Genomic DNA, 103,379 nt, shown 5'->3' on the forward strand with positions numbered 1-103,379 from the left:
TAGTGTGTGTGTGTGTGTGTGTGTGTGTGTGTGTGTGTGTGTGTGTTCATGGATGTAATATCAGTAGTCTCAATCTCTGGATATGCAAGGGAGACTGCAGCTCTGCTCAGATACTCTTGCCTTTATTCTGGAATAATTATGGATACAATTAGAAGGTAACATCCCAAACAACTCTATCTTGTTGCTTCTTGTAGTTCCTTGACCTGCACAGCACTTTTTTTTTATCAAACCAGACTTACACTTGACCAATAAAAATGCCCAGTTCCTTAGCGTACAACACTTAAGTCGTGTATTGTTATTTTCTTTGACATGACGTTTCCCAAGTCCCATAAGCACACTGCATTACGGTGACCAAAGCTTCTGCACTTCCTTAGAACTCGGTATCACCCTGCTTTACTCACAATCACTGGTCACTGTTCATCCCTGCTCAGGCTACATCAAGCAGTCTTCTCTCAGCTGCCCAGGAATCATCTCTCCCCAGGAAAGCTTACCTGGACTCCTGATCTCTGGGCCTGGGGCCTAAAAACTCGTTTTCAGCAAATGTCATCTGAAGACAGATTAGGTAGAAGGGGGTCCTGACTCTCCAGAGATGACTTCCATAGGCCTGTGGTACTTGGGCTCTTTCTGAGTGAAATAAGGCCCATAACATGACTTACTGTAACAGTATTTTAGCACTTTACCTAAGTAACTATATTGTATTAACTGTCTTAGTATGACATTTAACAACATTCTTATACTCTCTACCATTTTGTTTCCTATTGCACAGAATGTGGGCATCATCATCATCATCATCATCATCTTTGTCGTCGTCGTCTTCGTTGTCGTAGTTGTCGTAGTCGTTGTCCTCCTCCTCCTCTTCCTCCTCTTCTTCCTCCTCTTCCTCCTCCTCATCATATCAGTCTTGTAAAGAGGTTGGGAAATCAGATGATGTTTGTAGAGCACTATCCTAGCATATGTATTAAGTACTTGGTAAATATTTCTTGTTTCATAGTTCTTACACATTGAGAAAAACTCGCCCTGAAGCTTATGACTCCTCAAGATGCTTAAGGAAAATGGAAGGAGCGCCCAGCAATAGTCCTGACCCGTGAATTAACCTCCAGTGCAGTAGAGTCTTTTCCAGCTTCATTTAAACAAACATAGCTAAGAAGCTGGATCTAGAAGTTAGATTTTACCCACTGAGTTTATAGGAAAAGTGGATCCACTTGACTCAGGCTAGAACATCTCAAGGACTAGCAAAGACACCCTAATGCTTAGCAAATATGTTTGGGGTTTTTTGTCCCCAGCCACTCATTTAAACTTCATTTCCTACTTCATTGGCAACTAGGTGTCCTCACCATTAAAATGGAGAGGAAGTTGTGTAACCAATTCCAGACCCAGCTCCAGTTTCCCTTTTTCCCCATCTGCCACACTACATCTTGAAAACAGCGCAGCCAGGTAATGAAAGGAAGTTGGTTTCCTGAACTATTGCATGGGCAAGAGCCGCCTAGCACAGGAGCAACATGTTGGATTACAACAGTGGTGGAAAATGCACTGAGATTTGGCGGTATGGCTGCTCTATCATTAAGAGGAAGGTTAAGGGCCTTTACTTGTTCTTGGTTGGAAGAAGGATGGGCACCATGGCTGGACTGGGAGCATGCTAAGAACGCCTGTCACTAAGTCTAGAAAGTTGCCCTAGAATGAGAAATGCTCCATGTTAACTTGGAAACTTTTTGGCAGCCATCTTTGCCCATGTGGGCTCCATGGGATGAAAAATATTTTTTTTTAATGTAAAGACTCAAAACCTCTTTGTTTTTCTGCGCCTCTTCAATAAAGTCTAATAAAAGCAGAGAGGTGCGTAGGAGGCCTCTGAAATGGGAAATGTCATTAGGCCGGCCCATAAAAGATGAGTGCTATGAGCAGTAAAATGAGCTAAGAAGGAAAGCATGATGAATGTTTTCTTGGCTTTACATAGTGAGGTCCTGGTTCACCCTCCCACATGGCTGCAGGGAGCAAGGGGCCCTCTGCAGAGCGAGCCTGAGTCAGGGAGCGTGGCTGCTGAACTATTCCGCGGCCTGGACTAAGGGAGTGGATGGAGGTATTGGGGGAAGGGGGGTATAGGATGAGCTCTCCACTAAAACACAAGAGAGAACATTGCGTTTGCCAAGTAACAGAGCAAGAACTACTCTGATAGGAAAGTGGGGTTCGGAGGGAAGGCACCGGGAGGAGAAGAAAGAATGGGGTAAGATTTGAATTAGGCAGGAAACATCTTCCTGGTGCTGGTAGCTCACGCCTGTCATCCTAGCTACTCAGAGGCTGAGACTTGAGACTCATGATTCAAGCCAGCCTGGGCAGCAAAGCCTTTTAGACTCATCTCCATTTAAGGAGCAAAGAAAGCTGGAAATAGAGGTGTGGTTCAAATGGTAGAGCACCAGCCTTGAGTGAAAAGGCAGGAGAATACTCAGGCCCTGAGTTCAAGCCCCAGAACTGGCACAACAAAAAAATGGTGGGGGGGACAGTAAACATATCCTTCAATGGATCCTCTGCCAGAATACATCAATCCACAGAGTATGTGTCTTTGTGTTTTCACTGTCTGGCCCAGCACCCTAACGCTGGAACACCCCCTGCTTTTCTCCTCAGTAGTGTTAATTCCTAAAATCCTTCAAGGGACAATTCAAGTTCAATCTTCTCTGGGAAGCCATCTCGCTCTTCATTTTAGTTCCTGTAATCTTATTTTGGAGGGAAAAAAGTTACTTGCATGCTCAGTGATTCTGTGTGTATTTCTAACGAACACAATTCACTTGATCTCCCTGGAACTAGGTTGGCAATCATGTTTACTTTGTGGTAGCAGCTCTGTAGAGACCAGTTACAAGGTGTGTACGAAGGCGCTGCACTCACTGCATGCAGTGGTTAGTTTTCTCTGCATGAATAAACACACTGAAAACAATTGCAAGGATTTTATTTAGCGGCTTTCTGTGCTTGGCACTCAAAGACAATTCCATGCATAAGGGCAAATTTTTATACACCTTTTCTTCATACATATTTTACATAACCCTTTTATTGCCCCCTTTTTAATATTTATAATATTGGATACCCACTAGGTATATAAATACATTTATCTACAACACCTCAAAACCAAAAATCTTAATAATATCTGTATTATTTTACTTGTATTACTGTATTTGCATTTCCACACCATTTAAATTTTCTATCTTGCACCAAGCTTCAACTTGTTTTCTTAGCATTAAAGAATTTGAAGGGAAAAGGAAAAAACAATGGGAAAAAAAATAAACCCCAAACCAAAATGCAATGAACTATCCGATAAAAAATGGAGATTTAGCTGGGGGCCCACGGCTCACACCTGTCATCCTAGCTCCTCAGAAGGCTGAGATCTGAGGATCGCAGCCCAGACAAGGGAGTCCATGAGACTATGATCTCCAATTAACCAGCACAAAGTGCTGGAAGTGGAGCTGTGGCTCAAGTGGTAGAATGCCTGCCATAAGCAAAAAAAAAAAAAAAAAAGCTAAGGGAGAGACTCAGGCCCTGAGTTCAAGTCCCAGTACTGGCACAAATATGCAGATCTCTAGACAGGTGGAAATGTAGAGAAGACCCAGCTTCAGTTCCTGGAACCGGACAGGATATCTTGTGTCACAGAGGCCAATGGAGAAACAGCAGGAGGTCAGAGATCTGGACCCAGCATTGTAGGCCAGGCCTCTGCTTGCAACCTCTGCTCTTAGCATCACCCGAAAGACTATAAAACAGAGCCTTCTTCACACTTCTGTTTTCCTCTCCCTGCCAGGCTGCATGCTCTGGGATGGGCACTTGAGTGTCATGTACCCTCTCCTGGGTCATGAGAGTCAGAGTATCCTTTGTTCAAAGAATCAAGAACCAGATACATCCCTTGCTAGATACCAGTGGTTCATGACTGTAATCTTAGCTACTCAGGAGGCTGAGATCTGAGGATCACAATTTGAAGCCAGCCTGGGCAGGAAAGTCTATGAGATTCTTATTTTCAATGAACCACCAAAAAAAAAAAAATCTATAAGTGAAGGTATGGCTCAAGTGACAGAGCACCACCCTGGAGTGAAAAAGCAAAAGGACAGTGCCCAGTCCCTGAATTCAAGCCCCAGTACCAGCACAAAAAAAGAAAAAAATGATGCACCCCTTGTTCCAGCCCCTCACTGATGCCCCCACTACAGACACAGTCCCAGAAAAGCTGCTCCTCCATTGCCCCAGCATTTTTCCTATAACCTCGACAGGGGAAACCCTAACAACTTTCCTCAGTGAGTTCAAACTCCCTTCACCATGCACACCTTCTCTCTCAGTCTCGACCTTGGCACTCTTTCCCACTCGCTCGTCTCTCTCGCTCGCTCTGTCTGTGTCTCCTTCAGCTCTTCTCTTCACAAGGCACTACTGGGCCCATCTATGAGTAGAGTCCACATTAACCAACAACAACAAAAAAATCAAATTTTCCAGGAAGCCAAGTCCCACTGGGTGGCAGCCATGTCCTGCCTCGCCCTTCCTTCAGGACGCAGGCTGAGCCGCCACAAAGGCTGGCAGCCCCCCACAGGCGTGCAGTCCATAGTGCGGTATGAAGACCAGTTTTTGGTGAAAGCACCCATTCTGAGCCTCGTGCCAGAGTTCGCCCAGTGCAGAGCCAGTGTGCGGGATGTTGGTGTGAGTGTGTGTGTCAATGTGTGTAGGCATGGAATTCTGTATAGGTAGGTATGCTGTGTGTGTGTATGTGTATGTGTGGTTTCATGGTGTCTACGTGCTAGCATCTTCTTTAACAATATTATAAAATGATTATTCAGTCTCTTCCAAGGACACTCTGACACAGACGAAGCTTTCAAAGCTCAGGTTTGGAAGGCAAGGGCGGCCACGGAGCTGCAGGTGATTCTCGCTCACATCCTTCAGTGGCTGCAAAGTGTCTCTGGTTGTTCATCTGTATGTGTTTTCCTCCTCCAGAAACAACAATAATAATAATATTATAATAATTAATAATAATATAGTTCCTGTTTCCCAAAGGCACTGGGCTCCCAAAAGGAGGGTCTGCGCGGGAGACCGTGGGGTCTCGACGCCGTGCTGTGCCTCGTCCTGGCGGCGCTGGTTCTCTACACCATGTGGACTGACATCTGGGAAGAGGAAGAGCCTGGGACGGCCCCGTACTGCCGGCCATCGCAGGGGTTGGCGGCCTGCTGGTTGTTAGGTGAGGGGCTGATCATGTGCATGCCGTGATCCATGCCCGAGGGCAGGTACTGCCTCTCCCCAAAGGCCCCGTTGGAAGGTGAGGAACAGATTAAAGTGCTTTGGGAGGCACTCAGTTTTTCTGGGCTGGCGGCTAGCCTGGGGGAAGTGGGGAAGTTGTATCCGTACAAGTTATAGGGGTTGTGGAGGGAGAAGGCGTTGTAGGAGCTCTGCTGCATGTGGCTGCCCCCAAACATGTGCGGGGACGAAGAGCTGGAGGCTGCATTACCTGCCTGCATGACGTACTGGAACTGGGAAGTAGGGAAGGACCCTAGCTGGCCACCATAGGCTTCCATCTTGCTGTTGCTGGGCAAGGAGGAAGGAGTTGGTATTCCTGAGATGAGAGATGGAGTCCTCTGAGCCATGAAGGTTTCAGAGGGCTGGGTGGCCGACGCAGTGCCACTCTGGAGCCGGTTGTAGCCACTGTCACTCAGGCCCGGGTAGCTCTGCAAGGCAGCCATGTTGCTCCGGGCACAGGGTGGATAATCGGAGAGGTTGAGGTTACACAGCTGGCTCTCCCGGCAGCCCACATTGAAAGTGTTGGGGGCCAGATGGAAAGTCGGAGGAGAGCATGATGGAGATAAGAGATGAGAAGAAGCTGAAGGGGATGGCGTCCCGGTGCTGGAGGTGGTGGGGGACGTGCCAGTGCTGCCCCCTGAAAAATCAAACAGAAGTAACAATGAGAATTTTAAGACAGGTCTGTCCAGGCACAGTGCAAGCTACACGGGAGACCATGCAGACCCCTCCAAGCTCCAAGATGCACTGACTTTGAGGGAATCATGGCTTTCTTTTAACTCTCTCTTTGACTACACATTATTTATTTATTCATATAATTTTATTTTACTATTGAGGTGTTGTTCTGAGGGTTACGATTCCAGAAGTCAGGTAATGAGTGCAATTCTTCCTGGACAACATTGCCAAAAAAAGAGTAGAAAGAAGATTGTCCCTCCACCCCACCCCCACCCCATCCCCCACCCCTGCAAAAGAAAAAGCACACTGAAGTCTGTCGTTTTCTGTAAAAGCTTTATTAAGTCTTACTTTTTAAAAAAAAACTTTTGAAATAGGCCGGGCACTGGTAGATCACACTGTAATCCTAGCTACTCAGAAAACCGAGATCCGAGGATTGAGGTTCCAAACCAGCCCAAGGAGAAAAGTACATGAGATTCTTATCTCCAATTAGCCACCAAAAAGCCAGAAAGTGGAGCTGCTGCTCAGGTGGCAGAGGACTAGCCTTGAGAGAAAAAGCTAAGAGACAGTATCCACAGCTCAAGGCTCTGAGTTCAAGCCCTAGTACCAGCACCAAAAAAAGAAAAAAAGAAAAAAAAAAGGAAGGAGGGAGGGAGAGAGGGGAAGGAAGGAAGGAAGGAAGGAAGGAAGGAAGGAAGGAAGGAAGGAAGGAAGGAAGGAAGGAAGGAAGGAAGGAAGGAAATGTCGCCCTGATGACTTTCCCTCCATGCCATCATGGTACTGTGTTACCATACAGGACAGCTGTGACCACCACCCCCCCTTCCCTGCAAGGCACCCACAGCTCTTGTCCGGGACTCTAAGAACCTAAACACCATACAGAGGTAAAGGACATTTTTGGTGAAAATGAGCAGGATTAAGCTGTTTATCAGTGAAGAAAATCTGAAGAAAACCAGCAAGATTCCAGAGATTTGGGATCCAAAGAAACTACCCACCATATCCTAGAAAAGAGAGCATTGTCCCAGGTGAGAGTCAAAGGGCAGGTGACCTCAAAGATAAACTCAGAAATTGGCTACTAGGGGAAGAAACACACAATATCAGCCTACATCTGCCAGCGCAGGCAGCAGAACTAACAAGAGGTAAAACTATGGGACGTGTACTAATTTTCTTTTGGAGTTAAGCTTTTTAAAAGCCAAGCTAACATTATCTCTTCCTTGGTCAAAATGATTTGTCCAAGCCAGGTGCTGGTGGCTCACACCTGCAATCCTAGCTACTCAGGAGGCTGAGATCTGAGGATAGCCAGCCTGGGTAGGAAAGTCCATGAGACCCTTAGCTCTAATTAACCATCAGAAAACCAGAGTGGCACTGTGGCTCAAGTGGCATAGCACTAGGCATGAGTTGAAGAGCTCAGGGACAATGTCCAGGCCTGGATTTCAAGCCCCATGGCTGAAATAATAATAATAATAATAATAATTCTTCCAATGAACTTTCAAGGTATAATTGGATTTAGAGTCAACCCAAATCAGAGTTGCTGAGTTATTTCAGGAGATTCTCCTTCCTCTTTCTACAGTTTAAATTCCTAGGAAAAGAAATAAAGTGATTTTTTTTTTCTGCATGAGAAGGCCAGTATTGTGAATATTCCCAACAGCTAGCTATAGTCAGAAGAGTTTCAGTCTGATTCTAGCGTCAGGCAATGCAGGCGTCCTTCTAATGCTTAGCTGTAAAATGAAGGGCTAGAACTTCGCTTGCTCAACCGTAGCTATGTGTGAGGATTAAAGTCTGGTGTGGTGCTAATGTCTAGCTCCAACTTCCAAGGAATCCTATGAAGGAACTGTGGAGTGGGGAGGAGATTCTGCAAGGAATCTACTGCTGCTGAAGAACTCAGGGGCCCAGTTTGCCCTGCAGTGAGTCCAGAGCTTTTCTTCTCTTTGACATGTCTGACCCCCTTTCTCCCCACTCCACCAACGCCCATGAACTGCACTGCAGTCAATGCTCTGGCACAAATGGAGAAACGTGACTCTGGCTGTAAAGAGATTTGTATTTTATGAGATGTGTACCTAGCCCTCCTCTCTTTGAAAGCCTGTCCTGCTCCCCGGGCTCTGGTGTTTATGAGGCCACTGAGGAGAGGGGGCCCGCCGGACCATCCCATCCCACCATCTCGTAGTAGACACAGATCCATCCGGCACCAGCCCTCACCCTGTAGCAGGAAGTGCTGAATGGAACAGATGACTTTCTACAACACTAAATGGTTTTCTCAGATGGACCGCGATGGAACAAATGGTATTGGTTTAAGGCCTCGAACGGTTTCGCTACCAAAAAAAATAAAATGAAATAAATAAATAAAAATAAGAAAGGAACTATTAACAAGTTACAGGGATTTCTGCTAAGCAGATGAGAGGCACATGTTCAAAAGTTTATAGTCAGCTTGCTTTGGCTTTTAAATGACATTCGCTGGAAATGAGAAGTAGGTGGCCTGTTTGTGGAGCTTTGGGGGGTGAGGCCCTCCAGATGAACTAGTGTTTGAAGAAGGGGGCAAGCTTGTTCAAGGGAGGGTCACATGGCTTCCATCCACTTTGAAGAAATGTTCAGAAAGTACTCCATACAGAACTCCACAAAGAGAGGGAAGATGATGGTATTCATTTTGCAAAGAAGCAAACTGAGATACTGAAACGTTTCTATTCTCTTAGGATTGGATAGCTCGTAGACTCTTAAAAGCTTAAGGGACAGCCCCCACCTCTCACTACCCACCACCGCTCTCTGTGCATTCCAATACTTGGCTGAGCAGAGAACCTGCACATCAACAAAGCTAGCGCGGAGATGGAGGCCAGGCGACATGAACACAGCAGGAGTCAACCCTGCCCCCCCTTCTGGGATACTCTCCTCTTCCCTTCACCCCCTCTTTCTCTCCATATCTTCCAGGTCCCCAGTACTCTAAGAGTCTCATTGTAAATGTATTTAATGGACTTGTACTGTCCACCCAGATGAACCTGTTTGCAATTCCAGCTATCTCAATGGCTATGGGACCTGGGCAAGTCCCCCTCTTCCAGCTTCGTGTTCTATAATCATATAACTAATGTATAACTATAATCATATGACTAAGAAATCACTAACATCTATCTTCTAGGGAGGTTTTGAGAAATAACTGAGATCCTGTATATTGCATAGTGTTTATAACAGTATGTGCTGTGTGGGTATAAATTGTAGAATAAAGAAACAAAAATACCTGGGCACCAGTGGCTCATTCCAGTAACCCTGGCTACTCAGGAAGCTGAGATCTGAGGATGGGGGCTTGAGGTCAGCCCAGGTAGAAAAGTCTATGAAACTCTTATCTTCAATTAACCAGCAAAAAGCTGGAAGCAGTGGTGTGGCTCAAGTGGTAGGGTGCCACCTTGAGCAGAAATGCTAAACGAGAGTGTGAAGCCCTAAGTTCCACTCCAGCACCTTCAGAGAGAGAAAGGAGGGGAGGCTGTAATCTTGAGCCATCTGGGTTCCAAAGATGGTGTTCAAGTGCAGGCCTTTGCTCGTGGAGCTGAACATCCTGGGTTCCGCAGCCACGGAGGAGAGGAGCAAGCCCTGTTGTTATAGATAAAGGCACCTCCATTGCTTCCATGGAGTGGAATGCTGACTCTGTCAGCCCATCTGAGCCATATCCCCATAGGCTAGACCAGCTATAGATCCTGTCTGACTCACGTGGCCCTCCTCCCTGCCTCAGCCCGGGATGAGAACGCATCATCCTGTGGCTCCGTCTCGCAACACAGACCTGGCTGATCACACATAAGGAGCTTAGTGTCTTTCCCTCTGACCACCAAGGTCTTCACTTTTGAGATGATGAACACGTAATATGACAAGCAGCTGAATGTTCTCAACTGCTCCAAGGCTAGCTCCCTGCATTGGATTTCACTTAGGGGACCACGTGAGGAGGTGCACGTTAAAATTCATATCCAACATTAACTTGCTCCAATATTCAAGGCAAACAGCCAAAACCACCCAAAGGAATCTGTGTTTAGCAGTGATCCCATACGAGGACAATAATCTAGAATGTCCTGTGTACCGTGAAGACAAGTTAAATGTGACCGTGAAAATCCTGAATACCAAACCTGCTGACTTTCGCATCTTCAAGTCGATCACTTCCAGATTGTAATATGGAGGTTTTTACATAGTTTCCTTTTGGGTTTATTTTGTTGTTTTTCCTCCCTTTTCTCCCCACTCCTCTCAAAAAAAAAATTGAAAACCAACTCCCATCTGGGCTAGTAAATTTCGATGTCCTTACTTAATTCCACAAGTCAGATTCTTCTCTCCTCTAACTCAATGGCATCTGTCCCCAAGGAGTGCTGATTCACCATGTAACCCAAAGTTTTGAGACAGGTAAAAGGTAAAATATTAGCATTCACAAACTCACCCCAGGGAGTGAACCCAGGGCTGTGAAGTTGGATGGGCGTGGCACCACTCGTCTTGACTGAGGATAATTTCTTCTTTGAGATGACTGCCCTTCTCCTAACACAGTGCCGTGCGAATGGACTCCTGTGGCTCCCTAGGGCCTCCCTGTCCACCATGTTCAAGAGATACATAGACCCATCCAGGTACCAGAAGGACACAAGGTGGATGGAAATGGGTGAGAAGGAGTCTACCGTGCAAAAGGAACAGCACATGAAGAAAAGAGCATGGCATGCTTGGAAAATGAAAGTCAGCGCCAGGAACTGGAAGCTCACATCTGTAATTTTAGCTTCTCAGGAGACTGAGATCTGAAGACCGAGGTTCAAAGCCAAGAAAAGTCTATAAGAATCTTACCTCTAATTAGCCATCCCCCATTCTACCCCCCAAAAAAGCTAGAAATGGAGCTATGACTCAAGTACTAGCTTTGGGCCAAAAAGCTCAAGAACAGTGCCCAGACCCTGAGTTTGAGCCCTAATTCTGGCACAAAAGAAGGAGGGGGGAGGAAAGAGAGAAAGAGAGAGGAAGGTGGGATTTAAATCAATATAGCTGGAACAACACAGTGGAGTCAGCTAAAGCCAGTGTCAGCCAAGGATAATAACAGGAAACACTGAGTATTTAGTCCTAAGTGCTTGCGTAAGCACTTTATTGCCTTATTTAAGGCATTAGCTTGTCTCCTCCTTGTCACTATCTCCACGTGAGAGGGAAAGCCCCAAAGGCTTGGTCTCAGGGCCTCTGGTAAGGGACATGGCTTCCCAACAGCAGCTAGGGGGCAGGCGTCAGTGGGAGATAGAAAGGCAATCAGAGGAGATGAAGGGGTGAGTATGGTTGAAGAACTTTATATACACATGGGGCAACAGAACCATAACCTCTGATGGAATTGTTTTCAGAAGGGAGAAGGGAGATGAAAGAAAGTAACAGAGGGGCAGATTTGATCCGCACACACTGTATGGATGTATGGGAACAACAGTTTAAAAAAAATAAAAGATATGCTTTCCTAGGAGAAAGTAGACAGTGGTCCCTGGGGCTGGGGGGGGGGGGGCATATGAATAGGTACGTGTTTTGCTGGGCCTGGGTGGGCACTGTCTGGAAGGGAGATGTAAACACTATGGAGGACACCACAATTACCCAGGTGAGAGATGGTGATGGCTCAGAGTGGGGTGGCACGGGAAGTTATCAGTGTGGGCAGACTGGAGGACTCCTACTGATGGGGTTTGGAGTAGGGCAGGGAGAGAGATACCCAGCATGAGAGTGGATCTATCCCCAGAGAAGTTACTGGATCAGTGAGGAGCACTGCACACTTGGTTTTGGACACACTGAGCATAAGAAATATTGGGGAAAGAAATACAATGTGTGATGAGTTCTAAGTTGAGTATCACATAAAGCCTTATCTGAAATGCTGGGCGTCACAAGTGTTTCCTTGGAACTTGGGATTTTTGTTGCTGTTGTTTCAGATTTTTAGAATAGTTGCATATACGTAATGAGATACATTAGGGAAGAGAAGCCAAGATGCCACATGAAATTCCTGGTTGTTTCTGTACTGGGTGATTGATGCATATTGAGTGACTTCCTACACGAGACACAGCTTCACTGTCTGTGAGTTTCCACCGGAGATGTGACTTCGGCATTCAGAAGGTCTGGGGGGTTTGGGAGTGATTCTGGTTTGGGGTTCTGAGATGCTTGCCTCATGTGCTGCTGCTTTAAGGTTGGACTTGACAGATTCTTTCTACCCTGACAGGAGAGGCTCATTCTTAGGGTATAGGATGGGATGCAAAGGTGAAATCTTAAAAATCAATGTGACCTTCAGTTGTGAGTTGAATGACATTATTCCTCATCTCAGAGCCCCAAGACACCTGTGCACACGCCGTCTCTGAATCACTGTAATCACCTCACAGGATCCAAGGCTGGATTTTTGCTTCTCAGGACTTTGCTACTGCAACTTGCTAATAGCTGATCCTTTTCATTCTAACACAAATCAAACTGATAAAAATCCAGCTATCATAACCCGGATGCTTTAATTGCATGACAACCACTGGTAGCCTTTTGTGACTCATCCCCACTGTCCTGAGCTTAGGTTTTTCACATCTACAAAATGGGAATAAGAAAATGGATGTGGCTACCATGAGGGAAAAATAAATTGTCATTGTCTTTCCGAATATGGAGGCTACCATATGGAGGCTTCAGAACAACTGCTACCATTCCATCCCCGTCACTATCACAAACACACACCTAGGCTCTCAGGACAGGATCATGAATGCAGATAAAACGTTGACTCTATGCTGAACTGAAACCCCTTTGGACAAGGATTTAAAGAAAATACATAGAAGATTACAGATTATTTTTAAATATTACTTTTAAGGAGTACAAAGGGGTTTCAACTCAACATGTCAGGTTATGAGCACCGTATGGTGATCCGCGTCACCCATCTCCTCCATGGTTCTCCCCATCTCTCCCAACCCCGTCCATCCCCTCGGGTGACCTGGTTCCATGTGCACAGATGGATGGACATTATGACAGCATTCTCCTCCTTCCTCCTCCCCTTGACCTCACTTCTCTGACATCCCACATTCCAGCTTCCTGGTGTTCATCTTGTTAGCCTGTAAAGTTAGTTCTTCAGAGGAGTTTTGCCACTGGAAACTGCTGATTCCAGAACCAGTGTGGCCAAGAGCTGATGCCTTGGGTCCTTATGGAGCACAAGTCCACTCTGCTCCGGGAGCCCTGGTCTAGCTTGTGTCTTGGCCAGGGGCCCATGGGACACTCAGTTCACTGGTTGCCCTCCCAGCCCCGTTGCTGAGCAGAGGCTGTGCCCAGGGCTTTACCTTGCTGCTTCTGCATGGTGGTGAAATCCTCAAAGGTGAGAGTGCGCACCGGAGGCCTCCAGAATGCATATGTCTCCATGATGGCTTCAAGTCCAGTTCTGGAGAAGAGGGGAAAGCCAGAAAATAGAGTTGCAAATAATCCAAGAAATGCATTGACTTTTAAAGATCCAAAAGTGGCTGAGGATTGGCATCTCACACCTGTAATCCCAGCTACTCAGGAGGCTCAGATCTGAGGATCTCAGTTCAAAGCCTGCCTGAACAGAAAAAAAAAAAGAGAGAGAGAGACTTTTTATCTTAGATTAACTAGAAAAAAAGGCATAAGTGGATCTGTGGCTCAAATTGTAGAATTCCAGCCTTGAGCAGAAAAGGCATAATAAAAACATAAAACCTTGATTTCAAGCCCAGGAACTGGCATGTATGTGTGCACGCACGCACACGTGCGCATGCACACACACACAAATGTCCAAAGGTGGTTAATCTAGCAAGTGGTACATTATAAGCACAAGAGATATTACCACCCCAATAAATTAGTTTAGAAAAGTACAAGGGACCAATGACACTGCTTACAGAAAGAACAAAGTCACCTTAGTCGACAGAGATGAATACACCAAAAAGGAGAATAAGCAAGCAGATACACTCCAGTTTCTACCACAGCAAGAAACAATAAACTGGAAGCAAAGAAAGGACTTGGTCCCAGAAGTTATACTGCCCCCAAATAAAACCTTTCTTCACTATGTATCAGGTTATTTGTGTGTGAGTTAGAAATCAGGCAGATTTCGGAGGAGGACAACCTGCCAGGCTTTAGGAAATGTCTAGCATCTTACAAATACATTCCTTGTTTATCTCAAGGGGTTCTTCATTGGTGTTGAATATTCCATACATTGGATGGCTGTGTGAATTGTCTGCTTTCTCCTTCCATCAATCATATCTATATCATCTTTGTCTCTATGTCGTAATTCTGACAGCCTTGTCTTGGCTAATAGCTTGTCTTTGCTGGCATTCCATATCTCAAAACATGGTATTGGTTGGGACTTAAAGTTTTAACAGCTTCTTCCAATTCTTGACTTAAAATAACCTGTTATGCTCTGAACTGGGTAGATGGAGGGGGGTTGTGGATGGCAGGGAAGGTGGGAGGAGATTAAGGAAGAGCAGATTGCCTACATCCTGGCAAAGCCACTGGAAGGGACATGATGGCCCTCCTTGGAACAGTCTGGCATTCTCAGTTCTGATGAAACCATGCCTCTTCTTGTCTAAGGCAATACATTTTCAGGGTCACGTGCTTAGGATAACATGAGAAGCTAGATTAGGTGAGAACGAATGGCCTTTCCTTTTTCACTGGCTACAGGGTTCTGTGAGATTGTTCTTCAATGAGCTACTAATACATCGATTCACTCTTCATTTTGCAACATTTTTTCCTCTGTGGAAAGGCCTTACTTGTACAGTTAACTTTCTACAGTCTCCTCTGGAATCCTGGAGGCTTTAAATATACCAATGCTGGCAAACCAAACCCTGTATTTTAAGAAGAGGTTCACAGGAGAGAGTGTTGCATGGTGTTTATTAGCTGTTAATCTGTGAGAATAGGAATAGAAGCTATCTCCCTGCAACCACCCTACATTAATGCTGAATACAGTACATGAAACTATGTGTGGAGAGAAAGAGCCCAGGCAATTAGGGAGTTCAGAATAATAAGGGGATGGGCAGATGAGGCCGTGCCGAGCCTGGATGGATAGAAGAAATAGAAAGGTCCACTTTAGCTCTTACTGCTCTGTTCTGGAATGTTGGCAGCCCACCAGAACGTCTCAGGATCCCCTGGAGGGAACTCTGTTCCACCTTCTATTCTGCTCTTCCCATGAGCAGGGACCCCAATGAGGACACAGCACTGCCTAGGGATAAAGAGCAATGCCTTCCCATCTCAAAACAGAGGGCGGGAAGGCTGTGCAATCATACACACTAGTGAACTGTCAACATTATATTTAATGAGCAGGTAGGAAATGAACTTTGTACTCTGTAGCAAATGTGGAAATGATTTCATGTGAACCACCTTAACTGTACCCTGGAAGGTAGTGACCATACATGATGTGGCTCGTCTAAAACCCAACTACAAAGCACATTTAACATTTGGGAGCAATCTTGAGTGTTGTCTACTTTAGCTCTTCCGACATCGAATCGTCTTCTCTTTTCTTCCCTTTGGTAGTACTGGGGTTTGAACGCTGGGCGTTGCACTTGCCAAGCAGATTCTCTATCACTTGAATGACTGCCAGCCCTCCCCCCTCACACACGTTTTATTTTTTCACTTTTGAGACATGGTCTCACTTTACCTCCAGGTAAGCCTAAACTGCAATCCTCCTAAGCGTGCTTTCCTACATCGTCCGGATGACAGGCATGCATCACCACACCCATCTCCTGGTAGAGGTGGAATTTCACAACGTTTTCATCTGGGCCAGCCTGGAACTACCATCCCTCCAACCTCTGCTTCTCAAGTAGCTGGGATTACAGGCTTGAGTCACCACACTCAGCCTGACGCCATCTTTGATGTTGGTCTAGTCTCTGTGGGTGTATTTCCTTGGCAAAGTATTCCATTTGTTTAGGAGTTCTATTACGTTCTGCTTTAATCTCTGTTTTAACTTTACCCTCTCCTTCCATTGCCAGCAGATACATGTCCTGTGGGACATGTCTGACACATCGTGGGGAGGCCTTCTTAACTTATGTCTGGTGTCAGGGGTGCACGGGTGTAATCCTGGCTACTCAGGAAAATGAAATCTGAAGATTGCAGTTTGAAGCCAGACCAGGAAGAAAAGCCCAAGAGGCTCTCATCTCCACTTAACCAACAGAAAGCCAGAAGTGGAGAAGTGGCACAAGCCTTGAGTGAAAAATAACAAGTGAAAAGAAAATGAGCAAGAACACAAAGTCCTGAGTTCAAGTCTTAGTACTGGCACAAAATAATAAATAATATTATAGCACCCAGCATAGCATCTATGGGCACATCCAGAATCACTCCAACTTCACAGGGGCTCTTTTAGTGGTAGAGTTAGGGTCAGAAGGGTTCTCACTTCCCCCAAATAATGGCTAAAACCACAATGTTACTAACCACCCTCCTATAACTGATCTTTATGTGTCCTAAACATGCTTTTCCCAGCCCATTCTCTTCCTTGTCTTTTCTAATTCAATAATCTTTCTCTAACTCTATCTAGAGAATCTATGAAGGAGGTGGGGGGAGAGGGGAGGGAGCGGCCAGATTGTCCTTCTAGAAGGGATGTTCAATACCCTAGAAACCTGGGTACTGACTCTAGTCTCATCTCAGAGTGGCTGTTTCTTGGCTTGGGAATCTCCGACAGACACCCAGGAGACTCTTGCACAGTGAGAACGAGACTACTTCCTTCCCTCTGCCCTGGGGACTGGCTGGCAGGGGTCTCGGTGGCATGGCAGATAACACAACAATCAACCTGGCTCAGACCAAGGAAGGAATGCTCTAAGGCCTGAAAATGGGTCAGGGAGACTGGATCTCAGGTGTGGGGTGGCAGAAAGGGATAGGGACTGTGACGATCTACTGCATGCAAGGTGCCCAGAGGCTGTCACTCTTCACTGGTATGTGTCTCTGATCTTTTCTTTCCCATCCTATTCCAGTATTTGGAGGGGAAAAAAAATCTCAAATCAGAGCATACTATTATTTCAGACCTAATTACAATGGAGCTCAGCAACCTTGGGACTGTCCTTTCTCCATTTAGGTAGAGGATTTTTTGTTTTTTGTTTTTTTGTATTTGTATTTGGTTTGTGCAGATCCTAGGGCTTGAACTCAGGCACTGGGTGTTGTTCCTGAGATTTCTTTGCTTAAGGCTAGTGCTCTACCACTTGAGCCACAGCTCCACTTCTGACATTTCCTGGTGCTTAGGTGGAGCTAAGAGGCTCACAAACTTTCCTGCCTGGGCTGGCCTTTGAACCATAATCCTCAGGTCTCAGCCTTTTGAGTAGCTAGGATGACAGATGGGAACCACCAGGACCACGCTAGGTGCAGTTTAACCTTCCTCATTTCTTTCCCTTTCAGTGGGTTGGGAATTTGTTTTCCTTCCCACGTTATTCAAGATAGTCTAAAAAATAATTCCCATCAGAAGTCTGCAAATTGCCTAAAAGCCAAGCCATCATTCAATACATGTATCTCCATAGTGAAATAGCTCTCATGATATGCCCCTTCTAATGACTCAGAAGAGGAAGTATTCAACGAAAAGATGTTTGAGGTGATGACAATGCATTGTACTGGTAAACTCATATGTTGAGTTGAAGCTCCTTTGAACATCTAATTAAAGACATATATAATGTATATAATATATATAACATATAATATATATATACATTAGAAACTAAGAGAAAGGATGGCCCATCTCCTGGTGATACTCAGTTTGGGATTCTGTGCACTGAAATAGAGTAAAGCAACTTTGGTGTTAGCATCTGTAGTCACAGGAGGTTAGTGTTGCTATGAGCAGCATGCTCCAATACTGGATTCTCTGGGTTCACATCACAGTCTTGCCTCCTGTTGGTGTGACCTTAGCCAAGTTTTGTAACTTCTCTATGCCTTGCCCTCCCGAGCTCAAAATGGAAATAGTGATCATGTGTAATTCTAATTGTTTGGGGATGAATTGTTTGGGGACAGATTGATTGGGGATGAAAAAGTATCTATTAAAACAAGAAAGAACTAAAAATGAGTGGTTGATGACCATTGGTCCAACTCAAGCAGAAGAAATCCAATCATCCTGCTCGAGTTGTGGTATTCTTCCTTTGCTGGAACTGGAAGCTTTGTGAGCCCTCTGGGTCTGTATTAAATGTTGAGGGAATGCTAGGTTACCTAATCACATTGCTCATTTTTTCCTCAAAGAACCAAAACTGTGTCCGTCAGGCCCCTGCAGGCCTCATTATCTTGTAGATATTTCAAACTCAATGTGTTAGCCATTAAAAGGACGTCCCTCTGTTCAATGACACCATCCCTGGTCAGGAGCCACAGATAATAAAACCATTGCCAGCTTTCTCTGGCAAAGCCCCATGGCCAAGAGGACAATGGTGGAAAAGGTCCATGACAACAGAGAGAGAAAGAGAGAAGAACAGATAATAAGGCAGAGAAAAATGTAAGGTTCACACTACAAGACCACAAGCCAGTGGAGAGAACAAAAGCTATAACCTGGATGAAGAGCAAGTGTTCCACTGTGCTGCCACATTCCAGGAGAAGGCCAGCTCCCTGCAGAGTCACTGACCACTTCTCTACATCACTCCCCATGCCAGGGACAACAATAGAGCATGCAAAACCCACAGGTTACTAGCAAGATTGCCAGGAAAAAGCTGGGTGAAACTGCTGGGAAAACACAGTCGATGGCTGTCTAGAGAGCAAATGAAAAACCTGGCAATCGACCATGAGGGAGACACTTGGGTTGCTGCACTGGGTGAACAAAGATGAGTAGCCAGCTGACAGGCTCCCAGCTTGCTAAGTGAGACAGAGGAACGTGACACTGTTCTCTGGGTGCATTTGCAAACTCTGAAAGCCAGTACACCTTTCCAGGAGTGAAGTAGGAACTATGTTGGGGTCCCAGCAACCACAGAGGGAACACTGGGTGCTGTGGATTGGAGGCACTGCATGAAAGAATTGTTGTCCCACATGTACACTTAGGACTCAAATGGCTATATGAAAATCTGAAGTTGAATCGGACGAAATAACTGATATTTTGTCTTTTTTATTTTTAGTGGGTTTTTTTCCCACATTATTGGGAGTCCACTTGGGGCCTCGTGCTTGCTAGGCAAGCACTCCATCACTGGAGCCTTACCTCCAGGCTCTTCTGGATGGTTGTTTTAGAGACTGTGACTTTTGATGCCTTTAGAGACCGTGGACTAGGTGTGAGGCTGAGTGAACTGGCGAGAACTCCCTTGGGGTTCAGTGACTCCCCACTCTGCTGGCCTGCTAACAGGCCTGAAAGGGCTTTCCCTCCAGATGCAGCATTAGATTGTTCACAGGTTCAGGTTCAAGTGAGAGGAAGGAGAAAAAGCCAAGGCTCAAAGCCAGGAGCACGTCTCCCAGTAGACCTGGAACCAGCGTCCTCGGCCGCAGTTCCTCAAGCTCTCTGTTCTGCTCACCCCCCCACCCCCCCACACTCAGAGCTTTGCATGTGTGGACCCCCGTGGCACCCCAGGAAAGTGCAGGGGGTGGCTGAGGCCTCACCCTGTGCTTCCCACTCTTCCCTCTCCCCAGCCTCTTGGGGAGACAGCAATCGACAAACCTGAATGTGTTTTGGTTTGAGGTTTGGCAAACTCTCTAACTCCAAAGTATTCCACAAATGTTTTGTGTTCTGCAAAACCAAAAAACATTGGCCAGGCACTTCCCACCCACCCCCTCCCTTCCCTGATGTTTAAGCCCATGTGTTTTTTTAAAGGAAATGTAATCCGTATGTTTTGGGGCACATTTATATACAGCTCATCGAGCCCTGTTCTTCTGCATGAGCCACTTATGTCTAAAATGCACAGGACAGATATCAGTGTTGTCGGAGCTGTGTTAGCACGAGAGAGGCAGCGGATGACTGGTTCCTTGGAAGGTGCTAAACCAGGTCCCCGTGCTGGCATGGACCTGCCAATTCCCAGACGACTTGCAAATTTTCTGTGTCCTTTCCCATCCGTGTTTCCTGTCGGTAAAATGACTTTAAGAATCCTGGCCCACATCAGATGCCACAGGCAGGCAGTGTGAGGTAAACTGCTGGGCAGCTACATTCTAGGGTCATTTTGAACTTTGTAAAGAGCAAAATGCAAAGCCCCTGCACCTTGTCCTAACAAATTTATATTCATGTGTCTGTGCCGGTAGGGCTTGAACTCAGGGCTTAGCCTTTCACTCAAAGCTGGTGCTCTACCACTTGAGCCACATTTCCACTTCTGGCTCCTTGCTGGTTGGTTGTGATTATAGTCCTGCAGATTCATCTTCCCGTGGCTGGCTTCAAGCCTTCATCCTTACATCTCCGCTTCCTGAGTAGCTAAGAGTTCAGGCATGAGTCACCAGCACCCAACTTAGAACTTATTCTTTCATGGTGACTCTATTTTGGTACCAATTATCCAGCCTCCTTCTGTTTCCTCTCCATTCTTTCACCCCAAAGCTCTAGTGGCCATGCTTGTGCAAATGTCTATGTCTATGTCTATAAATGCAACTTCTTTGGCTTCCCTATACAAGGGAAGATATATGGCAGTTTCTTTTCTGTGCATGGCTTATTTCACGAAACATAGTGTCCTCCAGTGCTACCCACATCACTGGAAGTGATGAGCTTTCATTCGTTCATGTAGCCTTCAGAGCTGGGTGAGATACAATGAATTCCCACGCAGAATACACATAGTTGAAATGAGAGGGTGAACCCTTGCAGACATGCACAGCCCACTGACAAGACAAGACACATTCTTGTCTGCTCAGCTCATCAACTGCCAGGACCAAAATGAGACACAGAGCTTCCTTCAGGCCCAAGAGAAGGCAGGAAGGCCTCAGCACCCCAGCTAAGACGTCACAACATACTAGCAAGTGGAAAATCCTCCCATATGTGCGGGTCTTATTTGCAGAGTGAAAATGGGGCTCCAATTCCCTGAGCATGGTACGGTGCTGGTCAGTACAAGCTGTGCTGGCAGAACTCGTGCACCCCATCTTATGCAGCTCACACAGTCATGGGCAACGATGGGAGCTACACAGCCTCCTTGATGTGCAAACACACCTAGCACACGTCCATCTCTGCATTTGCGGTTTCCTCTGCCTAGGTCCAGGTACCCTGCTGGCATCTCCTGTACATCTTGCCAAGCTTCAGATCCTCAGGGCCATACGCACTCTACCTATCGTAGATTGTGAATACTTGAGACCAGCCTCACTGACATAGTGCGTTCAAGGACAGCCTGAACTATCTAGTGAGACCCTGTCTCAAAAAAAAAAGTTCATAAACAAATCCTTTCATAAATCATTTCTTCAAAGGAAGTTATCATTGAAAGTGATTTTTTACATAAATCTGTGTTTAATACAGTAATACATCACTGAATGACAGGGACATGTTCTGAGGAATGAGGCAATAAGCAATCTAATTGTTGGGTAAACACTTTAGAGTATCCTTACACAAACTCAGCACACAGCCTTACAAGCACCCAATGCTCCATGGTGGCTACTGTCTCACACAGTTTGTCCTTGACAGAAACACGGCTCAGTGGTGTGAGACTGGGCAGTACTCTACACAGTTCATCACAGAGTTCTCAATAGAGTAGGAGCTGGGTTCGTCCAAACACACTGCTTCAGAGAGAACGGCAGAGCTAACTCCTGACAACCAACCTGCCATCCAGATGTAAGGAAATGCCTGCAAGCTATGAAAGACGTCTGACATCTGATGCAAGTGAGTCATGGCTGCCAAAGCTAGGCGCTCTGTGAGACTGGAGTGTCACACCAATGATTCGGTCTTGTCTACATAAGACAGGATTCCTTCAGTGAAGAACCACGGAAGGATCCAGCTTACCCTCTAACTGTCCACAGAGACTAGATTGTAATTTTGCCTAGAAAAGGTGAGCTTGGAAGAATTTAGAGAAAGGAAAGAATTGCTAGCCAGAAAACCGGCACAGCCTCCCAGACCTGTTACAACAAATGCAAATGGCAACACAAACAGCCACAATTAGCAAGCATTTCACTGGACAGCAGTAGTCACACTGACGGTAGCAAGTTATCAAAAGAGTCGGTGTTCTAGAAACTGTCCTTACTAATGCAAGAAATACATAAACAATTAAAGATAATTAAAATTCAAAGAAAAATAAAATGAATACAGTTTTGGAAAAAAAATAGTCTGGGCTTTGGTGGCCTATACTTGTAATCTAGCTACTCAAGAGGCTGAGATCTGAGGATAGTGGTTCAAAACCAACATGGGGAGAAAAGTCCCTGGGACTCTTATCTCTAATTAACCAGCAAAGTAGTTCTCAAGGTGCTCAAGTAGTAGAGCACTTGCCTCGAGCAAAAAAAAGCTCAGGGACAGTATCCAGGCCCTGAGTTCAAGCTCTAGGATGAGTACAAAAGAATAATAATGATGATGATAATCATAACAAATATATTTCCAACTAATCCTAGGAATAATATGATGAAATATTTTTATGAAACTCAGATCATAAAAGTGTTCTGAAAGATATTTCTTCATAACTCCTTATTTCCTGATCATGCAAAATACATGATCTATGGCTGCAGGTCCTGTAGCCACTTACAAATGCTTGTCAGGACAACTACTGTATTTGGCAACATTTTTGAATCACAAATCACTGAACACCTTATTTTACATAAGTGGATGGCTAGTGTGATGGTGTAGTTAGAGGAGGCACATGGGGAGCTTGGTGTGACCATGATGATCAATTTCAGGATGGACCTTTTGGGGCAGCTCTGTGACTTTTTACTATTGTTATTATAAAGACGATGTACAGAGAGGTGACAGTTGCCGAAGTTAGGTAAAGAGTACATTTCTTTTTTGGACCATGTCACCCCTGGCTCTGTGACCCTTGGGTTGGCTCCCCACTGCTGTGTTCCTGAGTCAACAGAGGGGTAGGAGTCAGTAGCCAACAATGGAGTTCAGGGAAGTCACACATATAGAAAGAAACTCGGTGAATCTCTTGTCCAGTATTCTTACCTGTTTCTTCCAGAATCTCTGAATCCTTTAGCAAAAGGGTTTCGGTCAATTTTTAATCTGGTGATCTGAAAAACACACACACACACACACACACACACACACACACACACACACAAATAAATATGAATTATTTTCATATTGACTGATTTCTTTTTGTCTTACTCTTAGGAAAAAAATAACCAAAAAAAGTCACTATGGATAGCAGCTGTTGTTTTTACTTAGTTTCCTTTTAGTTTGAGATTTAAATTGCAGCTTGATATAGAACGAAGGGCTGGCACACAGATGTGTGACTTGCTTCTCTCTAAAACCCAGAGTTTGTCCCGCATGTGACCGTGACCTCATCTACTCCTGTCCGTGCCCTAAATAAATTGTTTTCCCAGATCAACACAGATGGAAAGCCTGCCAATGGCCAGGTTCATAGTTCGTGACCCCCAGGAGGGACAGTAGCGCCATGAGCCCATGGTAACCACAGAGTTCTCAATGAATGATGGATCCGCTCAGGGGGAATCAGGCCACCAATCCACCTCAGCCTCAATGACCCCCACAGGTGAACACACGGCCCATTTCCCTTGATAGGTGCCTTTTCTGCCCCCTGGAAGGCTCATTGAATGGTCTGAAATGTTCGCCACAAAGGCTCAGAAAGTAAGCTGGACAGGCACCAGTTGCTCATGCCTGTAACCCTAGTGACTCAGGAGGCTGAGATCTGAGGGTCACAGTTCAAAGCCAGCTAGGGCAGAAAGTCTGTGAGATTCTTATCTTCAATTAACCAGCAAAAAACACAGAAGTGGAGCTGTGACTCAAGTACTAAAGTGCCAGCCTTGAGAGGGGAAACTAAGCGATGGCACCCAGGCCCTGAATTTAAGCCCTAGTGCTGGCATACAAAAAAGACAAAGAGAAAGGAGGAGGAAGAGGAGGAAGAAGCAGCAGCAGCAGCAGAGAGGGGAGGAAGAGGAAGAGGAGGAGGAGGAGGAGGAGGAGGAGGAGGAGGAGGAGGAGGAGGAGGAGGAGGAAGAGGAGGAGGAGGAGAGGGAAGAGAAGGAAAAGGAGGAGGATTGGCACTCTCCATGGTAAGTAATTCTAGAAATTAGTTCATCTCATTATTTCAGGTCATCTTTCTACTTCTGCTAACTGCAGAGCTGGTCACTAAGACAACTAAAACGGTTTCCTACACTACAAGTTCTTCCTTGTCTTTCTTGTGTCTCACCTCGTCAGAGAGGAATTTCCCAAAGCCGCCGCAGTTACAGGTCTTTAAAAATGCAATGTGAGATTCTGACAGGCAGACTCTGACTTGAAAGAACCGAGCTGCCTTCAAGGTTATTTTTCTCCCCAAACATTCCATGCCTCTAGAACTGTTCACCATTAACATAGCATTAATAATGTAGCCAAAGCAATTCTGCATCTATTTTATAGACCAGAGCAGGAGCCCAAAGGTTTGGCTTTCTAAAGTCCAGTGTCTGCTATGTGAATAGTATATTAAGTTTAAAGAGTGTCACTGCCTTTCTGTGCTTGACTTAAAATCAGTTCTTTCTTCCCCCATAATCCACACCAATAAACCACACACCATATTTTCTTTTCATGTTGAGGTTATAATATTTTATTTTCTCTTTCAAGTTGGCTTATCCTGTCCAACTCATTTATGATAGTGGTTTCTGATATATGATTGTGCTGCCATGTTTTAGGAGCCTCCACAGACCCCTGTAAATAGACCAACATTCTACTTCATGGGTCTGGGAGAACAGCCTAAGATTCCTAATTTCCACAGCTCAGTGGGACCTAAAGGGTCTGTGTGGAAATTTAATAGCAAGGAGCTATCAGTCATTAGGGAAAACAGCACTTCTTTCAGAGATGTAGGCAGCGTTATGAAGAGAGGGGCTAGACCACTGTCTTTTATGTGCTTAAAGTAACAAAGAGGCTACCCAGGTGACGAGAGTGCTGAACACCCTAGATGCCACTCTGGGCATCCTCCTTTTCCCCCCACAAAGGAGCCTACATGTTAGAAGATAAAGGAGACAGACAGCAATGGTGACCGAAAAGGAGGGATGGCCAGAGAGCATTTGAGCTTGAGCCACAGTTCAGGGGTCACCTGCGAGGTGTGGGGGAGCAGGGCCTGAAAGACTGTGTGTGGTTTTAATTGTACAAAATGGAGGAATAGATGAGGAAAATATTTTTCAAGAAACACTATATGACCAGGCACCCGCAGCTCACTCTTGTAATCCTAGATCCTAGGAGGCTGGGACCTGTGGATCACAGCTTGAAGCCAGCCTGAGCAAGAAAGTCTGTGAGATTATCTTTAATTAACCACCACTAAAGCCAGAAGTGGTGATATGGATCAAATGGTAAAGTGCCATCCTTGAACAAAAATGCTAAGGGACAGTGCCCTAGCCCTGAGTTCAAGTCCCAATGCCAGCCCAGAAAGAAAGAAGAGAAAGAGAGAGACAGAGAGACAGAGATAGACATGCACAGAGAGACAGAGAGAGAAAGAAAGAGAGAGAACACAGACAGACGGAGATAGAGACAAGCAGGGGAGCATGTTTGGGTCATTCAATTTGATCCCCACTTCATAACTGTGCTTGCCAGTTAAAGCCAAATGCATTTGTCCATTTCCAGCTCCCTAGCCTTGGACTGGGCCACTGTCAATTCTTCACTCTGAAATAGCCTTGGGATGGATCTTTTTCCTACTACACATCCCTGCCTAAGCACCCAGGAGCCAAGCCATCTTCATGAATGCACACCTCAGTCCTGACCTTGTCCTCCTCTGTGGCTATTTCATTTCAAATCCAAGCGTCTTACCCAGCCTTGCAAGGCCAGCACCCCCTGGCTCCTGCCCATGCCCCAAGACCACCACGCCCCTCTGCCCAAGCCCAGGGCTCTGGCCTAACAGAGCTGCCTGCAATATGATAGCTGAGTCACTTCCCCTCGCCTGCCTTTCGCACACTCTTCACCCTCGTGCTTCACTTTGCACACCGCTGACCTCATCCTCAGGCTCGAGCAATTCCCTGATTTTCCCTCCAAAATAGAAAAGCTCTGCCAATCTCTTGAACTCCATCTTTATTCTAAGCCCAAAGTGGTAGCCATCAATTACATTTGATCTACGTATTTACTCTCACTCTTTTTCCTGTCAGGGAGGTCAAACACACATCTATTCTGTATAACATTTTAAATGCCTCATCTGACATGCTTCAAGGCATTAATGGGTATTTGGTCAATAAAATGAGAGGCCTGATGACCAGGAAGGAACCAAGGATGACCATTCCAAAGCCATGATAAGATCTCAGGATTCTCCATGAAACAACTCTATTAATTCTACTTGGCTTTTTTTTTTTTTTTTTTTTTTTTTTTTGCCAGTCCTGGTGCTTGGACTCAGGACCTGAGCACTGTCCCTGGCTTCTTTTCACTCTGCCACTTGAGCCACAGCGCCACTCCTGGCCGTTTTCTATATATGTGGTGCTGAGGAATCAAACCCAGGGCTTGATGTATACGAGGCAAGCGCTCTTGCCACTAGGCCATATTCCCAGCCCCTATTAATCCTACTGGTTTGTGTTGCTGCATATGAGACAAGAGCCTTTGATGCCTTTCCTTTTATAACCAGGCCTATTAGTGACTTCCTGTGCCCCTAAAGCATGTCTACCTCACTTGTGGATGAACTTGGTCCAGGGGTCGTGAGGCGACATGGAAAACACAGGCTGTACTAGCATTTTTTCTTCACTGAGTTTTATTTCCATAACCTTAATGGCGATTTGAGTCATCTGAGTTATTCAGTCTTCAGCTGACCCAGAATAGAGCTGGCTTGGTATTAATTTTAATCATTACCATTGACGTTTTCACCCAGTACTATGCAAGCCATTAATAGATAAACTAGTTCTCATGATACACAGGCTCAGAAGGAAATGAAATGTGAATAACATGCATATGATTTGATAGAACCTAGACCGAAAGAGTTCTCCCTTACTAACACTTCCTTAGTTAATGTGGTGTTTTTACCATACTACTTGAAAGGCTTTTCATCAGACCAAACAAAACACTAAGCCAAGAACTTGAGCCTGTACATGAAACAAAGCTTTACCTGACTTACGATTAGAAAGAGCAAAACGGGCTCAATCGCCTGAGGACAACGCATAAACAGTGCTCAACTAAAAAGAAAGCTGTGCTATCTCCTGAGATAAAGGTATCTTGTTTTTAAATTCTAACTTCCTGTTTGGGAAAAAAAAACAACATTCAGCAAGTCTTTTTTTCCTTGAGAGATGACAAAGACTCCACAATGGAGATTCCCTGCTAATTTCAAGGAAAGACACAGTGTTAGGTCATCTTTAGTCGCACTCTACCAACTGTCCCCCTCCCCCTGTGAGATTCTGGGCATGGGTGCTCACCTCTCTTCCACAAGCCTGCAAGTTGGCATTAAAAGAGAAAATAATAATAATAACTTCAATGTGTTAGTAATTCTGGAAGTCTATAAGTTGGGCAGCCAGTTGGGAGGAAAAAATAGAAAGAAGGGGGGAGGGAGAAAAGCATGAGACAGTCTGTGAAAACAAAAAGGGTTTCTTCCCATTTCATATCTCAAGAAGCAGAACCACAGATGTCTGAGGCAGCCAGAGCTGAAAGTGTGTCAGCCAGTGCACTCAAGCACAACTATCCAGAGTGCCATGGGCATGACTCGCTTAGAACTATTGAGGAAGACTCACCCTTCATCTTAACTTCAGGTTTCTGAGCTTCAGAAATTCATAAGCTAATTCTGATCCCTCCCCCTAACATTTGAGAGATCAAAATTTACATCCCAACTTTTTATTTTGCCAACTGAAAGTTATGAACACCTATCCATCTTCCTGCCACCATTACTTCATAAAATGAGTAACTCTGGGGAAGGTTGGTGTATACCAGGACTTGAACTCAGGGTCTGGAAGCATCAAAGCTGGCACTGTACACCTCCATTTGCAGATTTGGTGATTAATCAAAGATAACAGTCTCACTGGCTTGTTCAGCCCGGGGTGGCTTTGAACCTCAATCCTCACACCGCAGTCTTCTGAGTAGCTAGGATTACAGACATAAACCATCAGTGGCTAGCTCATGCTATTTTTTAAGTACATTTGTCCTCAAAAAGTTCAAAATATTAGGAGGAAGATTGAGAACAGACATGTAAAGCTCATGAGAGAGGCACAAGTGTCCAGCAGATCTAAGAAGGCATTTGATGCTAAAATATAGATTAGAGGTGGAAAGTGCAAAGTTTCCACCAAACTCGCTGAGCAGAAGGAATTTAAACTGATAAACGTGAAGGAAAATGGCATTCCTGGGGGGAAAAATGTATGTAAAAGCAAGACAGCTACAAGGTCAGTCAGAAAATTCTACCTGCATCGCTGTGCCCATGTAAATATGTGGCAGGAATAGTGAGAAATGAGCACCAAATGGAATTGGTGGGATGGCACAGAATATGCCAAGGATAAGAGCTGAGGTCCTGGACTGTAGCCCTGTGACACTGAGTAGTCAGGAGCAATTTTTGATAGGTAAGTGATGCAATTAGTACTGTTTTAGCAAAATCCATCTGCCAAAAATATGTAGATGGCCTGTAATACATGCAACTGGCATTCCAGGTAACATGATAGAAAGTTATCTTAAGGATCCCAGATACAGGGAGGGCAAGACCAGCCCAAGGGCAGAAGTAACAAATTAGAAAGAAGAACGCAAACAATGGAGAAGTGTGGCTCAAGTAGCAGAGCACCAGCCTTGAGTGAAAAAGCCAAGTGAGGGCTCAAAACCCTGAGTTCAAACTCTAGTACTGGCGTTCGTGCACACACATGCCTGGCAAAAGACTGAGGTTACCTGGTTTTATTGGAAAACACTGCATCATATTATATCACATCTGCACAGTCAAATGGGACTATCACAATCGTGCTTATTGATTTTCAGACAACAGTCTTGTGATGCCAGAGCTGTAATCATGATGTGAGCATGGGCAGAACTGGGTATGACTTGTGGATTTTGAATGTCAGTGCATCCTGAATTCATCAACATGAAAACACAGCAACAGAAGCTGTTACCTTTTGATTATAATCTCTTCAGAATCCAGCACAGCCCAGGAACCTACTTTTCTTTTAATGAGCAACTTATTGTTTGAACTAGCCTCCATCTTGCCCCTCCTCTGCCTGAGCAGACTCAGTGAGGGAGCAGTGTAGGCAAGCCGATTGTGAACTGGATGCGGGTCTGAGTTGGTAAACACACACATGTGCCCTCGTCCTCGCCTAATTCTATGGAGATGCGAGCCAGAAGGAAGGAAAAGAAGGAAAACCTGTTCACATGTTTGTCACTGAAGTATTCCTCTGTATTATCATTATTTATTTATGTCTTTCACTCAACTAAATCTCTTCTTTAATTAAGAAAAAGAATACTTTAAGTAACCAGATCTCTCTCTGCTGAAACATATTAACTTCTCACTAAACTTAGAAAATGAACATCTTACAGACATAGCAACAGATCTTATAGATCACCTAGAGGTGAAGTTAGTTTGAAATTGTAAATGAAGTAACACATTTTAAGAGTTTGAGAGGCTTTGTTGAGCTTGATGCAGCCAGGCAGAAGCAATTTAGATGGTGCCTGCTGCCCCCAGAGTGTTGTCACAATGCCCCAAGCATTCTGCAAGCCTAGTGCTTCTCATTCTGACTCAACAGAGCATTTCTTAACCCAAAGCAAGGCCTTGCTTGTTGGAGCATGCGCTGGATGTTTTTCAGGGTGATGGCTCACCTGCTGGTTCTGATAGGCCGTGACGGTGGTGAACACAGTCTCGGGAAAGTTGAACGTCTTCACCCCCTCCCCGACGGGGACGGGCTTGGTGGGTGAGAGGTCGCTGCTGAAATCCTTCCGGATCACGTGCACTCGAGGCTGGTATTTGTGCATAGAGTGCAGGATGATCTGAAAGGAGAAGAGGAAACTTTGTGTTAGGTCTCCCCATCTTTTCAAAAATCACATGATAAGAGCATCATAGGAAGAGGATGGACCGGGGGCAATATGTACAGGAAACAGGAAGTCAGCACAGCCGTCCATGGGAGGGAATGGTTGAGTCTTCAGAGAGCATTACAAGGAACCACAAACTAGGCTATCCCTGTAGCAGGGATGGTAGCAATAATGCATTTGTTTTCATTGAAAAAAATGCTGAATGATTGCTTTAGTGCCAGCTGATAACATAAAAGCAATTTTCAGAACCTCTCAGACACATCATTCACGGTTTCCACATGGATCCATGCTGTATGTAGATTTTACACATTAGTATCCATACTCATTGTTGAAATGATGGGCATTCTTTTAGGTCATGGGAGCGGGATACTGTCATTTTCTTGAGGGGAGGGGAGAAGAAGTGATGGTTTCAGTGTCTCCAGTAAAGATACCGTCATTGAGTGAACATTCAGTTACATGTTTTATTACCAGAGATAAATTAATAACATCGAGAGCTTGAATTATACCTGCAAAGCCTTAAGGCTTAGTCTTCTCTTAAAAATTCACAAATTTCTGCACCAATCAGCCCCAACTGTCATTGACTTCTGTTCCCTAGTTTACCGCCTTCTGAGTGAGTCTAACGAGCCTTGTGGTTTCTTCTGTTTAATTTGCCTTCTGTTTCAGTGCCTCTGACGAGGCTGTAATCCCTGGACCAAGAGGACTTTGTTTGATAAACAAGCTGATGTGAAGCAGATGTTTGCTAAACATTAGGTTTGCAATGAGTGAAATATAACTGGAGGGGGAAGAAAAACCTTTATGCTCACTTACTTAGGAAGACATCAAGTGACACAGAAATCCTTGTTTTACTATTTGAAAAAGAAAAGAAAAATGGGGAGAAGGAGCGAGGCAAAGGGAATTGTTTCACTCACATGTCCTTGATCGTCCAGTTCATTGTTGGTCAGCTTGAGTTTGTCAAAGCTGACCACCTGCCTCATCCAGGTGTCTCCAGAAGCCAGAGAATCAGGGTGCACGTAAACCCTGGGCGGTACGGGAGAGTCTGCGTTGCCAGCCACCATCCATTTTGAGCTGTGATACACATACCTGGGATAGAAAAGGAGAGAGGAGGATTCAGACGGATGCAGAGAGGCAGGCCCAGGAAACAAGGAGAGCCGGGAGCAAGGAGACACATCAAGAAGACAAGGACCGGGAGGTGATAGAAAGATAGAGAGGCTGTTGGTGAGAGCACCAGAAGGGGGAAATGCAGCAGAGATGGACTTGAGCAATGGGGTGGGCGAGTAGGAGGAGGAGGGCTGAGTGGGCTGGGGGAGGGTAGAGGAGGGTAGCAGTGAAGGATCAAAGCTGCAACTCCTCGGAGGAGAACATTCTCACACTCCTTTTCCTTTCTTGTCCCTCTCCTTGCCATGTGCCTCCTCCCCCTTCCCCTGGGTGCACACCCGGAATCCTGAACCCACGTGTCTAGCAAAGGAAAAGGTATTTTACTGCAACCTTTCACCTCCCAAATGCAAACCATATAATCCCTTTGGCCACTTGTTCGGGATTTTGTTCCTTATTAAAAACATCTTCGATATTGTCCTATAAAAGGTAGCCATGTGCAGAGACGCTCCCGGCTGCTCTTTAACTGTTTCCATGCTGGGAGGCAGAGTTCTGAGGCCTGTCTGAGAATGGAGGGCCTTTGCTTTAGCCCAAGCCTTCCCACCAAATCTTCCCACTGAGCGTGGTTTTGTTCCTTTGGTAAAAATGATTTGCCACTCATCACTGTGCAGACTGCCCTCCCACAAAGCCACTGGGCAGGAGCATTGAGGGAAATGGGCTTTGCAGATTTTCCCCATGTTGTGCTCTGGGCATCTCCACCAATTGACACTGCTCTGCTTCCGGGCTCTCAAGGCTCACAAGGATCCCAGATCCTGGCAACCAGAGCACGAGGCCCAGATACACACACACACACACACACACACACACACACACACACACACGAGCATCTTCCCTCTTGAGCCCTGCAATCCACACCACACGCTCCTCGCAGCCAGCTGTCACCCACTCTTGTCTCCCCCTCTCATTTCCCATCTGTCAGTTAGAAAGTCACAGGTTTAAATTCTCAGACTATCAAACCTGAGACACAACCCACTGATTCTACTGAGATCTCAAGAGATCAAATAAGCCACAACTTTTTCTGACAAGAAAAGCATATACATCATCCAAGAGATTTAAAGATTCCATTGACAAGCCGGGAGCCGGTGGGTGGCTCACACCCATGATCCTAGCTTTTCATGTGGCTGAGATCTAAGTATCAAGGTTCGAAGCCAGCCCAAGCAGATAAGTCCATGAGACTCTTATTTCTAATTAAAAACCCAAAGCTAAAGGGGAGATATGGCTCAAGTGGTAGAGCATTAGCTTTGAGCAGAAAAAAGCCAAATGAGAGTATAAGGCTCTACGTTTAAGCCCCAATATTCACACACACACACACACACACACACACACACACACACACACTCCACTGGATTTTCATAAATTAAAGAACAGGTTTATTTTGCATACTTACAGACCCACAAATTAAAGCCCATAATTCTCCCTAGCTACATGTTCTTCCTGAGGTACTCCTGGTTTTTCTACTGTACCTGTCCATCATCCCCAGGATCCTATCGGAGATAAGACTGTGTATCAGCACTGGCCCACTTCTTCCCATTTCCAAAATAGTCTATGCCCCTTCAAGTAGCACTGATCAAGCCAAACCCTTTTCTATGTTACTCACTTTCATGTTCACTGAATTCACTTCAGGCCCAAGATCCCTTTCACTGTTGCTGCCCTAGAGAAACTAGGAAACATTTCATCCAGAGACATAAAGAGGATTTAAGAGCAGACTTACTAAGCCACGGTTTCCTACACTTAGTGACCACTTCCTGCCTGTGCCCTGCCACCGGCCATTAACATACCATTCATTGTCCTGGCTCCCTGTACAGTGTGTGTAATTAAAATACTTTACCTAACGATTGGGGCTGGTGGTGGTGTCGACTAGAGCACGTGGCAGGATTATTCCTACCTGTATCTTTTATTGTCCACAGGCACAATGTCCATCGCGATGTAGTACTGCTGGTGAGGATCGAGGCCAGTAATTTTCACTCGCATGGCAGGAAACATCCTCCTGTGAGGGCAAATAAGGCCGTGGGGGAGGCAGAGGAGGAAGAGTGAGCAGAAGGAAGGCTCCAGGTGTCTTATTGGGTCTTCTGGGCATCTCAAAGCCCGGGGACCTCTAATTCTTTCAGTTGATTGATATTTCTCTCACTTGGCAAAAATATCACTATAATGTGTACTGTGGGGTCTTGGGCTATGAGCCAGTATCTCTTCTGAAGGCTTTTCCTGCTAGGCACCAGTGGTTCATGCCTGGAATCCTAGCTTCTCAGGAGTTTGAGATCTGAGGACCACAGTCCAAAGCCTGGGCAAGAAAAATCCAAGAGACTTCTATCTCCAATCAACTACCAAAAAGCTGGAAGTAAAGGTGTGACTCAAGTAGTAGAGCATCAGCCCAGGTTCTGAGTTCAACCCCTGTGCTGACACAAATTAAAAAAATTGGTTATCCACATACTCCAGAGGCTTGTCCCATACTCCGCTTTCTATAATTAATCTTCGATGTGAAATGGGTGTGTATGTGTCAGTCAGTATGTGTGTGCCTGCATACATTTCCTAGCAGCTATAATCTTCATGGTTGAGACAATAACACAATACTCTTATTAACCAAGATAGTAAACTTATCACAGTGGTTTTAAAAATATTTTTGACTGAGCTCTTTGAAAATAACCACTCTAAAAATAATCCCACAGAAAAGGTTTAAAAAAAAAGTGAATGTGTTACCCAAAAGAAAGAAAGATACCCAAAATGTGTCTCCAAAAGAAAGGCTGCTAAGGGTTGAGTTTTTTTTTTTCTTCCATGCATAAACATGCAACAACTTCCGCCAGTTCTCAGGCTGTCAATGTGTGTCAGAGGAAGGGCTCTGTGGGATAGGAGGCTAACACCAAATGGCCTGGTAGCCTCGGGCCCCACCTTGTTTCTACCACAATGGCTTGTTAAACTTGCCAAAGCAAGTGAGATCAGGATGTGGTGCTTTACAGCTTTACTTGCCACTGAAGAGGGGCAGGGAACCCCAAAGAAAGATCGAGTTTCAGCAAGTCGAGAATGAGGTGCGCCATTCTTTCTTAGCCATCAGAAAACCATCCAATCTCTTCTACATGGAGCCAGACCTTTTTTTTTTTCAAGTGCCCAGTTCTGTGGCTCACCCCTCCTTATGCTCTAGGGTCCTTGTACACAAAATGCTGCATTAAGTCCAGCCATCTGGGGCTTGTTAGTGGAGCTGGGCAGAGCACGGTGCTAATGAGGTCAAGGTCACAAGTTTGATCCACATATGGCTTAATTGGCTTTGCTCCATTTCATGACCATGGACCATACACTGACCTCAGCCAGCGGACTTGCAAGTGTAGGGTGGTTGGTGACATGAGGGCTGTCTGTGCAAGTCATTCATTTGCCACTTACCTGGGGAAAACAACCCCAAAAGCAATTGTCCTCTGACAGTGAGTCAGAGACACAAGCACATTATGAAGGGTATGAAAGAGGCAATAGAGCTCTAATAGGGATATGGCTAATTCTCTTCTGGGGTTGTTGCCAGTACTAGGGTTTAAACTCAGAATGTTGTGCTTGCCCAGACTGCTTGCTCTACCACTTGAACCATGCCTCCAGCCAGGCTTTGTGCTGTTTGTTCTGGAGATGACATCTCTCAGATGTTTCTCCCCAAGCTGGTTTCAAATCATAATTCTTTAGACTTTAGCTTTCTGTGTAGTCAAGGTTGTAAGTATGAGCCACCAGCATCCAGTTAGGATACAGCTTATTCTTAAATAACTGTGAAAAACAATACAAAACTATTTTTTTCCCTACTTCATTGCTTCCCAACCTCCTATGCTGGCATATCATTTTGCATTTCCCTCCCTGCTCTCACAAGTTTAATTCAGTCTCATGGTGCACTAATGAGATGTGATGGTTAGCTATCTCATATCTGCTATGGGTTGAACACTTTGATATGTATTAATTCTTTAAAAATATGAGAACCTTTGCTCTATATATTTAAATATAACTCTATAATTCTCTTTAATAACAATGGATTACAATTGCCCTGTATGTATAAGTCTACATGACAGTGAAAGAAATTGATTGTTTTGTCTGAGTGACTCCCTGAGGGAGGGGACTTGGTGTTTTTAATTTAATACCAATTTTACCTTATGTGAAATGATACCCATCCCTTCCCAATGCTCAAGTTCTAAAATTAATTAGCAGTATGACTTTGGATAAATCATTTAACTCCCAAAGCAAAAGGACTCAACTATTTGTAATGTGCTGGCCTGCTTTAAAATTGTAGGTATAAATTTTAATTCTCCCAAAAAAACATTGCAAAAGATTTTGAAAAAGAAAAACTTTTATTTTAATCCATGAGAATTTACAACATTCTGAAGAAAAAAATAATTATTCATATTTCATAAAAATGAGTTATGGTTGGTTTGGGTTTTATAGGTAGAATGTAGGCCAATTCTTTTGTCTCAGAAACCCAAGAATCCCTGCAATTGCCTCTGTCCGTGGTACTGATTACATGATTGTGTTGCTGTGTACAAATGCTGAGGATGGGAAACTTGAGGACAGGAACTTGTGGGAACAGAGGTAGGCAGAATAAATCAATGAGGAGCAACCGTCACAAATGAAAGTTTCCTGTTTTGTTTTGTTTTCTTCCAAGCCTTAACAAGGTAAGAGCTCTAAAACTCTAGTGACAAGAAAGAGTTGGACCTAAAAGATGTTGTCTCTAAAAGTTGCCTTATTTAAAGAGCTTTCTGGTAGACTGACTTAGGAGTGAAATGTAAAGAAGGAAGTTCAGGAGAGAAGGGAACAAGCCATGATCTTGGATTTGCTTGCACCCTGTGGGTGGGAAGGTCTCCCATGCATGTGGGTGGATGGCCCAGCAAAAGCATTTTCTCACTTTTCATGTCCATATTCTTGGAAGCAGCCTATGAGTGGCGAGGAGGATCTTTTCCCTTCCCATGACTTGTAAGTCTATAGATACCAGCTTTAAAAGTACAAAAAGAGAAGGATTTTTGGCTGGTTTTCAATTGCCTATTCCTATATAATAAAAAATCTGAATCCAAATTTAGTTTTAGGTAAATTGTTTTTTGAATCCAAAAAAGCAAGAACTGCAATGGTTTCTTAGAAGTACAGAGTCATAAATAGTTTCAGACCATTATTTGGGAGCTTCACAGATAGATGTTGAATTCCAGCACTACCTTTTACTACCCCATGACTTAGTCAAGTTAATTAACTATTAGTCTTTGCATCCTTGTTCATAGGTAGTATGATTATTATTATCCTGTGATTTTAGGAGTCCTTAAAATAGGTTCCCTATAAACTTAAATGACATTTTATGTAAAAATATTTATTATATGTGTTTATATAATTATAGATATGTTTATGTGTAATATATTTATATACTTATTTGTTAATATATAATTAAATATATACATTGAGTGTCTCACATAGAATAGATACTTGGCTATGGAAACGGGATATGGAGAGTTTTTAAAAAATGACAACAAAGAAGTGGTTTAATGAAAACTGTCTATTTCAAGAGAAATTGTATTTTAATTTCTTTATCATCCTATTATTTACCTACTTATGTTTTGTATGAGATTTCACAAATATGGGGTGTAACACAAGTCCTGGGGTTTGAACTCAGGGCTTTGTACTCTCACTTGGCTTTTTCACTCAAGGTTGTCACTCTACCATTGGAGCCACACCTCCACCTCTGACTTTTTGTTTGTTACTTGGAGATAGGAATCTCACTGACTTTTCTGCACATGGCTGGCTTTGAACCTCCATCCTCAGATCTCAGCTTCCCGAGTAGCTAGGATTATAGGCCTGAGCCACCAGCATGAGCTCACAGTTAATGTGTTATAATTTTGAGCCAACACTCAGACAACTGGGTCACAAAACAGGGCTCTGAAGATCACCAAGCCCAATTCTTACAACGTGTCTGGGTGTTCTAATCATCTTAGAAGATGTCTGCTGTTGACTGGGGAGATGCTTCCTGAGACTAGACAGGGAGGTTTATAAACACTTGCTTTGACAATCTATCCTCTGCCTCTTAGGATACCCAGGCCCTTTGGCATTAGCTGAAATATATTTGCAAACAGAAATTGTTTGTGGGGTGGCAGTCATTCGGGTTTGAGTGCTGGAGGACAACGATAAATCACAGTAAACGCACAAAGAGCACATGGCCAATATGCAGGAGCATAAGATGCCACAGCCCGCCACTGCTACCAGAAATTCATGAGGGGGAGGCAGGGGACAGGCAGGCTCCGACTACTGTAGATTCTCAGAATCTGGCCATTCCAAGAAACATCTTACCTGCCTGCTTTGGTGATAATCATTTCGGTTCCAATATCATGGAACCTCTTCCAGAGGTCAGCACACTGCAGCTCCACCTGGATCTCCTCCATGGATGACATGGCGGTGGCAGGCCCAGGGCCAGTTGCTCCGGGGACCAGCTCCGCAGGAGTGCTGAAGGAGCAGGCCGTGTGCTCAGGGAGCACGTCGGAGTCCGACCCAGTGCTCTGCTCAGAATCTGCAACACAAACAGCCAAGCCTGGGGTCAGACACTACTGAACTGCTCATCACCACTGTCCCTAACAAAGAAGGGTGTGGGGGCTGGTTAGGGCTCGGGGTGGAGAGGAACGCGGTAGCCCAGAGAGGGGTGGACAAAAGGGGATTTGAACTTGGAAGCTCCAGAGCACAACACTAAGCATATTTTATTATATTTTTTATGGTTTGTTTTTGTGATTTACGACCTTCTTCGGGGTTTCGCATTTCCAACTTGACATCTGGCATTTTAGTAAGTTTCAGCAACAGCTGAAGAAAATTGGCCCAGAACAAACCATAATAAAAAGCACTGATGTCACCACAATGAAGGGAAGGAGGCCAGTTTCTTGAGATGACAGAATAAATAACAGGTTAGAGGAAAATCGTGGTTGCAAGCTCTATCTGGAGATCTAGGTTAGACTGTTGCATTTATCCATACAGCTACCTGTTCCTTCAGTCCAGACCATCCCGACCCATCTGTCGGCTGTTCTTACAGTCAGCCACTTCTTCTCCAAAAGTCTCTGCCCTAGGTCATCCAGCATAATGAAAAGCGGTTTGGTATTGTTAGAAGCACTTTGTCACACATTTGAGTAAATGGTTTTTCCTGAGATCCAATCAGGTCATTTGTGATGGGGGGGAGGGGGACCTCTTTGGGGAGGTAAGGGTCTAAGCATATGGAAAAAGTTACTGGAGAAGGCAGTTGGAACAAAGGGAATAAATGAGAACAGGAGACACCTTGATTGGTTTGTGAGTCACAGGCAGAGGAGGGGTGGTCCAAACAGGAAAGTGGATTCAGAGCCACCAGATAGAAAGCTGGCGGCTGGGCCAGATGGTCCTTTCCTGTGTTTTCCATGCTTCTGGCACCAGTGGGGTGAGCCACAGGGAAGGAGAAAGATGGGGAGGGCTGTAGTCAGGCTCACCAGAGAATATGCTGATGCCCTTAAAGCTTATTTGGGGGAACCTAATGTCACGAATTATTAAGTGGTAAGATTCTGCCAATTTAGCTTAGCAAGTTGAATCTTTTGAGGTCAAAGGAGTCCTTTGGGCCAAGCTCCTAGCAGACCCTCTGTTGTGATCAAACCAGCTCAATTAGCATTTCCATCTCCTAATGGGCTGGGGATGTGGCCTAGTGGTACAGTGCTTGCCTAGCATGCATGAAGCCCTGGGTTCGATTCCTCAGCACCACATAAACAGAAAAGGCTGGAAGTGGCGTCGTGGCTCAAGTGGTAGAGTGCTAGCCTTGAGCAAAAAGAAGCCAAGGCACATTCTCCAGAATGATGGCAACCTCTGACTAAACCATGTGAGCCTGGCTAGATCAGCTACTCAGGGAGGGAAGTTTTGTCACTGTTTAGAGGCCACACCCTCACAGGACAGACAATATGTTGGAAATGAATTGTACAACTTAGGGGAGAGGCTGGGGGGGGGGGAGTGGGAGAAAAATGAGGGAAGAGGTAAAAAGTTTGACAAGAAATGTACTCACTACCTTATGTATATAACTGTAACCCTTCTGTACATCACTTTGACAATAAAATTAAATTTTAAAAAAAGAAGCCAGGGACAGTGCTCAGGCCTTGAGTCCCAAGCCCCAAGATTGGCAACTTACCTTTAATGTGTGTTTGGGGTTGCTCTTTTAGTTTCTTAATGTTAATTAAATTTATTGTAATAGTAATTACATTTTTAATTAATATATGAAAACACAAGCATTGTATCTACCAATGGGGCACTATTACAGCCTGTTACATGTATGCATTCTCCCTACCAATATTGTTGTGTTTTACTGAAATCAAGTTGTACCTATCTCCTCAGGCATTTATTATTTCTCTATGGTGAAAACATTCAAACTCCTTTATTCTAGCTTTAGGAAATGCTGTAGACATGTTAGCATGCAAAGAGCACACCAGAACTTCTTACTCTTACCTAACCAGACACCAGAATCTGTGGACCAACCTCTCCCAGCACCCTTTCCTACACTCCACAGCCTCTGGCAACCATCATTTTCCTCTCAACTTCTATGAAGCCAACTTGTTCAGAGGCTTCACACAGGAGTGAGATCCTACAGCCTTTGTCTTTCTGTGCCTGCCTTACTTCACTACACATAACAAGCCTCAGTTCCATCTATGTTGTTGTAAAAGACAGGTTTTTGTTTTTTTATGACCAAATGCTCTTCCACTGTGTATCAGAATTTTCCTTATCCATTAGTCTGTTGATGGACATTTAACTTGTTTCCATTTCTTGTAAGCAGTGTTGTAATGAATCTGGGAGTACAAATGTCTCGTTGACATTCTGGTTTTATTTCCTTTGTACCTACACCCAGTAGTGAGATTATTGAATCATATGATACTTCTATTTTTATCTTCGGGAACCTGTTTTCCATACTGGCTGCACTAATTTAATCCTCACTAATGGTGTTCCAGGCTCTCCCTTATTTACACGTCCTTTCAGCATTTACTATACTTACTCTTTTCGCTAAAAACCATTACTGCTAGGATGAAATATCACTGTAGTTTTGACTAAGACTCCCTGATTATTAATGATAAGGAACATTGTTTTCATGTCCCTGTTGGTCATTTATATGTCTTCTTTTATTATTTATTTATTTAAATTTTTTTTTTTTTTTTGGCCAGTCCTGGGCCTTGGACTCAGGGCCTGAGCACTGTCCCTGGCTTCCTTTTGCTCAAGGTTAGCACTCTGCCACTTGAGCCACAGCGCCACTTCTGGCCGTTTTCTATATACGTGGTGCTGGGGAATTGAACCCAGGGCTTGATGTACACGAGGCAAGCACTCTTGCCACTTGGCCATATATGTCTTCTTTTAAAACATACCTATTTGTGTATGCAAGTGTATGTGCCAGTCCTGGGGCTTGAAATCAGGGTCTGGGCACTGTCTTTGAGCTTTTTCATTCAAGGCTAGATTTGTGCCACTTGAGCCACACCTCCACAGCTTTTTGCTGGCTAGTTGGAGATAAAAGTCTCACAGATTTTCCTGCCCAGACTGGCTTCAACGTCAATCCTTAGGTCTCAGCCCCCTGAGTAGCTAGGGTTACAGGTGTAAGCCACCGACGCCCAGTGAGCAATGTCTACTTAGACCTATCGATAAATAACTCTTTGGGACTGTCAAGGATCAATGCTTCTTGTACCTGAGTCCTTGACACTACTAAGAGGGAAGAAGGATGAGGCAGAATGCCACACCATCTCGCTGCCATCTTCACCTACCTATAGCTGGTTTCTACCTGTGAATAGACATCCCACAAATCTTACATTTTCTTTCTTTCTAACTCTGGTTTCTTTCTCTCTCTAACCCAGGCAGCATCTCTGCCAACATGGCAGGAGTGTGTGTGTGTGTGTGTGTGCAAGGAAGTGTCTATAGGGAACAAAGTACTACTTTTTCCTGTCTTTACCAATTCTTCATCCATCATTTCTAAATGTATTGCAGAAGTAACCCAAACCCCTAAGTAAAGGATGGATTCCTGATGAAAATTTTAGTTGACTCATAGTCCTGGTTCCTAGTGTCATCAAAAGTAACTAAGAGTTTTTATAAGTAGTCTGTATGTGTCTCCGCATACAATCTTAGGCCTTGGACCCTCCGGTGCAGATCAGAGAGGAGAACCAGTTCTGAGCGGCAGTTCTCCATCCTAACCTGAGTGCAACACTTCAGGAGCAGAATTTTTCTACAGTTACACACTCAGACACACACAGTGCCTTAGATACCCTCAGCCATGGATTTTCAAATTCCATCTTGTTTCTGTGATTTCCCATACACTTCTCACTGACCATACATCACTCACATTTTTTCTCAAAACAAGATTTTTTTTCAAAAATCTTTGAACTGGCCTATCACAGCATAAAATCGCCTCACAATCGTTTAACGAAATGAATGCTAAGAAGCTGAAACATGTTTGGCTGGTAGAGAGGTCAAGGGGATGGGGGCAGACAAATGGAGAGAGGAGGGTTGGGTGATTACAGACAGAATATTCAAGACAACGTGTAAAAATAAAGCCAGGCAACTGGAGGAGATGGGAGGGGGTGGGAAAGATGGAGAATGATGGAAGGGGTGAGGCTGATCAAGATGCATGGTACTTATAAACTGGTTTGTTGAATTGAAACCCCTCTGTACAACTACCTAAAGATAATTTTTAAAAAGAAATATGAATAAATAACAAATAAACACATAAATCTCCTCATATATGATGCTGCAAGTATAAATTGTTTGAAATAGACACGAATTAGAGCCTAACAGAAGTTTTAGATACGTGTTTTCCAGTACATGTTTAGAAGAGGGGAAGGCAGGAACGAGAATCACCACCCTAAGCCATAAATGCTTAATTATAATAAAGTTAAGTCAGGAATGAAATGGAGATGAACTCTAGGAATCAAGAAATAACAAACTACTCTTATCTCAGTATATCAGCTGCGATAACACAAAAGGACTCAAAAAGCAGTGTTAAATAGCTTAAAACAACCTTGCAAAGTCATTAAACACACAGATCCAATGTCTTCAGCCTGCAATGAGAATGACTGAACTGAAAATCCTTAGCATTTCTTCCACCTCTGATGACTTACAACACATAGGATTCCTACCCCGGGCAAGGGCTCAACCCCAAAATGTTCATTTGAAGCACCACCCATGAAACTGTTATGGGGAGATGGTCAAATGAGGGGAAAGACTTAAGCCTTGAGATTCACATCATCACAGGAGTTGAAGAATGTAGTGTGCATTCTCTCAGGTTTGATTTACAGTTTCAATCAAACCAGTCATTAAGCACCTATGATCATATGGCCTTAGATGAGGTACTGTGAAGATAATTAGAAACAGAGTCTTAAAGCTTGAGGAGTTTCCCTGTTGGTGTTGGTTAACTATGTGTTTATTGAGTGCTTACTGTGCGCCCAGCACTGTGCAGAGTCCGTGAAGTACCACGTGCACAGGGAAACCCCATCTCAAGGTGCTCATTGGCAGCACAGGTGGAGCCTGGAAATGGGCAAATAACCAGAGAACGAACTGTGCAGGAAATCACCACACATCTTCCAGACCACTACTGCTTTATAAAAGTCCAAGAAAGAGAGATTTGAGAGGACCCGTGACAGCACTGAGGAATCTACACAAAGGACATGGGCAAGTCCATGGAGACAGAGGCAGTGCTCACACACATCAAGGACTTTCAGAAACAGCCATTTTACCCCTGGAAATACTCCGGATTTCCAGGGCCTGGCTCACAGGGTAGCCCAGGTGGGAGGCCCCACCTAACAGCTAACTTGAACTTGCAGCTAACTTGAACATGCCATGAGATTTTTCTTAGACAACATAATGTAGACATAAAGTTAATTTTATACAGCTTAAAAAAACTTCTAGAGGAATGAATGCCACCTGTAAAATAAGGTATTCTATAATATCTTTGAAAATATTCATCTCAGGCCAGGCACTGGTAGCTCACGCCTGTAATCGTAGCTACTCAGGTGGCTGAGATCTGAAGATCATGGTTCAAAGCCAGCCAGGAAAGTCAATAAATTACCAGAAAACCAGAAGTGGTGCTGTGACTCAAAGTGGTAGAGCACTAGACTTGAGCACAAAAGCTCAGGGACAGAGCCCAGGCCTTAAGTTCAAGCCCCACAACCAACAAAAAGAAGTTATCTCAGAGTTCACTTGAGATTGAGTGGCTATGTAAAGATAAAATGTAATCCTCTGTAAAAATACCTTTCTACATCATACTTAGATATTTAAAATATTTAGGTGAGCCAAATCAACAGTTACTTTATCTGTTAATCAAAATGTATACTCAAGTTATCTAATATAAGAAATACGTAAGTGATTATTTAAATAAAATAAGATAATCTATTTTACAATATAATCAGTTCTTTAGAGATTAAAAAAAAATACCTGTGTACCTGTGAGTGCTTCTATCTGTGACTTCCCGTCTTCAAAAAACAATCATTAAAAAGTCATTTGGGAGCCAGGTACCAGTGGCTCATGCCTGTAATCCAATCTACTCAGGAGGCTGAGATCTGAGGATGATAATTCAAGACCAGCCCGGGCAGGAAAGTCCATGAGACTCTTGTCTCTAATTAAACTCAGAAGTGGTGCTGTGGCTCCAGTGGTTAAGCAAAAGAAGCTCAGAGGTAGAGCCAAGGCCCAGAGTCCAAATCACAGGACTGGCAAAAAAAGAAAAAAAGTCATTTGATCGCTCAGAAAGATTCCTCTTGTGATCAGGGTAAAGTTACACTTAAACAAAGACATTAAAAGAGATAATTTTGGAAATTTGTACTAAACATTATGTGACTCATGGGGTCTAACACCAATTTCCATCCAAAATTGTCCTTAAAGAGAATCAACCCACCAGTCCAGCACATTGGTAACTTTCTATCTCTGTATTGCTTTAGTAAAATATGTATTATTACAGGTTGAACTTGATAAATTTATGTATGAATAGCAGTAATAGGTAGTTTCTTCATTTTTACTTGACATTTCTAAAATATCCTTCTAATAGATAAGGGAAGTGTATATTTTCAGGTCAGTTTGTGAACGAAGAGAAATTGAAAAGTCATGACTAGAACACTCTGGATTCCATGACTGGATCTCTCCATGTCTGGCCTGCTCACAGTGACATCTGGCAATTCTGCAATGCCGTCTCGACTATTTCAGACTGTCTCCACAGCTGAAGTGGCTTACATATGTTTGATCTTGGCCAACTCACATAAAGATGTAGGTCCCCAATTTCCTTCATCTTTATAGCACCGCACAGGCACAGTTAATTAGAGTTGCTACAAAGACATCCTTACCTCTAATGTCTAGTGGATGGACTCATAGCATAGTTAAGAGGCCACCACATTTAACCTTAGCAAACCAACCACACTGTGACAATCTAGTTACCATAAACAAAAGATGTCTACAGAACCTACGCTGTGATTTTAACCAACACTCAACATCAGACATTGTTGAAATGGGTTTAACATTCGGACAAGTGATATGGATCTACCCTGAACATAGAATTGTCAAAAATCACTCTGTTCCAGGGAACAGAGCACATTTACTCCTGAGTCTCTTACACTCACCAGCACCCAGATCATTGAATGTCTCTTGTGGTCACTGTGCCATGGTTTCCTTATCTCCACATAGAAGCTGGGGATCTAAAATAGGATCCTACCTTTAAAAATTGGGCTTGAAGTGTGGCTCGAGTGGTAGAGCTCTCGCTTAGCAAGTACAAGGCCCTGAGTTCAAACCTCAGACCCATAAATAAATAAATACACACATACCTAATAGATAAACACATACTTTTATTATATTTATATCTTTATGATAAAACATATTCTAGGGACTGAGAATGTGGCCTAGTGGTAGAGTGCCTGCCTTGCATACATGAAGCCCTGGCTTTGATTCCTTAGCACCACATATACAGAAAAAGCCAGAAGTGGCGCTGTGATTCAAGTGGTAGAGTGCTAGCCTTGAGCATAAAGAAGCCAGGGACAGTGCTCAAGCTCTGAGTTCAAGCCCCAGGACTGGTAAAAAAAACAAACAAACACATAATCTAATAATCATGTTGATAATTTGGGCAGGAGATGAGAGCTCACAAGCACTATCCCAAAAAGTTTGTGGTTAACACTAAAGGGCTCTCACAGGAACTCTGCTAAGCCTTTTTATAGATATTTAGTAGGAAAAAACCTAGAAATTATGGTTATTGTCTCCATATTATATCTTAATCTAGAGTTTAGACTATATCAGTTCTGCTCCCTAAGAAGTTGAAGCACTGAGATTACATTTAATTCCGTTTTTTTTTCTTACTGATCATTTTGCTTTGTATAAACTGGACTGTATATTAATAGAACAAGAGAGATCACCAAGTTCTTGCTCTTAAGGCACTCCTGGTCAGGCAAGAAGGACAATGCAAGCTGTCTAATTAAACTGATTTTATGAGAGGCTCCAGCAAAAGCTGGGGAGAGTATCAAGGAGCTTTTGGGAGAAAAGAAGTCCATGGTAAGAACACTGAGAAGACTTGTGTTCCAACTTAAAATGGAAGTTCAATATAAACAAACAAAGAAATAATGGAAAATAGTTTCAGGTAGTAGTAATAGCATGGAAAAAGATTGGAATTCTTTTAGAGAACAATAAAATAGAAAGTAAGAAAAGAAAAGAAAACCGCTATAGCCAGAGTTTAAAGTGTGGAAGGGAAAAGGCAAAGTAATGTAAGAAGAGATGGAGGTAGAGGCCAGGCATGGTTGTTCACACCTGTAATCTCAGCACTTAGGAGGCCAAAGCAGGAACGCAAGACCAGCCAGCTAAATAAGAAGCTATAGGCCAGCTTGAACTACATAACAAGAGATAGATGAGAAAGAGAGACACATAGAAAGAGACTAGGACAGAAACACAGAGAGAAGCAGCATGAGAGAGAGACATGAAGGAAGGTTAGCTTCAGCTATGTATGTAGGTTAGCTTTAGCCATGTATGTTTCAACTAAGGGTACCTCCGGTGCCGGAATAGGAGTTTTAGTCTTTCTTCTCTAGCGATTAAAATTTCATTGTACACAAAGGTGAGGATATTTCTGTCTCCCTTCCAACCCATGAATTCCATAAACTGGGCTAACAGTTTTGCCACAACCCCTGCAGCTGATCTCAGCATGGAAGGCGGGTGGAGAAGGTAGAGGCAGGTGTGGAATTTCCTGAGAGGAGACACACACAGCCCCTTCCACAGGACTGAACACCAGCTATCCTATTTTCCCAAGAAAGAAAACAGCCTGAAACAACTACAAAAGACTCACTACAGATGTTCATCAAGTACTTGACCTATTTTTTCCCCTGCTAAATACTGATAGATGAACGTGCTGACAGTGATTCCTTGGTCTCCTTGCTGGCCCTTGAGTTTTGGAAAGCACCGCTCCATGGCCAGCCCAGGACTCCCCGACCCGTCAGCACAGTCACCTGGCTGTCTCGCACGGAGGCAGCCCGCTGCATGGGAGCACGTGGCAGTGGGAATGGGCTGCGCTGACGAATTGTATCAGGTAGCGTAGAGAAAGCTGGTGATGAAACTCTTCATGGAGGAGCTCTAAATACGGCAGCAGCCACACGGCTGGCACTGCCATGAGTACGCACTGAGCTCAAATTTGATACTCCACGCAGAGCTTCAAGAGAATGAACTCTAACCCAAGTTGGATTAAACTAAAATTATGATGATAGCAAACACCCCGAGGAGCCGATTAGATGGCTTTAGTAATGGAATGGAGTCTCCGGGCTCTCCATACCTTACAAATTCTGGTTGAGAAACAGGGGGGAAAGTAACCTGAAGCTGGCAACTCTCATGCCAATATGCCAATTTAGGAGACTAAGTGCTCTTATCTCTTTAGCTGCCCGAAGCACTCTGCCTAACAACCCGAGAACACAGAATCACAGCAAGGACTCCGCCATCCCTGAGGCCCAAGCCTTTTAAAGAGGCTTTGCAAAGAAGTGACAGGGATCATTATTCTGTCTTTTTTAAGTCTGTTTCTTGTTGAGCAGGCAAAGGCTCAAGGCCATTAAAGGTTCAAACTCAGGAATGTTGTGAAGGTGGAGACAAGGAGAAGTAGAGGAGGAAAACAAGAAGAAAGAGAAGAGGAGGAGGAGAAAGAAAGGAGGAGGAGGAAGAGGAGAGAGCTAGGTGCCACTGGCTCACACCACTCAGCAGGCTGATCTGATGATCACAATTCAAAGCCAACCCAGGCACAAAAGTCCCCAGCTAGCCACTCAAAAACCAGAAATGGGGCTGTGACTTAACGTGATAAAGTGCTAGCCATGAGCAAAAGAGCTCGGGGGCAGAGTTTGGGCCCTTAGGTCAAGCCCCATGACTGATAAAAGAGGAGAGGAAGGAGAAGAAGAAGAGGAAGAGGAGAAGAGGAGGAGCATGACTGATACCATTTTGTATGTCGGGAGACTGAGGCTTCACGTGAATCAAAGGCTTTCCAAATCAAAGCTGTCCGAGTGGGATGTGAGCTGTTCTGACAGGAGAACTGATGTTTGTCCTACTATGCACCATTTCCCATTTCCAGGCCGGGACCTGCGGTGCTGCGCCCTGCCCCCACCCCACCCCAGCCCCTTGGTCAGAAGACAGCCCTGGGGAAACTCACACACCATCAGCTCTGTGGGAAGAAAACCCAATCCAAGGGCACAGGGGCTTTTGCTCTCCATGCCAGGGTAATTGTGTTTGAGAAGATTTGAGGTCTCTTCCCCAGCTTAATATTATTTAATGAGTAACTACAAGTGTAAAGGACCTATTTTGCTGCATTTCATTGCTTTTGTGGGGTTTTTTATTATCTTTAAGGAACTTTGTATTTCAGTTCCTTTTCTCAGTCCCACCTGGGTAAAATATCCAAATGTGACAGACTCTGAGCATCTCCCTCCCTGCCAAATCATCCTTTTGCTTTAGCTGTGAGGAAAATAAGTGAGCCGATAGAGTGGTACTTGGAAGGCGTTTTGCCTTTGAGAAATTTGGAATGATGGTATTGTAAGGACCGCCGGACAAAGAAGCTGAGATAATGCTTATTTGAGCAAACGTTTTGAGTGTCTTAAGTGAATATCTATACTGGAAGAGATTTCAACCAGTAATAAAATGAAAGCCCAGCCAAGTGCCAGTGACTCAGGCCTGTCAACTGAGCTACTTGGGAGGCTGAGATCTGAAGGTCTCAGTTCAAAGCTAGCCCAGACAGAAGTTCTTAGCCAGACATGGAGATGTAGCTCAAGTGGTAGAGCACCAGCCTTGAGCAAAAAAAGCTAAGAGAGAGAGAGAGAGAGAGAGAGAGAGAGAGAGAGAGAGAGAGAGAGAGAGAGAGAGCAAGACCCTGCATTCAGGCCCAAGTATCGGTACAAACCAGCAACAACAAAAATAAGAACTGGCCACAAGTCTTATGAAAATCTCCATCCTAAATGCCTCTTGTATCAGAAGTTGATTAGATCAAAGTCTGAATGTTGATTAGCTCAAGCCTGGGTGGTCTTCAGACATTACCAGTCAATTTTAGCCCCGCAGCTGTCAACATACTCCCCTCCCCAAAGCCCTTGGCATTGTTCCTGGGAGAAGCCACACATTAGCTCATCTCCAACCCAGCGCTTATTTGCTCTTTGCAGCATGACTTCTAATCGCTCCCCACCACCTGTGCCCCATCATCCTCTGCTATTAGACTACTCTACCTCTGTCATCATGTTCTTTCCATTTCTGAGCAAAAAACGGGCCTTCCTCAACAGGCTCTAAAAGCATTTGCCGCATCAACATGTGAGTCTATTCCCATCAACAGTGATGAACAAACAGAGAGTAAATAAAGAGAAAACTTAAACAGCCCATTTCTAAGTCATCCAACTATGATACCTGGAAACAGAACCCTTGGAAATTGCATCTTCCAACAGGACAGACGTTTGAGCCAAGCGAGGACCGCCATATCCTTGGAATGATGCTCAGGAGATCTCTAGTGGTGGCAGCTTGAAAATCCACTCACCACAACTGGGGAACATGGAAAAGTCTTCTGTTCGGTGAATGCCAGTGGCACCATGGCTAACAGCTCCTTGGTAATATCTTCCATGATCTTCTGAACCCATTTACTCCCATGGGCCTGGCAATATTCAGGTGTTACGGAATGAAGATAGATCTATGTCCCCAGATGCTTACAAAAGCCTTAGAGAGATGGGATAGGTCCATGCATACATCTAATAAATGTGTGGGCATGAAAACCCAGCTCGTGTGGCATATAGCACATTAGGGCTGAGCAGCCCAAGCCTCGTCCAGAGCACTCAACTCTTTTCTTCCCAGCCAAGCAAATGACTTGACCTCTCCAGTCTTTAATCATCATGAGTCATTAGTTTCATCTTCAGTACCTACTTGAGAAACTGATGGACTCCTAACAAAATGTGTGGCTCACCAAGAGCAGAAGGCCTGAGTACAGGAAAGTGGCTTTTCAGGCCCTGTTATCAGGAGAAATGGTGACTAAAAGCATCATTGTGATTTAGTATGTTTCCATCTCAGGTCATTTCTGGGTCTCAGGAAGTAAAGTTTGTAAGATGTAAAGACAGAGCTGGAGGAAAAGAATGATCTTCTAGGAAAGGAAATGTGGCAGAGAAATGGTGGTGAAACCCCTCTGACGTGTTTAAATAAGAGCCGTTGAAAGCCAAGAGCTGAGCTCACACCTGTAATCCTAGTTACTCAGGGGGCTGAGATCTGAGAATCATGGTTCAAAGCTAGCCCAGCCAGGAAAGCCCATGAGGTTATCTTCAATTAACCACCAAAAATCCAGATGTGGAACTGCAGCTCTGGTAGTAGAGCACCAGCCTTGAGCAAAAAGCTAAGGCACAGCTCTCAGGCTCTGAGTTTGAGTCCCAGTACCAGCACACACACACATATACACACTCACATAGGCATGCACACATATGCACAAAGTTGGTGTGACCCATACCCTATTGTGCTGTTCCTCTTGTACTGGCACCTGTACTCAATAAGGTGTTATTTTGTTGGATAAATGAATAATTACATGAAATGCTATACATTAAATAAAGTGAGAGACAACCCCTAAGCAGAGGAGAGCTGAGAAGGTAGCTGATACCAGGTGGAGGGTCTTGATTATTATTCTTCAAACCTGCTTCCAGAAGACCAATACATCCCTGGTTGTCTTAATTGCAATCTGTGTTCCCAGTGAAATTGCTGTGAAATCCCAGGGTTACCTCCCATGTCATGACCCACACATGCAGAATTCTGCCCAGCCTTCCCTTTCATGGCTCTGAGCTTTGCTCAGCTGACTGGAAAGATCTGACCCCAATACCTTTCGGGGCTTTAAATGAGTATGGTTGTAATCAGTCACTTCTCTGAGTAGCAATCAGAGCCATGCACCTCGAAAATACTCTGATCCTAACCCTCCTCCACATGCCCTGGAGAAGGGAAGGTAGTCGGGGTCATGAAGACAGAATGGGCAGAGGAGCTCTGTAGAAACGCTAGTTCTTGTGGTACTGAGGCAGGCATGGGAAAGCAGAGATATTCGTTCTCTGCACCAGAAGGGCTCACACATGGAGAGGTGCCACACCCCTGCTCCCATCTCCAGTGCTCCTGCGAGGTACAGAACAGAGTGCAGACCAGCTTTAGAATCACACAGACCCGGAAGTATGGCTGCACATGTGACTTCTTAGCCTGTCTGAGCTGCTTTTCTCAGTTAAAACAAAAATTGAGTGATACTGATGGCTCTCCTCAACGTCTCTTGTGCAGAGTAAGAGTATATTTGATTCCACCAGTCATTCAGAAATGGAGGTTGGCATTAAAAGTTAGGTCTTTTCCTAATCGTGTCCCTGTCTATCTTTGCAAGACAGAATGTGTGCCCCTCAAATGAAGGGAAACATGTCATAAGAAAGAAAGCACAGAATGGGAAAAGATTGCAGGTGAAGAAAATATTTTAGAGCTGGGAGTGAAAACCATTCAAAGTGATGTTGTTGAAATCTTCAGGAGGCTGGAATCTGAGGACTGCAGTTCAAAGTCAACCCAGGCAGGAAAATCCGTAAGATTTTTATATCCAATTAATGAGCAAAAAGCCAAAAATGGAGCTGTGGATCAAGTGGTAGAGCACTAGCCTTGTGTAAAAAAGCTCAGGGACAGCATACAAGCTCTGAGTTCAAGCCCCAGGACTGGCATGCGTATACACACACACACACACACACACACACACACACACCCCACACACCCCACTCTGAATGTTATTAGGAGCAATAGTAAAAAGACAGATGAATAGAAAGCAAGGACATAATGCAAGAGCCACAACGAAGAGGTTGTTTTTATGTAGCTCTATTTAAGTAACAATCCGGTCATCATTTGAGAAGGAAAATGACAGGTCTGAAAAAGGGGACAGAGTTCTAGAAATGACTTACATCAAATTTGCAAGAAGCAAAGAGGCCTGAGAAGCAATCTCAAGGCTTCAACAAAGAGATAGAGACAGTAGCAAAGCCTCAAGAAACAGTCCAAAGCCATTGTCCCAGGGGATTTGAAGAGACCCACAGGGGCCAGGAGGCTATAGCGAGCCTGGCTTTCACTGACAACCTTGTCAAGAGCACTCACTCTCCAGTCCAAGACTAGGCAAGGAAACTTGGGGAAGGAGGGAAGGAGAGGTGCTAGGGAGGAGGGGGAGTGGACAGGACATCCTAAGAGTTGACATTATGACTTCACTTTTCAAGTGAAACCAGTGGAATTTAGACAAAGTAATGAAGTAACCTAGCATGCCACCATTCCAAGAAGTATGAGAGAGAAGAAGAGCTCCCCAGTCCTCCTTTCCCCCAAACCCAAACTCATCCAGCATCCCACGTCATTTTTATAAACCCTAAACTCAAAATGTTTTGATAGCAGAAAGAAGTCCACTTTGGGGTCACAGGACAAGCGTTGAAGGTCAAAGAGAAGGACATATCTCAAGTTAATGACATTAACACTGTCTTCATATTTACAATTCAACAACCCGATTCATGACACTTGCAAACTTTACAATTCCACTCTCATATACTCTGACCTCTGACCCCCTCCCCAGGAAAAGCCCACCTCTTAAGTCTGAGGGATTGGGGAAGAGGATTCTTAATAAAACCATTCTCCAAAGAGAATGGGTCATCAGAGGTCCCTAATCCCAGGGTAGATTTTTGGTGAGGGCCCAAAAAAGGCAAGTGGAATGAGGCAGGCACTGCAGATTCTGTCGGTGTAAGAAGACTGGTTTGGGGATCTCAGAGTCAGCATGTCATTCCTAACTTCATTCCTTGGCCCTTCACGTCATCTTCAGGGGGTCACCTGTTGCTGCTGCCCCTAGGTCGAAGCATCTTCTGTTTCCCCCAGGCCTACCTACCTTGAAGGGTCAGAATGACTCTTGAGGAGAGAGTGTGCTCCAAGGCTGTCAGCAATTCAGGAGTTGACAGCTTCTAAAATAGCTGCCGTATTCATGGATGCCTGTTGCCCTCTGACGAAGTGCTAGTGCTGTGGAGGCAGCAAGATTTCTTGGCCACACTTGCTCTCCCCCGCCTCCCCGTGAGGCTTTCTGCTGCCTCTCCCCGCCTGGCCCGGCCCAGGGGCCAGCATTTAAACACTGTCAGAGCTCCCACTTTCAGTTCTCACACGGGTGCCAGCTTAGCATCTGTCATGATGACCCAGCCTAAACTGTATTTAGAAGCTTCGGGCACATCACTGGGTTCCAGCTTCTCTCAGGAGATTTCCTGAGCACCTGGGCTTGTGAGTCAAGCCCTCCTCCAGGCTTGGGGGAACCCAGGGTCAAAATGACTTTCCTCTGAGGGTCCATTTTCTTCTCCTGAGGGGACACTTCTGTGGAAACCTGCCTCCGCTGAGTCTATGGCGTAATGCTATTTTGAAGACCAAACTTTTTATCAAAAGTTGTGCTACATGACAGGGGAAAGAGAAAATCATAAGATAATTTCAAAATTTTAAGTAAAAGGCAAAGAAAATGTAGCCTAGTAGAGTCTCAAAACAATTGTAAGTGAACTCTGATTAATGATTAAAAGAGAAAAAAAGAACAGGGTCTCACTTAATTTACACTTGCATGCAGTCAGCATCCAGGGAAACACATCAGTAATTCCAGACTGGATCTGGTGGCTTCCAGCTTTAAGCATTGCTATACACTGAGTGGTTCTAGGTTCTATCAGCTCTGATAGATCACTGGAGGAAGAAAAGTGACCCCTTGACTCGACTCCCTTCCCAGTGTCCCGGACCGGGGTGCCAGCAGACACCCTTTCATGGGAAAGTCATCACGCTTGGCCTCTCCCCTTTTCTGGGCAAAGACCCAGCACTCCAGAACGTGGTTTTAGGATGCTGGCATCTAATCCACTGAGGGGATATTCCCCTCCTGCTCAGATGGGCATGTAAATCATCGCCTCCCCTTTGTTCCGTAATACATTCAGCCCTGGCTAATTCCAAGCCTCTATGCGTCACTGAAGTTTAAAGATGGCATTTTGACAGGTCAGAGATTTAGAACCAGTGGACCACCAACCAGTCAAAAATTTTAAGTACTTTTAGGACATGTGGAAGTAATTTTTTCCCCAAAATTCACAAGTGTGGAGGATGAGATCTTACTGATGGCATGTGAGCTATTGTATACATTAAAGTATTACTTTATATACTATATTCACCATATAATCAGAACTGATTTAACAATGGGGGCAGATTTTCCATGTGATACCATATATTATGCAAGTGTTATTAGTGCACACAAATTGAGAACACACCACCTAGCACTTTCCTTAAAACCAATCAAAGTCCAGGTTCTGTGGCTCATGCCTTTCATACTTACTACTTAGGAGGCTGAGGTCTAAGGATCACAGTTCAAAGCCAGTCCAGGCAGAAAAGTCCATGAGACTCTTATCTCCAATTAACTGCCAAGACAGCTTGAGCTGTGGCTCAAGCAGTAGAGCACTAGTCCAGAGTAACAAACAAACAAAAAAAGGCAATCTCAGAATTGGCAACCAGGCCCCAAGTTCAAGCCCTGGCACACACACACACACACACACACACACACACACACACACACAAAAAAAAAAAAAAAGCAAGGAAAGACTGGAAAAGAGTGTCCGCCAATGTGTGAAAGCTGATAACTCCTAAAATAGCTAGGAATTGCATATAAAATGTATATGCTTATATATACAATAGGAATATATAGCTATACTTAATTATTCATAGTTTTACATATACTTACTATACATAAAGTTATAAGTGAATGTGGTATAGTTATCAAAACTCCAAATGTTATGGGCAAGGTTATTTCATACAAATCAGAATGAGTTTGACACTGGCTATCCCCCTATGCTATTGCTATAATCATCTCAAAAGTATGCAGTGAATTTCTATGAAGAAAAAATTATTTCATAAAATATTAATTCCTGAGCCAGCGCTGGTGGCTCACACCTATAATCCCGGCTACTCAGGAGGCTGAGATCTGAGGATCATGGTTCAAAGCAAGCCTGGGCAGGCAGATCCAAGAGACTCTCATCTCCAATTAACAAGCAAATTATCTCCAATTAACAAGCAAAATGCCAGAAGTGGTAGAGTGCCAACACTGAGTGAAAAAGCTAATGAGAGGACAAAGTCCTGGATTTAAGCCCCAGTACTGGCATATAAAAAAGAAATTAGGCCAGGAATGATGGCACATCCCTCTAGAACTCAGTCCTCGAGATCCTGTCTCAAAAGAACAAGAACTAAAGATGTTCTGGTCTCTCTGGTGAGGATGGTGACTTGCTTCTCTCTGCTGGAGTGACAGCTAAGCGATCACACAAGGCCATCACACATTCTCTGCTTGCTTCTTCTTTCCATGTACTTTTATGGTAACCACAGATGCCCGTAAATATTAACTGGGATATGGGGGGTGCACATGAAAGCCTTTGGGATGTCTGTGGCTTGCACGGCCTTACTAACTGCTTGTACCTGTATCTTGCTCCCTGATCCCATGTTTCAGAAAAACCTCAGCGGCACAGACACAGAGGGCTCACTAGGTTGTGTCTCCTCACATGTGCCAAAAACTCTCCAAGATTCGGTCAGGGAAACACAGGGTCTATCCCCCTTGCCGGACAGGCTGTGTCAGTGGTCCCCCTCGGCCTCTCGGGCAGAGCCTGCCCCTGGCACGGAGACAGACAGGCCATTCTCCTGGGAAAGTTGGACAGAGCTGGTGCACAAGAGCACCACGCCAAGGCTTTCCCAAAGGCCACACCGCACAGCCAGAGGAAAGAACATTTTGGTGAGCTCACCTTGTTTGCTGCCCAGAGCCTCCATCTATTTTTACCACCCTGTGACACTGAAGTGGTACTGCTGTGGTCAAATGGAGTAACAAATAGACATTAGTTTTGCATCATTTGGTGTGTGTGTGTGTGTGTGTGTGTGTGTGTGTGTGTGTGTGTGTGCTCATGCACCAATACTGAGGGCTTGAACTCAAGGCCTTGCACTTCCACACGGCTTTTTCTGCTCAAGGCTGGCACTCTACCACTTGAACCATACCTCCATTTCTAGCTTTTTGTTGGCTAACTGGAGATGAGAGTCTCATGGATTTACCTGCCTGGACTGACTTCAGACCTCAGATCTCGACCCTCTGAGCAGCTAGGATTACAGATGTGAGCCACCAGCCACCTGCACCTGATGCATTTGTCTTTCTAGGGGAGGCAAGGCCTCAAATTGCGAATGTGAAAACCAGAGTGCAAACCTTGGTACTTAATCTTTGTACAGACAGAACTCTGAGAAAGCCTTCGGAGAGAACTTGAGGCCCTGCAGAGGAAACTGGTGGCTCGGCCAACTGCTCCAAAAAGTGGACATGAGGGCTCCTGCTCCTTACTCAGCTGAGAAATCACTGGTGGGGTAAAATAAGGTAGAAGAAAACCCTCTGTGACTACTAAGTGTGTTGGCAGTGTAAGCGACCAGCACTGCATGTCATCTTCCCACACAGTCAGGTCTCAATGAGCTCCAAACCCTGCATCCATTAGGAGGCTAACACTCAGAAAGGCACCATGGCAATGGGAGATGCCCTGCTCTGAGAGCCTGGCTCCTCTCACACTTGCTAGGTCACTGCCACCCTATCTTGAAAATGGAGGTGACAGCCATTCACTCCTGTGAGGCAGAAACCCACGCACAATGATCTCCCAGCAGCTTGTTCGTAACCTATGATTCTGCAAGATTTCAGCCACCAGTTCCATGTGGTAAAGTGTGGAACTAGTAGCCAGGTCTGCTGACCAGTAGATCTGGTCATAGCATAGTTCCTTTGGCCTCTGAATTACCTATCTCCATGCCCTAATGTAAAATGACACTATAATTAAGGGCTCTCCCATGCTAAGTGTATATGCTAAGTGTAAATATGTGTATGTGCTAAGTGTAAATATGCTAAGTGTATTTCACTATATTTTAATTTTCCATATTTTGATTGTGCTGGTACTGGGACTTGAACTGAGGGCCTCAGGCACTGCCTTGGCTTTTGCACTCAAGGCTGGTGCTCTGCCACTTGAGCCATCCATACCTTCACTTTCAGCTTGTTGCTGTTTAATTGGAGATAAGAGTTTCATGGATTTTTCTTCCCAGGCTGGCTTTGAACCATCATCCTCAGCTCACGGACTTCTGAGTAGCTAGGATTACACAAGTGTGAGCCACTGGTGCCTGGCATCTGATTCTCTATTATAATCAAATTATATAGCAACTATTCACTGATTGTACACAACAGCCTGTTCCACAGAGGGGGCAGGGAATCATCTTCTTGGAATGATGAGCTTACAGTTCATTTCAGGATGCTATCTCTACCACTTGCTCCTCTAGAGAGCGGTTTTGAGGATACAGGATAATGATTATAGCCAAATTTCCTCACTCATTGTTAGCAAGGGGGGACTTTGCTCAGTACTTTGGAAAAATGATTCTTGTGCAGGCCCCATGAGATCTTGCTGGCTCACTGCAACTCTGGTGTGAAATGAAGTCAGGGCCAGTGAATCCCAGGTATGAGTTGGAGTGGTGAATGTGGATTCCATTCCCCTCAAACTACACATCTCTTGAGATAGATGTTCTGCTAACTTAGACCTTGTTAGAAAGGCTTCTGGTTGTGCCATTAAACCTCCTGAGGACTCCATCTTCTTGTCATAACTTATAATTTAGTCATGTGCTAATAATGATAATAGTAATAATAATAATAATATATCCTCTTAGGTAAGAAAGGCACATGTATTCACCTATTCTGACTGACTATGACACGGAATAGCACAAAACTGAGATGCATGAGGCCCAATTTGAGCTCAGAAGGAAAAGTAGAAATTGATTAGTGATCTCTCCAGGAGCAAGGGAGTAGAAAATAGCAGCATGTGTATTCGATCCTCATTATCACGGTCTTCCTATGGTTCCTACCAAAATGCTGCCACACATGAACTGTCACAATAGCCCTCTTACCTTCCTTGAAGGAATAACTTTATTTTGTCATTATCTGTATTTTATGTTTACCCTCCCAAGTGGCCCAGGTTTCCCAGAGGCGTCTGAAAGGCCACTGCTATCTCCCCTGTGGCAATAAGGTCATCCTGTTAGCAAACTTCTGTTCTGACACAGTTGTGGGTTTAATGGAGAACTAATGTCTTCATCAGTATCTGTGCTATTTCACACTTCATTTCCTCCCCAACTCTTGGATGGAAACCATCCGGTCCTGGTGATTTACTTTGTGGGAGTTTCTTGCAAGTGAGCTTCCTTTTCACAGGATGCCAGGCAAGCATTTTCAGGGCTCCAGCTGGGGAGCACCCAGCCTTGAAACATCAGCGTGAGGCCGAGTCATTCAAGAAAGCCAAAGGCCTTGGCAGCAACCTGGCCATGAGGCCCTTAGCCGAGGCCCTCGGGTCGGAGGTTCACAGAAACAGCTGCTGTGCATTTTGCTTCTTGAACAAGGCTGCTTTGGTGGCTCAAGGTGGTCTTGCTCTCCAGAACCCTGAGAGCTGAGAGATTGTGGGAGGGGCGGAATGCTCAAAGATGCTCTGAACTTGTGATCCACAATTCAGGTTGACTCCAGATGTGTGTGTGTGTGTGTGTGTGTGTGTGTGTGTACTGGAGTTTGAGCATTGTCCCTTAGCTTTTCTTCTGCTCAAGGATAGCACTCTATCGGATGAGCCACAGCTCCACTTCTGGCTTTTTACTGGTTAATTGGAGATAAAGAGTGTCAGTGACTTTCCTGCCCAAGCAGGCTTCAAACTCATCCTCAGATCTCAGCCTCCTGGGATTATAGGTATGAGCTACAAGTACCCAGCTATCTCCAATCTTCAAAGCAAAGATAGTTTTACAATTCTTTCCCATGACATAGCCATCACCTACCCAGATCTTCTAGGACACAGAGAAAATACTGATTTCAAATGCTGTATCTGAGCTGGGGTTGTAACTCAGTAATCGTGTGTTTGTTTAGCATGCTCAAGACCTGGGTTCCATCCCGGAACCACAGAATTCAATCAATAAATCTCCTAACAGCTACCTTGGGGAAAGGAAAAAACAAGCAGCCCTTAGCATGAATACACAATATAGCTTTAGTTTTAACTTGAGAAAATTCTGACTACCTGGCACCATTCAGAGGAATGAATAGAGAAATTGAATGAAGAAGGGTTACAAATTCAACTCAATTTTTATAGGACTGGTTTTGTTTGAGGAAGAGCCGTCAGGGTAGCCGTCCCACAGTCCCGGGTGCCAGGTGTACATGGCTTACGACTGCAGACTTGACATCTGCTCATTTCATGAGAGGGCAGACCATGTCCCACTCCTGTGCTGCAACAAGATAAAGAAAAGATGGAGCAAAAAGGACCCAGTCATTGAGAGCAAAGACACTGGCATGGCAATGACTTCTTTATACATCCTTGGGCCTGAGGCCCACAGGATGCAATCTCAGTTTTGGCCTTCCACGATGGATGGCAGGCACCAGTGGTTCACACCTATAATCCTAGCTGCTCAGGAGGCTGAGATCTGAGGCTTGTGGTTTAAAGCCAGCTCAGGCAGGAAAGTCCATGAGATTCTTGTTTCCCATTACTCACCATAAAGCTGGAAGTAGAAATCTGACTCAAGTGATAAAGGATCAACTTTGAGCTAAAAAGCTAAGAGAGAATGTGGTACCCTGAGTTCAATCTCAAGTACAGCACACAGAAAACAGAAGCAAAGAAAGACAGACCTGTTGGACTGAAAGGATTTGCTAATAGTAGAAGAAGAAGATATATGAATGCCTTGTCCCAGAGCAGACTCTACATTCAGGGCCTTTTCAAAGAAGATTAAATGATACCAGCCTGAGCAGTATTTTGATTTTAAATGAATATTTGCTATGGGATGGATGAACTACTATGAGGATGCTTTTCTCCTTACCAACAGGAAAGCTTTACTCACACTGAAAGAGTTCAAAGACTACCATGATGGAGAAAAAAGGAATGTGTGGTGACACACAAGAGGCTGAGGCAGGAAGATCTTGAACTTGAGGCCAGCTTAGGCTACATAGTATAACCCTGTCCCCCCCCCAAAAAAAAAACAACAGCAGGGTTGGGGGTGAAGCTCAGTCCTTGCTGAGTACATGAAGCCTCAGTTTGAGCCCCAGTACCTCAGAAAATGGTGATGATGATGATGATGATGATGATGAAGAAGAAAATAATAAATAGTAAAAATGATGATGATGCAGCATACAATAACAAAGAATAAAAAACCTTTGAAGAATAAAAAGCAAACAAGCTGGGCATCGGTGGCTCAGGCCCTATAATCCTAGCTACTCGGGAGGCTGAGATCTGAGGATCGCAGTGCAAAGGCATCCTGGGTAGAAAAGTGCCCATGAGACTCTTACCTCTAATTAAACACTCAAAAACCACAAGTGATGATGTGGCTCAAGGTGGTAGAGTGCTAGCCTTGTGCACAGATTGGCTCGGGACAGTGCCTAGCACCTGAGTTCAAGCCCCACAACCAACCAAAAAAAAGAAAGAAGAAAGAAAGCAAACAGGAAAAAATGACAGCTTTGATTTCTCCCAGCCCACCAGCAGAATGGCACAATAGACTTGGCCTTTGTCCCTGCAGAAGCAGCTGTGTGCATGCACCTCAGCCTCTGGGTGTGGACTGGGAGTCCTCGCTATCAAGACAAAAACACAAGAAGGCCCAGCCAACACACTACTCTGAAACCCTGCAAAGCCCTTATTGCCCCCCAAATGCAATAACCATGCACAATGTGCTCTTGCTCAAACTCTTATGAACAGATAGAATCATTATGCAATCCAACGGCCATACAAGGAAAAGAGAATATGCCAGAAAATCAAAGACAAGAAAGTATATCCTATCTCTGTAATGTATATGGCAACAGGAAAGAGAAAAGCTCTTTTCAGTTAGAAACTTGCCAGGATAACAGGGAGGTTTATTTCCCTACAGTAAGGGATTCCTTTTGCAATGGCTTGTTATTCTGAAGTCTTAGGACAATGCTGTGTTCATGTCAGTGGGATTTCATAAACAAAGGAAGGGCTAACACTCAAGTCGATGAAGAGAAAGCAGAGAGGATGACAGGTAAATGGGACTAGCCAGTGTCGCCCTGATTCTCCCAGCTCTTGATAGGCCACCAGCGGGGTTTGAGTAACAGTAACAGCCCTTAGCTAGAAGGAGCCCAGAAGATCTGTGGGGTTCCGGATCCTGGCTCACAGCATTTCCTCAGGGCTCTTGATAGTCTTGAAATTTCACAAGTGGGGTGGTGTGTATATGCCTGTCTGTGTGTGCATGTGTGCACAGCAGGCTTGCCAGTACTCTGGCATGAACTCGGGGGTCCCAGAGATTTCGTGCTCAAGGCTAGCACTCTACCATTTTGAACTGCAGCTCTACTTCCAGTTTTCTAGTGGTTAATCGAAGATAAGAATGTCTCCTGGACTTTCTAGCCTGGGTTAGCTTCATATCACGATTCTCAGACTTACAAGTAGCTAGGATTACAGGTGTGAGCCACTGGTGCCCAGCTATTACACATAACTTTTCAATGACTATTGGTGAATATTTTCCTGCTTCCTACAAAGAGACATTATTTCAGAAGATCTTAATTGCTTCTGACTCAATAGTCTAATATGAATGGGACCAGGTACTTATACAAATTTAGAATGGTAATGGACTTCACCTGACTATTGCAAGTTGCCTATAGTCTTATAACCAAAAAGACCAAATAAGGCCATAGTTCTATGTCTCAAATTCTGTGACAATCAGGCAGTGAGTGGAATATTCATCCTCAGGTGGACAACTACAAGTCCATTATCTGATCAGCTACTTTCCAGGGGGCCTCCAAGGCCCCAGCCTGCAACCAAACCGCAATGGAATAGAAAGGGTAAAGAATCACACATTGAGATCGTCAGATGCTCCTCTGGAGATCAGAGGAAACTAAGGAGTTCCCCTCCTTGCTGTGCCAAAGCAAGGATCAAAGGGAGCTTGGAGTGGGTTCCATACCACAGTTCTTTTCCTGGCTTCCAGCGGTATTGACTACAACAGATAAATTAAGATCAAGGCCCAAGCACCAGCCTGTCCCCAGGAGATGCCAGAGGCAAACAGATCATCTTGGGAGCCAGATCTGCTCCTCACTTGGGAGAACACCTGTTAATAGGGAGGCAGATTACAACCTGGTACAATGACCCCCAATTAGAAGCCCTACAGCATGACTACAGAAGGGAGAAAACTCATCAAGAGTATTTTACTTGGCCAAATGAGAAATTGTAACCCAGGCACAGGGCAAAGGGGTGGAATTTGCTGTGGTGTTGCTGCTCCTGATTAAGCATATGTGTGTAGAGTGGTGACTACCCAAAATAGCAGACGAGCTCAAGTGCTTACAGGAAAACCTGACCCTCTCACTTAAGGCAAGCATGGCCTACCAGCAAATCTCAAAGACAGGAAATATTTCTGGGATTAACAACTCCAGCCAATATTCATTTCAGGTTGGGAGATTTCCCTCATCTAACGGTTGATTCCCCCAGTTGGTATACACAGAACCTCAGCTGGCAGCACTGCTGGCTTCGAAAGGTCTTTGCCCAGTATGGCTTTCAAGTTCTACCCTACAGGGGCTGGGGATATGGCCTAGTGGCAAGAGCGCTTGCCTCGTATACAAGAAGCCCTCGGTTCGAATCCCCAGCACCACATATACAGAAAATGGCCAGAAGTGGCGCTGTGGCTCAAGTGGCAGAGTGCTAGCCTTGAGCAAAAAGAAGCCAGGGACAGTGCTCAGGCCCTGAGTCCAAGGCCCAAGACTGGCAAAAAAAAAAAAAGTTCTACCCTACAGAGGGAAAGTGCAATGCCTTGTCAGCTGAATGAAGTGTAAGTTATGGAGCTTCAGGCTTCAGGCCCAAGCATGGGACTCAAGAAGTGAGCATGGAGTATGTAACCATCTTTCCAGAGCCCATCTTCATGAGAACAGGCAGCATGGTGTCACTTCAGAATTGTCAAGAAGGCTTCCATTGCCCTCAATCTGCCTACAGGCTTGTCATTGGTCCAATCCAGGTTTTTGTTTATATTTAAAAAGGACTTCTGTCTGGGCACTCGTGGCTGATGCCTGGCATCCTAGCTACTCAGGAGGCTGAGATTTAAGGATTGTGGTTCAAAGCTAGCCCAGGCAGAAGAGTCAGTGAGACTCTTACCTCCAATTAACTGCCAAAGAGCCAAGAGTGGAGGTATGGCTCAAGTAGCCAAGCGAGAGCCTGCACCTTGAGTTCAAGCCCAAAGACTGACACAAAGAAAAAAAATTGAAAAATGTTGGGGGGGGGGCGTATTATCCGAGGGCTCAAATACATTCATAAACTTTAAAAATATGTTGGCCATCCAAAATTACAGAAGTCACAATGGAGGTTTGCCTGACAAAGCTAGAGATGTAGTTCCTGTTTGTCTCCATTCACACAACAAATCTGGGACATTAGACTTGGTTGTTGAGTAATGGCTATTATTGCAGTGATGGGTTAAGTAAAACTGTGTTGCAGTTGCAAATGTCCACTTGGAAATAATCAAGGACATAAAAGGGAATGAAATGTTTGGTCAGTGTTGGACCAATCCAATGAGCATTAAGACCTTACCCATCATCTCAGAGTGATGTCTTGGGCCCCTCCCTGCCCTCACCCCAAGTCAGGAGGTGGGCTTCTCCTACCCAGGGCCAAGACCAGGGTAAAAGGAGTAAGGCACTGACCTTGTATACAAAAACACAGTAATTAAGATAAATAATGCTTTAATACAATATTTCTAAAAGTCAAAATTCATACAAAAACTTATGATGGGCAAAATTATCAAAACATTAAATAAGATAATGTTATGAATGGCATTGGTTTTCCTCTCAAAATGTGAATGTCAAATCCCTAACCCTCAGTGTGACAGTTTGAGGAAAAAGAGCTTGAGGAACTAATTGGGGTGAGATAAAAGCAGGTGGTGGGCTGGGAATATGGCCTAGTGGCAAGAGTGCTTGCCTCATATAATGAAGCCCTGAAAATGGCCAGAAGTGGCGCTGTGGCTCAGGTGGCTGAGTGCTAACCTTGAGCATAAAGAAGCTAGGGACAGTGCTTCCCCCACCTGAGTTCAAGGCCCAGGACTGGCAAAAAAAAAAAAAAAAGAAAGAAAAGAGAAAAAAAAAAACAGGTAGAATATGGCACTGATCTGACCAAATTAGTGTCCTTGTACAAAGACTCAGGAGAATTTGTCCCCTGTTATTCTTTGTCACATCTGAGAACATAGAATGTAGGTAGACATCCACAGTCAGAAAAAAGAGTCCTTAGCAGAAACCAACCAACTGAGCCCTAACCTGGGGCTTCTATACTCCAGAACTGCAAAAATTACATTTTTGTTGTTTAAGTTGCTCAGTCTGTGGCATTTGTTATGGCAGCTGGGCAAATCAAGACAGAAGCAGTATATTAATAATCACTCATGAATTTTTTTCCTTTTCCCACAGGTTCTAGTATCACTCCAAAATTTTGGTACTGTATTTAGATCATCAAGGATTTTTATAGTAATTATGAGTTTCTAAAATAGTGCACTACAGTATTGGTCTTCTTCATGAGTGAGGTGAATTTTGCCTTACCCTGGTTCTGGCCTTGCCCCAGAAAACACAACCCAAAGCTATTATCTGCTCTCACCTTAGGATCTTCACATGTCCCCATCTCCCACACGGGCCGAATCTCCATGGTTTCTAGGCCTAGGTTGTACAAGCATCTTATCTTGTGAGGACATGCAGAGATGTTTACAAACTGCCTAGCAACTGCACCTGGAGAATCCTCTGTTTTCCAATAGCCCAACTCCAAAGAAGGTATCTATCCAACCACTGTCCCACTGGGGGGGGGGGCGTGGAAATAAAAAATCAAAGTTGGATTAGGAAGGAACAAGAAGGAAGACTGGCAAAGGATGGGCAGAATACGACAATTCATGGTGCAGTATTATGAGTGCTAGTTAACAGGAGGCTGGCCCAGCTTAGAAAGAAGATGCTTGACCAGGTATCAAAGGGTGTAACATCTTCTATTGGATAGATAGATAGATAGATAGATAGATAGATAGATAGATAGATAGATAGATAGATAGATGTGTGGATGGGTGGATGGATGGGTGGATTGGATGTTTGGGTGGATTGATGAGTAGGTGGGTGGGTGGGTGGGTAAATGAGTGGGTAGGTGAGTGGGTGGATGGGTAGATGGGTGGGTGGGTAGATGAGTGGGTGGATGGATGGTGGGTGGGTAAATGAGTTGGTGGATGAGTGGGTGGATGGATGGGTGGGTGGGTGGGCGGATGGATGGAAGGATGGATGGATGAGTGGATGAATAGATGATGGGTGGGTGGATGGATAGGTGCATGGATGGATGGGTGGATGGATGGGTGGGTAGATGGTTGGGTGGATGGATGGGTGGGTGGGTAGGTGGGTATGTGGGTGGGTGGATGAATGGGTGGGTAGGTGAGTGGGTGGGTGGGTAGAAGGATGGATGGATGGATGTATTGTGATGGATGAGTAAGTGGATAGATAAGTAGAATATTAAATTAAACCCATGTCACAGCCCTTCTCCCTGTAGGAGAACATAGCAGTAAACTGGATGAGGAAGAGGTGAGGTGGATGACGCTGAGCCAGCTGCTTCCCACATTACCTCACCACACTCTCCCAGCTCTGAAGGCTGTGGTGTGGAAGATGCGCTCCTGCTTTGATGCCAGAAATCTTTCAGGCAAGCGGGAGTACATATTTATAGACGTCTGTGAGAGACGTCAGCTCTCCTTTGGAAGGCACAAAGCTGTGTTCTGCCAGGTGCTCAACGCTTCCATGTCTGAGCATGAAATGTACGAGGTGTCTTGGGCTGGTGCTGGAGAGATGACGGTCTTGATATTTCCAGAAACCTGACCTCTGTCAGCACTGCAGGGGCTCCAGTTCCTGTAGCTGGAAAAAAACACACCCTCTCCGCCAAGTGGAGGCAGAATCTCCCAGGAGTTACTGCACTTAGCACCTGTCCCAGCCCCATTGTGTCCACCACCACCACCACCACCACCACCACCCACCCACCCCGTCTAAAATCACCTTACCACTTACATGAACAAAACACAGAGCCTTTTCTTCCAGAACAATGGCAGTCATACTCCAGCTCCTAATTCATCATTATTAAATAGTGAATTCACTCAGCCCCCTGTGCAGTGAGAACTACGTGTACACAGAAGAAAGAAGACTCTTAAAACCAATGAACATGAAATCTGACTGTAAAACCAGAAAAAGCAAAAAAAAAAAAATCTTAGTAAAAACACATTTGAAAACACCCTGATTGTACCCATTTCTCCTTGCCATACAAACACTTGGAATATGTGGCCTGGGAGAGGAGCAAACAGGCATAGTCCTGTAGTGTCAGCAAGGAGAGATGCCCTTGATGGAGATCTGCCGCACTGACTCTCTCCTACACTCCACGCCTGGATGTTGGTGAGACCAATGCATCCCTAGACACTGGCTGAAGAGGCCCTGGAACTAAAGGATACTTGATGGAGGAGGGAAAGAGGGAGCCCCAAATACAAGGGAGAACACCTAGCAGATGCCAGGCCCTGGTGGCTCACACCTGTAATCCTAGCTACTCAGAAGGCTGACATCTGAGAACTGTGGTTCAAAGCCAGCCTGAGAAGAAAAGTCTATGAGACTCTAATCTCCTGTTAACCAACAAAAAGACAGAAGTGGAGCTGTGATTCAAGTGGTAGCCGGCCCAGTCTTCGACGAAAAAAAGCCAAAGGAGTACACAAGGCCTCAGTTTAAGACACACACACACACACACACACACACACACACACACACACACAAGCTGGGCACTGGTGGCTCACACCTGTAATCCTAAATACTCAGGAAGCTGGGATCTGAAGATCACAGTTCAAAGCCAGCCTGGGCAGGAAAGCCTGTGAGCTCCTATCTCCAGTTAACCACCAGAAAACCAGAAGTGGTAGAGCACTAGCCTTGAGCTGAAGATCTCGGGGACAGCTTCCAGGCCCAGAGTTACACACACACACACACACACACACACACACACACACACACACACACACTCTACATCTGGTAGAAGCTGGTGGTTTGCCTGGGGCAGGCCGGGGGACCTCTGGTGATTTCTGCCTCTGCCTTTGGCAATTGCTTCGTCATGCTGCATCTATGGGCTTGGTGTCCCTTTCTGCACAAATGCACCTTGCTAACCTCACACTGGGAAACCTGCTACCTTCCTCCCAGTTCAGGTTTCATATGATTCACACCAGGAAGATCTGATGCATTCTTGCAGGTGAATAGGAATAACTGGATGAAAATCAGATGCACAGAACACCTGCAGCATTTCCCTGCACTTACGGCTTATGGCTTGTCTTTGCTACCACCTAACGTTGGAGGTGACCCCAGATCTAGTGGTCGTCCCCCTCCAGGCTTGGATGGCTATAGCTGCAGCTTCTCAGGACCCTAGAACAGAAGTGCCAACGTTTATACAACACAGTAGGGTGACCAGGAGGCCACGCTGGAGAAGGACAGGAAGGGCAGGGCAGCGAGGAAAGGCATGCCAGGCAAGGCAGGCCAGGCGGGAGGCACAGGGTTGTAATTTATAGGAGATGACACAGCCTCCAAAGCAGGCTGTTGAGCGAGCAGGAGAAGCCCCTGAGGAACAGAGCTCGGTGTTCTGAAGCTGAGAGAGTATGAGGAAACAGGGACAAGTGGCCATTCTGGCTCAACCAGCCTGTGTTTGTTGCTCTTTGCTTTGCAGGGAGGAGGGAGGTCAGGAACCAAAGTCTGGTCAACACAGCACTGACTCCAAGTACAACTCAATCATCTGCTCTTAGCCCAACCCATCCCTGGGCGAGGGAGGGGAGTGGTGTGTTCCTTTGGCTCTCAGCAACTCTGGGCAGCCCAGCCAAAGATCTGCAGGGGCACTAACAGGAAAGGTGGATGGCAGTGTTCCAAGATGGAAGAAGGGACCATCAGAACAGGGGTGACTCCAGAGGCCCTCCTTCCTCCAGACCCTGCTGCGGAAAACCTAGCAGGGATTCAGGAGACAGCAAACAATTCTCAACCCCCTTTGCAAGGCTGTGGTCTCTAATTCTGTCCATACTCTGCCTGAATAGCTACATCACCATTCAAGGCTAGCCCCAGCTAAGTCCATGAGACACTTAGCCTCAATTAAGAGGAGCAATGGCTGGTAGATCACCAGCCTGGGGAGGGGGGGAGGGGGGGAAACACTAAGCAAAAGCATGAGGCCCTGAGTTTAAGCCCCAATACTGGCACACAGTCACACACATACACACACACACACACACACACACACACACACGCACAATTCTAATACATTCAATCCAAATTTTACCAAATGAAATTTGTCCCCTTTGATGACGGTGGTGGAGAGAAGGCATGTCATGTATCTGAAGGACTCCAAAGCACATTGCGCAAAAGCCAATGAGTGCTGACCCATACTGGATAAGAGTTTTGATGGGGTAAGCTGATCGTTTATTTTCCAGTGACAGAAGAATAAATACTATAGGGGGAAACATCTAGAAATAGCCTTGAACGTCTGTCGCTTCAGATGGTGCTGCATATCTGTAACACACAATGACAATCGGGATGACAAGAGTGACTGCCACCACTTCCCCCAAAGTGAACCTGACTGTTTATTAGTCTTGCCTCCATGTCCAGATACAACAATATAGCCTCCCAAGGGAGGGTATTGTCCCAAAGGACAATGATGCTGTGTCCCACAGGCCTCAAAATCAACTAGATGGACAAGTGGAGAAACAACGGGACTCCTTGAATGTCAAGTGAGCCCACATCACTGCCGCCAATCAGTGTGAAATGCAGTGCATCATACCAAGAGGCTTGATCAAAAGGGTGCTAGTGGCTCATGCCTATAATCCCTGCTCAAAACCAGCCTGAGCAGGAAAGTCAAGACTCTTAGTTCCATTTAATCCCCCCAAAAGCCAGAAGTGGAGCTATGGATCAAGTGGTAAAGTACCAGACTTAAGTGAAAAAGCTAAGGGACAGCACTCTGGTCCTGAGTTCAAGCCCCAAGTAGCAGCACACCAAAAAATATTGAATATTCACTTTGACTGAACAGCAAAAACAGCAGCTCCAAGCACCAATCCAATTATCCTCTTTAAAATCCTATAATAGTGACTACGCCTTATACTTCTTCATACTTTAAGTATGTAGAAAATAGCTACTGAGTCTAATTGAATGGACTTTTTGTGTCAGGACTTATATAAAGACAACCAATTGCATGTGTGCATGGGTCATAGGAGGTTTAATTACTGCAGCCCAATACACAACACAGCTCATAACTGCACATAGCCATTCTTTGGAGTAGAGTAGCAATCGCCAGTCAGTGTCATTGTCTGCCCTCCAGCTCTGGGCTTTTCCAGCAGTTCCAATTCTTTCCCACTACAGGAAGGGATAAACACCCTTTGCACATTTCCTCTCACCTCCAAATGTGAGGCAGCAGTAGCACTAATTAGTTGTGATGGGGTGTTCATTTCACACAGGTCTCAGTAGGTCGCCGCCTTTCTTTGAAGGGGTCTGGAAGCAGCCTTCATTGAAACATCTGAAGATAATTGAACCAAAGTTGCACCCAAACACCCTGAGTAACACGCTTTTATTCATCCTTCACTAATAAGAAAGCTTTGTGGCCATTCCTTATTTACTCCAGATCTAGACACCCTTAGGCAATGAAAACTTGCACCCCGGGATCCTAAAAGAGTAAGTAGGAAGGAGCGTTAGCAATGAATGGAGGAGCAGGAAGCTTGAGATGGAATTAAACCTTGTGTCTGCTTAAGGGACAAGAGAGTGGCTCTGCAGACCTATAAACATAAGCCTCAGAGCTGGAAGGGGGGGCAGGAATTGGGGTGAGAACGAAAGATTTGTGTCAAAAATCAATTTCCATGCTAGGCACTTGTGGCTCATGACTATCATCTTGGCTACTCTGGAGGCTGAAAGCTGAGAATCAAAGCCAGACCTCAGGCAGAAAAATCCAAAAGACTTGGATCTCCAATTAACCAGCAAAAAGCCAGTAGTGTAGGTGTGGCCCAAGTGATAGAGCACTAGCCTTGAGTGAAAGCCAAGCAAATGTGTGAGGCCTTGAGTTTATGTCCCAGTATAGGCGCGTACACGCACACACACACACACACACACACACACACAATCAACTTCCAAGTATTTTTCAAAGACAGAGATACATCAGGAGAATGTTTTCTGACACATTTTTGGCAAGCAAATGCAATGATACTAATTAGCAAACAATGAGACTGTTTTCTAACATATTGTTGGCAGGTCAACAGATAAATAGGCTGTCAAACATTGTGGGTAGAAAAGTAAATTGAACATCTTCTTTGGAAGAAATGCCCATAAAATTTTAAATGTTATAATGGCAGCATTACAACTCTACTTAGAATTTATTATATAACTACTATCACCAAAAAATGTGCCTTCAAATAATCCAGAAGCAAATGACTGGCAACAGCCTAATGTTTCAGTAAAGTAAGTGTGATAAAAGTTATGATACATTCACCAGATATAAAAATTTTGCAAAACATGGAGGTGGGAAGGAGGGAGGGGCTCCTGTAAGTATAGCTATTTAACAATCTACAACATAGTAGTTCAATGTTAAAACCATAAAGCTCAAAGTACTGTATACATCACACCACAATCTGTGTCTGCATGGTAAGGGTGTGTGTGTGCGTATTTGTACATGTGTGCAGAGTTATTCTTTTTTTTTCTCTTTTTTTGCCAGTCCTGGGCCTTGGACTCAGGGCCTGAGCACTGTCCCTGCCTTCTTTTTGCTCAAGGCTAGCACTCTGCCACTTGAGCCACAGCGCCACTTCTGGCTGTTTTCTATATATGTGGTGCTGGGGAATCGAACCCAAGACTTCATGTATATGAGGCAAGCACTCTTGCCACTAGGCCATATTCCCAGCCCCAGAGTTATTCTTGTAGTTCATCCCTATGACTCATGAGCATCCGTCCACAGCAATAGATTCTGGGATGCAAGATTACTTCTTGGTCTATGCCCTCCAGTGAGTATTCTTTGGGCTATTTGAATTGTTTGATATGTGCACAAATTATGGATTGAGGGCTAAGGGGTTATAGTACTGGGTCTTGAACTCGGGGCCTGGGTGTGGTCCCTGAGCTCTTTTACTCAAGGCTAACACTACCACATGAGCACAGCTCCACTTCCAGTTTTCTAGTGGTAAACTGGGCTTTCCTGGCAGGGCTGGCTTCAAACCTCAATCCTCAGATCTCAGCCTCCTGTGGAGCTAGGATGACAGGCATGAGTCACCAGAGCTCATCTATCAAGCACATTTTTTTTAATCTCTAGCCTCCTCTTACCCAGAGCTCAGAGCCCTGAGCCTTAGTAAGGAGTCACCATACCTACCCTACACCATTGCTCATCCCTGGCTGCAATCCTACACACATTGTCTTCACTTGTTTTCCTGTGAGTAAAACAAAATGACTGGTGGCTTCATTCCTGATGGATTCAAATGTGATTCTTCATGTGATTTTTTTCCACCCCAAGACAGATATTACTTTGAAAGAATAAGCTTCTTTACAAATTTTAAATATTAGCAGAATAATAAAAGTGATCTTTTTGGTCAGAAGACAGAAATTTGTCTAAATTTTCCAGCCAGTTGTTTCACCCAAGACAGTTCATATAGCTGGGCATCAGTGGCTCACGTCTGTAATCTTAGCTGCTCAGAAGGCTAAGATCTATGGATTAAGGTTCAAAACCAGACAATGTAGACAAATTTGAGAGAGTCTTGTTTCCAAGTAGACAGCAAAAATCCACTACTGTAGCTATGGCTCAAGTGGTATAGCCCATCCTTGAACAGAAAAAGCTAAGCAAGAGTCTAAGGCCCTGAGTTCAAGCCCTAGTACACACACACACACACACACACACACACACACACACACACACACACACACCAGTTGATATAATAATATAATAGCTCAGCACAAAAAAAAAACCTAAAATGTGAGTGATTCACTTATTCTCACATAAGTGTATTGAAACAAAGGATGATGTAAGGACCAGAGATACACAGACAAAGAAAATACACTCCTGATATATGGGAATGACAAGGTCTAGGAGGGGAAATGGACATAAACAGGTGTTCCCATATCATCACAGCAGTCTACCAGGGCATGAGCAAAATGCCACAGGAGAGGAAAGGTTGAGTTGACTATGTGATGCCCATAGCATACTGACTTTCACCTACACATTCGCTGGATATCAGATATGCAAATGAAAAGCAATTGCTCAGCACGTTGCACATTTATTTGTGGAGGAATCTGCAAGTTATTAGTAGTAGTGTTTTGTAACAGGATGCTAATCAACATGCTTGTTTAGTATTGTTTCAACTTAGTCAGCCATCTAATTTAATAATGCCCAAGCTGAAGAACCAAAGAGGCTCAATGATTGGTGTTTATTTCAGATTTCATAGTGGTTGAAACACTGCAGAAGAATTACAGAAGGGACCTGGAAGTATCAGCCTTGGGAGACAACATTTCAATCACATTGATTTTAAGTAATGGGTTTCCCATCATACAACTTGAGTGTTACATTTTCCAGGCCGATGGGCAAAGTAGTATCCATCAACACAACAGATCATCTGCTTACTATTGAGAGAAATCCATCACCGAAATGAAGGATAGAGACAAAGAGAAGATAAAATCATCAAAGCCATGTCACAAAATACTGAAAGTCAAAAGTTAACCACACATTTCAATGTAGCCGTGTGTGTCTTTGTGTATATGTATGCATGAACACGTGCTCACACATGCACATGAGTCATGATTGGAATTTGAACCCAGAGCTTTGAACTCCGGGTTTGAACTCAGGGCCTGGGCACTGTCCCTCAGCTTTCTTACTGAAGGTTGGTGTTTTTCCACTTGAGCCACAACTCCACTTGCAGCTTTTTGCTTGTTACTTGGAGATAAGAGTCTTACAAACTTTCCTGCCCAGACTGGCTTCAAAACTTGATCCCCAGATCTCAGCCTCCTGAGTAGCTAGGATTAGAGGTGTGAGCCACCAGCACTCAGCCTACATTTCACTTTTAAACTTGTGTTTTCTTCAGTTTGGTGTTGCATTTGCATCTCACACATATCCTAAGAGGTGAAATATTGGGCAGAGCTTTCTGTGTTAATCTGCATAAAATTAAATTTAATTCTAATTTAATCCACTTCAAGAATGGTATTCTGTTTTCAGTGTTAAAACCTTGAAGTAGTTTCATCTTTCATGACCTTGATACAAGTCATATCTGCCACAACCAAAAACAATAACAACAAACACCATCCTGAGCCTCATTTGCCCAGGGAGCCTGTAACCAGATATTGCTTGCCCCCCCATACCCTTTCAATAGCCACAAATCACTTCTGTTGCAATAAGAATCAATTCTATGACCTTGCTACAATAATGAATGTTCTCCATTTCGACATTTGTTTGGGTGTTGGAAGAACTGTTGCCACAGCTTTAAAAATACAGATTCTGAAGCACTCTGAGCAAACGCACACTTTCCAGCCCTTTCTCTCCCAGGCATTCCTAAGAAGATTGCTGTGTTCAGTAGTGGCCCTAGCTACCCAACAAAATCATCTAAGAACTTCTCTAAAATAGGGGCTGAGACCCTTCGTCTCCCTCTAGAGCTCCTGAAGGGAGTCTGCAAGAGGAGACCCTCACACTTTGCCAGTCACACACGTGTCAGGTACAGGCACAATACACATGACACAGACTTCCCTTGAGGGTGAGAATGAAGTATTTTGCAGCTAGCTCAGAAGAGAAGAGGTGGGAGCATGAGGGCTTGATTGCTTCTGAACAATTCAGGGAGATTTGAGTATAAACTGTGATGATGTCAATAAAAATTAGTATTTGCCAGGCACCACTGGCTCATGCCTGTAATCCTAGCTACTCGGTGGACTGAGATTTGATGCCTGAAGTGTGAAGCTATCTCAGGCAAGAAAGTCTGGGAGACTCTTATCTCCAATTAACTAGCAAAAGGCTGAGAGTGGAAGCATGGCTCAAGTGTTAGAGCACCAATCTTGAGAGAGGGGAAAAAAATCAAGAGTGTGAGGCCCTGAGTTCAAGTCCCATTAGTGGCACACATGTACACGTTATGCACGCGTGCGTGCACACACACACAGGAGTAATTGAGATTAGGAAGTCAGTTTCATTGCATCACCTAGCATAGGCTATTAGCAAGTTCTTGGTTAAAGAAGAGATGTTCTTTTGCAAGTCACCAAAGACAAGTGGCCCTGTAGTTAGGACAGCTCTCTCCATGAGATTTTGCCCCAAGTTCTTTAGCATTCTGGACAAATTACCCATTTCCAGTACTTCATGCCACACAAGGGAAAGACATCTCCAAAATCACAGTTTGGGTTCATTCTCAGATCTTCACAGAAACAAGAACGATGAGTCTTGAAATGTCCTTGTGATTCAGAATGGAAGCTACTCAGTAGAGACATACAGAGTCATCCTTCTCCTTGTTTATATATGAAATGTTGGGATGTCTCTTACTCAAGAGGAGGCATCAGCTTGCCCAGGCCTGTCAGGTTCCTTGCGGAAGCTTTGTTCCCAGGCTTTCAAAGGCCTTCTCCACTCTGCAGTGTTTACAACACAGGGATAGCTTAGAAGCCACCAGCTGTGCCAAGCCCACAACAGCACTGGTCAGCTTTCAGAAGTTACCATGATGTGGCTGTGGTAGCTAAGGACCGAACACAAGCAAGTTTAGAGAACTTTTTCTTCAGTAGCAACTTCCAGCTATAGGTAAGGCAGGTCAGAAGACATAAAGGACAAAAGAAAATAGAAAGTAAGACTGTTTTCCAACTTGACTATCTAGTTCAAACCTAGACTGATATTAAGGAGTACTCTGTAGGGTTTATTATTCTTATTTATTATTCTTATTATTCCAGTACCCAGGCTCCCATGGTCTGGGCCTTATCCCTTAGCTTCTCCTCTCAAGGTTGGTGCTCCACCACTTGAACCACAGTTTCACTTCAGGATTTTTGGTAAGGAATTGGAAATAAGAGTCTCACAGACATTTCTGCCTGGCCTGGATTTGAACTTCCATCCTTAGATCTCAGCCCCCTGAGTAGCTAGGATGCTAGGCATGAGACACCAGTGCCCGGCTTGAGTACCATAGGATTTGATACGACTCAAAAATTATGTGGCAATCTGTATATCTCTGTTTTGTAATTATTCTTTTTCCAAAGTGCATCCTCACAGAGCTGCCTCATGTGACTCTGTCCCTCCAACTTACCCAAAGACCACCTTGGCTCAGGGAGGTTTGCTCTTCTCTCCTGACAGCCTGCCTGTCTCCTATTGGGAGCAGAGCCCTGAGCTGGGATAGTCTGTCGATTCTCTCACTATTCCCCACCACTCATGGGGAAGAAACAACAGAAGAATTTCATTCTGCTTGGGTTCAAGCCCAATGCCGCTTTCTCAGGAAAGCATGTGTAATCTGGCTTTCATTTAGAGATTTTTTGTACTTCTGTTTAACACTGGGGATTTTTGGATTTCCTCTTATTCTATGTCTTTTCCTCTTTTGCAGAAAACACAGGCCTCTGGGAGCATCAGGGCCTGAAATAAATTGGGAGAGGTAGGGGTCAATGAGACCTCCAAAGGGCAATTCTGCTTCTCAGTGCTAACTAACACTTCTTTAGGCAAAAGCTCAAAAATGAACTACATGCTGACGTTACTCAGCACCTTCAATTTACAAAAATGCCTCCCTTATAGTCTAATCAAAGCATCTCTCTCCTTACTCACACCCAGTGGTCTCATCAGAGTTGTAGATGAAGAGTGCAGACTATAAAGAGATCAACTGACATCGCTAAGATTGAAAGAACCCAGAGGCCACTAGCATACCCCTCATGCCAGGCCCCAGGACCATCTTAAAGCCAAGTTATGTCAGGGTACTGGTGGCTCATATCTGAAAGCCCACTACTCAGCAGTCTGAGATCTGAGAATCAAAGCCATGCAGGGCAGACAAAGCAAAAGATTCTTATTGTCAATTAACCAGCAAAAAGCAAGAAGTGAAGCACCAGCTTTGAGCCCAATCACTGAATAGGAGTGAAAGGCCTTGAGTTCAAATTCAGTACTTGCAAAAAATTGGAAGGGAGGAAGGAAGGAAGGAAAAGAAAGGAGGGAAGGAGGGAGGGAGGGAGGGAGGGGAGAAAGGGAAGGGGGAGGGAAGGGGAAGGGAAGGGAAAGAAAGAGGGAGGGAAGGAAGGAGAGAGAGATAAGAAGAAACTATTTGATCAGATTACTCAGGAGCAATTTCCCCAAAATGGAGCTTTCTGTGGGGGCCAAAGAGAGTCCCAGGCATTTCCGTGACCTTGGCTAGGCCTTTGCCAGCTGAGTGCTCTGTAGCTGGGATCCCTTGCAAGCACACATCATGGCAGTGTCCTGGCATGGTGTGGCAGGGAAATCACATGGAGGTTTGTACAAGAGGAACACTCTACAGAAGACATGCAGTCAAGGGCCAGCTGGTAGCATTCGAGAACTTTCTTCCACAATGGTAATGCCCAACTATGTGAGCAATACACAAACATATGTCATTTTCTGGAGCCACTACAAATTAATCTGTCACCATAAGAAAACACCTCAGAAAAGGAATGTGAAGGAGGAAAACTCTCCTGGGTACATGGTTTCGGGGCGGGGGGGGGGGAGCAGATCTGCTCGCCTCAGGGTAGCCTTGAAGCAGAGACAGACACACACGTAGAAGGGGGCAGAGAGAGGAACAGAGACAGAGACAAAAACATAGACAAATGGGCAGAGAGAGACAGAGACACAGAGATGAGGAGAGAGAGAGTATGTGAGCAGCACGTACACCCAGGCCTCTTACTACATCCTCCTTATAGCACTATGGACAGGCAACTAAGCCTTTATTTAGCACATTGCCTTTAGGGGACATTTACTACCAAACCATAACAGCTTCCATCTTCTGGCTCCATTTCTCACACCAGCCGACACGAAAGACACTAGGACACGAAGGCCTGTTTGTTTTCTAGAACATTCTATACTCATCTCCCCACAGAGTGATGCATCTCCCAATGCATCACAAGGCTGATACTGAGCTGACAAGATAGCAGAACAAAAAAAGAAAGAAAGAAAGTCAGAAGGAAGAAAGGAAGGAAGGGCCCTCAAAATAGAGGAAAAAAAACCTAAGTGTATATCTCTTTAAACTCCTTCGAAGTCTATACCTATACTCTTGCCCATATATTGCCCTTGTGTAAAACAGAGCTTGCGTTCTCAGTACTCACTGGGGACGAGCCACACAGCTGTGGCAGCCTCGCGATCTGGGCAGGAAAATAGACAGGCAGAGAAAAAGAAGAATGCAGTTGAGCCCCAAGGAAAAATATGTTAACATCCGAAACCAATTCACCCACACAGGCTGGGGAGCATTATACCAGTTCTGCACTGCATCTCATCACCCCAGCACTCCCCCCCACACACACACACGTGTACACACTCATACACCCATGTGTGCACACATACACACATACTCTCATGCACACACACAGGGATCATTTGGTTTACAATTCCCTTCCCTCAAGCCATCAGGTTGGCCTGTGTCTTGGGAGACACTTCTGTAGTTCCTACCACCCAGAAAGAATCTCACAGAGATGCCATAAATCTCTGTGCTTTCACACTCTGATCTGCGTAATGCACAGTGCACCAGATGGGATCTAAGGTTCCCAGGATTTAATACTGGCCAGGGAACCAATGTGCTGAATGCTACAGGAAAACACAATTGCCCAGCCTGGCTGGCCAGTGTGGGCCTTGCAGAATCTCTGTTTCCCATTGGACACGACTCATGCATTGGATCTAGTCAATCACCAACTGCAGCATTCATTGGATCCTCTGCTATGCTTTATATTTCAAGAGCTGGTCTCCAGCCAGACACCGGTGGCTCATACCTGTCATCCTAGCTACTCAGGAGGCTGAGATCTGAGGATCATGGTTCAAAGCCAGCCCAAGTAGAATAATCCATGAGACTCTTATCTCCAATTAACTAGCAAAAAGCTGGAAGTGGAGCTGTGGCTCAAGTGGTACAGCACCAAACTTGAATAAGCTAAGGGATAGATGGTGCCCAGCCCCGAGGTCAAGCCCCAGCACTGGCAGTTTGGAAAAAAAAAAAGTTTGTTCTATATAGTTCCTTGGGAAAGGAAATGGGTCCTGAGCTTTGTAGGCTTCGGTTGCTACACAAGCAGATCAAATTCCATTCATCAGTTGGCTGATCAGTAGGATCTGCAACAGAAATAAGGGTTTACATCTTCCCCTTCCTAACTTCCAAACACCACTTTCCTATCTTTGGCCACCACAGACAGAACTCAAACAGGCCACACAATTAAACGGTCAAGAAATGCATTAATGAGAAAAGTCCACACTCAGAAATTGGGGGAGGTAATGGGTGTAGATTTTCTCCAAATCCCTGCTGGAGACGCCAGACTTCCCAAGAGAGGAAGGTTCCTTGGGTGTGGGAGGGAAAGTGACAGAAAGACAGCCAACAGGTGGACCAGGACGGGGGGGGGGGGGGGGGGGGGGAAGGGGCGCATTGGACCCTGCTGCTCAGATCTCTGTGACTCACTCCTAACTTCTCAACTATTTGCAGCCACTGAAGGGAAATGAAGTGTTGAGAGTGTTTATCGAGATGAGAGATTTCTGCAAATAACAGATGCCATACTGACGGCCCCTGCTCTCGGCAGAGCTGTTCTGCACTTAGAAGAGCCAGTGCAGCTACTGGCAGAAGAGCCAGTGCAGTAACATCAAAGCTGTGACTCTAAGAGCGGGTGGGCGCACTTGCTGTGGGTCTGCAAAGTGGTTTCCTAATCCACACACACACACACGCACACACATTAAGACAAGAAGCCACTGTGGAAGTCAGAATCTCTTCCTTTATAAATTCAATTCCTGGCAAAAGGATTTCGGAGTTTGCTGAGTTTGAAAAAGCAAAACAAAGTCAACAGTACCAAGAAATACACCAATTGCTAGTCTTGGCCACTGACACCTTTCTAAGCTGTTCCATTTTGAATGAATTACTCATGTGACGCCATCCAATCTGCTGTGCCTAGAGAAAGAGATGAGGGGATGTAAGCAGTTTGTTTCTCCCTGAATTTCCCTGCACAAGGGGACTTCGGAGGCACAGATTTTAGATCAGACTCAATCTGTAGCCACTGACCTTCAGACACTGGGAGTTCAGTGCAAAGAGTTCAAGCAAGGCCGGCCACCATGGGATGACTTCACATGACCCTCAGCTCCCCTCCTCTGCTGATCCGGGAAACCCTCTGCCAGCAGGCTGGGAGAAGTCACTTTAAGACTAGAATATGTTCAGCACTGGTGGATCAGGGCTGGAAACCAGGCTACTTAGGAGTCTGAGTCCTGGAAGGTTGTAGTTCACAGTCAGCTAGGGCAGAAAAGTCCAGTAATCTCCATCTTCACAATAACCAGCAAAGAACAGGATTGGAGGCTTGGCTCAAGTGGTAGAAACTCCCAGAATGCAAGTCAGCTCTTATTTATGATTCCATCGTTTCCATTTGGGGAACAGCAAAGGTGACAGGCTTGAGTTCCCATCACATCCTGAGCCACAGAGGGCTGGATTTAAATTCCAGCCAGGCTATTTCAACTGAATAGCACCTGTGTGACCCCAGGCAAGTTATTTAATCTGTCAAGCCTTGATTTTCCTCGGAGTAAAAATGGGGAAACAATGATCTCCCACTGGGCTCTTTCAGGTGAGAGAATCTGGATAGAGCCGCAGGCGCAGTGTCTGCTATGGAGTCTGAATCTATGGAAGCTTCCCTCTGTCAGTTGTAAGCACTGAGCTCGGACAACACTGGTCAGGTCAGAAAAGCACTGGAGCTGCCTGTGGGAGCCGGCGCAGAGCAGAGTCTACTTTGAAGGCTGAGGCCTGAGTATGCACAGCAAAGCACAGGCTCTTCTCGGGGCATCAGTGCCTGAGTGGTGGGGATGAAGTACTCTGACTGCCCAGGGGATGGAGAGAGGGTTCCCCACTTTCTCCCTCTGCTGCCAGTAAACAGTACAAACAAGTCTAAGAGGTAGCACATTTTTTAAATTGTAAATTATCTAATTTAAGCTTCTGCTAGGCAAACCATGTTGGCCCTGGATTTGACTGTGAGACTGGGGCTTCTCTATAAAAGATTTAGGGTGCTGGTGCTCATGCCTGTGATCTGCGCTACTCAGAAAGCTGAGACCTGAGGATCGAGGTTCAAAGCCAGCCCAGGCAAGAAAGTTTGTGAGACTTCTATCACCAATGAACCACCAAAAAGCTGGAAGTGGAGATGTGCATCAAATTGTAAAGTATCAGCCTTGCGTGCGGAAAAAGCAAGGGACAGTATGCCTTCAGTTCAAACAGTATTGACACAAAAAAGAAAAATAAAGATTAACCTAGCTCTTCTCTCATACTCAGCTTAATTATAGCTTTTCTTTTAATTTATTGTGTTCATATCCTCTCGGTCTCTTGTCTCTATCTCTCTGTCTCTGTCTGTCTCTGCCCTCCCCCCAATCTCAACACTCCCATCTCTCACACTTACCCTTTACTATAGTCTCAAGTGTCTCTTTTTGCTCAGAATACTGAGGTACCATGAAACTGTTTCTCTCCAAAGAAAGAATCTTGTTATTCCCTAAGAGGCAAAGGCTGGCCTTCAGAGGGTTTCCGGGATATGGGTAGAAGTGTCAGGAACTAAGCAAAGAAAAGCAAAAGCAAGCCATCATGCTGTGTTGCTCCCCTTTCTTGAATGCAGGCGGCTCTCAGAGCTCCATCTCCATCTCCCCATCCTTGCATCTGATTGCCCACCCCATGCCATCCCTCCACCCAAATGTTCTCTCTAGTCCTAGCTTTTGGCCTCACCTGAACAGCAGCAGCTACTCCAGCTGAGTTCTATTTGACTCTGTCGGCTGTATGTGCTCTGATTCTGTACGGTTTCCAGCTATAGGCGATAAACAGAGTGAGGGCCCACTCATGTCCTAAGCACCCTCTTACAGCAAAAAAACGGGGAGACCCAGCCGATGCCTAGAGATCACGGTCTGCACCAATCGCTTATCCAATCTGGGCATCATCAATTCAACTGTGCTAAATCCTTTTTCCTGTGTGCATGTTATGCTGCCTGACCTTCACACTCATTTGAGGAATAGATTTAAAATTCCAGTTTCACAGCTGAAAGAACTGGGGTTCAAGGAGATTAATTTGCCCAAATCACACAATTAGGAAGTAACCAAACCAGGGCTTAGACACAAGCAGTGAGCTTTTAATCACTGTACTCTATAGTGAATGTGTTTAATCAAAGAGAAATAAGAATAACAAGCTAGGAACCAGTGGCTCGCTCCTGTAATCCACCTACTCAGGAGGCTGAAACCTGAGGATCACGAGTTAAAGCCAGCTGAGGCAGAAAAGCCCTGAGATTCTTCTTTCTAATTAACCTGCAGGAAACCAGAAGTGGAGCTGTGGCTCAAGTGGTACAGCTCTAGCCTTAAGAAAAAAAAATCCCTCAAGGACAGTGCCTAGACCCTGAGTTCAAGCCCTAGAACCGGCATTAATAATAATAGTAGTAGTGGTAGTAGTAGTAGCAGCAGCTAATGCTATCTTGGCCAGGTACCAGTAACTCATTTCTGTAATCTGAGGTTCAAAGCCAGCCTAGGCAGGAAAGTCCCTGAGACTCTCCAACAATTAAATCAAAAGAGCTGGAAATGGAGTTGTGGGTCAAACTAGAAGAATACTAGCCTTGAATAAAGAAGCTCAGGGACAGCACCAGGCCCTGAGTTCAAGCCCCAAAACCTGTACCAAAAAAAAAAAAAAAGGTAGCTACCTCATAAGAGTTTAATATCTGCTACATATCATTAGTTGGACTATGTATATATGTCATGTATATGTATATGTGTGTCCTATACATGTAGATTAGCACAATGGCTGGCACATAATCCATGATTGGCAACTGATTTAACATGCTATAATTATACATATCCTGCTATCATGTGTTATATTCTTCTTATTTATTAGATGGTTTCTCCGTACCGGCCACCTGCATTAAGGTCTAGACAGAAGCAACGAAGACAAGGTCTCAGCCTACGGAAGTTTGCAGAATAGTAAGGAGAGGGCAACCAGTAAACCCACACCATCTGTGATTACAGGAGTCTGCACAGAGCTGTGGATAGCAAAAGCCTGAAATGAGGTGAGAGCCACCTTGAACTACAGAAGCCTGTAAGGAAATAAAGCCTCGCCACACAAGAAACATGAGAACCCCTGGTTGGTATGCGCTGGGCCGGGCCTGACCCTGCCCTCCAGTTCAGCTGCTATGAATAGCGGTTTTGAATGCTAAGCTGTCTCCTGCTCTATCTTGTTGACAAGCGTTTTGCCTGTTACTAAGTCATCCTTTTAGTGATTTCGCATCTCTGCCAGATCAAGATCTCGGCTTAGCGGACTAGCCATGGAAAATAGTTACAGTGGGCTCAAATAGTAATGGAGGGAGGGAACTGATTTATTTATTTAGGCCATTAATTCGATTCACCAGTAATGACTGTTTTCTCCTTCTTCACATTTTTCCCCAGCATGTAGTTTCTCTTGTTATTTCTGGGACTGGCAAAGCATAGTGTATTTCCTCTCCGTTTATGAATCCCATCAAAGCCTTCCAGTATGGTTTTACAGGAAACAACGGGCTACTCCAAATGCAAAAGACTGGAAATCACAGGCCTGAAATTCTCAACATGTGATATTAAGATGAAGCTTTGTCAAGAGCTTGATGAACACTGCTAATTTGAACACTAAAGAAAAATATATATCTAGGTCTTGTAATGCTAATACTATTATTTTCCATAACTGTAAGAAAACTAACATTCCAAGAAGAGAAGAAAAAGGCCAAACGTGTCCAAAGTACAGGAGGAGAAGATGCTAAGATTTTCTGTCTGTTTTTTATGTGCTGGTACTAGGACTTGAACTCAGGGACTGGGTGTTCTCCTTTGGCATTATCACTGAAGGCTAGCACTGGCTGTTTGCTGGTTAATTGGAGGTAAGAGTCTCATGAACTTTCCTACCTGGGCTGGCTTGGGACCTCCATCTTCAGATCTTAGCCTCCTGAGTAACTAGTGTCACAGGCATGAGTCACTGGTGCCTGGCTAAATGTTAAGATTTTTTAAGCAAAAGTTAACAGCATCAGGAAATCTTATAGCTAGAGGAGCCTCATGTTTCATTTGAGCCCAGCTCCCTCGTCTCACCAGTTGAGGCCTCCCCAGTGACTATGAAACAACTTTAAAACTTTTTTCCAGTATTAATATGTCTGCCTGTCCATGTCTCTAGCTCTGACATGAGAATGCTAAAGATGGCATTCGAATCTAGGTCTCCTAATTAATGCAGCCCAGCTGTGTCTTCCTGCAGCAATGCATGGACTCTGCACAGAATAGAAAGATCTGTGGTAAGACTTTGCAGTATAGCAAAGACAAAATAAGCAGCTAAGATTTCTGAAAGGACTGATTATTCAGTTCTCCTCTGCAAGCTTCTTTATGCCTTTCATTTTTTAAGCTAATGCTTTTTTTAAAAAGGTGCATAATTACAGCTCTGCTTGGTCTTAGCTGCCAAACAAAAAAGGCAAATTATTAATTAAGCTCCCATATTGAGAAAACTGACCCCAGCAAAATCCTTGTTGCGTTCAGTCATTGGCACAAACACTTGGCCTTCCCCTCTATGAAATCAGCCATTTCTTTTTCTTTTTCTGTTTTTCTTTACATATTTCTTTTTTTGTTGTTATCGTTAAGCAGTAGTGCAAAGGGGTTTCAATTCAACATGTCACTTTATGAATACAATGCATCCTAATCAATGTTATTCCTTCCATCATTCTCCCCATATCCCCTAGCCCCACCCATGCCTTTAATTTATCTCATTCCATGTTCACATATATGCATTGAATATTATGAATGCATTCACCCACACTACCAGGAAGCTGAATTATTTTTCTATAGCAAGAATGGAAGTTCTGAATCACACAGCTCACCTGACAGCAGGTGAGATCTGGGCCTTTAGCTCTGAGTCAGGAGAATGGGAACTTGGAGGCAAATCCACTCCCACTGCTAATCACCTCTCAGTCTATGAGCAAAACTGAGTGGTTTCTCTTTTAAGAAAATAGTTACTAACCAGACACTGGTGGCTCAAGCTTGTAATCCTAGTGACTCAGGCTGAGGCTGAGATCTGAGGATGGAGGTTCAAAGCAAGTGGGTATGGGTACAGGAAAGTCCATGAGACTCTTATTTCTAACTACCCAGAAAAGAGCTGGACATGGAGCTGTGACTCAAATAGTAGAGCACCAACCTTGAATGGGAAAAAACAAAAAACAACAACAAAGGAACAGCACTCAGGCCTGAGTTCAAGTCCCAGTACAGGCACATGTACAAAGAAGTGAAGGAGCACTGAAGAAGCATTTCTTTGTTTAAATGGGCACACTGTCATCAGAGACTCAGTGATCATTGGTATCTTTGGAGACCCCCTCACACAGGTGAACCAACTGGACCAATTTCTTTCTTTCTTTCTTTCTTTCTTTCTTTCTTTCTCTCTCTCTTTCTTTCTTTCTCTCTCTTTCTTTCCTTCCTTCCTTCCTCCCTCCCTCCGTCTTTCTTTCTTTCTTTCTTTCTTTCTTTCTTTCTCTTTCCTTCCTTCCTTTCTTTTTTGAGCCACATTGACTACAATATTTACGGACCCTAGAATCACCCATTTGGTAATGGTTAAGGACTGAAAGTTCTGCGGGCCGAGGGGTTCTTGATTTCTAATTGCTGATGTTTGAAGTCGGTTTGAGTCCTTGGAAATTTGCTCAGTCTGATGAAAGCAAAACTCAAACTCCCCTCAGGGCGCGAGGTGCAAGATCCTTTTTCATTTGCTGGGTTTTGAGGGGTCTGATTGGGGGTTTTTTTTGGGGGGGGTGTCTTTTACCAAGGCTCCCTCGGCCACCCCAGGACCCTGACATTTCTCCCGGGTTAAATTAGAGCTAAGGGACACACAGATCTGGAGAGCCTGTGGGCCGGAACCCGCGCCCTCGGGGCTACACCGCAGGGCGAGCACAGGAGGTCCAGCCGACCGGGCCGGGCCGGGCCGTGGAGCGCAGGACCTGAGCTCCGCGCTCCAAGACACAGCCAAGACTCCACGCGGGTCCTCCGTGACTTGTGAAGGTCATTTCTGCCTTGTAAAGGTCATCGTGCCGCTCAGTTTTCCCAGCGATGGGTTCACACACACGGGAAGAAATGTAATCCGGGTTTTGTCCCTGGTGAGATGTCACCTGATTTTTTTAAGGGAGGAAAAGAGGACATTTTCAATGCTATGGAGGAAGAAAATCAGTAGCCCCCATTTACCTGGGGCTTTGTTCCTGGCTGGGGGACAGTAGAGGGGAAGAAAACCCCGCAGGGCTGAAAGATCCCTTCCAGGGAACTCAACTGCGATTTGTCCTAAGTTGCTTTGTCCTTTTGTTCCTTTTTTAATCCTAGGAAATGTGCTGTGGCTTTTTGGCAATGGCTCATTTGAGCCTCTGCAAAAATATTATAGAAAATATAAGATAAAGGAGAAACTTTCAGCATGTTTTTCTTACATTCCTAAATTCACTTGAAGACCTATTTATTGTCCAGATCTCACCTCATTAGTCTATTCACTTTCTACATGGAAAACACAAAACTATTCTTTACTATTAGAAGCCACATTGTGGCCATTTAATAAAGATAGCAAAAAAAAACTATTCACAAAATCAAATGCCTAATGTTAAAGAAAATTTTCTCACTACCAGTGTGCTTTTTCATTGTCTCTGTACCATCTCACTTTTAGTATTTTGTCTTTGAGTTAAACAAAAACACATCAGTAGCTAGAAATGTGGATCTGTGATTCTCTAGAATTTTCCAATAATATCCCAAAACAACAAAACCTTTAGCTTTCCAAATTTTATGTTCCTGATTTGTTAAACACACAGAGACACACACACAGCAGTTTCTTGTCACTAAAGCATTATCTACATGCCATGAAGAATTTGTGGCTATAATTTGTGGTGGCATGGTGTTCACATACATTTGTGTTAAGTGTACTTTTAAACACTTATGTGTAAAGAGCAAAGCTAGGTAACAGGGAGAGATTATTTAATGCAGAATATAATATAGTGCTTGCAAAGCCTGTTTTCACTTTTCTCATGCGTTTGTCATCAGCAAAGCATCTTGCCTCCAAATAAAGGCATGACAGCCTCTGCTGAACTGTTGATTAGTCCAAGCTAGTTGCTTAAGTCCTCCCACCTCTCCTGATCACAGCATGTCCTCCTTACCAAGTCTCATTTTCCACCCAACACTTAGTGCACAAGGGCCTCACCTAAATTAACTAATGATTATCCTTCTTCAAAGAAGTGTAAACAGACCCTAATTTATAAATTTGCTAATTGCTGTTCCCAGAGCACACTTCTGAGTATCTCAATCATACACTCATAAAACCCAGGCTTACCAGAACCCAGAATACAAAAAAAAAAAGCAAAAATAAACCATGTGGATGAAAGTAAGAAAGGGAGGGAGGAAAAAAGATCACACATACACAGAGAGAGAGAGAGAGAGAGAGAGAGAGAGAGAGAGAGAGAGAGCACTCTTTTTTCCCTTCTTTTGTAAAAAGAAAAAAGTCAAAGTGGGAAAGATGGCTCCTCTAGTCTCTATGAAACTTCTTATTTGTTTCCAGAGGAATGAGCAACTATACTTGGAGAATAACCATCCCCTGGGTGTGTGCCCTTTGGGAAGGAGGAATGAAAGCGCCCACCACTCGGCTCTTCCTCCAGGCTCAGTGGTTGACTCAGTGTTTTGAATGTGAAACTTCTCTGCGAAGGAACTCTCTCACAGATGGGCCAAGTAATCATTTCCCTCAGAAGCCTAAGTTCAACCCTAGTCCATAAGCAGCTCCGAGAAGGAGCGCTCTCTTCTCACTTCTCACTCACACTGTAAGTTTTGTTAGTAGGGTGTGATGGGCCTGGAATATTCCACTCTTTCAGAATAGCCGTGCCAGCTCTCAGGGGTGCTGTGTGAACCCCATCCTTAGGTCTTCTGACTCTTTTTCCTTGCGGTAGGATCGATGGTCACATGATGGATGGCTTTTTTCCATGGGGTTTGCTTCCATCTGTGCAAAGGATATGAGGAACTCAAATCACCAATGCCCAATTCTTTTGTTTTGATTCAGATTCGACGCTTCACGGCGGCATTTCTCACTGGTCTTCCATAGGCAGTAGGCATTCAAGATACTTTCAACTCAATTTCAGAATTTAAACCGTGCGAGCATTTGAGGTTAATTAATATGAGGATGCCAGGTGCCAGGGAAACCAGTAGACCATATGTCAATGTAATCCAGTCCTTCTCCACTTTAAGAAATTCAGTTCTGGGGTTAAGATCTAAGGAACACAGATCGAATCCAAGCCCAAGCACAAAAGTACCTGAGACTCTTATCTCCAATTAATTAAAAACCTGGAAGTGGAGATGTGGCTCAAGCGGTAGAGTGCCAGCCTTGAGTGCAAAAGCTATAAGGGACAGTGACCAGTCCCTGAGTTCGAACACACACACACACACACACACACACACACACACACGAGTCCAGTTCCTTCTCTCTACATAAACTTGACTCCATGAGCTTTTCTTTCTGGTAAGTTCATCTATAAAAATCAAGAAACTCAAAAGAAGCAGTGGGAAGCTTCCGTACAATATTCAATACGAAACAGCCTTGGGTGAGTTGAATGGGGGACTTGAGATCAACCTAGTGCGGATTTGCCAAGGAAAGCCTGCCTTGATCCTTGCCTTTGTGCTCCCCGGAAGAGGGGGAGGGCTCTGGGATTCCGGGCGGACAGCTCAGGCCCGTGAGGGGCTCCCTGAACTCGGCAGCAAAAGTGGCCCTCATTCATCTTCTGTATCCGTGAGCCCCACCGACCTGGCTTCTAAACTTGCAGATAAGGACGTCCATGGATGGCTCAAACCAGCTTCCTTCTCTACAGCTCTAACTCCAGACGCGTGTGCGGGCCGCCCCATGTTCCTGAGCTGCGGAGGATTACAATGCCTTCCCTTTCCCTGCTAGCTTCCCTGGGGCTCCCACTGCTCCCGGGGCAGGATTTCGGTTCCCGCTGTCGGGAGCCCTGGATTCCGTGCAGTACCCACCACTCAACCGCGCGAGGGGGGACGGGGCGGGGGGAGGATCGCTGCCCCTGGGGGGCGAGAGCCTTACGAAGGCTGTGCACAAGGGTACACGGTGACAAAGGCCGTGACAAGGGCACGAGGGTGACAAGGGGCTGTATGTACACCGCGCGTGCCAACCAGGATTCCTTCCGTGGTGGCCTCTGCGCCGGGAGACCCCGCGGCCTATCCTCCACCCCGCCGTGCGCGTCAGCCCAGCGGCCCGAGTCCGGCTCCAGCACGGCTGCAAACTCCTCCCAAAGGTTCTCTCCCCCGGCTTCCAACCCATCACCCCGGGGTCATTGTGCCCCGATCTCTATTGCGCGTGGGTGAATGAGGAGAAACGGTCAGGATTCAAATCCCAAGAGGTTTTTCCTTGGAGCAAAGAAGTAACAACCCGGCCAATCATCCCGAGAACCCGACCATCTCAAGTCCTAGGTCTGTGTGGGTGCGTGTGTGCACAGGTGTGCCCGCGTGCCCCCGCGTGTCCTGGCCTTTGTGCGCCCACCCTGAGAGCGCGGGGCCGCCCCCCTGGCCCTCGGGGTTCCGAAGCGAGAAATCCTTGGGCAGAGAGTTTGAATTTCGCTCCACCGGGGACCGGGCTTCTCCGCTCGAGACTGTGACCAGGCCAGCCCCGAGCCCGGAGCTGGAGAGGTCAGACTGAGCCCGGGATGCGGTCGGGGCGCCGATGGCGCCGCCGCGCGCCCAAAATGGATTTCCAAGGCCGCAGCCGCAGCAGCTGTTCCGACTGGTCCAGACCCGCAGCGGGTGCGGGAAGTTTCCCTACACGGCTGCCGCTGCGGAGAGGCGAGGGGGCGGCCGGCCCAGGAAAGAGACCCCAATCCCCTAACTAGTGTGGGACAGAGTGCTGCTAGCTTCTCCTAACGCGTGCGGGCGCGGCGAGGGTGGTGGGGGTGGTGGGAAGCCATGTGGGCCTCCTCCAAAACCCTCATGGGCCTCGAGTGTTTCTAGGAGCTAAAGGGCTGGGGGGTGGGTGTTAAATGTATACAGAGTCCTCTGATGAGTGAGTTTCCGGCAGCGCCCAGGCCAGGCTGGCCCCCCGTTGAGGCAGGACTGCTGGCACCCCAGGCTAAGGCACCAGCTTAAAAAGCAGCTCTGTCCAAACACGGAGAGAAGTGCGGATGGTGGAGATGGGAAAGGCCGCGTCCAGACGGATTAAAGTTCCATTGAAAAGTAAAGCATTCTATAATTTGAGTTTTCAGTTATTTTAGGATCCTAGAGTTTGAGGGCTCTGGAAGAGAGGGTGAGCTGCCCCAGAAAGTGGGAAGTAAGTTGTTCTAAAGGCGTGTGTGTGTGTGTGCATGTGTTTAAGTGTGTGCGCATTTGTAAGCATGTGAGCATGTGCATGTGTTCCTTCCTCAGGCTGATGGCAGTTTCGTTTCGGTTTTTGAATTTTTACTCTGCTGTTCCTCTTGTCTAGGCTGAAAGCAGGGGAGCCATGCACCAACCTCTCCACCCACAGAGGGGAGGAAAACAGACTGAGCAATACCCAGAGGCCTAGCCTGCAGAAACTGCGGCCTTGCCTAGGATCGGGTGGGTCGCCTGCATTACTCCACACTCGCGTCTCTACAGGCAATCCTGTCCAGATGCTATACAAAACAACAAACAAACAAAAAATCCAGACCTAGAAAGATCCCAATCCCTGGTTCCGCCTGTGGCTCTGCCCTCTGGGGAACTGTAGGTCTATACCGGATGCCCATTTTCTGAAAGATGGTTTCACATCCCAGATCATAAGAAAGTCTTCATCCTTGCCAGAGCTCCAACTTGGGGTCGCCTGCCGCCCCAAGCCAGCCGGCCGGGTCCTGCAGCCTGCTCCCTGAAAGTCTGGAGTGCTTCGGTGTGGCTGCCCCCTCCTCCGGGACCCCTACATATATACATTTTGTGTTCTAGAATCCAAACGCCCGTCTTTTGCTACTAAAACGATAGAATCATGGCACTGAGCAACTCAACTGTTACTAAAAGTTGGCTGTATATTAAACTTCCTACCTCAACCCCATCCAGAAGGAGCTAGTGAGCAGAGTTTTGGGGCCGATTTCTCATATTCATGCTCTTGCACACTCTCTCTCTCTCTCTCTCTCTCTCTCTCTCTCTCTCTCTCTCTCTCTCTCCAGGGTCCCCTCCCTTTTTTCTTCTTATTTCCTGCAAAGGAAAACTGATTTCGACCTTACTTGTTGGCCCTTTTGAATGCGTGAACCCGGACAGCGTTCCAGCCACACAAACGAAAAGCTCCCGCTGCCCCAAGCCTGTGTCCTACGACGTTGTTACTTCTGCAAAGGTAAGTGGCTTCTCCCCTTTCCACCTTCCACACTGCAAAAGACAGTCCACGAGCTTCCTGAAGGCCCTCAAAAGAGTCTTGACAACAGATACATTCGGTGTGAAAACCGCCACTCATTCCTTTCTCCTATGTGGGGCTGCACCTCTATCCAAATAGAGAAAGACTGGGACGGATGAAATAAATCTCCTTTTAATTTCGTTTTCATCGACTAATAAACATAATTCCCCAGCACTAAACCCAAATTCCGTCACAGGCCTCAGGAACACGGAGAATTCACAAAGCCCCCCCTCTGCAGGTCACTCGCTAATCGGGTTATTATTAGCCTCGGGAGCATGGAAATTGAACTGTCACTGTCTAAGGAGAAAATGTAAGCGACAGCTGTCTCTCCTCGGATTTGGCTGGCTTTCGGGCTGGAATCCCCGAGCTCCCGGGGCTCCAGGCTGCTCCCACCCCGGCGCGGGCCGCTGCCCCCGACGGGGTCTTGCCAGCACTTGGACTGGAGATCTGGCTGGCCGGCCGCAGCACCTCCAGCCTGGTTTTAGAAACTGAGGCTGGAAAAATTCCGGAGCCCTGAAACGGAGCGGCGAGCGCGGTGTTTGTGTGTGCGCGCACCGGGTTCTCCGGACAAGTTTCCGTCCCGTCGAAATCCTGGCACTCCACACCGCGCTTTAAGTTGTTTTTCCCCATCCTAGGGCTCGATTGAAACACACACGATGGCGGTAAGGGGTGACGCGGTTCCAGAAGCCTCGTACTCATACCCTGACTTGCGGAATTGTAACTGCTGTGTACAACCACTTAATACTAATAAAATAAAAACACAGACAAGACATCCGCCCTGCGTTTTACGTGTTCGGCGCGTATTATTTGCTCCGAATATGCACAGACACAGTCTAAAAATGTATCGAAGCCCTCTCCCCTAAATGTACAGAGATGGGGGCCCCCGAAGAATGATCCGGGGCTCAGGATAAGGGATTTAATTAACATCCAGTCCTGTTCTCAACCCGGTAGACATACGAACGCACCCCACCTTCAAAAAGTTATCTGGCAAGCGGTAAGGATTTGGAGTGAGTGCTAAGACACGTGGGGCTCCCCGAGGTCCACTCGCGGACCCCCTGGATCTCTGGTTGCCTTTGACCAGGCTGCCTGCAACCCAAGTGCCCGCACCCCTTCAGCGTGGGCGCCCAGAACGCCGCTCGGCCCCCAGAAAAGAAGGAAAGGCGAGCCAGTAGGCCTCTTGGCTTGGAGACGGGCGATCAAAAGCGAGATTCGGGCTGCGGACCCCGTCTGCGCCCCCGCGCCCCTCGCGGCCCGCCCGACCGCGCCGCACTCACCCGGGTGCGGCTCCAGGCCGTGCGCCGCCGCGTCCTCGGCGTCTCCGAGCGGGCCTGCGGGACTCAGCGCCTCCATGGACAGGTCCAGCCCCTTCTCCTCCCAGTCTCGCAGTTTCCGCTTTTTATTCGAGCCGATCAAGGCTTCAACAGAGAAGGCATGTGCTCGCGAGCTCAGGGCGACTGCAGATCTTCTCCTTTCACTCATTTTAGCCGCCCGCCCCCGGGACCCCCGCTAGCCCCCCGCGACCCAGGGAGCGGCCCGCGCGCCTTGACGCTCCGAGCGCCCGCCGGGCTCGGCCCGGGAGAGGCGGCGGCGCGGGCTGGAGCCGGGGCCGGGGCTGGGGCTCCGCCGCCGGTGCTCTGCGCCCTCCCCCTGCGTCCTCCCCCGCCCGCCCTCTGTCCGGGCCCCTTGCAGGCGCTCCCAGCTGCCCGGGCTGCTAGCTACGAGCGTCCGGAACGACACCCGCTAGCTGCCTGGAGGCCCAGTCCTGCCTCCCCTCCCTACCCACACGGGCCGCAGTCATAGGCTGTGCCGACTCAAGCTCATCTTTTTTTGTTTAATTCATTCTCTCTCTCTCTCTCTCTCTCTCTCTCTCTCTCTCTCTCTCTCTCTCTCTCTCTCTCTCTTTTTCTCTCTCTCTCCTTCCTGTCCTTCCTCTGATCCAAACTTCTGGGAAACTTCTCCCCCCCTCCCCCAAATTCCTCCCTTTCTGAAGAACTGGGGGCCGGCTGCGCACTCCTGCCCCAGGGGTGAGGGAGAGGGAGGGGGAGGGAAAAAGGACAGGGTGGGGGGAGCCAGCCCCTAACCAATGGCAAGAAAGGAACGAGAGAAAGCCAGAGAGCCTTGGCCAATAAGAGAAAAGGAGAGACTGAGGCTCAGGCCAAGGCTAAGCGCTCCGACGCCCCCGGGGTGCTCCAGGGCCCACTTTAACCCCTGGCTGCCCGGTCCCCAGGGGCTCCTGGAGGGCGAGATGAGAAAGGAAGCTGAAATTCGGGTTCTGATCTGGGCCCTTTACACCCTTCGGAAAATCCCAAATCGGCTCGTTTTCCTCCCGAATCGCCTGGGTCTCCTAGACACTTGTGAGTTGAATCATTTTAGCTGCAGATCTGGAATTTGGAGGCCGGATAAAATTTTAACCTGCCACCCTCCTGGGGGGGGGGGGAAGAAAATGAAAGGAAATGGTAATGTGGCCTCACACACCCCACTCCTCCCCGCTCCCCAGGTGCCTTTAGATCGCTCTGACTTCACCACCCAGGTCCCGACGTTTTCTAACCAACTCCGGTTACAGCAAAACGAAACAAACAAAAAAGCCCGTTCTTATCTTGGGTCTGAGAACTGAAAATCTACAGAAGGCTTCCTACCTGTTGAGGGGCGGGGGAGTCGTCGGGCTCCGGGAGAGCTCGAGGCCAGTGGTGGACGCCGGGCGTTTGGCTGACCGCTGGCTGAGCCGCCGCCGAATGTCAGCCGGGCCAACAAACACTGGCCTTTCTGCGCGTTTCAGACTCAGGCCTGGACTTCGCCTATCCCAGGCTCTTACTAAGGAGGAAAAGCCCCACAGAGGGATGTAGGGGCAAGGGCAGCTAGAAAGTTGTGATTTTTGCCCAGGAGCTTTCTCAAAATCCCTTCAAGTTTGGTCAGCTCTTGGTCCTGGCAAACTTCTCCCACTGCCTCTTCCCTCTTTTTTCTTTTTAATCGTTTAGGGAAATGCACTCCTTAGGGATAGAAATTAACATCTCAACAAGCCTGGAGATTTAGTTCCTACATGCCCACCTAAATTCTGCACTGATTTGGAGTGGTAGAATACGAATAGGCCAGGACAAGGAAGGCCTCTCAATCTGGAAAAGCATCTCAGATTTCTCAGGGCAGCAGCCTGCCACAGCCTCGATTCCTGGCCTCATTGCACACTGGTTGAAACAGTTCCATCCCCAAACTAAGAAGCTAGAAAAAAAAACACTGGCAAACAACCATGATTTGGAGTTAAGTCGTCTCTTGGACAGGCCCTGAGCAGGCTCTGAACCCAGAAGCTGAAATCAGGAGTTTCCTTAGGGTATTAGATCCTGGAGCCCCAGTTCCCTGTTGTCCTACAAACGTGAAACTAGAAAGGAAAATGCAGCGTTCCAAGTCTGACTGCCCACCGGCCCTCAGAAACCTAGTCTTGGACATGGGCACTGAAAGCATTCTGCTGCTAGACACAAACATCCGGTATTGAGAGCCCTGGCAGTGCCGTGAAGTCCTCTGGGGGAGGGGGAAACGGAATTTGCTATTTCTCTCAAATTGTACCAAACCCAGATAAGAGGAAGCTGGTATGACCCCCCAAATACAGAAAGAATGGTGGAAAAACTGGATGGGTGTGAATTTGCCAGGCCTGGCCTCAGGGAACTTGCCAGTCTTCGGCCCAGGCATGGAGGCACCCTGTGGGCACATGCAATAATTCAAGAGGTCTGGCAGTCTGGAGACTCCTGCGAGCCTCTTGCAGACCTGGGGACCCCAGAAGGCCAGCTGCAAGGCCCCCTGGTCACTTTAGCCATTGTTTTGTAGGAGCGGCAGATGAGAAGTAACAGCTACTGGGCTACTTTGGCAAAAGTTTTGGAGATAAGACCAGCCGCGTGCACACCATTCCTCTTCTCTAAGGCTCAGGCTTCCATCTAGGCTCTTGATCTGGCGTCTCCAGAACCCATAGAAGAGGTCAGAGTCGGAGGCGGGGGAGAAGTTATTGAAGCCTGCCTGAGGAGCTGAGAAAGCCTCCAGATGTTCCCAGATCTTTCCTCCTCCCAAGCTTCCCTTCTCATCTGATGTGTCACAGGCCTAGATTGGACTGAGAAGTAGATATCTCATAGGTCACACATCCTCCCTGAGCCCACATCAATTTCCATTAAAAAAAAAAGTGGGGGGCAGGAGATATTTTGATCACTAGTTAACCAAAATGCAAGGCCAGAGGCCCGAACAACATATGAATGCCCTGGAAAGAATGAAGAAGAAGGGCCTTGTCTTCGAAGTTCTGCATCTGCATCTGCACCCTGCCCCAAAGCTCTGCTCAGCAAGCCGAGTGCTCAACAGCAACGTTAACATCCCTCCTTTAGGGTGCACAAAGGAGGTTCCCATCCCATCCCAGGAATTGTAGGTGAGCCCTCTGAAGCCAGCTGGACCCAAGTAAAGACAGAGTGGTTTGGAAAGTTATGAAAATGGAGGTTCCCACTTATAAGTGGGAAGGCCAGTGGAATCTCATGATGCTACAGAGGTTGATCTAAGTGATTGTTTGCACTCCTCAGTGTGTAGCTCTGGTTTTGTGGAGAGAACTCCCCAGAGAAAAATTAAGCAAAATGTTTCAATCTGTTTAATTTAGGTCTATAATCTAGTATGCAGCTGAGGGGATAAGAAAGGGAGGGCTATAGAATTCAGTGGGATAGAAGCACAGTATTCATTTTCTTTCTACTGATTGTTCGAAGACCTTTAGAAATGTCCTCTCATAGTTTGGGAGCCAGTGGCTCATACCTGAAGCCCTACCTATTCAGGGGGCTGCTATCTGAAGATCCCAGTTTGGAGCAGAGACTCTTATCTCCAACTAGCCAGCAAAAAGCCAGAAGTGTGTGGGGAGGTGAGGAATTGTGAGAAAACAAGGCAGAGGTTACACTGCAATATTCAAAAAGAAATGTACTCATTACCTGACTTATGTAACTCTGTACAATGCCTTTATAATAACAATTTTTAGAAAGGAAAAAAAACAAAAATTAAAAAATTATGAGCCAAATAAACTTCTTTTCTTTATTTAAATAAAAGCCAGAAGTAAAGCTGTAAGCACAGGTGGTTGAGCACCCGCCTTGAGCAAAAACAAAAAAAGAAAAGAAAGAAAGCTAAGGCATGGTGTTCAGGCCATAAGTTCAAGTGCCAGCACTGGCACAAAAGGGGGGGGGGGAGGAGAAAGGAAGCAAGCAAGCAAAGAAATTTATGTGTGTGTGTATGTATATGTATGTATATATATGTGTTTATGTATATATATATACATATATATATATATACATACACACACATATACTTTCTCTTTTAACCTTTAGCAACAGGAGTGGAGCCTGCAATGTAAATTTCACACCCAGGCACCCCTCAGGCCTGGGGCCTTCAAATCTTACAGTTAGCCAGGTCCTTTTCACATTTTTTTTTCTGGGCCTGAAGCTAATTGACAATAGGCCAAACACACATACCCCAGTCCAGTCCCTGCCAGATTCCAAAAGAGTACCAGGAGGTGTTGAGCCCAGGGAAAGTCGCAAGAGATTCCCCGGAGTCACTGACAGCCTGAGGGGACTTGGGGCAGCAAGGGCAGGCCTGACCCCCCTCAGCTGGAGACAGAGAAGGCCACGGGGAACCGCTTACCTAAAATAGTCATGTGCAGACATTCTGATCAGAGGAAAAATAACAACAACAACAACCAAAACAAAATAAGAGTCCATCCTGCAACACCAGGAAAACAGTCATAAACACAAACAGGCCTCTACAGAGAACAGAACCCCCATAGCCTCCTCATACCTGTCTTTTCCTCCCATCACCGTACACCTAACACCGCTTTAAATTCCATGACTACTCGCATCAATACGAAGGTGATCTGCCAGCCGGCTTTGATTTTGGAGTTGTGAGTGAGTAATTGAAAACAAAGTTAAAAATAACTGGCCAACAGGACACGTTAAACTGCCTCTCCACCCCATACACCCAGGCAGGACACTCAGTGGGGGCCAGAGGATTGTAATGAATTCCGCCATCAAGGTAGGTATAAAATGTTATGAGCCGACTATAGGGTGGGAAGAAGCCAGAAGGACTTTAAGACCAGGTGGAGCCTAGCAACCCGGGCCTGATTCAGCCCCAAATGGTGGGAACTTAGGCAAATCCATTAATGGGCTAGGGTCTCAGTTTTCCTAGTCTTCAGAGTGGAGAGATCCAAATGATTTACAACTAAACAAACCAGTCAAGACACAGCCTTCCCAAACGGGAAGGGACAGAACAGTTTTATTTTACCTGGTTTGGAATCTTCCAGGAACAAGAGACCAACATCACTTTTTGCATTCCAGCTAAACTGACTCCCCTAAAGCAACAACATAGGCCTCCAGGTGAGTGACCAGCGCCCCCAGAGTCCAGGGGAAGGAGCAGGTTTGGGGAGATGACTGTCCAGTGCGGAGTGACTCCTGTAGGCCTCACCTTCCCTAGCGGTCCAGGCAGAAGCTTCCTCCTGAAAGCAGAGGGCCCATCTCCTGCGCGCCTGCGTCCTCATTTTCACGATTCAATCACGGTTTACAAACCAAAGTCCAAGGGGGCAAAAGGTCTTTAATGATGGTGTTTTGTTTTTTGGTTTTTTTTTTTTTTGCTTTCGCGAAAGAAAAATCTTCTATTTCTCTTGTTTAACCCAGCCGCGCGCCCACCTCTCCATCCATCCAGATGTTTGCAATAAAATCGCAGGTTTTGCCTTTGGGACTGGAAATAAAATTTAACGGCCTTCACCCTGTAATTATTCTCTTAGCTCGCCCTTCATAAATTTATCTGCTTTCTATCGGGCGTTGGGGCAAGAGGCGAACGAAAAGGGGAGGGAGGGAACCCCGATTTTATATTGGAGACTATAAAAATGCGCCACCCGGTTTCCTCGCCTTCAGCCGCGGCAGTAGTGCGCGGCCGGGAAAGCCGGGGCCGGTGGCAACATTGCGCTATTGTTCGCGAACTCCGCTCTGCGCAGGAGCAGGGGCTGTCCACAAAGGAAGCCTTGTGTGGCCTGCCCCGCGTGGCCGCGCCCAAGGGGCGCGGAAATCCTGTCCCCCGGGCCCAGCTCCCCTTTGCCCTGCGCGCTTGGCGCAGCACCGGCGGCCAGATCTTCGCCCGGAGCGCGCCAAGCTTCGTTCTGCCAGCTTCGCAGGAAGCGAAATTTCCAGCCTCAGCTGAGCTGACCCGGTGCCAGGGAGGAACCTGCCTGTGGGTTTTGAGGTGCTGAGGAATCGCTGGCCCGGTATGAGAGACCAGGGGCCTCCCCGGAGCCCCTCACTCCCCCAGCCCCCAGTCTTTCTCCATCCTGCTTGGCTTGCTGGAAGGTAATACGCTCTCAGAAACTCAGTCATGCCTTAGAGAGCCAGCCCATGCAGAGCTAGTGTCCCATCCGTGTGCTGTGTGCCCCAAACAAGTATGCACAACAGCAGCTGAGTACCTGTGCACAAGGAAGGTCTCTATGCCTGCACTGCCTGGCTGTCCTGCAGCCCAGGAATGCCATAAATACCCCTTCTCCACATCCCTTACCCATCCATAATACCTTTCTAGAATCAAACTTGAGAACAGATGGTGCTTGGGCAAACAACGGGCACCCAAGTGTGTAGAAACAGCCTGGCCTCGCTCATTCATATGCCCCCAAAGCCTTGCATTTTGCCTGATGCATCCCTTGACCCCCCAAGCCCAGCTTTATGACCAAGGTTTAGGGACCAGTCAGAAAAGGAGAAATGAAGGGCAATTTCCCTAGCCCCCTCAAGCGTTCAACCCTCAGAGGAGCCACTCTGTGCCAGGGAAGACTGGACATTTAGCAAAGCCCCAGGAACCACCCCCCTCCCCCATAGAGAGCAGACAGGATCAGAAGAAACTGTGTGAGCAGGTGGGAGCAACAGGGCTTTGTTTCCAATCCTAGTCCCTTCCTCCCTGGAGTTCCTAAATATGACTTCCTTTCTCCTTCTATTCATTTTGCAGGTATAAAGTTCCTTTTTTTAAGTAAAAGAAAAACTATATAAAATTATCTATTGGGTAAAGACAGGAAGAAGATCTAGGCACTGCAGTTGAACTCCACCACAACCTCAGGGCTTGCAGTTGCTGCCCCAGTTCCTGTTGGCAAGCAGAGTGGCTGAAGCTGGCAGAGTTGGGGAGGTGGGGCGCCTATTACTAAAATCAGGTACAGCACAAGAACCAGCAGCTAAAGACAAACAAGTTTAGACTTTAGAGTCTTCATGTAATAGTGATTGCTTTTCTGCCAGAGGCTGGATTTCATTTGTCATCAATAAAATAGACACTGAGGCCCAATGTTGGTGGCTCATGCCTGTAATCCTAGCTATTCAGGAGGCTGAGATCTGAGGATAATAGTTTGAAGCCAGCCCCAACAGAAAAGTCCATCAGACTGTTATCTTCTATTAACTAGCCAAAGACTGGAAGTCAATGTATGGTTCAAGTGGTAGAGCACCCACCCTTGAGAAAAAAAAAAAAAAGCAAAAAAGTTCAAGTGTAGCACTGGCAAAAACAAAGACCAAACAACAACAACAACAAAATACCCCACAGACACCAAGAAACAAAAGGTCCTCAGTAGAACTGTGGGAGCCTACACCCAGGGCATCACCCACCAAGGATGCCTGGTGGATTTTCCCAGAATCTTTAGGATCAAGAAGCCTTTATCCACCCATGGAGAATGAACTACCTCTCAAAACAACTCTCTCTACTGGACAACTACAAAGCTTCCAAGATGGACTTCTAGGTTAATTAACTACACAAGCTTGCCAAGGTCAAGCATGGCTGGGATGGCTGGATTTGTGTCTGTGAGTGTTAGACTCAGTGGGAATAGGGGAGCTGGGTGTGACGTGAGCTAGCTTTGGGGAAGTGTTTCTTTGATTATTGGCCCCATGATTCAGGTGCTACTTTTTTTTTTTAGAACTGAAATCAAATCAAAAGGGTTGGGAAGGAAGCCAGAGTTCTTGGGTGATATGCATAGCATAGCTGCAGAAACTGGACAGGCAAGGAGATTGGCAATCACCAGAAGGCTGGTGCTCTCATTCTCAAATGAATCCCCAAATACTGATTGCTTTTATAATGAAGTGTATCTTTCAGAGCAGAGACAAGTATCCTTTGAGACCCTGCGCCCGCCCAGGCAAGAGTCCTGGTAGGGTGGGGTTTAACCATTTCATCTAGTCTGTACCTAAGTGTCCCCAGGAAGCCAGAAGCGAGGCTTAGTACTCCTAACCAAGAAATATCCACTGAATTCACATTCATACCAAGGACTTCACGTGGCAGATTACAAATCCAGGTAAGGGAGGGTGTTCTTAGGATGAGACAATTAGAATTGATTCTAATTCTCCATGTTATCTCCCAAATCAGGGGACCTGTGGGTTTGAGGGTGGCTCCAAGGAGACAGGATTAGGGGCACTGGAGTGTGCTACTAGGGCCACAGCCATAGACAGCATGACTACCCTATACTGGCAGTCTTCCACATTGCAAGAACTTCTGACCCCCTTGGAAAACAGCAGGAGGCAAAGGTATCCTGGGCCATGCCTTCCAGAAAAAAAAAAAAAAAAAAGGCAGAGAGAAAAAGGCAAGTATTTATTGCCACAGCCTTGCTGGTCTCATTCTGCACCACCAGCATTCACCAGCAAACCTCATTCTGCATCTCCTCTCTTTCTGGTCTGCATCACTTATGAAGAGCTCATATTGATTGAGCCTTTTAATCCGTGCCAGGCCCCCTGCTAAGTGATTTACATAGCCTAACTCACTCCACCCACTGCAAGTTCTAGGAGGGAGAATGAGTGTTACCAGCCACATTATACATTGGAGGAAACTCGGGAGGTATAAAGGAGTTATATAACTTGGCAAGGAACTCGCCTCCTTTAATGCAGGTAATCTGGCTCCAGGGCCAGAATTATTAACCTCTGTCTCCCCAGTCTCTCTTTGTATATTTCTACTTTTGCAATTTACACACCTAGGTTCTAGCAGGCTTGCAAGAGGTCCAAGCCACAGCAAGAGAGAAGTGCAAGTACAGATTAAATCATGTTCTACAGGCTGAGAAATAGAAATGCCTGCCTGGATAAAAGCACATCTTCCCGTCTGAGGACAGCATCCTCCTTTTGGTTTTGGTTTTTCTTTTTTACTTATTTTTGTTCTTCTTAAGTAGTTGTACAAAGGAGTTCCAATACAATGTGTCCATTTGTGAGTGCACTGCATCTTGATCAATGTCATCCTTCTAATGTCACTGTCTTCGCCATCCTAACCACCCATGCCCTCAAGTTACCTGGGTTCCATTTCCTTCTTCCTTCCTTCCTTCCTTCCTTCCTTCCTTCCTTCCTTCCTTCCTTCCTTTCTTCTTCTTTCTTTCTTTCATTTTTTTCCTGGTCCTGGGGCATGAACTCAGGACAGGTTGCTCTACCACTTTGAGCCATAGCACCGCTTCCAGTTTTCTGGTGGCTGATTGGAGATAAGGGTCTCATGGGCTTTTCTGCCCTTGCTGATGTAGAACTGTGATCCTCAGATCTCACCCTCCTAAGTATCTAGGATTACAAATGTGAGCCACCAGCACCTGGCTTCACATGTACATTTATGAACTTGATGTCATTTCCAGCATCTTTATGAACAGGAGATAAAGAGATGGAGTCTCCCGGGGCTGATGGGCCAAATGGGAATTACTGCGTAGGCTGCAGTGCTTGTTTCCAAGGTGGGGGGAGGGGACTCCCAGTAGTTGCCTGAGGCTGAGCCCAGCAGCATTCAGTCATGAGTGATGGGCTGAAAACCTCCCTTTGGTCCCCTGGCCCCCTGGCTTCCCTTGGTGGTCCAGGAGCCCAGTGGGACTTTACAAATGCCCCATCCCAATGGCTGTAGCCCTTTTGAACTCACTGGAAGATTTCCTGGTCCCAAACTCACCTCTGGCAAACTCTGGGGTATGGATCCCACCCCCTACTTCTTGGCTGGTAATGGCAATTAGGAAGCCACAGGAAGGAGGTCTTCAGCTCAGTTAGACACACCTGCCAGTCTCCCTGGGCGTCAGGGACTCCAGTGTCCAGCAAACTGGCTGTGCCTCAGGTTGGGAGGTTCTTGTGGACAAATGTATGAACATAGTTTCAGTATTAGCTCCACAGATCCACAGCTTCCAGTGAGATGTCGCTAACTTGGGCAGTTCCTGGAATGTTTTCAGATATTGCCCTCTCCTCCCATCCTCCCAGATACCCTCCTCCCCCACCCTCCAGTACTGGCACACTCACAGGGCTGGAGTGGGGTGGATGAAAACCATATTTTAATTTCATCCTTAGGCCCAGATTCACTTGAAATGAAAACAAAGAACAAATCTGGATACTCTGGAGAACTTGGTGTCCAGTGTTCATTTTTAAGCAGCCTGGGAAGCCAGATCCGTTGCAGGAGAGGAGACACAAGGGCAGCAGGGTGGGAATAACCCTAGGTCCTGGGGGCCAAGTGTAAGGAAATGTTCCAAAGTAAAACTTGGGTTTGAGAGAACATTTGACTTCATTTGGCAGAAGAGGGGAGAAAAGCAGAGGACTGACTCCTTGGGAAACACATCTGGGCAGGAGGTTCAGCCTCGCCCCCTGGAGCCCCTCCTCAATGGGTACCTTCTGGAGCCCCTCAGTAGGCTCCCCTCCCTGGCTTGAGCCCAGGTCCACACTGTATCCACCCTCCCAAATCTGCTGACCTTCCAGGCTCAGTTCGGTCCTGTTTCAAGATCTCAGTAGCCTCGTTTCCCCCACAAAGGCAACGGCCCCAATTCTTCCCTTACCTCCAACCCCAGGAAAAGCTGGCTTGGAAGGCTGTGGGTGAGCGGTGAGCGGAGAGCTGTTACTGAAAGGAGAGCAGACCCTGAGACCACCCGGCCTGGGCCCCCCCCCCACCAGCTGCTGCAGACCCCGTCAAGACTGAGGGGAGGGGGCCCATGGCTTTTCCCCTTTCCCCAAGTTGGGTTTCTCCTGGAATGTTGGCAGTCTCTCTCCTTGGACTCTCTCCCCTCCCCTCCACTCTCCTCTCCTCTCCTCTCCTCTCCTCTCCTCTCCTCTCCTCTCCTCTCCTCTCCTCTCCTCTCCTCTCCTCTCCTCTCCTCTCCTCCTCTCCTCTCCTCCCCTCCCCTCTCCTCTCCTCTCCTCTCCCCTCCCCTCCCCTCCCCTCCCCTCCCCTCCCCTCCCCTCCTCTCCCCTCCCCTCCTCTCCTCTCCTCTCTTCTTCTTCTTCCTCTGTTCTTTCCTACTCCACTCCACAGCAAATCTCGTGGACTTGTTCAAGCCGTGGTTTAAACTAGTGGAGGTGGAGTAAAGCCTCTATTTGTGCACAGCACAGGCTGGGAAGTCTCACCCATGAGCCAGTACCCCAGCTCTCCTACTACCTTCAGCTCCTGCTTCCCCCTCTCCATCTAGTTCATGCCTGTCCCGGGAAGCACTGTGGAGGGAGGTGAGCTTAGTTAGGTGGGAAAAGGACAGGGAAGATGTGCTGTGCTGTGCCGTGGGTGGAGAACTGCTGGGCCCCAAGGCTCAGAGGCCTCCACCTATGGTCTCCCCCCTGTGGGGTCTGTCCCGACCTAGTCCTGTGGTGCGGTGTGTGGCCTGGTGCAGTGCCTGTGGTCAGGTCCACCTCGTGATCTGAGGAACATGGACAGGGATCTTTCAGGACCTCTCTTTCCTAGAGTCTTTCTTAAGGCTCTAAAAAATAAAAGTGAGGGGAAACAGGGCTGGGAACAGAATGCGAGGAGAGGAAAAATAACACAAGCAATAAATGGAGAGAAGAAAACGGAAAGTGGGCACAATTACTGTTTGTGTGAGAGAGCGTTGGAACTAAGATTTAAATTCAGGCCCTGGAGCTCAAGCTCTGCTCTTGCTTAGCTTTTTCTCTCAAGGATGGCACTCTACCACTTGAGCCACAGCTTCATTTCTGCCTTTTTGCTAGTTGGTTGGAGATATGGGTTTCACTGATTGAACCAGGAGCCTCAGCTACCAGCCTCTTGAGCAGCCAGGATTACAGGTCTGAGCCACCAACAAGATGGCTTCTTAACTACTGGAAGCACAATCTGGCATAAAATTGGCACCTCCTAACCCCACCCATCTTCCCCTAGTAGCAGAGCACTTATGGGTGAGTCAGAGCAGCAGACTGAGTCACAGTCCTCCCTCCCAGCACCTCAGGTCTGACCCAGCAGAGCCCCAGTGAGGCATGAGGTCCTCTGCTAAGAATTTTTAACACCCCACAGCCCCCTGCTAGGACCAGACCAGCAGAAGGTCAGGCCTGGTGGGCTTTTGTGCCCCTTTCTTGGGCTGTGACATGCTGGGTGCACTGTCCTGAGCCCCAACAATAAAAAGAGAAAGGAGAAAATGAGGAGGAGGGGGAAGTTAAGGCTGAGAGGCCAGGGGAGACCTGGGCAGCCTACCCTGGAAGTTCTGGAAGTTGGGCCAGGTTGGCCTAGCAGAAGCGGAGGAGGCCTAGCAGTGAGCAAAGGAGGGGAGGGGTTGGTGGGAAGTGGGGGTATATGTGGGGGCTTTCCTGAATATTCTCCCAAATCTTAATCCAATCTGATGTTATTAGGCAACGTGCTTAGAAAGATTGCAAGCTGATCT

The 103,379-nt window shown here is 45.9% G+C and overlaps 1 protein-coding gene across 1 annotated transcript; it reads right to left on the reverse strand.

Moving 5' to 3' along the window:
* Positions 1–4,086: 4,086 nt before the first annotated feature.
* On the reverse strand, positions 4,087–91,444 carry Tbx15 (T-box transcription factor 15). The gene is made up of 8 exons (XM_048351867.1): positions 91,078–91,444; positions 37,166–37,382; positions 32,775–32,876; positions 30,646–30,817; positions 29,528–29,695; positions 22,799–22,863; positions 13,158–13,255; positions 4,087–5,878 (listed from the first exon to the last, which is right to left on the reverse strand). Exons 1-8 carry the CDS (start codon positions 91,280–91,282, stop codon positions 5,091–5,093), a joined length of 1,815 nt encoding a protein of 604 aa, XP_048207824.1. The 5' UTR covers positions 91,283–91,444; the 3' UTR covers positions 4,087–5,090.
* Positions 91,445–103,379: the final 11,935 nt, after the last annotated feature.

Source organism: Perognathus longimembris, chromosome 7 (genome assembly GCF_023159225.1).
Source record: "Perognathus longimembris pacificus isolate PPM17 chromosome 7, ASM2315922v1, whole genome shotgun sequence".
NCBI classification, from domain to species: Eukaryota; Metazoa; Chordata; class Mammalia; order Rodentia; family Heteromyidae; genus Perognathus; species Perognathus longimembris.

Bases quoted from the DNA above. Each gene is read 5' to 3' on its own strand.
- Tbx15 (XM_048351867.1), bottom strand. From the start codon at position 91,282: ATGAGTGAAAGGAGAAGATCTGCAGTCGCCCTGAGCTCGCGAGCACAT. The intron at 37,383-91,077 runs GTGAGTGCGGCG...TTTGTGTTGCAG, and splicing joins CGGCCTGGAGCCGCACCCGG to ATTCTGAGCAGAGCACTGGG. The intron at 30,818-32,774 runs GTAGGAATAATC...TTTCTATCCCAG, and splicing joins GTGGACAATAAAAGATACAG to GTATGTGTATCACAGCTCAA.